At 52.1% G+C, this 121,896-nt stretch overlaps 1 protein-coding gene across 1 annotated transcript; it reads right to left on the bottom strand.

The window, feature by feature from the left end:
- Positions 1-368: 368 nt before the first annotated feature.
- On the bottom strand, positions 369-96,702 carry FOXA1 (forkhead box A1). The gene is made up of 2 exons (XM_086936917.1): positions 96,087-96,702; positions 369-7,583 (listed from the first exon to the last, which is right to left on the bottom strand). Exons 1-2 carry the CDS (start codon positions 96,159-96,161, stop codon positions 6,342-6,344), a joined length of 1,317 nt encoding a protein of 438 aa, XP_086793043.1. The 5' UTR covers positions 96,162-96,702; the 3' UTR covers positions 369-6,341.
- Between the last annotated feature and the right edge of the window lie 25,194 nt (positions 96,703-121,896).

Genomic DNA, 121,896 nt, shown 5'->3' with positions numbered 1-121,896 from the left:
TTATTTATTAGAACATCATTTAAAGCAATTTCATCAGAAAAGTAACAAAATAAGGTGTAAACCATGCAATAAATTAAGGGTTTTCCAAAATAAAATAGCAATAAAATATGAAAGCACTAAGACAAGAAAAATAAGAAAACTCCTCCCTATCACATGTCTCGAAAATGTGAACCCTACGGACACCGTAGGGGCGGAGAGAGAACGCACCCTGCTTCCTCAGAGAGTGGGACCGGAGGCGGGTATGACCACGCCTCCGCATACAAAGAACAGTGCTTAACTTGTAGAAATGTAAGTGCCAGGACCCACGGTACTTCTTCCGAGGCCACAGTGGTTGGTACAACCCACTGCCCCCCCCCCCCCCCCCCAAATACAAATGTGTAACATTTTGCAGAATTCCAGGTCCTCTCAAGCTGTTGGGATGATCGGCTCTTCTCATCTTTGTGAGTACATTGAACACCTTGTTGATGAGCTCTTCTCGATGATAGCGCAACCATGTGGTGGAGGGTCATAAATAAGTGGCAGTGTTCAGAATAAGTGCCGGGCCAAGCCTGCAAACACCGGCACACATTAAGCACTGATGAGAGGGCAGGAAAAGGAAGGGCCCGATTCACAGAACTAACTTAAGACAAAATCCTAAACTTACTTCCATTTTGGTATTCACAGAAGGCACTTACTCATTTCGGTATTCACAGAAGTTAGGAGTCCTAAATCCCTTCTGTGAATACAGAAAGTCTTAATTTAATTTAGGAGTAGTAAAGTAAGGAGTCCTAACTTTAGGACTCCTAAATGCCTTCTGTGAATACCGAAATGAGTAAGTGCCTTCTGTGAATACCAAAATGAGTAAGTGCCTTCTGTGAATACCAAAATGGTAGTAAGTTTAGGATTTTGTCTTAAGTTAGGCCCAAGAGACCAAAACCACTGACATCAAGGGACAGGAGAAGGGAGCGACCCGCGCCTCCTTGTATGTGAGTAAGAGAAAGAAGAAAGTCACTGCCCCAATACAAGGGGCAGGAAAAGGGAACCCTCCTTCCTTCAAAGGGAAGGAGGTGCTCTCGGCCACTCACACCATCGGAGAGGAGAAGGGAACGAACCACCTCTCTTGTGCCTTAGGGGAAAAAAGAAACTAACTCCCTAAAACCATGGAGAAGGTGAGGGGGCAGGAAACACCCCCCCCCCCCACCACTAGGGACAGGAAAAGGACAAGCCCCCGCACACAATGAGGCTACTGCCCCCTCATACCCTGTGGCAGGAAAAGAGAAAGACTGATGCACCTGACGTGGAGGGACAGGAGCAGGGGACGCCCAACACACCCTCACACCAAGGAGCAAGAGATTGGAAAGATCCCCCTTCCCCAATCAGGGGGCAGGAGCAGGGAAACACATACAGCCTCACATCAATGGGCAGGAGGTGAGGAAGCCCTACGGCCCCTCACATCAAGGGACAGGAGAAGAGAAAGCCCTACAGCCCCTCACATCAATGGGCAGGAGAAGAGGAAGCCCCACAGCCCTCTCATCAAGGGGCAGGAGGTGAGGAAGCCCCACAGCCCCTCACATCAAGGGGCAGGAGAAGAGGAAGCCCCACAGCACTCTCATCAAGGGGCAGGAGGTGAGGAAGCCCTGCAGCCCTCCCATCAAGGGACAGAAGAAGAGGAAGCCCCACAGTCCCTCACATCAAGGGGCAGGAGAAGAGAAAGCCCTACAGCCCCTTACATCAAGGGGCAGGAGAAGAGGAAGCCCCACAGTCCCTCACATCAAGGGGCAGGAGAAGAGAAAGCCCCACAGCCCCTCAAATCAAGGAGCAGGAGAAGAGGAAGGGAGAGAAGAAGAGGAAGCCCCACAGTCCCTCACATCAAAGGGCAGGAGAAGAGAAAGCCCTACAGCCCCTCACATCAAGGGGCAGGAGAAGAGGAAGCCCCACAGTCCCTCACATCAAGGGGCAGGAGAAGAGAAAGCCCTACAGCCCCTCACATGAAGGGGCAGGAGAAGAGGAAGCCCCACAGCCCCTCACTTCAAGGGGCAGGAGAAGAGAAAGCCCTATAGCCCCTCACATTAAGGGGCAGATGAAGAGAAAGCCCCACAGCCCCTCACATCAAGGGGCAGGAGAAGAGGAAGCCCCACAGCCCTCTCATCAATGGGCAAGAGGTGAGGAAGCCCCACAGCCCTCACATCAAAGGGCAGGAGAAGAGAAAGTCCCACATCCCCTCCCATCAAGGGGCAGGAGAAGAACAACCCCACAGACCCTCACATCAAAGGGCAGGAGAAGAACAACCCCACAGCCCCTCACATCAAGGGGCAGGAGAAGAACAACCCCACAGACCTTCACATCAAAGGGCAGGAGAAGAGAAAGCCCACAGACCCTCACAGCAAGGGGCAGAAAAAGAGAAAGCCCCACAGCCCCTCACATCAAGGAAGAGGAGAAGAGAAAGCCCTACAGCCCCTCACATGAAGGGGCAGGAGAAGAGAAAGCCCCACAGCCCCTCACATCAAGGAAGAGGAGAAGAGAAAGCCCTACAGCCCCTCACATGAAGGGGCAGGAGAAGAGAAAGCCCCACAGCCCCTCACATCAAGGAAGAGGAGAAGAGAAAGCCCTACAGCCCCTCACATGAAGGGGCAGGAGAAGAGAAAGCCCCACAGCCCCTCACATCAAGGAACAGGAGAAGAGAAAGCCCTACAGCCCCTCACATCAAGGGGCAGGAGAAGAACAACCCCACAGCCCCTAACATCAAGGGACAGAAGAAGAGAAAGCCCCACAGCCCCTCACATCAAAAGGCAGGAGAAGAGAAAGCCCCACAGCCCTCTCATCAAGGGGCAGAAGAAGAACAACCCCATAGACCCCCACATCAAAGGGCAGGAGAAGAACAACCCCACAGACCCTCACATCAAAGAGCAGGAGAAGAACAACCCCACAGCCCCACACATCAAGGGGCAGGAGAAGAGAAAGCCCCACAGCCCTCAAATCAAGGGGCAGGAGAAGAGAAAGTCCCACAGACCCTCACATCAAGGGGTAGGAGAAGAGAAAGCCCCACAGCCCCTCACATCAAGGAACAGGAGAAGAGGAAACCCCACAGCTCCTCACATCAAGGGGTAGGAGAAGAGAAAGCTCCACAGCCCCTCACATCAAGGAACAGGAGAAGAGGAAGCCCCACAGCCCCTAACATCAAGGGGCAGGAGAAGAACAACCCCACAGACCCTCATATCAAAGGGCAGGAGAAGAACAACCCCACAGACCCTCACATCAAAGGGCAGGAGAAGAACAACCCCACAGCCCCTCACATCAAGGGGCAGGAGAAGAACAACCCCACAGACCTTCACATCAAAGGGCAGGAGAAGAACAACCCCACAGCCCCTCACATCAAGGAACAGGAGAAGAGAAAGCCCTAAAGCCCCTCACATCAAGGAACAGGAGAAGAGAAAGCCCCACAGCCCCTCACATCAAGGAACAGGAGAAGAGAAAGCCCCACAGCCCCTCACATCAAGGAACAGGAGAAGAGGAAGCCCCACAGCCCCTCACATCAAGGGGCAGGAGAAGAACAACCCCACAGACCCTCATATCAAAGGGCAGGAGAAGAACAACCCCACAGACCCTCACATCAAAGGGCAGGAGAAGAACAACCCCACAGCCCCTCACATCAAGGGGCAGGAGAAGAACAACCCCACAGACCTTCACATCAAAGGGCAGGAGAAGAACAACCCCACAGCCCCTCACATCAAGGAACAGGAGAAGAGAAATCCCTAAAGCCCCTCACATCAAGGAACAGGAGAAGAGAAAGCCCCACAGCCCCTCACATCAAGGAACAGGAGAAGAGAAAGCCCCACAGCCCCTCACATCAAGGAACAGGAGAAGAGGAAGCCCCACAGCCCCTCACATCAAGGGGCAGGAGAAGAACAACCCCACAGCCCCTCACATCAAGGAACAGGAGAAGAGAAAGCCCTAAAGCCCCTCACATCAAGGAACAGGAGAAGAGAAAGCCCCACAGCCCCTCACATCATGGAACAGAAGAGGGTGCTCTACAGCCTCTAATACCATTGTGAATGGGAAGTACCCTGGCCCCCTCATTTAAAGGCACAGGAAACCCCCCTCTTTTCAGTGGAAAGGAATCCTGCCCTGATTCTTGTCATGGGGCAGAAGAAGGGAAAATCCCTTCTCCTCCTGCCACAGCACAGGAGAAGTTCTTTGTTCCATCATATCATAGTGCACCAAGCTCGAGGGCCGGCCCTCAACCCCCCGCCCCCCCAAACTAGGAGGAAGGGGTGGCACTCCTCAGTGGATGGGGAAGGGGTGAAGGTCCCTGCCACCTCACACCTCGGGGAAGGACAAGAGACACTTCCGCATATGGGAGTAGGAAAGGGATCATGACCCCGTCATAGTAAAGGAAGTAGAAGCTACCTACCCCCTGTAGCTTCAGGACAGAGGGGAAGATGCCCTAAGCTCCCCTCAGGCTCTTCCTTCTTCCTCCTACTAAGTGTAGGCCAGCAAACTTCCTTTGCCTCTACAGTGGCCAGTAGAGAAGCTCTGTGTCCCCTTACAGCCTAATAAATCCCCCTCCCCTAAAACCACACGGTACCACAAGAAGACTCTTCCAGGTCTCACCCCATAGCCAAGGAAAAGTTCTGAAGCCTCCTCACCCCATAGTGGAAGAAACCCTCCCACACCTCCTAAGGGGAGAAACTCCCAGGCCTTCCTCACACCATAGAGGAGGAGACACTTCAAGACTTCCTCACACCATAGAGGAGGAGACACTTCAAGACTTCCTCACACCATAGAGGAGGAGACACTTCAAGACTTCCTCACACCATAGAGGAGGGGACACTCCAAGACTTTTGTCACACCATAGAGCAGGAGACACTCCAAGACCTCCCCCAACTGTAGAGGAGGAGACACTCCAAGACCTCCCCCAACTATAGAGGATGAGACACTACAAGACTTCCTCACACCATACAGAAGGAGACACTCCCAGATCTCCTCGCATCATAGAGAAGGAGACACTCCCAGACTTCCTCACACCATAGAGCAGGAGACACTCCCAGACCTCCTCACACCATACAGAAGGAGACACTCTCAGACTTACTCACACCATAGAGGAGAAGAAACTCCCAGACTTCCTCACACCATAGAGCAGGAGACACACCAAGACCTCCCCCAACTGTAGAGGAGGAGACACTCCCAGACTTCCTGATATCATAGAGGAGAGGGTCTTCCAGGCCTCGTGGCACTGTAGAAAGAAGCTTGGTGCCCTCACAGAATGCTGAAGCATGCCCCCTAGCTTCTCTTACACCCTGGAACAAAGATATTCTCCATGGCCCTCACACTAAGAAGAAAAGGGGATGGTCCCCAGCCTCCTCGTACCAGGAGTCATGACAGGGACCAGGTCTTGGCCACGCAGACCATGGGGTATCAGATCAGCATTGACCTGGGTACATGATTTTGAGACCCGGCTCAGCCCATCCCTCGACCATCCCAGGCTGATCTCTGCTTTTTGACCTATTTGGAGTTGGGTAACTGCACAGCTTTGGCACTTTAGTAAATAGCAAAGAAAAGAAATGCGTCCGTCTTCCTGGGACCGGATTGGCCGCCTGCTCCTTCAACGCAGAATACTAGGAAAGGGCGCAATGTAAACCGGAGGGTGGATCGATGGTCAGAAACCTACGTAACTATCCAGCATAAAAGGTAACATTTAAAGAGGAGAGTTTGTACATTTATAATATATATCACATTCAGCGGACACAATGTACATTTCTGAATAGATGGGGCGGCACGTGCCGGCGCCCCACATCCAAGCAGTGTCTGTCAAAGGTTCTCCCTCAGAGAGGTCCGGAGGGCGCTGCTTCTTCGGTGGTCTTGTGGGTGTAAATATGCAGAGGTGGGTGAGTGTACTGCCAGTGACATAAATAGCTGTGAACTCACTGGGGTTACACCGGGGAAGAGGAGGGGAAGGGGAGGCACCACCAACCCACCTTAGTGGTTTTGACAAGCCTTCAGGACCCGCTGTCCTCTATCCAACCCTCGGATAGCCAGGCCGCCATTATGACTGCTGAGAACCACCAGAGGAGAGACGTCTTGTTTCATTCTTACGCCAGCCTGACCAGGTAGGGCAAAATCCAGACAAGTCATTGCCTCTGAAAGGCCTGTAGGGCAGGGCTATTGTCACTCATAAGTCACTTAGTGTCTGAAATGTGATGGACTTTGTCCTAGCTCTGCTAAACTTTCAGAACCAGCAGCCTGTGGTGAATTGTCCCCTCTCACTTAGAGACCTCTTCTGGGTGGGTGAAGGCGAGCAGTGATGTAGTGGGGCTAGCCCACCGGGAGAGGATGGGTTACAACAGGGTGGGAACGGGCATGGCCTAAGACGTGTTGAGGAGTTGCCTAGAGTACAAGCCCTGGTAGTAGGAAGGCTCCAGGGCGGATGGCTCGATAGCCCCCCTTGCGGACATAGTGGTGCTGCCCAAGGGGATGGAGGGCAGGGCGGCACCGTAGGACGAGTACTGCTGCAGAGCCTGCTCGTAGGCCTTGAAGTCCAGCTTGTGTTGCTGCTCCGAGGAGGACATGAGGTTGGTGATGGAGAATGGGTGGTTGAAGGAATAGTGTGGGTCCCCCTTCAGGTGGAGCTGGGACTCGTGTGCTAAGAGGTGGTGAGGATGAGAAGAGTGAGCGGGGTGTGATGCGTGAGGTATGGCGGATGACCCCCCAGAAGATCCAGGCGCAGCCTTCATTTCGTGGCTTGAGCTGGTATGGTCCTGGGCCCTGGGGCTGCTGGAGGCGTTGGACACTGGAGACAAAGAGTCCATCTGGTTGAGCCGACTGTGTCCCTGGTGCATGGGTGACCCAGAGCTGGAGTTTGAGGTTCCTGAGGGGTCTTTCCTGCCCTCTGGGGCACCCTTGCAGCCCCCTGGTTGGCGGTCACACTTGAAGCGCTTCTGCCTGCGGAGGTAGCAGCCGTTCTCAAACATGTTGCCCGAGTCGGGGTGCAAGGTCCAGTAGGAGCCTTTGCCCGGCTTGTCGGGGGAGCGGGCCACCTTGACGAAGCAGTCGTTGAAGGAGAGCGAGTGTCGGATGGAGTTCTGCCAGCGCTGCTGGTTCTGGCGGTAGTACGGGAAGAGGTCCATGATCCACTGGTAGATCTCGCTGAGGGTCAGCATCTTGCTGGGCGCCTGCTGGATGGCCATGGTGATGAGCGAGATGTAGGAGTAGGGGGGCTTGGCGTGGGGGTAGCTCCTCCGGAAGGTCTTGCTGTCTCTGCTCCGGTTCAGGTTGGACGGGGCGTAGCCGATGGGGCTGAGACTGGAGTAGGGGCTCAGCCCATTCATGGAGGCCTGCGGGCCGGACAGGGTGTTCATGCTGCTTGGGCTGGCGGCAGTGCCCATGGTGGGCACTCCGGCAGACATGCCATTCATGGGCCCGGCGGATCCGGGGTGCAGCCCAGACATCCCGCCGGGGCTCAGGCCGGAGTTGGCGTAGGACATGTTGAAGGAGTTGGAGGCCATGTTGCCGCTGGAGTTCATGGACGTCATAGTCATGTAGGTGTTCATGGTGTTGATGGGCCCCAGGCCGGGGTTCATGCCGTTCACTGGCACCGAGGAGTAAACCTAAAGGGGAAGATGAGGAGACATTGGTGAGCTCAGAGACCCAAAAGAAACTCTGCACACAGTGTTTGGATGACAACAAGTGACATGACAAAGATTCAACAGAGCTCCAAGAACCCCAGAACCAGCATCTCCAATGACTGGAGGACACATGTGTGTGTGACCCAAAACCATGGATTCAAGTCCCTGAGACCCCGGGGGGCGCCACATTCACTTACCAAGAGGCCAACATGTTTAATGCCTGAGGGAGGGTTCAACACTGAGATATTGGGGTGCTCAGGGCTGAAGCAGAGATGATAACACATTTATGGATTGGAGGATACCAAGTTTACATAGGTAAGAGGTGATACATATGCAGAGATCCAAGAATGCATAGACCAGGGGATACCACATCCACTGACTATGGGGTCACCGTGCTTGATACCGGGGGGTGGGGTGAGGGGGCCACACACTCAGAGTCTGGGAGTGGGCGAGCTAAAGTAATCAGAGATGAAAACACACCCAGGGATTGCGTGATGATATGTGAGCATGAGAGGTGCGACACACCCAGGGATTGTGTGATAACATGGTCACATAACATGTGAGCATGAGAGGTGAGACACACCCAGGGATTGTGTGATAACATGGTCACATAACATGTGAGCATGAGAGGTGATACACACCCAGGGATTGTGTGATAACATGTGAGCATGAGAGGTGAGACACACCCAGGGATTGTGTGATAACATGTGAGCATGAGAGGTGAGGCACACCCAGGGATTGTGTGATAACATGTGAGCATGAGAGGTGATACACACCCAGGGATTGTGTGATAACTTGTGAGCATGAGAGGTGAGACACGCCCAGGAATTGTGTGATAACATGGTCACATAACATGTGAGCATGAGAGGTGATACACACCCAGGGATTGTGTGATAACATGTGAGCATGAGAGGTGAGACACACCCAGGGATTGTGTGATAACATGTGAGCATGAGAGGTGATACACACCCAGGGATTGTGTGATAACATGGTCACATAACATGTGAGCATGAGAGGTGAGACACACCCAGGGATTGTGTGATAACATGTGAGCATGAGAGGTGATACACACCCAGGGATTGTGTGATAACATGGTCACATAACATGTGAGCATGAGAGGTGATACACACCCAGGGATTGTGTGATAACATGTGAGCATGAGAGGTGATACACACCCAGGGATTGTGTGATAACATGTGAGCATGAGAGGTGATACACACCCAGGGATTGTGTGATAACATGTGAGCATGAGAGGTGATACACACCCAGGGATTGTGTGATAACATGTGAGCATGAGAGGTGAGACACACCCAGGGATTGTGTGATAACATGTGAGCATGAGAGGTGAGACACACCCAGGGATTGTGTGATAACATGTGAGCATGAGAGGTGAGGCACACCCAGGGATTGTGTGATAACATGGTCACATAACATGTGAGCATGAGAGGTGATACACACCCAGGGATTGTGTGATAACATGTGAGCATGAGAGGTGATACACACCTAGGGATTGTGTGATAACATGTGAGCATGAGAGGTGAGACACGCCCATGAATTGTGTGATAATGTAAGCATGAGAGGTAAGACACACCCAGGGATTGTGTGATAACATGTGAGCATGAGAGGTGAGACACACCCAGGGATTGTGTGATAACATGGTCACATAACATGTGAGCATGAGAGGTGATACACACCCAGGGATTGTCGGATAACTTGTGAGCATGAGAGGTGAGACACGCCCATGAATTGTGTGATAATGTAAGCATGAGAGGTAAGACACACCCAGGGATTGTGTGATAACATGTGAGCATGAGAGGTGAGACACACCCAGGGATTGTGTGATAACATGGTCACATAACATGTGAGCATGAGAGGTGATACACACCCAGGGATTGTGTGATAACATGTGAGCATGAGAGGTGATACACACCCAGGGATTGTGTGATAACATGTGAGCATGAGAGGTGAGACACGCCCAGGGATTGTGTGATAACATGTGAGCATGAGAGGTGATACACACCCAGGGATTGTGTGATAACATGTGAGCATGAGAGGTGAGACACACCCAGGGATTGTGTGATAACATGTGAGCATGAGAGGTGAGGCACACCCAGGGATTGTGTGATAACATGGTCACATAACATGTGAGCATTAGAGGTGATACACACCCAGGGATTGTGTGATAACATGTGAGCATGAGAGGTGATACACACCTAGGGATTGTGTGATAACATGTGAGCATGAGAGGTGAGACACGCCCATGAATTGTGTGATAATGTAAGCATGAGAGGTAAGACACACCCAGGGATTGTGTGATAACATGTGAGCATGAGAGGTGAGACACACCCAGGGATTGTGTGATAACATGGTCACATAACATGTGAGCATGAGAGGTGATACACACCCAGGGATTGTGTGATAACATGGTCACATAACATGTGAGCATGAGAGGTGATACACACCCAGGGATTGTGTGATAACATGTGAGCATGAGAGGTGATACACACCCAGGGATTGTGTGATAACATGTGAGCATGAGAGGTGATACACACCCAGGGATTGTGTGATAACTTGTGAGCATGAGAGGTGAGACACGCCCAGGAATTGTGTGATAACATGGTCACATAACATGTGAGCATGAGAGGTGATACACACCCAGGGATTGTGTGATAACATGTGAGCATGAGAGGTGATACACACCCAGGGATTGTGTGATAACATGGTCACATAACATGTGAGCATGAGAGGTGAGACACACCCAGGGATTGTGTGATAACATGTGAGCATGAGAGGTGATACACACCCAGGGATTGTGTGATAACATGTGAGCATGAGAGGTGATACACACCCAGGGATTGTGTGATAACATGTGAGCATGAGAGGTGATACACACCCAGGGATTGTGTGATAACATGTGAGCTTGAGAGGTGAGACACACCCAGGGATTGTGTGATAACATGGTCACATAACATGTGAGCATGAGAGGTGATACACACCCAGGGATTGTGTGATAACTTGTGAGCATGAGAGGTGAGACACGCCCATGAATTGTGTGATAATGTAAGCATGAGAGGTAAGACACACCCAGGGATTGTGTGATAACATGTGAGCATGAGAGGTGAGACACACCCAGGGATTGTGTGATAACATGGTCACATAACATGTGAGCATGAGAGGTGATACACACCCAGGGATTGTGTGATAACATGTGAGCATGAGAGGTGATACACACCCAGGGATTGTGTGATAACATGTGAGCATGAGAGGTGAGACACGCCCAGGGATTGTGTGATAACATGTGAGCATGAGAGGTGATACACACCCAGGGATTGTGTGATAACATGTGAGCATGAGAGGTGAGACAAGCCCAGGAATTGTGTGATAATGTGAGCATGAGAGGTGAGAAACACCCAGGAATTGTGTGATAATGTGAGCATGAGAGGTGAGACACACCCAGGGATTGTGTGATAACATGTGAGCATGAGAGGTGAGACACACGCAGGGATTGTGTGATAACATGTCAGAAAGATAGATCCCCTTGATCTAGCTAAACATTATTGTACATTTGTCTACTAATCATAAGATAAGATAACATAACAACAACATATTAAAAAGGAACATCTGTTTTATTTAATACACAAAGGTCAGCTGAATAAGTCAAATTTTAAGAGGGATGGCTGCCTCTTTTGGGGGCATTAAAGCCGTTTGCCAATCATCGTCCTTGATTGGTCCGACATCATTTTGCCACTTTTCTTGGAGGGTTTGGAATGGATCGGATTGGTTATTACATAACTTCCGATATGTTAGTAATACGGCCTTTTTCAGCAAGGGTTCGGAAAGTATCCTGTCCTCCAGAGGGGATGACTCCGGTATATCTTTGTTTACCAGGAGTGCCGCTTCAAGAGCATGAGGGATCCGTAAATACCGGAAGACCACTCCCTGAGCCAGATCATATTCTTTTCTTAATTCTGCAAATGTTAGTATTCCCCCCTTGTTCCATAGATGGCCTACCGTGGAGATACCTATGGCGTCCCATCTATCAAACCCAGGTTGATTACACCGTGTTCCCAATTTTTGAGCTGACCACAGCCGAGTGGCTCGAGCCAGGACATCCGGCCGGCTGAGGCTCCTTTTTGCCTGACCGACGTCCAAAGTAGGAGTTGTTGGGCGGAAGGCCGGTATTTCTTGACGGGGACCATGAAAGCCCAGTCCCTTCCGCGTTCGCGCCTTGATACGCGGCTTCCACCGACCCCGTCACTGGTGCTCCGAGGCCACTGGTCCAGGACCTATGGAAGCTGCCTTTGCGGCACAGGTGTGGGGGCGTTCTGTGGCCGGAAGACACGAGAGAGGCCTGGCAGGAGGCATCAGTCCATCTTGGTAGGTACCAATGAAGGGGGCACAACTTGCATGGAACATGCGACGACTTTTGACCCGAGTCTCAATAATAATCTTACATGTGCAGGTTGACTCATGTGTGCATTTACTCTTGCACGTAGTGGGAAATCTACCCTTTTTAAATTGTATTTACAAGAGGCCAGTGACGGCCGCCACAAACCAAAAGTGGTGGGTTGGGTAGAGTAGGCACAGGGGATGGGAGTGTAGCAGGGGGAGCGTATGGGGGGGAGTTTAATAATAATAATTGAAAAAAGAAATGAAAAGTTACCTCTAGTTGCCCGCTGCCTCCCGCCCCAAACGTAGTCTTCCTGGTCCCAGCAGACACTGGGGCTATGTCACAGACTCCCCGCGCAATCCAAACACTGCAACACAGGGATAGGCCTGAGCGGCTGGAAAGACGCTCTGCTCAGGACAGGGACGCTGTGCAGTTTCTCCAGCACGGCGGTTCAATGCAGCGGGGCTGGAGAAGCCTAAGTGGGCATGTGTGTTGGGCTGGCCTGAGATTGCTGGCCAAACATACATGCGCACTTAGAGAGTGCACATAGCCCTCCTCCTCCCCTCCCCTGCCCTGGCCCCACCCCTCGCTACTGCACGCAGGCTCAGCCAGCACCTGAACAATGAAACGATGAAGCACACTGTTTTATTTTTCATTTGCCGGATGTGAACCAGTCGGGCGACGCTCCCCTGCGATTGCGAAGGAGCCACCCCGCAGGAGGCCTGCAGCGCCGGAGCAGCACTTTTTTGACCCTCCATCAGCGTTAGCCTCTCAATCACATCTATTAGGGGATGCAAAGCCCCCCTGCATGGCGTTGCGCGGCCTCATAGATATGGAGTAAGGCACGGCACCGGAAAGCGCTGCGTCGCCGTACTCTGCGTCAAGGAGGCGTCCGATAGGCATTGTGGTGGGTTCCCAAACAGCGCAATGTGCCCCAGTGCCGGATCATAGGGAGGTGTGTACCCTATTACATGGAGGTTGTAGGAGCGGAGTGCCCCAACTTTGGGTGTTTACCACATTTTAAAGTTTTAAGTGATGTGCCAATGGGTGGCATCAATCGTAATTTTATTTTCCCCAAGGGAGGGGCTGGGGCTAATCTCAAATGTCGTTATTTTTCAGAATGCAATGTCAATGTTTTCTTTTGGAATGCATTGTATATATTCATGTCCATGTTTCTTTCCTTAACTTCAGTTTTGTTGTTTCCGTAAGGAAGGGGGATGTGTTCTAATCGACTTGTCTCTCTTTTCCCTGGCTGGGATTTCCCTGTTGCTCAGATGGTGTGAGTGGTAGAATGCCCGGTGACATCATGGGATGTTGGGTGCCTGGCCTGTGTGTGGAGTGGCGGTTGCATGCAGGCAGGCGGACTGGCAGGGAGGTCGCTCCTGGTGGGGTTTTCTACATTTCCATCTAATTTATCCTGATAAACTTAACCTGGAACTAAACTAAATAAACCTATCCTGTTCTGTACACCTGGCTCCAGGATCATCTATTTACAACAGTTACTTTGTGTCAAAGAGACGCAGCACAGGTGGTACGTGGGTATTCGCATGAACATCCCACTATGAGGCATATTTACAAGGCCTTATCGCCACCAGAACTTCACTTTTTGTAACGTTCCTGGAGCGATAACCCCTTTGCCTTATTTCCAAGCCTGTATTAAGCACTTAGCATTAAAGGGGCTGCAATGAGCGTTGCGGTGGACATCCCGCCGTAATACCTGATGCTTTTTGACGCTGCCCCCTATTTACAAGCGTAGCGTCAATATGGGGCGGCGCCATAAAAAGGCCAGGGAAACCCTGGTCTTAACCAGGCGCAATGATGAGAGATGATTAATTTCTCCTTGTTTTTGCTGTTTCTATGGGCAGAACCGTAGACTTGGGCAGGGGTGGGGGTGGTGGGGATGTCCCACCCCAGGCATCTCATTTTTGGGGTTGGTGGCGAACCACAAGTGCAAGTTAAGTATTGTTTTTTTTTAATTCTCCCTCGTCGGCATCGCTAAACACCCCCTGCTCGTTGTAGTCTGTCACCCACACCCCCATCCCTCGTCGTGGTCTTTCGTCAGCACCCCCCCCCTCTTTCCGGCACTGGACGACAAACTAAGGGACTGCCCGGGCATCAAAAGCTCTACCACCTGCACCACGGTCTACACATTCTGCAGCACACATAGAAAGAGCAGATCGGCAGCAGTGATGGTTCATGTGCAGGAAGGTGTCTCTTCCTGCACATAAATAATCATTAGAAAATGGTGAGTTGCAACTTCCGTATGTGCTGCATTCCGCAGCGCACACACCAGAAGTTACCCATCGACATTATTGATTATTTAAGTGCAGGAAGAGACACCTTCCTGCACATAAACAATCATTCCCTGCAAAGCAGGCACCCTTGCACTTTGGTGCATGGGGCCTGCGCTGGTGCTAGGCAGCTAAATTTAGCACCAGCGCAGGGGGAAACACAGAGGTGCACTGTATTCTTGTAAATACGGTACGTCCCTGCGTTTTGAAACTGTTAGAGTACGGCGTTAGCAATTTTGGCTTAACAGCGCGCTCCGACAGTTTCCTTGTAAATAGCCCCGTATGTCACATTGAGGCTGGTGTTAACATTGAGAAATTTGTTCATTTCCCCAAACTTTCCCAACTTTACATGTGTGCTGCGTGCTGTGCTGAACTGCACCCATACAAGATTGGAGAGGTGTTAATCTATGCCATGGGATGACATTTTGTACTGAAGTGTCCCCGTGTAGTGCGACCCTTTGCTGGGCCTCACGCACATCCTTGGCGTGGGTGTGTGGCCTCATGCGTTGCTGCTCGTCTTTGCTCTGGCTCAGCACTGCATTGCATCCCTCTCTCCCTCTCACACAAGGTTTCTAGCTGCGTTGCATGGAAAGTTAGTCAAGCTGCCCCCTGGTGAGCGCTGCAAGTGCTCACTTAAGACTCCGGAAGGATCGAAGCACATTGTATCTGGCGCTGGTTCCTGGTCTTGGTGGGGAGTGAAGCCAGTGGTTGTTGCACACACTTTTCCCCACCGTGTTAGGAAAACAGGATTCCAGAGCCTCTAGTCTGTGCCAAGACTGTGTCTGTCCGCCTCTTGGTTGGCAGTTGGTTGTGATGCTTTGTGTTGTGTTTGGGGCTGCCCTGGTTCAATCTGCGTGATTGTCATGTCACTTTATAGTGTGTACTGTTGTTGTGTGTTGCGTTCTGTTTTGATGCAATGCGGCATTTTGTTTCAATTGCATCAAGTTGCTTTGTGTATGTTACTGTGTTATGTTCTGGTGTTAACATTCGGTGTGTCAACAAATGTTGCTACGTTTCCAGCCAAAAGCAGCGCATGACTGGAAGGTTCGTTCGAGCTCCAAACAACCCCTTGGCACTGTCTAATGTGGCGCAATCACACAGCTCCGGCTCTTCAACTACTCGAGACCTCAGCCGGCCCAACTCTGTGGCCGAGACGGTCTTAACTCAGAGATCCCAGTGCTATCTATACGTGATGTGGCCCGTGTGAGAAGTTGGCCTGGTATATGCTGTCCTAAAGCACGTAGAATCGCTGGGTTCCCAAGGAACCATGCAAAGGAGTGACACAGGGGACCCACGGAGGAGGGTGCAGTGTGAGAACACAGACGCGTGCTCCGTACAACTCTATGGGAAAGTTGCAGTTGTAAAGTTGCAGTTTAAGGACACTTCGGAGAGGACTTCAAGCAAACCCTGTGGAACATAGAAGGTTCTAAGGCCAGCACCCTTGTGAATACCGAGGTACCTGTGTTACCTATCCCAGAGGAGCCGGGTTCATAGGGGTCAAGTGGTGTCAGAAACCCTTCTCGTTTTCAATGGCGTGATGCGAGAGAGTGCTGCTGCCGGGAAGATGAAAAGTGTCCAGTGGAATCCAAGCCTGGATCCGAGGTGAGAAGAACCTGAAAGCAGAGGGGACAGAGTCTGGGCCACTTCAGGGTGACCAGGGGCTCAGTAGAGGAATGCCCACCGATGTCGGGTGCTTCTGGTGTGACAGTAGGATGCTTGACTCTGCAGCCATGGGGACCAGGAGATGTCTATGATGACCAAACTCTGGAGGAGAGCTGGCCCATGAAGGATGTCGAGTGCTGAGGGGTCAGTGTCCGGATTGAACACCAACAAGCCTTGGTAAATGCAACCCAAGTGAACAGAGGAAACAAGTTACGATGAGGACCAGCAAGGTCCAGGAGACTCTCCAAGCAATGAGGAGTCAGGGCACTTCTGGAGGAACCGGGGAAGTCCACGGGAAATCAAAGTTACCCTCGCCAGGACCCACAGGCCAACCGACCAGGGAGCGTGAAGGGACCTCGAGCTGAATCACGAAGTACAGTCCCACGGACTACTTGTGGAGTGGAGGCCGGAAATCTTCAGTGGAAATACTGCCGTGGTCAAGACTACACGTATGCCATTGCACAGCCTCAGGGATCGCCAAAAAGCATATGCTGCTGCAAAAGTACATGGTGCACAGGGGTTCGGCTGCACGGTCCCCACGAGGGATACTGGTCTCAGGTTTGATGACAGAGCAGGTCGACCTCAGAGACTCTCGGGAACCCACATCCTGTGTTGCAGAAATCTTCGGAGTCCTCAGGAGCTTGGGAGATGCAAAACGGTCAGATGTGTTAAGGTGCCTGCTGCTGCAGGGGAGTAACTCTGTTACTCCAAGGAAGATTCTTCTGTCGTCCAGCGAAGTGTAGACCGTTCAAGTACTTGGTTTCTGTAACAGAGTTTAGTCCAGGTAAAATCTAAAGTCCTATTATCAGGTTTCCTAATTTATACCCAGGGAAGGGGTTGGACAAACTTTGGGACCCTCCTAGGGGAGGGACAGGACAGAGGGGTGGCTACACCCCTGTCCTGTGTCTAGATTTGTGCCAGGTCAGGAGCAAATGGCTGCTGCAACCAGTTTGAGCTGGACTATGCATGGGGCACCAGATGTGCCCCAGTGCAGACTTACAGGCACTCTAAGAGGGCGCCCACCCAGCCCCAATACACTAAAGCCGGTCTGTGACAGGAAACCTGTTGTCAGGCCTTTCCCTGCTCGAGCTTGGCTCAGCAGCAGGAGGGCAGACTCGTGTCTGTGGATGGCAGTATCTATTTTGTGCTGCCCAGGCGAGAAAGCTGTACCGGGTAGACCGGTGACCCACAGTAGTGGTTCTAGAAGGAAGTTACTGGGGTGGAGGTATGATTCCAAGGTTTTTGATACCAAACACAACATGTTTCTAAGCAGCCGTTTTAAAGATATAATTTACCGCGAGGTTGTAATGCACTTAAATATACATAGTTTGGCTGGATCACAGACAACCCCAGAGAATAGGTCCCTAAGGCTGCAGAGGGGCTCTGCTCATGCAGGGGCACCCTCTCACACAAAACCCAGCACCCTGCCTTCAGGATTGATAAGGCCTGCCATAGGGGTGACTGATAGGTTTATATGTGCAGTGATTTAGAATACTATTGGTAAACTATATCTAAGTACGGGGTGCATGCACCACCTTACCCAGGCTGCAGTAGCAGACCTGTGGTGCCGTTTTGAATGGTCTCTCAGGGGTGACACAATACATGCTTCAGCCCCTGGGAGGCCTCTGGGGTACCTATGCCCTGGGTACATGGTGGACCATATACTAGGGACTGATAAGGGTACCCCAGTATCCAATCGGGAGTGTACCTAAAGAACATGCAATCAATTTAGAGGAGAAAGCAGCTAGATGGGGTCCTGGATATCAGGATCCCAGTCAGTCTAAGTAAAAAACTGTGATATATCAGCAAAACGTGGGGGTAATCATAAGAGGCAGATCTTACTCTCCTACATCCTGTGTCTTAACTCAGAGCTCCCAGTGATCACTTTACGTGATGTGGTCTGTGTCTTAACTTAGAGCTCCCAGTGCTCACTTTACGTGATGCAGCCAGTGTCTTCACTCAGAGCTCCCAGTGCTCGGTTTACGTGATGCGGCCCGTGTCTTTACTCAGAGCTCCCAATGCTCGCTTTACACGAAGTGGCCCCTGTATTAACTCAGAGCTCCCAGTGCTCGCTTTACGCGTCATGGCTCGTGTCTTACCTCAGAGATCCTAGTGTTCACATTTTGTGACGTGGCCCGTGTCTTAACTCAGAGCTCCCAAGGCTTGCTTTACGCGACGTGGCCCGTGCCTTAACTTAGAGCTCCCAGTGCTCGCTTTACACAATGTGGACCATGTCTTAGCTCAGAGCTCCCAGTGCTCGCTTTATGCAACGTGGCCCGTGTCTTAGCTCAGAGTTCCCAGTGCTCGGATTACGTGAGGTGGCCTGTGTCTTAGCTCAGAGCTCCCGGTGCTCGCTTTGGATGTATGACGTTACAACGCATACCATTACAACTACCTACCATTACAACGCGACCATTACAACGCATACCATTACAACGCATAGCACTTAGAGGTGCTGGATAGTGGTAAGTATAATTTACTATTCCAACTCCAGTCCCCGTGGACACTAGGGAAGGTGTTGGATAGTAAATTAAACTTATTCCCTATCCTAGAGCGCCCCCCAGCGCAATGCGTTGTAATGGTATGCGTTGTAAAAGTTGCGTTGTAATGGTAGGTAGTTGTAAAAGTTGCGTTGTAACAGGTGTATACCGCTCGCTTTACCTGACGTGGCCTGTGTCTTAGCTCGGAGCTCCCAGTGCTCTTTACCTGACGTGGCTCGTGTCTTAGCTAAGAGCTCCCAGTTCTCGCTTTACGTGACGTGGCCCGAGTCTTAACTCAGAGCTCCCAATGCTCTCTTTACGTGACGTTGTCCGTGTCTTCACTCAGAGCTAACAGTGCTTGCTTTACTTGACGTTGTCCGTGTCTTGACTCAGAGCTCCCAGTGCTCGCTTTACCTGATGTGGTCTGTGTCTTAACCCAGAGCTCCCAGTGCTTGCTTTACGCGATGTTGCCACTGTATTAACTCAGAGCTCCCAGTGCTCGCTTTACATGACGTTTCCCGTGTCTTAACTCGGAGCTCCCAGTGCTCGCTTTACGCGACGTGGCCCGTGTCTTGACTCAGAGCTTCCAGTGCTTGCTTTACGTGATGTGGCGCGTGTCTTAACTAAGAGCTCCCAGTGCTCGCTTTACATGATGTGGCCCATGGCTTAACTCAGATCTCCCAGTGCTCGCTTTACGTGACGTGGCCCATGGCTTAACTCAGATCTCCCAGTGCTCACTTTATGTGATGTGGCCTTGTATGAACTAAGCGCTCCCAGTGCTCACTTTACTTGATGTAGCCTGTGTCTTAACTCAGCGCTCCCAGTGCTGGCTTTACCTGACGCGGCCCATGGCTTAACTCAGATCTCCCAGTGCTCACTTTATGTGATGTGGCCTTGTATTAACTAAGCGCTCCCAGTGCTTGCTTCACATGATATGACCCGTGTCTTAACTAAGCGCGCCCAGTGCTCACTTTACGTGATGCGGCCTGTGTATTAACTCAGAGCTCCCAGTGCTCACTTTATGTGAAGTGGCCCTTGACTTAGCTCAGATCTCCCAGTGGTCGCTTTACGCGATGTGGCCCGTGTCTTAACTCAGAGCTCCCAATGCTCGCTTTATGTGATGTGGCCCATGTCTTATCTCAGAGCTGCCAATGCTCGCTTTACGCGATGTGGCCCGTGTCTTAGCTCAGAGCTCCCAGTGATCGCTTTATGCTTCATGGCCTGTGTCTTAACTCAGAGCACCCAGTGCTCGCTTTACGTGACGTGGCCCATGTCTTAACTCACAGCTCCCAGTGCTCGCTTTATGTGATGTGGCCCATGTCTTATCTCAGAGCTGCCAATGCTCGCTTTACGTGATGTGGCCCGTGTCTTAGCTCAGAGCTCCCAGTGCTCGCGTTACGTGACATGGCCCGTGTCTTAACTCAGAGATCCCAGTGCTCACTTTACGTGATGCGGCCTGTGTCTTAAATAGGCGCTCCCTGTGCTCGATTTACGTGACGTGGCCCGTGATTAACTCAGAGCTCCCAGTGCTCACTTTATGTGAAGTGGCCCTTGACTTAGCTCAGATCTCCCAGTGTTCGCTTTACGCGAAGCTGTCCGTATCTTAAGTCAGAGCTCCCAGTGCTCCCTTTATGTGATGTGACCCTTGGCTTAACTAAGCGCTCCCAGTGCTTGTTTTACTTGATGTGGCCCATGGCTTAATTCAGATCTCCCAGTGCTCGCTTTACGTGATGGGCCCCGTGCATTAACTAAGCGCTCCCAGTGCTCACTTTACTTGATGTAGCCTGTGTATTAACTCAGCTCTCCCAGTACTAGCTTTAAGTGATGTGGCCCGTGTCTTAACTAAGCACTCCCAGTGCTTGCTTTACATGACGTGGCGCGTGTCTTAACTAAGAGCTCCCATCGCTCGCTTTACGTGACGTGGCCAATGGCTAAACTCAGATCTCCCAGTGCTCGCTTTACGTGATGTGGCCCGTGTATTAACTAAGCGCTCCCAGTCCTTGCTTCAAGTGAAGGGGCCTGTGTATTAACTCAGCACTCCCAGTGCTCGCTTTACGTGATGTGGCCTTTTATTAACTAAGCGCTCCCAGTGCTCGCTTCACGTGATGCGGCCGTGTATGAACTCAGAGCTCCTAGTGTTCGCTTTACGTGATACGATCCGTGACTCTTAACTAAGCTCTCCCCATGCTCGCTTCACGTGACATGGCCCGTGTCTTAATTCAGAGCTCCCAGTGCTTGCTTTACACAACGTGGCCCGTGTCTTAACCCAGAGCTCCCAGTGCTCGCTTTATGCGACTCGGCCCGTGTCTTAACTCAGAGCTCCCAGTGCTCGCTCTACGTGACACTACCCTACTTAGCCCATGGCTTAGCTCAGAGCTCCCAGTGCTCGCTTTACGTGGCGTGGTCCATGGCTTAACCCAGAGCTCCCAGTGCTCGCTTTACGTGATATGGCCTGTGTTTTAACTGAGCGCTCCCAGTGCTCTCTTTACATGATGTGGCCTGTGGCTTAACTCAGATCTCCCAGTGCTAAATTTACGTGATGTGGCCCATGTCTTAACTCAGAGCTCCCAGTGCTCACTTTACATGATGTGGCCCATGTATTAACTCAGCGTTCCCAGTTCCTGCTTTACGTCCTGTGGCCAGTGTCTTAACTCAGCGCTCCCAGTGCTCGCTTTACGTGATGCTGTCCGTGTCTTAACTCAGAGCTCCCAGTGCTCGCTTTATGTGATGTGACCCGTGGCTTAACTAAGTGCTCCCAGTGCTCGCTTTACTTGACGTGGCCTATGGCTTAATTCAGATCTCCCAGTGCTCGCTTTACGCGATGTGGCCCATGTATGAACTAAGCCCTCCCAGTGCTCGCTTTACGTGATGGGCCCTGTGCATTAACTAAGCACCCCAGGTGCTCTCTTTACATGATGTGGCCAGTGTATTAACTCAGCGCTCCCAGTGCTAGCTTTAAGTGATGTGGCCCGTGTCTTAACTAAGCTCTCCCAGTGCTCACTTTACGTGATGTGGCCGCTGTCCTAACTCAGAGCTCCCAGTGCTCGCTTTATGTGACGTGGCCTGTGTCTTAACTCAGAGCTCCCAGTGCTTGCTTTACATGACGTGGTGCGTGTCTTAACTGAGAGCTGCCATTGCTCGCTTTACGTGACGTGGCCAATGGCTAATCTCAGATCTCCCAGTGCTCGCTTTACGTGATGTGGCCCGTGTATTAACTAAGCGCTCCCAGTGCTCGCTTCACGTTATGGGGCCTGTGTATTAAATCAACACTCCCAGTGCTCGCTATACGTGATGTGGCCTTGTATTAACTAAGCACTCTCAGTGCTCGCTTTACCTGATGCGGCCGTGTATGAACTCAGAGCTCCTAGTGTTCGCTTTACGTGACACGATCCGTGTCTCTTAACTAAGCACTCCCCAGGCTCGCTTCACGCGACATGGCCCGTGTCTTAATTCAGAGCTCCCAGTGCTCGCTTTACACAACGTGGCCCGTGTCTTAACCCAGAGCTCCCAGTGCTCGCTTTATGCGACTCGGCCTGTGTCTTAACTCAGAGCTCCCAGTGCTCGCTCTACGCGACACTACGCTACGTCGCCCATAGCTTAGCTCAGAGCTCCCAGTGCTCGCTTTACGTGACGTGGTCCATGGCTTAGCCCAGAGCTCCCAGTGCTTGCTTTACGTGATGTGGCCCGTGTTTTAACTAAGCGCTCCCAGTGCTCGCTTTACATGATGTGGCCTGTGGCTTAACTCAGATCTCCCAGTGCTAAATTTACGTGATGTGGCCCATGTATTAACTAAGCGCTCCCACTGCTCGCTTTACGTAATGGGGCCTGTGTATTAACTGAGCGCTCCCAATTCAAGCTTTACGTGATGTGGCCTGTGTCTTAACTAAGCGGTCCCAGTGCTCGCTTTACGTGATGTGGCCCATGTCTTAACTAGGCGCTCCCAGTTCTCTCTTTATGTGACTTAAGTCAGAGCTCCCAGTGCGCGCTTTACATGATGTGGCCCGTGTATTAACTAAGCGCTACCAGTGCTCGCTTTACGTGATGTGGCCCTTGTCTGAACTAAGCGCTACCAGTGCTCGCTTTACTTGATGGGGCCTGTGTATTAACTCAGAGCTCCCAGTCCCCGCTTTACGTGATGTGGCCCGTGGCTTAACTCAGATCCCCCAGTGCTCACTTTACCTTATGTGGCCCGTGTATTAACTAAGCGCTACCAGTGCTCGCTTTACGTGTTCGGGGCCGTATATTAACTAAGCGCTACCAGTGCTCGCTTTACGTGATGAGGCCCGTGTCTGAACTAAGCGCTCCCAGTGTTCGCTTTACGTGATGTGGCCCTTGTATTAACCCAGAGCTCCTAGTGCTCGCTTTACGCGAAGTTGCCCCATGAATTAACTCAGCGCTCTGAGTGCTTGCTTTACGTGATGTGGCCCATGTCTTTAACTCAGCGCTCCCAGTGCTTGCCTAACGTGATGTGGCCCGTGTCTTAGCTCAGCGTTCCCAGTGCTCGATTTACGTGAAGTGGCCCGTGTCTTAGCTCAGCGTTCCTAGTGCTCGCTTTACGCGAAGTTGCCCCATGTATTAACTCAGCGCTCCGAGTGCTTGCTTTACGTGATGTGGCCCGTGTCTTTAACTCAGCGCTCCCAGTGCTTGCCTAACGTGATGTGGCCCGTGTCTTAGCTCAGCGTTCCCAGTGCTCGATTTACGTGATGTGGCCCGTGTCTTAGCTCAGCGTTCCTAGTGCTCGCTTTACGCGAAGTTGCCCCATGTATTAACTCAGCGCTCCGAGTGCTTGCTTTACGTGATGTGGCCCGTGTCTTAGCTCAGCGTTCCCAGTGCTTGCCTAACGTGATGTGGCCCGTGTCTTAGCTCAGCGTTCCCAGTGCTCACTCTACGTGATACAGTCCTGTATTTCAATGTAGTTCTCCAGGTGCTGGCTTTTTGTGATACTGCCTCATGTGTTAACTTAACTTCCAGATGGATTGGGGCCCTTCGCTTTCAGGACTAGAGGGATCAGGCCCTCCACACCCAGGGACAGAGGGATCAGGGCCCTCAGCTCCCAGGGCCAGAGGGATCAGGGCCCTCAGCTCCCAGGGCCAGAGGGATCAGGTCCCTCAGCTCCCAGGACCAGAGGGATCAGGGCCCTCAGCTCCCAGGGCCAGAGGGATCAGGGCCCTCAGCTCCCAGAACCAGAGGGATCAGGGCCCTCAGCTCCCAGGGCCAGAGGGATCAGGGCCCTCATCTCCCAGGGCCAGAGGGATCAGGGCCCTCAGCTCCCAGGACCAGAGGGATCAGGGCCCTCAGCTACCAGGACCAGAGGGATCAGGGCCCTCAGCTCCCAGGGCCAGAGGGATCAGGGCCCTCAGCTCCCAGGACCAGAGGGATCAGGGCCCTCAGCTCCCAGGGCCAGAGGGATCAGGGCCCTCAGCTCCCAGGACCAGAGGGATCAGGGCCCTCAGCTCCCAGGGCCAGAGGGATCAGGGCCCTCAGCTCACAGGACCAGAGGGATCAGGGCCCTCATCTCCCAGGGCCAGAGCGATCAGGGCCCTCAGCTCTCAGGGCCAGAGGGATCAGGGCCCTCAGCTCCCAGGGCCAGAGGGATCAGGGCCCTCGGCTCCCAGGGACAGAGGGATCAGGGCCCTCGGCTCCCAGGGCCAGAGGGATCAGGGCCCTCAGCTCCCAGGGCCAGAGGGATCAGGGCCCTCGGCTCCCAAGACCAGAGGGATCAGGGCCCTCAGCTCCCAGGACCAGAGGGATCAGGGCCCTCAGCTCCCAGGGCCAGAGGGATCAGGGCCCTCAGCTCCCAGGACCAGAGGGATCAGGGCCCTCAACCCCCAGGACCAGAGGGATCAGGGCCCTCAGCTCCCAGGGCCAGAGGGATCAGGGCCCTCAGCTCCCAGGACCAGAGGGATCAGGGCCCTCAGCTCCCAGGACCAGAGGGATCAGGGCCCTGAGCTCTCTGGTCCAGAGGGATCAGTGCCCTCATCTCCCAGGGCCAGAGCGATCAGGGCCCTCAGCTCCCAGGACCAGAGGGATCAGGGCCCTCAGCTCCCAGGGCCAGAGCGATCAGGGCCCTCAGCTCCCAGGGCCAGAGGGATCAGGGCCCTCAGCTCCCAGGGCCAGAGGGATCAGGGCCCTCAGCTCCCAGGACCAGAGGGATCAGGGCCCTCAGCTCCCAGGACCAGAGGGATCAGGGCCCTCAGCTCCCAGGACCAGAGGGATCAGGGGCCTCAGCTCCCAGGGCCAGAGGGATCAGGGCCCTCAGCTCCCAGGGCCAGAGGGATGAGGGCCCTCTGGTCCACAGGGAGCGGGCCCCTCAGTTCCATTTCCAAAGGGATCAGGTCCTCAGGTAGTAGGACCGGAAGGATGGGGCCCTCAGCTCCCAGGTCTAGAAGTATCAGGTCCCTTCACTCCCATGTCCCAAGCGGTCTGGGGCCCTCTGCTCCCAGGACCAGAGGGATCAGGGCCCCAGGTTCATAGTGATTGAGACTCTTTGACTGTCACCATCCCTCAGGTCTAGAGGTTCAGAGGTCGAGGAGGACCTGATGTCTCCTTGGAGCAGCCTTGGGCCCATCTCAAGGACCCCTTTTCCTCGGGGTGCTGCTGACGTCAGAACCCAACATGAGAAGCGACTAGCAAATTAAAGGATAAAACCTCAGCTAACACCGACTAAACATAGAACTTTTAGCGTTAGAAACTTCTAAACACTTAGAAGGTAAACTGAGAAAGGTAAACTGAGACGAAACGTAAGCTGAGACGAAAGGTAAGCTGAGCCAAAAGGTAAGCTGAGATGAAAGGTAAACTGAGACGAAAGGTAAACTGAGACGAAAGGTAAGCTGAGACGAAAGGTAAACAGACGAAAGGTAAGCTGAGACGAAAGGTAAGCTGAGACGGAAGGTAAACTGAGACAGAAGGTAAACTGGGACGAAAGGTAAGCTGAGACGAAAGGTAAACTGAGACAAAAGGTAAACTGAGACGAAAAGTAAGCTGAGACGAAAGGTAAGCTGAGATGAAAGGTAATCTGAGACGAAAGGTAAGCGGAGATGAAAGGTAATCTGAGACGAAAGGTAAACTGAGACGAAAGGTAAACTGAGACGGAAGGTAAAATGGGACAAAAGGTAAGCTGAGACGAAAGGTAAGCTGAGATGAAAGGTAATCTGAGACGAAAAGTAAGCTGAGACGAAAGGTAAGCTGAGATGAAAGGTAATCTGAGACGAAAGGTAAGCGGAGACGAAAGGTAAGCAGAGACGAAAGGTAAGCTGAGACGAAAGGTAAACTGAGACGGAAGGTAAAATGGGACAAAAGGTAAGCTGAGACGAAAGGTAAACTGAGATGAAAAGTAAACTGAGGTGAAAGATAAAGTGAGACAAAAAGTAAAATGAGAAGAAAGGTAAGCTGAAACAAAAGGTAAACTAAGACGAAAGGTAAGCTGAGACGAAAGGTAAGCTGAGACAAAAGGTAAGCTGAGACAAAAGGTAAACTGAGATGAAAGGTAAGCTGAGACGAAAGGTAAACTGGGACGAAAGGTAAGCTGAGACGAAAGGTAAAGTGAGACGAAAGGTAAGCTGAGACGAAAGGTAAACTGAGGTGAAAGATAAAATGAGACGAAAAGTAAAATGAGAAGAAAGGTAAGCTGAAACAAAAGGTAAACTGAGACGAAAGGTAAGCTGAGACGAAAGGTAAGCTGAGATGAAAGGTAATCTGAGACGGAAGGTAAACTGGGACGAAAGGTAAGCTGAGACGAAAGGTAAACTGAGACGAAAGGTAAACTGAGACGAAAGGTAAGCAGAGACGAAAGGTAAACTGACACAAAAGGTAAACTGAGACGGAAGGTAAACTGGGACAAAAGGTAAGCTGAGACGAAAGGTAAACTGAGACGAAAGGTAAACTGAGGTGAAAGATAAAGTGAGACAAAAAGTAAAATGAGAAGAAAGGTAAGCTGAAACAAAAGGTAAACTAAGACGAAAGGTAAGCTGAGACGAAAGGTAAGCTGAGCCGAAAGGTATGCTGAGCCGACAGGTAAGCTGAGACAAAAGGTAAACTGAGACAAAGGGTAAACTGAGCCGAAAGGTAAGCTGAGACGAAAGGTAAGCTGAAACGAAAGGTAAACTGAGGCAAAAGGTAAGCTGAAACAAAAGGTAAGCTGAGACGAAAGGTAAACTGAGACGAAAGGTAAGCTGAGCCGAAAGGTAAGCTGAGCCGAAAGGTAAGCTGAGACGAAAGGTAAACTGAGACGAAAGGTAAACTGAGACGAAAGGTAAGCTGAGACGAAAGGTAAGCTGAGACAAAAGGTAAACTGAGACAAAGGGTAAACTGAGCCGAAAGGTAAGCTGAGACGAAAGGTAAGCTGAAACGAAAGGTAAACTGAGACAAAAGGTAAGCTGAAACAAAAGGTAAGCTGAGACGAAAGGTAAACTGAGACGAAAGGTAAGCTGAGCCGAAAGGTAAGCTGAGCCGAAAGGTAAGCTGAGACGAAAGGTAAACTGAGACGAAAGGTAAACTGAGACGAAAGGTAAGCTGAGACGAAAGGTAAGCTGAGACGAAAGGTAAGCTGAGACGAAAGGTAAGCTGAGACAAAAGGTAAACTGAGACAAAGGGTAAACTGAGCCGAAAGGTAACCTGAGACGAAAGGTAAGCTGAGACGAAAGGTAAGCTGAGCCGAAAGGTAAGCTGAGACGAAAGGTAAGCTGAGACAAAAGGTAAGCTGAGACAAAGGGTAAACTGAGCCGAAAGGTAAGCTGAGACGAAAGGTACGCTGAAACGAAAGGTAAACTGAGACAAAAAGTAAGCTGAAACAAAAGGTAAGCTGAGACGAAAGGTAAACTGAGACGAAAGGTAAGCTGAGATTAAAGGTAAATTGAGACAAGCGTCAAACTTTATGACAAAAGTCCTTGATCTCAGTAAAACTTAAGTTAAACTGAGATAATAGTGTAGCTTTACTACTTATCAATGCACTTTGTGAATACCGAAAGTCGTAAAGTTAGACTTTTGTCTCAGTTTACCTTTGTGAATCGTCCCTCAGTCTTTTACCCTGACGCTGTGCAGCATCGTCAAAAATAAATGTGTTTAAACAAAAAATCCAATGATGCGACTGCTGCTGGTGCTCATGTCACACCTGCATGCGTATCAGTGATGATGTATGCGTGAGCATGCGTGAGAGCACACGCATGCACTGGTGGAATGACATGGGAGCCATTTACTTTCATTTTTATTCAGCGATCAAAGACGGCGAACACCACGTGGATCAGTAAATAAACAAGAAAATATTTTTTTGCAGGAAAATGCACATTTTAAGAAAAGATACATGAGGGGAAATAGATGAGCGCATAGTGGAGTGGGTCGGTGCGTGGAGACGAAAGCCTCACACAGAGAGAGCAACACAGCGGTGTGAGAGAAGCACAGATGGAGAGAAGATTGAAGACTGGAACAGAGGAAGGAAAGCATGGAGCACGGGGTGAGGGGAGACGCGTGCACCTGATCAAGGCGCACATGAAAGTGACAGAAGCACAGGGAGCGGGTGAGAAGCACACGAGGGGGAGAGCAACAGAGTGTGGGGTAAAAGAGAACAACACGGGAGAGAAACATGGAGTGTAGAGGGTGGGCATTCGGGGGGAGTACACAGGTGAGGGAAGAAACCTGGAAACACATGCACTCCCATGGACTGCAAAGCCATAAACAAAAAAATTCCCTAAAAGGAAGGACTGGAAGCATAGAAGCCAGTCGGTTGGAGAGATGGTAAAGAGGTTGTGCTCCATGGGAGGGACAGACACGAGATGGGCAGACGGTAAAGAGGTTGTGCTCCATGGGAGAGACAAACACAATATGGGCAGATGGTAAAGAGGTTGTGCTCCATGGGTGGGACAAACACGAGACAGGCAGACTGTAAAGAGGTTGTGCTCAATGGAAGGTACAAACACGGCATGGGCAGACAGTAAAGAGGTTGTGCTCCATGGAATGGTTAAACACGAAATATGCAGACAGTAAAGAGGTTGTGCTCCATGGGAGGGACAAACACAAGATGGGCAGACGGTAAAGAGGTTGTGCTCCATGGGAGGGACAAACACAAGATGGGCAGACGGTAAAGAGGTTGTGCTCCATGGGAGGGACAAACACGACATGTGCAGACGGTAAAGAGGTTGTGCTCCATGGAATAGTTAAACACGAGATATGCAGACGGTAAAGAGGTTGTGCTCCATGGGAGGGACAAACACGAGATGGGCAGACGGTAAAGAGGTTGTGCTCCATGGGAGGGACAAACACAAGATGGGCAGACGGTAAAGAGGTTGTGCTCCATGGGTAGGACAAACACAAGATGGGCAGACGATAAAGAGGTTGTGCTCCATGGGAGGGACAAACACGAGATGGGCAGACAGTAAAGAGGTTGTGCTCCATGGGTAGGACAAACACAAAATGGGCAGACGATAAAGAGGTTGTGCTAAATGGAAGGGACAAACACGAGATGGGCAGACGATAAAGAGGTTGTGCTCCATGGGAGGGACAAACATGAGATGGGCAGACGGTAAAGAGGCTGTGCTCCAAGGGAGGGACAAACACGAGATGGGCAGATGGTAAAGAGGTTGTGCTCCATGGGTGGGACAAACATGAGATGGGCAGACGGTATAGAGGTTGTGCTCCATGGAAGGGACAAACACGAGACAGGCAAACGGTAATGAGGCTGTGCTCCATGGGTAGGACAAACACAAGATGGGCAGACGATAAAGAGGTTGTGCTCCATGGGAGGGACAAACACGAGATGGGCAGACAGTAAAGAGGTTGTGCTCCATGGGTAGGACAAACACAAGAAGGGCAGACGATAAAGAGGTTGTGCTAAATGGAAGGGACAAACATGAGATGGGCAGACGGTAAAGAGGTTGTGCTCCATGGAAGGGACAAACACGAGACAGGCAGACGGTAATGAGGCTGTGCTCCATGGGTAGGACAAACACAAGATGGGCAGACGATAAAGAGGTTGTGCTCCATGGGAGGGACAAACACGAGATGGGCAGACAGTAAAGAGGTTGTGCTCCATGGGTAGGACAAACACAAGAAGGGCAGACGATAAAGAGGTTGTGCTAAATGGAAGGGACAAACATGAGATGGGCAGACGGTAAAGAGGTTGTGCTCCATGGAAGGGCTAAACACAAGTTGGGCAGACGGTAAAGAGGTTGTGCTCCATGGAAGGGACAAACAGGAGATGGGCAGACGGTATAGAGGTTGTGCTCCATAGGAGGGACAAACACGAGATGGGCAGACAGTAAAGAGGTTGTTCTCCATGGGAGGGACAAACACGAGACAGGCAGACGGTAAAGAGGTTGTGCTCCATGGAAGGGACAAACACGAGATGGGCAGATGGTAAAGAAGTTGTGCTCCATGGGAGGGACAAACATGAGATGGGCAGACGGTAAAGAGTTTGTGCTCTATGGAAGGGACAAACACGAGATGGGCAGACGGTAAAGAGGTTGTGCTAAATGGAAGGGACAAACACGAGATGGGCAGACGGTAAAGAGGTTGTGCTCCATGGAAGGGACAACCACAAGATGGGCAGACGGTAAAGAGGTTGTGCTCCATGGAAGGGACAAACACAAGATTGGCAGACGGTAAAGAGGTTGTGCTCCATGGAAGGGACAAACACAAGATTGGCAGACGGTATAGAGGTTGTGCTCCATGGAAGGGACAAACACGAGATGGGCACATGGTAAAGAGGCTGTGCTCCATGGAAGGGACAAACACGAGATGGGCAGATGGTAAAGAGGCTGCGCTCCATGAGAGGGACAAACACGAGATGGGCATACGGTAAAGAGGCTGTGCTCCATGAGAGGGACAAACACGATATGGGCAGTGTAGGAGAGTAGGGGCTGCAATCCTATGATCACCCAGACTTTTTGCTTTTGTTTCACTGGTTTACGACTTTCTCGGGCTGTGGGCCTGCCAATCAGACCCACAGCCTAGCTGTTCTCTCGCTAAATTGATATGTGTACCCTAGGTGCATTACCCAATTGGAACTGGGCCACCTTGTCAGACCCTGTAACTCAGGGCATCGGTGTGCCCAGGGCCTACCAGGGGCTGCAGCATGTATTATGCCACCCCTGGATGGCCATCTAAAACTGACACAACTGGCTGCACGACAGCTGGGGCAACGTGGCGTACTCGCCCTTTGCTTTAGATATAGTATTCCTATATCTAACCCTAACATGGACACCCACATTCCTATCAGTCTCTCCTATGGCAGGCCTTGACAATCCTGAAGGCAGAGTGCGTGGAATCGTGTGATTTGGGCTCTGGCATGAGCCGAGCCCGGTTGCAGCTTGCGGAACCAAGACCCAATGGCTGTTCCATGATAACGCGTACCATATCGCTAACTTCGGTATCGCGTTATCCAGACATGTCGAGTAAGGTGTCATACGAATCGGGATACTGACCCCTCACCAATGCTGGCGACGGGGTTGGCATTCCGCCCTTCTAGAGGGACACGACATGTACGTAACTGTGAACCCCGGTTGAAGTTAACTGAAGCCTCAGCTCCACAAAATGGATGCTGCCACCACAGACACGAGTCTGACCTCCTGCTGCTGGGAGTCCTTCCAGCGAGGAGAGCTTGGACAAAGGGTTTCCTGTCCGGGGCGGTGCTCACACCATCCCAGACAGGGTTTTGTGTATCCTGGGTAGGCAGGGCTTTACAGGAAGGTGACTGCAGAGTGGCACCCCGGTGCTCACTACGCATCTGCCGGCTAGAACCAGTTCCAGGGGCACCCAGCCCCTGACCTGGGGAAAGTCCGGCATGGGAGAGGGGTGTAACCACCCCCCTTCCTGGTCCCACCCCTACGGCAGGACCTAGTCGCGTACCCACCCCTTTCTTTAGGATAAAGGCAGGAGCGGGGACCCTTCCAAATTAGATAATCTTTGAATCAAGAATACTTTCTACGAAAGGAACTCTCGACTCTTCTCAAGATTTCACCCTTGTGGCTAAGGAGTAGTCACCCTGCATCCGCAGGCACCATCTAAGAACTCTGCGGTTTGCTGCACGTCCTTCCTCAGGAATCCGTCTGCCCAGCTCGACGAGAACCGGCTTCCCTGGCACCTCTGACCTCTACCCACATCGTCAGCTCAGCTGAGATCCGTGGGTGCGACAAGACCTCGAGGGACCGGCCATCTTCAAAACCTGCACGCTTTCTTAACCGGCACGACCACCGAGGGATCCTCTGGTGAGTGCTCTGGGGTCCGAGAAGCCCCGACCCTGAGTAGCTCCAGCACCGAAGTGCAGCCTCCCAGTATCTCCACGATCTGCGTGGGGCCCTTCTGCTTTCCGCTGCTCATCACGTTGTCTGGCTACTAGCCGCTGGCTTGTGGCCTTCTCGACGACGCCCGACAACCAACGTTGCTGGTCTGGTTGCTCCAGACTGGCCTTTTGCTCCCTTTTGAGAGAGGAGCACCCCGGACCCTCCTGGTCCAATCAAGACGCCATTTTAGGTCCACCACGTGGCCCTGAATTTGCCAAGGCTTGTTGCCCCAATCCTGGGCCCAGCGACGCCGACAGCATCCACCTTTGTGGGACAGCTCGCACCTCCATCCTGGTCGCCAACAACGCCTCCTGGTCCGTGAGACTGCAGGGCCTAGCGTCGCCCACTCACCTAGTCGAGGTGACGATCATCCGGTGCCCTCCTGGTACCCTCTGACTACTGGCTAGTAGTTACGAACTTGGTCCCCTCTGCTTTCAGGCGTCATCCATCTCTGATCCAGGCTTGGATCTCTACGAACTATCTTCCCTGGTCGCCGGCCAGCAACTCCTTCCTTCCGGCTCCTGGTTCGTCAGCGAGGACTCCCGACGTCTATAAAGACTTGTGCAGCCGCAGCCCCTGGGCTAGGTAACTTCGGCATTTCGGTGCCCGCGTAGCCTCATTATCTAAGGGTCCCGAGTCCCTATCGCTTCCGACTTACCTTATCGGGTTCCCCGAGAACACTTGACTTCCCGTGCCCTCGGGCACTTGTTTAGATTGTGCACTTGAAGTATTTTCATAAGAGTTCTGTTGTGTGCTTAGTACCCTGTCCTCATAAAGAGTACAGGGCTGTTGTGATTCTAATAAATACACTGTTTATTTTCATAACACTTGTGTGGTGTCCTTTCACTTGGTGTTCAAGGGGAATGTGATGGTATAACAGCTGGCTTAACACGCCCTCTAGAGTTTAGCCCGAAGACTGCTCGTATCCACGCTACTAGGATAGCTAGTCTAAGGTTGACTTACAACCAATCACCATAAGGGTCGTTTGGACTGATGCATAGTGATCACTAGAATAGTGAGCACTGCATATCAGGCCAACTTCTCACATTGGTGAGCAGCGGGTGGGATTTGAGCTTGCTGTTGTTTTACCACGCGTATCCTAAGAATATCTTGTGAAAGATCGCATAAGTACTCCAGGTACATATAACTTAGCTTAGAATACTCTGAGTTCTACTGAACCAGCTGTTGTAGCTCCTCAAGGCTTAGCACACCTTGGCTGCAACTCTTAGCAAGGGATCAGTAGGTAAACATATAGTGTAGGTAGGTGCATCACTTACACCACACTAGAAGCAGCATGTCAGACAAAGGAGGAAACACTGAGTCTCCCCTTGTGTCAGTCGACCTTCCACAGGTCACCTCCAGATATGCTGCACTTAGCTTCCAAGAGATGCGACAGGTCTGTACATCTCGGAAGCTAAAACAGGGTGCAAACCCTACCATTCCGTTTCTGATTGGTCTCTTGGAGACTTATGATGCTAGGAGGGCTGGTAACACAGACCCTTCTCATCCAGAAGGGAATATATCCCCCCTTGAGGGAACCTTAGGTGACCCTGACCTTATCCACCTCTCCGCAGAAGATGAAGAGGAGGACGAGGAACCAGAGACATCTGGGGACGAGGCAGACAAAGGTCCAGTAGTAGTTAGCCAGCTAACTAGGGACAACTTAAGCAGGCACGAGAATGGCACTAGGAGACCCCTGGGGCCCCTCTCAGGCCAGCTTAACATTGGGAATGGATGAGTTAGGTCTCTATTGAGAGGCTCTAATAGATCCGTTCGAACCAATGGCTCTCGAGGCTCTTCTCAGAAAGGGATGACATCCCCTCAGAGGAGAGTATACGAAGCTAAAGTGAGGGAAGTCAATCTGAGGATTGAAAGGGAAGATTTTGCCCTGGCCAAAGAGAGACTCGCCTTCGCAAGAGAGCAAGAATTGAGTGGGACAAACCCGACTGGTGGCAGCATTTCCCCAAGGGAAAACAGGAGTTTAGACACTAGACACCTGAGTAAGATAGTGCCCCCCTTTAAGCAAGGGGATGATATCCACAAATGGATTACTGCTTTGGAGAGGGCCTGCACTGTACAGTGCGTCCCCCAGAGTCAGTGGGCAGCTATCTTGTGGCTCTCCTTTGAAGGTAAAGGTAGAGATAAGCTCCTCACTACTAGAGTGGAGGATGCTAACAATTACCAGGTCCTGAAGAACACACTGATTGATGGGTTTGGCCTAACCACTGAGCAGTACAGGTTGCTGTTCAGGGATACCCAGAAAACTCAGTCTCAGGACTGGTCTGATTTTGTCGATGGTGCCACTAAGGCTTTGGAGGGCTGGTTGCTGGGCAGTAAGGTTACTGATTACACAGGATTGTATAATTTGATCATGCGAGAACAGGTTTTAAACAATTGTCAGAACCAGTTGTTGCATCAGCACCTTGTCGACTCGGATCTGACCTCTCCCCAAGAATTGGGAAAGAAGGCAGACAGATGGGTCAGAACAAGGGTTAAGCAAAACCAGGGCCAGAACCAGGGTGGTCAGAAGAAAGCAGACCAGAAGGGTAAAGATTCTAAAGGGGAACAAAATGACCAGACGTCTTCGACAGGTCCCCAACAACCCAATGAGGAGGGGGGCAGGCTTCCCAGAAAAAGAAGAATCAAGAAGGCCAATCAAAAAGGTGGTGCCAATACTGTAAAAGTAAAACTCACTGGTTTAGTGAGTGCACCAAGAAAGGAGGGCAGACTCCTGCTACTGCAGCCCCTAAGGCACCTGTGCCCCCTAGTACAGCCAGCAGTAGTAGTGCACCTCCCAAGGGATTAGTTGGGTTAACCTTGGGTTCTGAGGGATGTGACAACTTAGTTGGCACACTCACTCAGGCTGTCCTTGTCTGTACAGGGGATGTGGATATATCCCCTGATGTCAGTCCCAATACGTTGGGCAAATACCGACAGACGCCTTTAATCAATGGAAGAATGGCTCAGGCCTATAGGGACACTTGTGCCAGTGTCACCATGGTGACGCCTAACTTTGTGGACCCTGGACAGATCATGCCAGGTACAGATTTCCTGGTGACCAATGCCAGCAACGTCACTACCAGTCATAGTATGGCGATTGTTGCTTTCTCCTGGGGAGGGGTAACTGGCCAGAAAAAGGTTGTTGTTAGTTCAGACCTCCCAGTGGATTGTTTGTTGGGCAATGATTTGGAGTCATCGCAATGGTCAGAAGTGGAGCACCGGACTCACATGGAAATGTTAGGTGTGCCAGCACATGTGCTTGCCGTGACTAGGTCACAGGCCAGAAGATGCCCCACTGAACAGGTGCTGGATCCTGGAACAACGGACCAGACACTTTCCAAGAAGAAGAGCAGTCGGGTTAAGGCATTGCTTTCCCCCTTGCCCCAGGTTGTGGATCAAGTCTCAGAGGAGGCTGACCTCCAGGAATTGCGGGAAACTGAACCTAAAGAGCTCGAACTTGATCAAGTTGAGTTTCTGGGCTCAGGGGGACCCTCAAGGGAAGACCTGGGGAAGGACCAGTTAGACTGCCCTTCTCTTGAACCCCTCAGACAGCAGGCTGCTGCTGAGGCTGCTGGGAACGCCACAGGTACCCACAAGGTATACTGGGAAGATGGACTCCTGTACACTGAGGCAAGAGACCCCAAGCCTGGCATGACCAGGAGGCTGGTTATCCCCTTGTCTCAGCGTGGTTTCCTTCTTACCTTGGCCCACGAGATTCCCTTAGCAGGACACTTAGGCCAGACGAAGACGTGGGACAGGCTTGTCTCACACTTTCACTGGCCTCACATGAACGAAGATACCAAGGAGTTTTGTCGCTCCTGTGTCACTTGCCAAGCCAGTGGTAAGTCAGGTGGCACGACAAAGGCCCCCCTTATACCAATGCCTGTGGTGGGGGTGCCCTTTGAAAGAGTGGGGATTGACATTGTCGGTCCAATGGAACCCCAAACAGCATCAGGGCACAGGTTTATACTGGTGGTAGGGGATCATGCCACCAGGTATCCTGAAGCTATTCCCCTTAGGACCACTACAGCACCTGTTGTGGCAAGAGCCCTAGTTGGAGTGTTCTCCAGAGTGGGCTTCCCTAAGGAGGTTGTCTCTGACAGAGGTGCAAACTTCATGTTGAGCTACTTGACTGCTATGTGGAAGGAATGTGGTGTCAACTACAAGTTCACTACACCCTATCTCCACAATGCAATGGGCTTGTTGAAAGGTTCAACAGGACCCTGAAAGGGATAATTCATGGACTACCTGAAAAGCTCCGGCGTAGATGGGACGTCCTGATTCCCTGCCTTTTATTCGCTTATAGAGAAGTCCCACAGAAGGGGGTTGGCTACAGCCCTTTTGAACTTTTGTACGGACATCCTGTAAGACAGGGGTACTCATAGTACGGCCCGCGGGCCAGTGGCGGCCCGGCAAGCCTTCCCTGGCGGCCCGCGGACCTTGCACACATCATACCAGTGTTTGAATCATACCAGTGTTTGAATTGTTTTTTTTAAAAAGAGTGTCTGCAAACTAAGTTACAGCAGCGCGACTCCTAGACTCTGCTGCTCTGTGGGGGCCGGCCGGGGGATTCCTGCCATAGTTGGAGTGGAGCTGCAGGGGCAAAGGTGAACAACACAGCCTCATTTACATGCTAATGGTCTTTTAAAGACCTGTTAATGCGCTCGGTGCATCTGTGTGTGTGTGTGCGCTCCGAAGCTGTCTCAGCCCGGGCTGACACAGAGGCAGGGTGAGAAAAGAGGGAGAGGGAAAGAAAAGGAGACTAAGTGAGGAAGGGAAAGGGAGAACGGGTGAGGAATTAAGAGAGGGAAGGAGGGAAAGGGAGGGTGGAAGCAGGGTTCAAGTCAAGGTTCCACGCGGGTGGACAGCGTCCCCCCACTTATTTTACCGGGAGCTCGATAACTGGAGCACATGGAGCAGCACATTCACTATTTGGCCTCTCTGGGGTGAGATTGGAGCTCATTCAGAACGCTGCTCACGCACTGGCTTCTCTGATGCAATCGCATCTAAGGGGCGAGCAAGAGGAGGCAATGAATCTGAAGGTGCAAGCCACCTTTCGTGACATCACTTCTTGTTGTGACGTCAGCGTCCCCCCACTTCTTTTTTTAGGACTTGTGCCCTGGGTGGAAGGGAAAGGGAGGGTAAGGGGGGGGAAAGGGAGTGACAGAGAGGGGGTGAGGGAGGGGAATGGAGATTGGGTGAGCGAGTGAGAGAGTGAAAGGGTAGGGGGGAAAGGGAGGGAGGAAGGGAAAGGGAGGGGGAGGGAAAGGGAGTGACAGTGAGGGAGGGAAAGGAAGACCGGGTGAGGGAGGGAAACGGAGACCGAGTCAGGGAGGGAAAGGGAGACAGAGTGAGGGAGGGAAAGGGAGTCACAGAGTGAGGGAGTAATGGAGTAAGAGAGTAAGGGAGGGAAAGGGAGACCGAGCGACGGAGGGAAAGGGAGACAGTGAGGGAGTGAGGGAGGGAAAGGGAGACGGAGAGAGGGAGGGAAAGGGAGACGGAGAGAGGGAGGGAAAGGGAGACAGAGTGAGGGAGGGAAAGGGAGACAGAGTGAGGGAGTGAGAGAGGGAAATGGATGCAGGGAAAGGGAGGGAGGGTAAGGGATGGAGGGGGAGGGAGGGAAAGGGAGGGAGAGAAAGGGAGTGACAGATTGAGGGAGTGAGGGAGGGAAAGGGAGACAGAGTGAGGGAGTGAGGTAGGGAAAGAGAGACAGAGTGAGGGCGGGAAAGGGAGACAGAGTGAATGAGGGAGTGAGAGAGGGAAAGGGAGGGAGAGAAAGGAAGGGAGGGAAAGGGAGTGAGAGAGGGAACGGGAGGGAGGGAGGGAAAGGAAGGGAGTGACAGAGTGAGGGAGTGAGAGAGGGAAAGGGAGACAGAGTGAGGGAGTGAGAGAGGGAAAGGGAGACAGAGGGAGGGAGACAGAGGGAGGGGGACAGAGGGAGGGGGACAGAGGGAGGGGGACAGAGCAAGGGAGGGAGGGAGACAGAGAGAGCAAGAGAGAGAGATGTGTGTATGCCGGGTCTGGTGGCTCAGTGCATGAAGGTGTCCGCTGCCGGGACCAGTGATCAACCTCATGGTCAGTTTTTTTTTATTGCTCTAGCCCCGCCCCCTCCCCCACTGACCCCGCCCCCACTGGTGCGGCCCTCGGACACAATTCACAGTGTACATTTGGCCCCCGAGAGAAAGTTTGTGAGTACCCATGCTGTAAGAGGACCCCTGTGTTTGGTGAAGGAAGGATGGGAGAGACCTCTCAAAAAGCCTGCAACCAGAATAGTGGACTATGTGCTTGGCCTCCGCTCCCGGATGGCTGAGTATATGGAAAAGGCACCCGAAAACCTTAAGGCCAGCCAAGAACTCCAAAAAGCTTGGCATGACCAAAAGGCTGTCCTGACTGTTTATCAGCCTGGACAGAAGGTGTGGGTTTTGGAGCCAGTGGCTCCAGCAGCACTCAAAGACAAATGGTCTGGGCCCCACACGATTCTTGAGCAAAAGGGAGAGGTCACCTACCTGGTGGACCTTGGAACTCCCAGGAGCCCCCACATGGTGCTCCATGTCAACGGGCTCAAAGCATATGTCGACAGGAAGGACATGAGCTTGCTCATGGCCATAGATGAGGGACAGGAGGAAGAGAGTGACCCTCTCCCAGACCTGCTCACTCAGAATCCTGACGATGGATCAGTAGACGGTGTTGTCTTTTGTGGCAGCCTCTCTGAACATCAACAGGAGGATTGTAAACAGGTTCTTCAATCCTTCCGGCATATGTTCTCTCTAACACCCAGTCAGACCAATTGGTGTACCCATGAGGTTGACACTGGTGACAGCTTGCCCGTCAAGAGTAAAATCTACAGGCAGCCCGATCACGTTAGAGACTGCATCAAAACTGAAGTGCAGAAAATGTTGGAGTTGGGAGTCATTGAACCCTCGGATAGCCCTTGGGCTAGTCCCGTAGTTCTAGTGCCGAAGCCTCACACCCCGGGTGGTAAGAAAGAGATGAGGTTCTGCATAGACTACAGGGGTCTCAATGCAGTCACTAAGACTGATGCCCACCCAATACCGAGGGCAGATGAGCTTATAGATAGATTGGCTTCGGCCAACTACTCAAGCACGTTTGACCTGACAGCTGGGTATTGGCAAATCAGGCTAGCTGAGGACGCCAAGACCGCATTTTCTACCCCTGGTGGGCATTATCAGTTTGTGGTAATGCCCTTTGGTTTGAAGAATGCACCTGCCACCTTCCAAAGGTTGGTGAATCACGTTCTCACTGGGCTTGATGACTTCTGTGCAGCGTATCTTGTCGATATTGCTGTCTTTAGCTCCACCTGGGAGGATCACCTGGTCCACCTGAGGAAAGTGTTAGAGGCTCTGCAAGCAGCAGGTCTCACTATCAAGGCCACCAAGTGCCAGATAGGGCAGACACAGGTTGTATACTTGGGCAACCTTGTAGGTGGAGGCCAAGTTCAACCACTGGAGAGCAAAATACAGTCAATCAGGGACTGGGCTCCTCCAACCACCCAGACTCAGGTTCGAGCTTTCTTGGGCCTGACTGGTTACTACCGAAAGTTTGTCAGAAATTATGGATCAATTGTGATCCACTTAATGAACTGACAAGTAAGAAAATGCCAAAAAAGGTTCAGTGGACAGCGAGCTGTCAAAAAGCATTCGATGACCTAAAACAGGCCATGTGCACGGCACCTATCCTCAAGAGTCCAGACTACTCCAAACCATTCATTGTCCAAACAGATGCTTCTGAGTTGGGTGTGGGAGCTGTTCTATCTCAACTGAATTTTGATGGTAATGACCAGCCCATTGCTTTTATAAGCAGACGGCTGACCCCCAGAGAGAAAAATTGGTCAGCTATTGAGAGGGAGGCCTTTGCTGTGGTTTGGGCCCTGAAGAAACTGAGGCCATACTTGTTTGGCACTCATTTCAAGATTCAGACCGACCATAAGCCCCTCTTATGGCTAAATCAGATGAAGGGTGAAAACCCCAAACTGCTTAGGTGGTCCATTTCCCTACAGGGGATGGACTTCACAGTGGAGCATAGACCTGGCACGGATCATGGCAATGCAGATGGGCTCTCCAGGTATTTCCACTTAGAACAAGAAGACTCACCTGGTCAAGGTTAGTTTATTGTCCCAACGTTTGGGGGGGGGTCATGTAGGAGAGTAGGGTCTGCAATCCTATGATCACCCAGACTTTTTGCTTTTGTTTCACTGGTTTACGACTTTCTCGGGCTGTGGGCCTGCCAATCAGACCCACAGCCTAGCTGTTCTCTCGCTAAATTGATATGTGTACCCTAGGTGCATTACCCAATTGGAACTGGGCCACCTTGTCAGACCCTGTAACTCAGGGCATCGGTGTACCCAGGGCCTACCAGGGGCTGCAGCATGTATTATGCCACCCCTGGATGGCCATCTAAAACTGACACAACTGGCTGCACGACAGCTGGGGCAACGTGGCGTACTCGCCCTTTGCTTTAGATATAGTATTCCTATATCTAACCCTAACATGGACACCCACATTCCTATCAGTCACTCCTATGGCAGGCCTTGACAATCCTGAAGGCAGAGTGCGTGGAATCGTGTGAATTGGGCTCTGGCATGAGCCGAGCCCGGTTGCAGCTTGCGGAACCAAGACCCAATGGCTGTTCCATGATAACGCGTACCATATCGCTAACTTCGGTATCGCGTTATCCAGACATGTCGAGTAAGGTGTCATACGAATCGGGATACTGACCCCTCACCAATGCTGGCGACGGGGTTGGCATTCCGCCCTTCTAGAGGGACACGACATGTACGTAACTGTGAACCCCGGTTAAAGTTAACTGAAGCCTCAGCTCCACAAAATGGATGCTGCCACCACAGACACGAGTCTGACCTCCTGCTGCTGGGAGTCCTTCCAGCGAGGAGAGCTTGGACAAAGGGTTTCCTGTCCGGGGCGGTGCTCGCACCATCCCAGACAGGGTTTTGTGTATTCTGGGTAGGCAGGGCTTTACAGGAAGGTGACTGCAGAGTGGCACCCCGGTGCTCACTACTTATCTGCCGGCTAGAACCAGTTCCAGGGGCACCCAGCCCCTGACCTGGGGAAAGTCCGGCATGGGAGAGGGGTGTAACCACCCCCCTTCCTGGTCCCACCCCTAGGGCAGGACCTAGTCGCGTACCCACCCCTTTCTTTAGGATAAAGGCAGGAGCGGGGACCCTTCCAAATTAGATCATCTTTGAATCAAGAATACTTTCTACGAAAGGAACTCTCGACTCTTCTCAAGATTTCTCCCTTGTGGCTAAGGAGTAGTCACCCTGCATCCGCAGGCACCATCTAAGAACTCTGCGGTTTGCTGCACGTCCTTCCTCAGGAATCTGACTGCCCAGCTCGACGAGAACCGGCTTCCCTGGCACCTCTGACCTCTACCCACATCGTCAGCTCAGCTGAGATCCGTGGGTGCGACGAGACCTCGAGGGACCGGCCATCTTCAAAACCTGCACGCTTTCTTAACCTGCACGACCACCGAGGGATCCTCTGGTGAGTGCTCTGGGGTCCGAGAAGCCCCGACCCTGAGTAGCTCCAGCACCGAAGTGCAGCCTCCCAGTATCTCCACGATCTGCGTGGGGCCCTTCTGCTTTCCGCTGCTCATCACGCTGTCTGGTTACTAGCCGCTGGCTTGTGGCCTTCTCGACGACGCCCGACAACCAACGTTGCTGGTCTGGTTGCTCCAGACTGGCCTTTTGCTCCCTTTTGAGAGAGGAGCACCCCCGACTCTCCTGGTCCACTCAAGATGCCATTTTAGGTCCACCACGTGGCCCTGAATTTGCCAATGCTTGTTGCCCCAATCCTGGGCCCAGCGACGCCGACAGCATCAACCTTCGTGGGACAGCTCGCACCTCCATCCTGGTCGCCGACAACGCCTCCTGGTCCGTGAGACTGCAGAGCCTAGCGTCGCCCACTCACCTAGTCGAGGTGACGATCATCCGGTGCCCTCCTGGTACCCTCGGACTACTGGCTAGTAGTTACGAACTTGGTCCCCTCTGCTTTCAGGTGTCATCCATCTCTGATCCAGGCTTGGATCTCTACGAACTATCTTCCCTGGTCGCCGGCCAGCAACTCCTTCCTTCCGGCTCCTGGTTCGTCAGCGAGGACTCCCGACGTCTATAAAGACTTGTGCAGCCGCAGCCCCTGGGCTAGGTAACTTCGGCATTTCGGTGCCCGCATAGCCTCATTATCTAAGGGTCCCGAGTCCCTATCGCTTCCGACTTACCTTATCGGGTTCGCCCGAGAACACTAGACTTCCCGTGCCCTCGGGCACTTGTTTAGATTGTGCACTTGAAGTATTTTCATGAGAGTTCTGTTGTGTGCTTAGTACCCTGTCCTCATAAAGAGTACAGGGCTGTTGTGATTCTAATAAATACACTGTTTATTTTCATAACACTTGTGTGGTGTCCTTTCACTTGGTGTTCAAGGGGAATGTGATGGTATAACAGCTGGCTTAACACTCCCTCTAGAGTTTAGCTCGAAGACTGCTCGTATCCACGCTACTAGGATAGCTGGTCTAAGGTTGACTTACAACCAATCACCATAAGGGTAGTTTGGACTGATGCATAGTGATCACTAGAATAGTGAGCACTGCATATCAGGCCAACTTCTCACAGGCAGATGCTAAAGAGGTTGTGCTCCATGGGAGGGACAAACACGAGATGGGCAGACGGTAAAGAGGTTGTGCTCCATGGGAGGGACAAACACAAGATGGGCAGATGGTAAAGAGGTTGTGCTCCATGGTTGGGACAAACACGAGATGGGCATACGGTAAAGAGGCTGTGCTTCATGAGAGGGACAAACACGATATGGGCAGATGCTAAAGAGGTTGTGCTCCATGGAAGGGACAAACACGATATGGGCAGATGGTAAAGAGGTTGTGCTCCATGGGAGGGACAAACATGAGATGGGCAGATGGTAAAGAGGTTGTGCTCCATGGAAGGGCTAAACACAAGTTGGGCAGACGGTAAAGAGGTTGTGCTCCATGGAAGGGACAAACAGGAGGTGGGCAGACGGTATAGAGGTTGTGCTCCATAGGAGGGACAAACACGAGATGGGCAGACAGTAAAGAGGTTGTTCTCCATGGGAGGGACAAACACGAGACAGGCAGACGGTAAAGAGGTTGTGCTCCATGGAAGGGACAAACACGAGATGGGCAGATGGTAAAGAGGTTGTGCTCCATGGGAGGGACAAACATGAGATGGGCAGACGGTAAAGAGGTTGTGCTAAATGGAAGGGACAAACAAGAGATGGGCAGACGGTAAAGAGGTTGTGCTCCATGGAAGGGACAAACACGAGATGGGCAGACGGTAAAGAGGTTGTGCTCCATGGAAGGGACAAACACAAGATTGGCAGACGGTATAGTAGTTGTGCTCCATGGGAGGGACAAACACAAGACAGGCAGATGGTAAAGAGGTTGTGCTCCATGGAATGGCTAAACATGAGATGTGCAGACGGTAAAGAGGTTGTGCTCAATGGGAGTGACAAACACGAGATGTGTAGACGGTACAGAGGTTGTGCTCCATGGGTAGGACAAACACAAGATGGGCAGACGATAAAGAGGTTGTGCTCCATGGAAGGGCTAAACACGACATGTGCAGACGGTAAAGAGGTTGTGTTCCATGGAAGGGCTAAACACAAGTTGGGCAGAAGGTAAAGAGGTTGTGCTCCATGGAAGGGACAAACAGGAGATGGGCAGACGGTATAGAGGTTGTGCTCCATAGGAGGGACAAACACGAGACAGGCAGACGGTAAAGAGGTTGTGCTCCATGGGGGGGACAAACACGAGACGGGCAGACGGTAAAGAGGTTGTGCTCCATGGAAGGGACAAACACGAGATGGGCAGACGGTAAAGAGGTTGTGCTCCATGGAAGGGACAAACACGAGACAGGCAGACTGTACAGAGGTTGGGCTCCATGGGCGGGACAAACACGTGATGGGCAGACGGTAAAGAGGTTGTGCGCCATGGAAGGGACAAACACGAGATGGGCAGACAGTAAAGAGGATGTGCTCCATGGAAGGGACAAACACGAGATAGGTAGACGGTAAAGAGGTTATGCTCCATGGAAGGGACAAACACGAGATGGGCAGACAGTAAAGAGTTTGTGCTCCATGGGCAGGACAAACACAAGATGGGCAGATGGTACAGAGGTTGTGCTCCATGGAAGGGCCCGACACGAGATGGGCAGACAGTAAAGAGTTTGTGCTCCATGGGCAGGACAAACACAAGATGGGCAGATAGTACAGAGGTTGTGCTCCATGGAAGGGACAAACACGAGACAGGCAGACGGTACAGAGGTTGTGCTCCATCGGTGGGACAAACATGAGATGGGCAGACGGTAAAGAGGTTGTGCTCCATGGAAGGGCCAAACATGAGACAGGCAGACGGTACAGAGGTTGTGCTCCATGGGCGGGACAAACACGAGATGGCCAGACAGTACTGAGGTTGTGCTCCATGCGCAAGCTGCAACAAAAGAGCCATTGAATAAGACGCAAGCAAATGAGCTCCTGGTGTGCTGCAAGCACCCTGAATTCGGGAAACAACCTTTACAACGCAGTCATTACATCGCACTACACTTACAACGCAGTCATTACATCGCAACATCCCTTACAACGCATGCCACTACAACGCAGGCATTACAACGCATACCATTACAACGCATGACACTACATCGCATTGTCACTCCAACGCAGGCATTACACTGCATACTATTACAACGCATACCATTACAACGCATAGTACCCCTACACTATCCAACACTTACCTTACTGTTGCACCCCCTGGAGTTAGAATAGTAATTTTAACCCCTACACTTTCCAACACTTACCTTAAATGCAATGTAATGGTACGCGTTGTAAAGGTAGCATGCAATGTAATGGAATGTGTTGTAGTGGATGTTGCGATGTAAAAACTGCGTTGTAAGTACATGCGTTGCAAATGTATGCGTTGTAACGTCATACATTTGTGAATTCATGGGAAGCCACAAGAGATCCTTTCCAAACAGACACGCGCGCTGCCTGGCAGGCTCCAAGGAAGAGCTTACAGTGAAAAAGTTATGTTATGTTAAAATTATTTATAGAGCGCACAAACACCAGGCGTTTCATGGCGCTAGGAGCGGAAGGACGGCGGCAAAAGTAAAGTGAAAGCGGAAGTTGAAAGGCTTCCAGACCAGCCACCATCACATTAACCCACCAAACACCAAGGCTTTCAGACTATATTCCTTTTTTCCCACCTACTGGAAGTGGCCAAAGGTCATCCTAGGATTGGCCTCACAATGTCCCTTGTGTGAACCCTGGTCTTATCAGCAATAAACCAAGGGTCTATGCACCCTAGTAGGCCCTGGGAAGCTGCAAAACCACAGAGGAGCATTTTCAGTAATAGTCGATAACCACGCCCCACAGGGGTCATTTGACATGCACCCCATGGATCTAAGAAACCTCTCCACCCGTTTATACAGCACAGCCGTAGCACTACTCTGCACATGTGTACAACTCTACTGCACCATCCTGGAAATGTACACAACTCTACTGCACCATCCTGCAAATGTACACAACTCTACTGCACCATCCTGCAAATCTGTACAACTCAACTGCACCATTCTGCAAATGTACACAACTCTACTGCGCCATTCTGCAAATGTACACAACTCTACTGCACCATTCTGCAAATCTGTACAACTCAACTGCACCATTCTGCAAACATGAACAACTCTACTGCACCATTCTGCAAATCAGTACAACTCTACTGCACCATTCTGCAAACATGTACAAATCTACTGCACCATTCTGCAAATCTGTACAACTCTACTGCACCATTCTACAAACATGTACAACTCTACTGCACCATTCTGCAAACATGTACAACTCTACTACACCATTCTGCAATTGGGTTCAACTCTACTGCACCATTCTGCAAACGTGTAAACCTCTACTGCACCATCCTGCAAATCTGTACAACTCAACTGCACCATTCTGCAAATCTGTACAACTCTACTGCACCACACTGCAAACATGTACAACTCTACTGCACCATTCTGCAAACATGTACAACTCTGCTGCACCATTCTGCAATTGGGTTCAACTCTACTGCACCATTCTGCAAATGTGTACAACTCTACTGCACCATTCTGAAAATGTGTACAACTCTACTGCACCATTCTGCAAATGTACACAACTCTACTGCGCCATTCTGCAAATGTAAACAACTCTACTGCACCATCCTGCAAATCTGTACAACTCAACAGCACCATTCTGCAAATCTGTACAACTCTACTGCACCATTCTGCAAACACGTACAACTCTACTGCACCATTCTGCAAACATGTACAACTCTACTGCACCATTCTGCAATTGGGTTCAACTCTACTGCACCATTCTGAAAATGTGTACAACTCTACTGCACCATTCGGCAAATGTACACAACTCTACTGCGCCATTCTGCAAATGTACACAACTCTACTGCACCATCCGGCAAATCTGTACAACTCAACTGCACCATTCTGCAAATCTGTACAACTCTACTGCACCATTCTGCAAACGTGTACAACTCTACTGCACCATTCTGCAAACATGTACAACTCTACTGCACCATTCTGCAATTGGGTTCAACTCTACTGCACCATTCTGCAAATGTGTACAACTCTATTGCACCATCCTGCAAATCTGTACAACTAAACTGCACCATTCTGCAAACATGTACAACTCTACTGCACCATTCTGCAATTGGGTTCAACTCTACTGCACCATTCTGCAAATGTGTACAGCTCTACTGCACCATTCTGAAAATGTGTACAACTCTACTGCACCATTCTGCAAATGTACACAACTCTACTGCACCATTCTGCAAATGTACACAACTCTACTGCACCATCCTGCAAATCTGTACAACTCAACTGCACCATTCTGCAAATCTGTACAACTCTACTGCACCATACTGCAAACATGTACAACTCTACTGCACCATTCTGCAATTGGGTTCAACTCTACTGCACCATTCTGCAAATGTGTACAACTCTACTGCACCATTCTGAAAATGTGTTCAACTCTACTGCACCATTCTGCAAATGTACACAACTCTACTGCACCATTCTGCAAATGTACACAACTCTACTGCACCATCCGGCAAATCTGTACAACTCAACTGCACCATTCTGCAAATCTGTACAACTCTACTGCACCATTCTGCAATTGGGTTCAACTCTACTGCACCATTCTGCAAATGTGTACAACTCTACTGCACCATTCTGAAAATGTTTACAACTCTACTGCACCATTCTGTAAACATGTACAACTCTACTGCACCATTCTTCAAATCTGTACAACTCTACTGCACCATTCAGCAAACAAGTACAAATCTACTGCACCATTCTGCAAATCTGTACAAGTCTACTGCACCATTCTGCAAACATGTACAACTCTACTGCACCATTCTGCGAACATGTACAACTATACTGCACCATTCTGCAAACATGTACAACTCTACTGCACCATTCTGCAAATGTGTTCAACTCTACTGCACCATTCTGCAAATGTGTACAACTCTACTGCACCACGCTGCAAATGTGTACAACTCTACTGCATCATTCTGCACATTTATGCAACTCACTCTATTGCACCATTCTGCAAACGTGTAGATCACTACTGCACCAGTCTGCAAGTGTGTACAACGCTACTCCATCATTCTGAAAATGTATACAACTCTACTGCACCATTCTGCAAACGTGTAGAACTCTACTGCACCATTCTGCAAATGTATACAACTCTACTGCACCATTCTGCAAACGTGTAGAACTCTACAGCACCATTCTGCAAATGTATACAACTCTAATGCACCATTCTGCAAACATGTAGAACTCTACTGCACCAGTCTGCAAACGTGTAGAACTCTACTGCGCCACTCTGCAATGTTTACAACTCTACTGCACCATTCTGTATATGTATACAACTCTACTGCACAATTCTGCAAATGTATACAACTCTACTGCACCATTCTGCAAACGTGTACAAATCTACTGCACCATTTTGCAAATGTATTCAACTCTACTGCACCATTCTGTAAACGTATACAACTCTACTGCACCATTCTGCAAACGTGTAGAACTCCCATGCACCCTTCTGCAAACATGTACAACTCTATTGCATGAACCTTTATGCAAATGCGTACAACTCTACAGCACCATTCTGCAAACGTGTAGAATTCTACTGCACCACTCTGCAAATGTGTACAACTCTATGGCACCATTCTGCAAATGTATACAACTCTACTACACCATTCTGTAAATGTATACAACTCTACTGCACCATTCTGCAAACGTGTAGAACTCTACTGCACCACTCTGCAAATGCGTACAACTCTACTGCACCATTCTGCAAATGTATACAACTCTACTGCACCATTCTTCAAACGTGTACAACTCTACTGCACTATTCTGCAAATGTGTTCAACTTGACTGCACCATTCTGTAAATGTATAAAACTCTACTGCACCATTCTGCAAATGTATACAACTCTACTGCACCATTCTGCAAATGTAAACAACTCTAATGCACCATTCTACAAATGTACACAACTCTACTACACCATTCTGTAAATGTATACAACTCTACTGCACCATTCTGCAAACGTGTAGAACTCTACTGCACTATTCTGCAAATGTGTTCAACTCGACTGCACCATTCTGTAAATGTATAAAACTCTACTGCACCATTCTGCAAATGTATACAACTCTACTGCACCATTCGGCAAATGTAAACAACTCTAATGCACCATTCTGCAAATGTACACAACTCTACTGCCACTTTCTGAAAATGTACACAACTCTAGTGCACCATTCTGCAAATGTACACAACTCTACTGCACCATTCTGCAAATGTATGCAACTCTACTGCACCATTCTGCAAATGTATGCAACTGTACTGCAGCATTCAGCAAATGTACACATCTCTACTGCACCATTCTGCAAATGTACACATCTCTACTGCACCATTCTGCAAATGCCAGCAAATGAACTGCACAATTCTGCAAATGTATGTACATTTACTGCACCATTTTGCAAATGTATGGAAATTTACTGCACCATTCTGCAAATGTACGCAACTCTACTGCACCATTCTACAAATGTACGCAACTCTACTGCACCATTCTGCAAATGTTTGCAAATTTTCTGCACCATTCTGCAAATGTACACAAATTTACTGCACCATTCTGCAAATGTATACAACTGAACTGCACCATTCTGCAAATGTACACAACTCTACTGCACCATTTTTAAAGTTTTATATAGTGCGAACTTGACCCAAAAATATCAGGTATCAGAGCCCTTTACATGAGCACCAGTTGTGTTACATGAGGACACATTTATTTTGTTAGGCACGGGGAGATTGAGTGATTTGCCCAGAATCACAGGATGTTGAGCTTCGTTGCTGAGACTTGAACCCGGCTCCCCCAGATTTGAGGTCGACCGCCCTAGCCATTAGGCTACATCCCATACCCATTCTGCAAATGTATACAACTGTACTACAACTCAGGGCTGTGGATTCACCAAAATGCCTGGGATAGCAGAGGTGACTACACATGCCATTTAACCTTAAAGATATCACAGAAAGTGACTTCAGATGACCCTTGACCTTCATTTTTTGAGGAAGTCATGTCACATGACATTAACACTGTTGACATCACAATAATTGAAATCGCTGAAGCTCCTTTATAACACCATGATTAATGTAAAACACGCACACATGCACACGTGCACGCACGCACGCACACACACACATGAACACAAGGTCACACACGCAGGCACATGCACGCATGCACACACTCACGCACATGTACGCACACACTCGCACACACACTTGCACGTGAGCACAAACACATGCACACACATGCACACATGCACACGCACACAAACATGCACACAAACACACATGCACACACACCTATTTTAGATGCCATCTATATCATTCTTCTTACTTGATTCTTTAACCCCTTGCCTGCATCGGCTGAGCTGTGCTCATGACGGAGCGGTTCCGTCATGGCCCTGCCGCCGCGCTTGCAACATCCAATAGCCTTATTTTTTAACCGCTAACGGAGGCCCAGGTATTAAAGTTTAATTTACCCTTGGGTACTGGGACCCCCGCCAAGCCGTTTTAACATCACTACCCTGACACTCCTCACTGCACACTCAGCAACATACCTGCTCCGCTGTAATCAGGCGTTGAAGCACACCCGGGACACGCTAGGTGTCACTGGGTGGGCCCGATGATGAAGCATGCCACCAACTAGGTTGGTGGGTGAGGGCTTCATGAACACACCTACCAGGTGTTCCCACCCCCTGACGAAACATACCCGAGTCCTTTACTTTCGGTAACTTTGTAATAGATGAGCTAGTCTCCTTTTGATTAATCATATATAAACCTCGGGGATACAGACTAGCTACCTGGCCCTCTCTCTCTCTCTTGATACGCATTCAGCACAGGTATCTTACCAGGTGTGTCTACCAGATTCGAATTACCTTCAGTAATCGAGAGGCAAAGCTAGACTTGCAAGAATAACACTACATTGGAGTTCGCACTCACTTACTTTCACTAACTCGCACTCACTCATTTATTCTCACTCACATTCTCTAACACTCCCTTGCAATAATTCATATTCATTCACACTCACTAGCAGTCACTTATCTTCACTCATTATGGCTCACTCAGTCTTACTGATACTTAGCCCCTTGTTTTCCAAGAGCTTACGTTGCCGTTGCATCACTTTGTGTGACGCTGCGTGGCGTGAAAAATGTGTCACACTGCGCCAGTGCTTGTCCGCACTGTGCAATCATCGCAAACGGCACCTTGCATAGCACAAGCAGTCCCTTCTTTCCCTTTTCTGCCGCTCGAGTAGATTTTAACTCGAGCTGCAGCTTTCTCAACACAAACAAACAGTTTCTCATAGCGAGCCGTCGCGAGCATACGCAACCACACACAATGAGAAACCTGACCACCCCGCGTTGAGAAAACTCACCGGGATGTTTATCTTCCACGCTCGCCAACTTGATGTTGACGATCGCGAATAAGGAAAAATCTACCCGGGAGGTTGATTTTCCTCGCTCACAGTTGCCAACTTGACGTTGACGTTCACGAGCGAGGAAAAAAAGTCAGCTCCGCAAACATTTTCCGCACTCCGCGAGCCCCGCATACTGCGTAGTGCGGAAAACTCTGCAAACTCTGCGAGCAGAACGTAGTTCACTGCCCAGGGTTATATAAAATACCAGTTCAGTGTCACTCCACCCATTATAGAACACTAGTGCAACATTACTCCTCGTAGTTATAGAACAGCAGTGCAGTGTCGCTCCACACAGATATAGGACACTACTGCAGTGTCCCTCCTTCTAAATAAAGAACACTAGTGAGCGTCACTCCACACAGGTATAGGATACTACTGCAGTGTTTCTGCACCTAGATATAGAACACAGGTGCAGTGTCACTCCACACAGATATAGGACACTAGTGCAGCATCACTCCACCCAAATATAGGACAATAGTGCAGTGTCACTCCACCCAAATATAGAACACTAGTGCAGTATCACTCCTCTCAGATATAAAACACTACTGTGTGTCACTCCATTCACTTATATAACACTGCTACAGTGTCACTACACCAACTTATAAAACACTAAAGTGTCAACACTTCACCCAATAATAGGAAACTACTACAGCATCACTCCACCCATTATAGAACTCTAGTGCAGAGTTACTCCTCCCTGATATAGGACAATACTTTAGTGTCACTCAACCCAAATATAGAACACTAGTGCAGCGTCACTCCACGCAGATATAGAACACTAGTGCAGCGTCACTACGCCCAGATATAGAACACTAGTGCTGCGTCACTACGCCCAGATATAGAACACTAGTGCAGCGTCACTCCACGCAGATATAGAACACTAGTGCAGCGTCACTCCACGCAGATATAGAACACTAGTGCTGCGTCACTACGCCCAGATATAGAACACTAGTGCAGCGTCACTCCACACAGATATAAAACACTAGTGCAGCATCAATCTACACAGAAATAGAACACTAGTGCTGCGTCACTATTCCCAGATATAGATCTCTAGGGCATCATCACTCCTGACATATACAAAACACTAATGCAGTGTCACTCCACATTGATATAGAACACTAGTGCAGCATCACTCCACACAGATATAAAACACTAGTGCAGCATCAATCTACACAGAAATAGAGCACTAGTGCTGCGTCACTACGCCCAGATATAGAACACTAGTGCAGCGTCACTCCACACAGATATAAAACACTAGTGCAGCATCAATCTACACAGAAATAGAGCACTAGTGCTGCCTCACTACGCCAAGACATAGAGCTCTAGGGCATCATCACTCCTGACATATACAAAACACTAATGCAGTGTCACTCCACATTGATATAGAACACTAGTGCAGCATCACTCCACACAGATATAAAACACTAGTGCAGTGTCACTCCACATAGATATAGAACACTAGTGCAGCATCAATCTACACAGAAATAGAACACTAGTGCTGCGTCACTATTCCCAGATATAGATCTCTAGGGCATCATCACTCCTGACATATACAAAACACTAGTGCAGCATCACTCCACACAGATATAAAACACTAGTGCAGTGTCACTCCACATAGATATAGAACACTAGTGCAGCATGAATCTACACAGAAATAGAACACTAGTGCAGCGTCACTCCTCACTGATATAGAACACTAGTGCAGCATCACTCCACACAGATATAAAACACTAGTGCAGTGTCACTCCACATAGATATAGAACACTAGTGCAGCATCACTCCACACAGATATAAAACACTAGTGCAGTGTCAATCTACACAGAAATAGAACACTAGTGCTGCATCACTCCACACAGATATAAAGCACTAGGGCAGCGTCAATCTACACAGAAATAGAGCACTAGTGCTGCATCACTACGCCCAGACATAGAGCTCTAGTGCAGCATCACTCCTCACATTTATAAAACACTAGTGCAGCGTCAATCTACACAGAAATAGAGCACTAGTGCTGCATCACTACGCCCAGACATAGAGCTCTAGTGCAGCATCACTCCTCACATTTATAAAACACTAGTGCAGTGTCACTCCACACTGATATAGAACACTAGTGCAGCGTCACTACACACAGATATAAAACACTAGTGCAGCGTCAATCTACACAGAAATAGAACACTAGTGCAGCATCACTACGCCCAGACATAGAGCTCTAGAGCAGCATCACTCCTCACATTTATAAAACACTAGTGCAGTGTCACTCCACACTGATATAGAACACTAGTGCAGCATCACTCCACACAGACGTAGAACACTAGGCCCACGAGGCTGAGTCTCTGCAGGCGGGGGAGTGGGGGGGCAGGGGGGGGGGGGCAGGAGGGGGGGGGGGTTGTTGGGAGGCGTCCTGGGACACCGAGTGCCACGAGGCTCAGCTTCAGCTCGAGGCGCTGTGTGACTCATGTGAAGCACTAGTCAGGTGGCCGCTGACGCCGGATGTGGTTTGTTGTGCTGTTACATTGCACGCGCCTCAGGAGTGCACACATCCGGGAGTCCCCCCCCCCCCCCCCCCCCCCCCCCGCCCCCCACCCCCACTCAAAGAAACAAGGTACACAGTGTCCCATGGCAGCAGGGGGAGGTGGTGGGAAGCTTAGTCTGGGCCCCCTCCACAAACACGCTCCCACCCCTCAACCGCAAGGAAAAAACAAGCACTAGCAAAGCCAATAGACCTGGATTTTAAATCAGAATTACCTGAATCTTGAAATTGTGATCTGATTTCAAAACAGGACCTAATGCACTTTGCCAAGTCGTGCTGTGCCTCTGAACATGTCTGTTAAAATGTATCATTCCATAGTTAAAAGAGAAGCACTTTACTCAGGCTGACCCGCCCTCTTGCGCTTATAAATGCTTTTAGGTCAGCGGACCTGCTTCTATGAGGGATGGTTTCTAGCAGCTGCTGAATAGAGGCACTCGAAGGATTTGTAGATCTTATTTTTGTGTATATCAATGCTTGATGGAAAATGATTGCGTTATTGGTCATTTTATTGTTATCAGATGATGTTCTCTTTTATGGCTGACATAGAAAGACGAATAAAGAAACTTGATCAGGATGACGTCAATTTCAACTTTTTATTACAAAAGAACACTGGGCGCAGAAACAAGAGGCACCCGATGCGGTCTGTGCAGCGCGTGGATGAGAGCACGCAAAGAGCGCGGCCTCAGGGGACTTTTGGGGGTCAAATAGTCCCCCGTGCATTGCGGCGGAAGCACTACGTGGCCGCGGTGTGATGGCCCCCCAAACCACCAATAGCGTGAGCTGAGAGAAAACTGCCAGTGGGCGGGGCCTAGTCCAGTCTGAGGGCGCTCGAAAGAACTGGCACCAATGGGCCGAAAAGGCATTGGCGGTGCCAGCCAGACCTAAGATGGGTCCTGCTACCTGGCGGTGCCAGCCAGACCTAAGATGGGCTCCGCTGCCTGGCGGTGCCAGCCAGACCTAAGATGGGCACGCTGCCTGGCGGTGCCAGCCGAACCTAAGATGGGCCCGCTGCCTGGCGGTGCCAGCCAGACCTAAGATGGGCCCCGCTGCCTGGCGGTGCCAGCCAGACCTAAGATGGGCTCCGCTGCCTGGCGGTGCCAGCCAGACCTAAGATGGGCCCGCTGCCTGGCGGTGCCTGCCAGACCTAAGATAGGCCCCGCTGCCCGGCGGTGCCAGCCAGACCTAAGATGGGCCCGCTGCCTGGCGGTGCCAGCCAGACCTAAGATGGGCCCCGCTGCCTGGCGGTGCCAGCCGAACCTAAGATGGGCCCGCTGCCTGGCGGTGCCAGCCAGACCTAAGATGGGCCCGCTGCCTGGCGGTACCAGCCAGACCTAAGATGGGCACCGCTGCCTGGCGGTGCCAGCCAGACCTAAGATGGGCCCGCTGCCTGGCGGTGCCAGCCAGACCTAAGATGGGCCCCGCTGCCTGGCGGTACCAGCCAGACCTAAGATGGGCCCACTGCCTGGCGGTGCCAGCCAGACCTAAGATGGGCCCGCTGCCTGGCGGTACCAGCCAGACCTAAGATTGGCCCCGCTGCCTGGTGGTGCCAGCCAGACCTAAGATGGGCCCGCTGCTTGGCGGTACCAGCCAGACCTAAGATGGGCCCCGCTGCCAGCCAGACCAAAGATGGGCCCCGCTGCCTGGCGGTACCAGCCAGACCTAAGATGGGCCCCGCTGCCAGCCAGACCAAAGATGGGCCCGCTGCCAGCCAGACCAAAGATGGGCCCCGCTGCCTGGCGGTACCAGCCAGACCTAAGATGGGCCCGCTGCCTGGCGGTGCCAGCCAGACCTAAGATGGGCCCCGCTGCCTGGCGGTACCAGCCAGACCTAAGATGGGCCCCGCTGCCAGCCAGACCAAAGATGGGCCCCGCTGCCTGGCGGTACCAGCCAGACCTAAGATGGGCCCGCTGCCTGGCGGTGCCAGCCAGACCTAAGATGGGCCCCGCTGCCTGGCGGTGCCAGCCAGACCTAAGATGGGCCCCGCTGCCTGGCGGTACCAGCCAGACCTAAGATGGGCCCCGCTGCCTGGCGGTGCCAGCCAGACCTAAGATGGGCCCCGCTACCTGGCGGTACCAGCCAGACCTAAGATGGGCCCGCTGCTTGGCGGTGCCAGCCAGACCTAAGATGGGCCTGCTGCCTGGCGGTGCCAGCCAGACCTAAGATGGGCCCCGCTGCCTGGAGGTGCCAGCCAGACCTAAGATGGGCCCCGCTGCCTGGCGGTACCAGCCAGACCTAAGATGGGCCCCGCTGCCTGGCGGTACCAGCCAGACCTAAGATGGGCCCCGCTGCCTGGCGGTACCAGCCAGACCTAAGATGGGCCCGCTGCCTTTCAGCGATTGACGCAGTCCAGCGACAGAGGTTCTGCCACGAAAAGGGTCATTGCTTTCTATGAGTAAAGTGTGTCCACAAAGATTTAGGACAACAATTAATCCATAAACCACACTATTGACAGACATTAGAAACGACAAGGGCACTGTTTGCTTGAAAACATATAAAAATGACTGATCTATTTAAAGCCATATATCGTCTGTACTCATCCATGAACAAACATTGAGGGACCAGACCTGATACAGACTGTGAACAATGTTTGTGACATATATATATAAATGTGTGAGATTGCGCCTTATAAACAACACAGGAGCTATTACAATAAACAATCTACGGCAGTCAACACAATGAACATATATACACAGGTCACTTCTACAGAGACGCGGGGCTGAGCCACGAGCCCTGCTGATGTCTCAGCACGCCGGCCGTACCTGGGAGGCACTTTGTGCTCCTAGACCTTGGAAGCCCGTTACAGAGGAGGCACGCGATTGGATCCTTCGTGAAATCGATCAAAGCAGATTTGGAATTCCCATCCGCACATTCAGGGTTGTAACCAATAAGAGAGTACAGCACGCAATGTCCTTCTTTCTTGAGAAGTTGGCATAACAGGCTTTACACAACCGTGTTTCTAGTCCTGATGAAGACCCCAATGTGATGATGTCAACCATACACTTTTTGGGGGTCGAAACGTTGACGTTATATGAACAAAGCGTACCAAGCCCAAATAGACATCTACAAGACAGGATGAAAAACACAGGTCTTTTTTAGGCACATCTACTACATTTTGGGCGCAAAAGCAAATTTATGTGTATATATGTTAATTGTGTTGACTGTCTTCGATTGTTTATTGTAATAGCACCTGCGTTATTTATGAGGCACATTCTCACACATTTATATATATTTATATATGTCACAAACATTGTTCACAGTCTGTATTAGGTCAGTTCCCTCAATATTTGTTCATGTATTTGCACAGACGATATATGACTTTAAATATGTCAGTCATTTATACATGTTTTCAAGCAGACAGTTCCCTCGCCAATTCTAATGTCTGTCAGTAGAGGGGTTTATGTATTCATTGATTGTCCTAAATCTTTGAGGACAAACTTTACACATAGAAAGTAATGACCCTTTTCATGGCAGAACCTCTGCTTTTCTGCTGCTGTCATTCCCCAGGTTCTGCATGTTACTGCGACACCCCATTATTATTGACGAACAGTCCAGTGACAGGCACAGCAGACCGGGGGGCAGGTAGCCCCTCTTATCTGACCCCAGAGGGAGCACCCTATCAGGGTTCATGCAGCCATGACAGTGGGGCCTCATCAGAACATATCCAAGAGACTCTGGAAAATGACCTCAGTCACTCATTCTTTTTGATCATTATCAGTAATTGACACAACAATAACAGCAGTGCATTATCAGCAATAAACACTGCGTCAGCACCAGGGCATTATCAGTATTAGATACTGCAATAATACCAGGGTATTATCAGTATTAGATACTGCAATAATACCAGGGCATTATCAGTAACAAACACTGCATTAACACCAGGGCATTATCAGTAACAAACCCTGCATTAACACCAGGGCATTATCAGTAACAAACACTGCATTAATACCAGGGCATTATCAGTAACAAACACTGCAATAACACTAGGACATTATCAGTATCAAACACTGCATTAACACCAGGGCTATATCAGTAACAAACACTGCATTAACACCAGGGCATTATCAGTAACAAACACTGCATTAACACCAGGGCATTATCAGTAACAAACACTGCATTAATACCAGGGCATTATCAGTAACAAACACTGCAATAACACTAGGACATTATCAGTAACAAACACTGCATTAACACCAGGGCATTATCAGTAACAAACACTGCATTAACACCAGGGCATTATCAGTAACAAGCACTGCAATAACATCAGGACATTATCAGTAACAAAAATGCAGCCATGACAGTGGGGCTGAGGGGCCTCATCAGAACATATCCAAAAGACTCTGGAAAATGACCTCAGTCACTCATTCTTTTTGATCATTATCAGTAATTGACACAACAATAAGAGCAGGGCATTATCAGCAATAAACACTGCGTCAGCACCAGGGCATTATCAGTAACAAACACTGCATTGACACCAGGGCATTATCAGTAACAAACACTGCATTAACACCAGGGCATTATCAGCAACAAACACTGCATTAACACCAAGGCATTATCAGCATCAAACACTGCATTAAAACCACTGCATTATCAGTAACAAACACTGCGTCAACACCAGGACATTATGAGTAATAGACACTGCATTAACACCAGGGCATTACGAGCAATATACACTACATTAACACCAGGGCATTATCAGTAACAAACACTGCATTAACACCAGGGCATTATCAGTAACAAACACTGCACTAACACCAGGACATTATGAGTAATAGACACTGCATTAACACCAGGGCATTATCAGTAACAAACACTGCATTAACACCAGGGCATTATCAGTAAGAAAAACACTGCATTAACACCAGGACATTATCAGTATTGGACACTGCAATAATACCAGGGCATTATCAGTAATATCATCAATACAAAAAAGGCCTGGCTGTTAAAAAGAGTAAGGGGGATATTATCAACGGCCAGCGATAATTATCGCTGGCTGTGCTTAGGGATAATTTTATTATCGCAGGCTATCTCTGGAATTTATCGCCCTGGAAGCGCATTATTAACAACGTTTCTCCAGGGCAATAACAATTCCAGAGATAGTGAGGTTATCGCCGTTTTGCAGGGAAGATCGCTGGTTTTCCTGCGATATTCCCTGCAAAACGGCAATAACCTTGCGTATACGACCCTGTGGGTCGTATCAGCATAATTCACCCCAATGTCGGGGATAGGTAAGTCTGCATTTTAGCAGACGTTAGTTGATGGAGAAAACAGCGGTTTTCTCCAAAAACTATTGGGTGCTAAAATGCTGGGGCAGCCATGTAAATATCCCGATGTGCACATCAGCGATATTTACAAGGTTGTACTGCCGAGTGACGCCCACTTTGCATCTCATTAGAGATGCAAATGGAGGCTTTGGGAAAAAGGGTGCTAACATGCGCTAATGCATGTTAGCACACTCTTGTAAATAGGGAGATCGTTTTATCTCTGCTTTTTTGCTTTTAAAACGAAAAAAGCAGATATAAATCCCTTGTAAATATGCTCCTAAGAAACTTTTCTTTTTCTCAGGAAAGGCTTCTGACGTGTGGATATCTACCTCCAACCAGTCTCTAGCACCCTGTCTAGACACCGTGTCTAGACACTTCGATATCATCGCCTTGCAGGAAACATGGGCCGAGCAGAGTTGTCCGATAATGGGCTTTATCGAGCACAGAAAGTTGCCCTCCGAGAGCACAAGTGCGGCAGAGAAAGGGAGATCTGCCTTTATATATCTCAGTAAAATCTCAGTAAAATTGCAAGGGAGACCGACCCAACAACATTCCAAGGAGTCAAAAGCAGCCATTGGAGATCACAGTGCTCGCTTCTGCTGATTAACATCTACGTCAACCCGAGCACAAGGGCGAAGAGGTAAAAAACCCATAGTCTAATAGACGTCCTTTGCGATTTAGCTAGGGAGCATCCCCTAGCCGACTGTATGATAACAAGAGACTTCAATATAAACCTCTTTCAAGACCACCACGGGAATTCAGAAGAATAACCCCTTCGGGGGCCTCCGAACAATGTTGAACAAGCCAGGCCGAGGATCCGCCCTCGAAGACCGTTAGAGGAACTTCTGGTCATAGAACTTAAGAATGTGGGCTTTAAAGTATTGAATGGCCAGCTTCCGCTTGACGTCTCGCCAAACTGGACAAGAACCAATGGAAAAACCTGCTCCTACCTTGACTTCACGATTTGCAGTGCAGGAACGTTATCCTCAGCAGAACGCTACTGCTTTATCACACACATCGTGGGGCACATTCTCAAGGACTTATCGCTGAGTTAACAGCACTTTATTGCAGCCAAAGTGGTGATAAAATTAACACCCCTTTCACAATCTGGTGCTAATAGCCCATATCACCAGTTGACCTGCGATAGCAGCCGCAAAAACATTGCCACAGATGACCCCGGCAACTATCGCTAAAGAGATGCAGAGTAGGCGTTCCCGTGCATAAATCCACGACAACACCACTCCACAACATTCTCAACGACCAGCCAGATAGGCGATAAGAACCCAAAACATGCAATAAGACGCGTTAGCAGCAGGAAATTAGCATCCGCTCTGACTTGGTGCAAAGTCGGACAGCAGCCGGCACTAGACAAGGGAGCCCAGCCCAGAGCCACACCTGAAGGGCAACAGATGACATGGAGTCACTGATCATGCAGCTCGGAGCCCCAACACCCACTGCCACCACCCCCGGACTCTCACCCCGGACCAACACCGAGGCAGCGCAGACTGAGACAGCGACCCTCAGAAAATGCACCAACCTCACAGACCCAACACCAGAGTATGTCATTGCCCACTAAATGCTCAAAGGGACAACCATCCTCCACATCCTGACCACCATTGTCCACAGGCTGACAGTACCAACACAGCAGACAACCAACATCCCACCTCAGACAAAGCTGCTGGCTGTGCTGCACCTGTTGGCCTCCGGTACCTCCCAACCAACAACCGCATGAGATGGAGAAGTCACACAGCCAGCCCAATCCAAGTCCCTCACAACTGTCATGGATGACACCATCAGCTTGGTACCCCACTGTCTATACTTCCCAAACAGTGCGCAGGAACAACCGGAGACCAAGCAAGGCTTCAATGCCACAGCTGGGTTCCTGCACGTGTCAGGGGGCAATGGACTGCACACATGTCCTACTTGTGCCCCCTGCCGATACTGCACACAATAAGTGCAAGAGAAAGAGCACGTATCCCACCAATGTCCAGGCAATATTGGACCACAGGGGAATCTCTCGTCGCCGCCAACCCCCCAGGCAGTGTGCACGATCCTTACACCTTCCGACAGTCCATCATCAACCTGCGCCACCAGGATGGCACCCACGGAATGGCACTGCTCGTTGGCAAATACCAAATGAACACACCACACACCTCAACTCCACAATCATGCAACTCACAACTTTGGGGATGCACAAGTCACAAGCTCACATTGTATTGTATTGTATTGTGGCATACTTGTATAGCGCAACCTGTCACCACAAAGGGCATACAACATGCACACCCACCGGACACGAGAGCACAACTTACTGTGAGAACCTGGGCCAGCCATGTACATCAGCCATCAATGGCATGGCACCTCAGCCACGCAATAGCAGAATGTGGGAAGAGGTGGGGACCAGGTATGTGCGAAGGAGGCAAGTGACCCAAGAATAAGAATGTACACAATGCCAAGTGTGGCGTGGATGTGAGAGCCAGACTGCAGTATGCAGACCACACACATATCCATGTGGACACACGCTGCTCATGTATGGAGTGTAGTGGACAGTAGACGCAACCATGTCACCCCAGCAAGTGGTGAACGACGGGGAAATGTAGCTTGTTATGTCCCCCCGTAAGCGTGAGTGGAGTGGGTTGCCCCGGCGTATGCCAGGCCAGCTTAGGGGGTGTGAAAAAAAGGCACGTAACTCTGGGCATGGTCCTCTTCTGAAATCCGAACATCTCTGCCAGGGTGGCGCAGCTCACCCCACTACGAGGCGGACGCCGTCGCCGAGAGCGTGATTGCCTGCGGTCCTGTGGACCTGCTGCACCCCAGGACGCTGCTCCCCAAACCAGTCCTGCCCGCCCTTGCGCAATCAGGCCTCAATGCCTACCTGCAGACACCGGCGTGTGTCAAAGAGGGCCCACCACGTGCTGGTGCAAGCTCCAAGGCTTAAGCCCGTGGCCTTGGCAGCCTCCTCAGACCTTCTTGGCCTCCGCAACACAGGCCCGCAGTACACCTTTCTAGTTGACGTACTCTACCGGCAGACACAGCAGACAAGTAGCTCACACATTTGGAACTGAGTCTTGATTACACTATTGCAGAGAACATTATTCATGGCAGATGTTATATCACTATACTCCCTTCGATGTGATGCCACCAAGTCTGTGCATAGCATTACAACCATGTCTGTGGGCCCACGGGGACTACTGCCCTCGGCCTACGATGCGCTCGAGTAGGTCACACAATTGGAACTGAGTATCAATATTTCAATGGCAGAGTACATATCATTGCACGCAAGGAGAGGTGTAAGAGGATGAGGCGTTGCAGTCAGGAGGAAAAAAGGATCATTGTTACAGAGGTGATCGAACACTGCCCTGGTGTCACTGACTCTGTGCATCATGAGCTAACGAAACATGGCTGTCGGCCACTGCTGAAGGCTGCCTCCGGCATACACTGCGGTCGAGTAGGTCACACATTTGGGGCTGAGTCTTGATTACACCATGGCAGAGAACATAGTTTATGGTAGATTTTATGTAACTATACTCCCTTCGATGTGGTTCCACCAGGTCTGTGTATGGGACTCCAAACAAGCGCGTCTGTGGGCCTACGCTGACAACTGCCCTTGGGCCACACTGCGATGGAGTAGGTCACACATTTGGAACGGAGCCTTGATTTAGCAATAGCAGAGTTCATATCATTGTCCCGGCCTCATCGCAGACTGCATCCCCTTTCAGCCCCGGTGCCACTAAGTCTGTTCCCCGACATTCATGGACGCTCTCTGGTTGAACTTTGGTGGCGTCTGAGTCAATGGGCTGGGGGTTGTCTTCATCCTCATGTAGCTGATACTGAAATGCTGGTGGAAACGAGGCTGTAGCATTCACTCTTCCATTTGCCGCTTGCGGACAGCGTCTACCCTCTGCATCATGCCCTGGAGGACACCTTCCACTATCCCCCGCAACCCACCGCCATATTCACCTCAGAAATCGATGAGTACCAGCTCTGCGCGCGTGGCCCATCTCACTGCACTGCAAGTCACCGTCCAGTGGCGGTGTGCCTGTGCCGGCTGCAGTGCAACCGGGGCCACTAACTCTGTGCAGCTCAAGTCAGGGACCCTGTCTTCTGAGATATTGGATGGCCTCCTAGGCGATGGTCTTGGGGTCGTTAACGCCATGTCTCTGTGGCCCTGTGCTGTCCGCTGCCTCCGGCCTCAACTGCGGCCCACCAGGGCTCACACATCAAATCGAGACCTGACCGACCCAGACGTCGCATCACTGCAAGAGGCTTACGCCACCAGCGCCAGGACCACCTCCAACCGCCAACTGCCAGAGTCGAAACAGTCGTACTGGTAGAATAACGGAGTTGCTCTCACCTGTTGTGGATGCCATCATTGGCCTGATACCCTGCTCAGCACTCCAGGCGGCAATAACTCAGCGCACCGCAAGCCATCGTCCGTTACTGATTGAGGTTTGTGCTGTGGAGACGTTACGCAGCAAGTTCACCTTAGGCAGTGCGGGAGACCTGGGACGATGATGAGGAAGATGATGCAGGTGTAACCCACCCCACTGCAGCTGCATCAGGACTACCCAGAAGGGACGCAATCCGAGACAATCCATTCACATGTGCACGCTCAGCTTTAGTGCCCCAACCTCAGTGCACTGCAAATCATGGACACTTCTGTTAGCATGTTGGGTGACCTCTGTTCTTGCTCCGGCTACCACCATGATGCTTTGCAGTTGTTCATGTCATGCTGGTGTTTCCTGTTTCTGTTTTAATGGTGATCACTGCATCCAACCGCTCCGTGTGGGCTGGCTGACACTCACCCCACACCCATCCAGCACAGGCGTCACTGTACCTGTGACCCTGCCAATGAAGGGGCCGGGCGCACTTGCCGTAGCCAGTTCCACATACTATCTGAGTGTGTTTGTGTGATCATGATGTATACATGAGGGCCCCGGGCCCTTCAACATCGCTATGTGCTGTGTACAGCGGATGCAACCATGTCACCGCAGGCAGCGGGTTGGGATTGGACATGTAGCTTTGTCTTCAGCCACGCAATACGTAAGAGTAGTGGTCTGGGCCGCCGTACGCAGGTCCAGCGCGGATGTGTGACTGATAATAGCGGGGCTGCGGCATGGTTGAGTACAGGAAATGTGCAAATGCATGTGTCTCTGTCGCTGTGTGGGCCTCGTTTGTGGGGTGTAGGTGGTCCCTGATGGGACTTAGACACCCCGTATGTAATGTAATTCGGCTTCCATGAACTCTGACCGCACCCGCACCTGTTCGTACACCTCCTTTTGCCATTCTAACACCAGGCATGTGAATGTGATGTGTGCCTCTGTGGCGTGTTGGGAGCAAGACGTGCTGGCGGGTTCTTCCTGCTGTGCTGTGCAGGGGGTGAGCTCTCCCCTATGTAGCTTGGCTGCTCTGCTCCTGGGAGTGGGTTTCCTGGGATGTCCATGAGCTGTTGTGGTGCGTCGGTGTCGAAGGTGTGGTGGTCCTCTCCAGCATCACTGATGGGTTGTCTAGTCTGGTCTGCTCTGCTGGAGGTGTTGTGTGTCCCTCTGCAATGTGAAGGGGAGATGCATGTTGGCACTGTGTTCACATGTATGCTGGCGCATTGTTCTTGTTTACATACAAACTGTATGACAGTGTACATTGTGACTGTTTGTGAGGTGCTGGATTTTGATGTGGGACAGTGGACATTTGGACTACAGGATGGATGTGGGGTTTTACGCGTACATTTCCATCTCACAGTTTCCAGCTCTGTCAGATGTAGTTAGCCTGTTTCAGCGCATGTTCGGAGCACGTTGTATCCTCTGTTCTGCGGTGTCGGGGTTGCACATTCTACCACATTGTCATCAATGTGAATGTGCTGTTATTGCCATGTGTGTGTGCTGCAGTGTGCCACAGGGATCAGGGACATGGTCCAGGGTCATTGTGGGTGTGCAGTGTGCCACATATTGTTGAGCATGTGCGCCATTGTGCCCATCTCCCCCGTCCCCCCAGACCCTGATTGTTACTCACCCTGTTGATGTTGTGTCCAGTCCTCTCGAGCTGGTTCCGTTCTCCCGAATCCTTGCACCATCTCCACGCTGTTGACAGTGGCCTCCATTTCCTCCAGCTCCTCCTGGGGCACTGGACTCCCACCTCCTGTCACCGTTGCTGCCTTCCTGTTGGCAGCGGGTTTGTCCTTGGTTTGGTTTTCACATCATGCCAGCGCCTCTTGGCCTCCTCCATTGGCCTCCTCGCCACTCCAACTGCATTCCTGGTGGCCTACTTGAGGGTCAGTTGATGGTTGTGTTCGGTCACCTCTGTGACGCTGATCTGGTTTGCCTGCGGACTGCACCCCGTCTTCCTCTCCCTCTTCTAATTGGCCTTCCCAGACCACGTTGTTCGTAGCTGGTGGTCTGTGGGGTTTGCGTTGGCCTCTGCACGCGGTCTGGGCGCATCCATGTTGCTACGCACTTGTGCTTGTTTTTGGTGTGCTCCTTCAGTTGTTTTTATAGTGCATTTTCCCACCAGACATGTGAGATTTGCAGGCCTGCTGCTGGTTTTCGCTGCTTTTTGTATCGCGATTGGCCTCATCACCACTTTTTTTGCATTTGTGTTTTGCATTTTTGATGCGTTGCGTTGACTTTATCGCAGACATTTGACGCGTTGCCGGGGTCCTATCACATGGTAGCGCCATGCTGTGAATACTTAGTTAACACGACGTAATTTTTCAGCAATAGACTGCAATGTTGAGAGTTGCGTTAAGTTACTTTTGCAATGGTTGTCACACGTTCTTGAGAATATACCCCTGAGAGTGACCATCGTCCTCAGAACATCATTAATTCCAACTTGTCCTATCATGCCCCAGCCGGTATTACATACGAAGGTGTACACACCAATCACCTCAAGCGCCTTAGATGGAGCGACGCTGTCAGTGGCAACATCAAAGATGAATAAACAAAACATACGCTGATCTTTGATTACGGCCACAGAAGCTTGGTATCACCTGAATTGTGGCGCAGGGCCATAATACACCCTTCTCAGATAGAGGCCTCTAGGTCAGATCCGAGCAGCTACAGACTAATTGTGCGTCTTGACAATGAAGCCAAATTCCACGCTAGTCTAGTCTTGAAGGACTTACATCAGTGGCTGGAACCCAAGGGGTGCATTCCAAAAAGCCAAACAGGCTTCACGGAAACATCTGGTACATTATCCAACTTGTTATCAATATCATCTCTAGTGGTTAGAGCAGCCTCCTCGTGCTCCCTGCTGCATCACTGTCTTCTGGAATTCAAAGCAACATTTGACCATGTACCAAGGGGGGCGCTTTGGTCCAAACTACCGAAATGGGACATCCCCCCCAAAGCTCTTAGAGCCCATAATTCAGCAACATTCCAACCCCTGGATTCATATCAAACCAGGTGATGTTGCTTTTGTGTCGAGAAACCACCCCGTGAGGTGCAATGCGAGGGTACGTTTGAGCCCATCTTGTTTGTCGCTGATCTTTCTTCATCCTGTGACTCTATTTACTGTCATCCCCACCCCCCAAATATTGGTGGAGAACAGATCGAAACTTGCTATACACTGAAGATCGATTCAGCTTCACAAGCGTTGGACTACAGCACGTGTGAACCAATGGCACTTCTGCACTACCCTCGACTTGAAAAACACAAAATTAGTGACATTTGGAAGGAAAACATACCCGGGTCGGCTGGTTTTACAACGGCAAGAGGATCACAAAAGACCAATCGCACAAGTACTTTTGGTCCAAATCAACACAAGAGGTTCCTTTGTAAGGCAACCAATCAATTAGGGAATTGTGAAGCGCTTCCACTCACCCGCTGGGGTCTCCAGGCGCTGGGGGGGGCAGCTCCATGTGCTGGGGTCATCCAAAGAATTGGCTTGGTAGTTTAGTCTGCCCTGTTCCCATGATGCACTGGGCCAGGGACAGACTGATTTGCATATAGCCAGGTTCTGAGCTGGGATGGTGCAGTGAGATAAATAACGGTGATGGATCAAGCCCTGATCTTTGGACTGGGTAAGAGTGGCCTGCTTAATTCAGACACTCTGTTCATCACCACCCCCTTTTCGGGGTCATCCAAAGAGGCAGGTCTTGAGGTCCTTGCTGAATTGGGGCAGTGTAGGCACTTGCCGGAGGAGGAGGGGAGGTCGTTCTTGGCCTTGGCTGCGAGGGAGGAGAAGGACTTTCCACCGTACTGATCTTGTAGATGCGTTGGATGGTGGCCAGAGCGAGGTCAGCTGATCGGAGGTGTCTCTTGGGTGCGTAGAAAGAGCGGCGGTTGTTCAGGTATGCTGGTTCAATGTTGTGGAGGGCCTTGTATGAGTGGGTGAGGAGCTTGAAGGTTATTCTTCTATCGATGGGGAGTCAGTGGAGATCACGGAGATGTTGGGTGATGTGATGAGGGATGTCTAGGATCCGTTTGTCTGCGGCGTTCTGGATGGTCTGGAGTTTGCAGAGTAGTGTCTTGTTGACTCCGGCATAGAGGGTGTTGCCGTAGTCTAATCTGCTACTGATGAGGGTGCGCATGACCCTTTTTCTGGATTCAGGGGGATCCATCTGAACATTTTTCAGAGTTGGCAGAGGGTGTTGATGCAGGCCGAGGATACGGTGTTGATCTGGCGGGTCATCGTGAGCGATGAGGCAAGTACGATGCTGAGGTTTTGTGCGTGGTATGTCAGCATGGGGGAAGTTCTGAGGGCAGGGGGTCACCAGGTACCATCCCATGCAGAGGGGCTGGAGCCAAGGATGAGGACTTCTGCTTTCTCTGAGTTGAGTTTCAGAAAGCTGTCCTTCATCTAGGTGGCGATGGCTTTCATTCCTTTTTGGAAGTTTTGCCTGGTGATGTTGGGTTCTTTGGTGAGGGAGAGGTTGGTGTTGTCAGCATAGGAGATTATGTTGAGCCCGTGGTTTCTGACGATGGTTGCGAGCGGGCCATGTAGATGTTGAAGAGGGTGGGGCTGAGGGAGATCCCTGGGGCACTCCACATCTAGTCTTTGTTGGTTCCGAGAGGTAGGGTGGGAGTCTGGCTCGCTGAGTTCCGCCTGTGAATAATGAGCGTACCCAGTCCAGGGCCTTTCCTTCAATGCCGGCGTCATGGAGTCTGGTGGCTAGAGTGTGGCGGGAGACAGGGTCAAAGGCAGCTGAGAGGTCCAGGAGGATGAGGGCTGCCATTTGGCCCTGGTCGAGGAGGAAGCGTATGCCGTCGGTGGCAGCGGATAGGGAGGTCTCAGTGCTGTGGTTGTTGTGGAATCCGTATTGGGAGATGTCCCAACATTGTTGGCTTCAGTAAAGTTTGCTAGCTGGGTGTTGATGGACTTTTCAGTGACCTTGGCTGCGAAAGGAAGCAGGGAGATGGGCCTGAAGTTCTTGAGGTCCGTCGGGTCGGTGGAGGGTTCCTTCAGGAGAGGGCTGACTTCGACGTATTTCCAGTCATCAGAAAATGTGGCGGTTTTGAGGGAGCAGTTGATCGATTGGTGTAGTTTGGGTGTGATGGCCGTGACGGCTCTATGGAAGATGTGGGGTTGGCGGGGGTCTGATGGTGCGACAGAAAGATGCTCTTCATGGCCTCTAGGGTGTCTTCTGTCGTAAGCGGGGTCCAGGTGATCAGGGTCTGTTGGGTGGGGTCGCTGGGGGTGGGATACTGATCGGTGCGGAGGTCTTGGTTGTCGAAGTTGTTGTAGATCATCCTAATCTTGTAGTGAATAAGGTGCTGAGTCTGTTGCAGCGGTCTTTGGAGCGTGGGACTTCTGTTGTTTCCCTGTGTGGTTTGGCAAATTCCTTGAGGATAGAGAAGAGTTCTTTGGTGTTGTGGGCATTGGTGATGATTCTGTCTTGGAGGAACTTCTTCTTTGTGGATTTGATGAGTTGGTGGTGTGCTGCGATGGCTGTCCTGTAGGCCGCGCGCGTTTCTGGGGTTCTGGTGTTCCTCCATGTTCCTTCAAGTCATCGTCAGGAGTGCTTGAATTCTCGGAGTGCACTGGTGAACCAGTTTGCTTTCTTGATATGACGTCCTGTGGCTTTCTAGAGGGGGTGAGTGTTTTGGCAGAGTTTGTGATCTCCGTCAGAGGTTGCGTGCCGTGGTGGTAGCATCTGGCGTCTTTGGTGGTGGGGTGTTGATGAGGGCAGAGGTGAGCGGATCTTCGGTGAGTTTGTTCCAGCTTTTGCGAGGGAGGTAGTGGGCGTGCTTGTGTATGGTGGATGAAATGGTGGTCTGTCCAGGAGTTCCGGGGTGTGGCTGTAAGCAACGCTGTTTCCTTCTGCGAAGACAAGGTCGAGAGTGTGTTCCGCAGTGTGCGTGAGGGGTGGTGACCAGAAGGAAACAGAAGGATATCGAAGCAACGTCCTGGCCCTCCATGTGACCTTATCCAAACCATCAAACTCTTTATTGGGGCCGAGCCCGTCTCCGCTCTTGGAGGTTAGGAGGGAAAAAAAGTTTCCATAATTAAACTATGGCAGCGAAGTATTACTGGGTAAAGACAGCAGCTGCTGAAGACGCTTGTCACTTGGATATACAAACGTGCCCCTTGGCGGCCACAGTCCTCCTCCATGGCTAGAAGTGGGCCTCTCGGATCAGCGGGCGGTCAGCGCCGGCGCCCAGCTCAACTTGGGTCGCAAACTCCGGGCGGCCAGGGGTGGCTGCCTCGAGGTACTATCACGGGCCGAAATCAACTGCAGCGGCCCAGTTTTTCAAGGACTACCAGAGTACCTTGGTGGCAAATGACCTTATGGCCACCCACCTGAGCCAACCTGCCTTCAAACTGGGTATCAACAAATGTGTCCACCTCCGGTCTACACTGGCCAAGCGTAAAATGGCGCAAATGGGCACCCCTCCCAACCCTTCGAAAACTGCTCGTAACTTAGGAATAATATTTGATGACCAGCTGTCCATGAGACAACATGCCGTGAGAGTCTCCTCCATTCGTATAACCATCCTCAAATGGTTGAGGAAAATCCCCTGGATGCTTCCTCTGGAAACCCAGAAAACCGTAGTAATAACATCTCGCCTGGACTATGGTAATGTTCTTTTTCTGGGAGCGGGCAAAGAGGTTATCCGGAAATTACAAACGGTCCAGAACATGGCAGTTCGTCTCCTGTGTAAATTACCTTATAAATCCTCCACATCCCTGCACCATCGTAGCCTTCACTGGCTATGCATTGACAATCGCTGTAAATTCAAGGCTCTTTGTCTTGTTCATAAAATTAACACTGGCAAGGCCCCCCAGTATTTGAAATCTCTTATTCTTCCGTACCTTCCTTCCCGCACTCTTCGCTCATCCAGTCAACATAAACTTCTGATCCCCAGGACGAAGAGAGCCAGAATGGGAGGTCGATCTTTTGCTTTTTTGGCCCCATCCTTGTGGAACTCTCTCTCTCTATCTATTCGGATCGAATCCAACTATCTAAAATTCAGAAGGGATGTCAAAACTTGGCTTTTTGGTCTTTAGTTTTGCTACTGTACACTCTCCTTATTGGTTTAGCGCCGGGAAACCTCCGGGTAGCTGTGCGCTCTATAAAATTAAATATAAATAAATAAATAAGCACGTCTGGGCGGCGAGGGACACTTTTCAGCCAGCACCCCCTTCGTCTTAGCTTGCCTGTACCTTGTCCGACCACCTTAAGGAACGGTTTATGGCTCTCAGGCTTGGGGAGGGAGGGCGGCTCTTGAAACTTCTTGCCAGTTGGGTCGACCCATGGAAGGAGCAACCTGCAGAGACGGTTGCAGGTGCGAGGAATCCCTCGGACTCGTTGTGTGACCCTGTCCAGCTCGGGTGGACGAGTCAGAAGCCAGACTAAGGCCAGAGTGGAACGACCTAGGAATCCGCTGTGTCTGCAGGTATTGCCCCCCTGAACCCGGACAACACCTCGTTACGCAGCGCGTCGCCCAAACGTGTCTCTCTCGCTACTAATAGGATTAGAGATCCAAGGGTGTCATTGGGGGCCCTGTCTGCCCCTCCAAGGGTGTCTCTGGGAGGCCCTGTCTGCCCCTCCAAGGGTGTCTCTGGGAGGCCCTGTCGGCCCCTCCAAGGGTGTCTCTGGGAGGCCCTGTCTGCCCCTCCAAGGGTGTCTCTGGGAGGCCCTGTCTGCCCCTCCAAGGGTGTCTCTGGGAGGCCCTGTCGGCCCCTCCAAGGGTGTCATTGGGGGCCCTCCCTGCCCCTCCAAGGGTGTCATTGGGGGGCCCTGTCTGCCCCTCCAAGGGTGTCATTGGGGGCCCTGCCTGCCCCTCCAAGGGTGTCATTGGGGGCCCTCCCTGCCCCTCCAAGGGTGTCATTGGGGGGCCCTGTCTGCCCCTCCAAGGGTGTCATTGGGGGGCCCTGTCTGCTGCTCCAAGGGTGTTATTGGGGGCCCTGCCTGCCCCTCCAAGGGTGTCATTGGGGGCCCTCCCTGCCCCTCCAAGGGTGTCTCTGGGAGGCCCTGTCTGCCGCTCCAAGGGTGTCATTGGGGGGCCCTGTCTGCCGCTCCAAGGGTGTCATTGGGGGGCCCTGTCTGCCGCTCCAAGGGTGTCATTGGGGTAAGGGGGGGGCTGACACGCAGTCTCCTGTCTGCCCCTCCAAGGGTGTCTCTGGGAGGCCCTGTCGGCCCCTCCAAGGGTGTCTCTGGGAGGCTCTGTCTGCCCCTCCAAGGGTGTCATTGGGGGCCCTGCCTGCCCCTCCAAGGGTGTCATTGGGGCCCTCCCTGCCCCTCCAAGGGTGTCATTGGGGGGCCCTGTCTGCCACTCCAAGGGTGTCATTGGGGGCCCTGCCTGCCCCTCCAAGGGTGTCATAAGGGGGCCCTGTCTGCCGCTCCAAGGGTGTCATTGGGGGCCCTGCCTGCCCCTCCAAGGGTGTCTCTGGGAGGCCCTGTCGGCCCCTCCAAGGGTGTCTCTGAGAGGCCCTGTCTGCCCCTCCAAGGGTGTCTCTGGGAGGCCCTGTCGGCCCCTCCAAGGGTGTCCCTGTCGGCCCCTCCAAGGGTGTCTCTGGGAGGCCCTGTCTGCCCCTCCAAGGGTGTCTCTGGGAGGCCCTGTAGGCCCTTCCAAGGGTGTCATTGGGGGCCCTCCCTGCCCCTCCAAGGGTGTCATTGGGGGCCCTGCCTGCCCCTCCAAGGGTGTCTCTGGGAGGCCCTGTCGGCCCCTCCAAGGGTGTCTCTGGGAGGCCCTGTCTGCCCCTCCAAGGGTGTCATTGGGGGCCCTGCCTGCCCCTCCAAGGGTGTCATTGGGGGCCCTGCCTGCCCCTCCAAGGGTGTCTCTGGGAGGCCCTGTCTGCCCCTCCAAGGGTGTCTCTGGGAGGCCCTGTCGGCCCTTCCAAGGGTGTCATTGGGGGCCCTCCCTGCCCCTCCAAGGGTGTCATTGGGGGGCCCTGTCTGCCCCTCCAAGGGTGTCATTGGGGGCCCTCCCTGCCCCTCCAAGGGTGTCATTGGGGGCCCTCCCTGCCCCTCCAAGAGGGTATTTGGGGGGCCCTGTCTGCCGCTCCAAGGGTGTCATTGGGGGGCCCTGTCTGCCGCTCCAAGGGTGTCATTGGGGGCCCTGTATGCCGCTCCAAGGGTGTCATTGGGGGGGCCTGTCTGCCCCTCCAAGGGTGTCTCTGGGAGGCCCTGTCTGCCCCTCCAAGGGTGTCATTGGGGGCCCTGCCTGCCGCTCCAAGGGTGTCTCTGGGAGGCCCTGCCTGCCGCTCCAAGGGTGTCATTGGGGGGCCCTGTCGGCCCTTCCAAGGGTGTCATTGGGGGCCCTCCCTGCCCCTCCAAGGGTGTCATTGGGGGGCCCTGTCTGCCGCTCCAAGGGTGTCATTGGGGGGCCCTGTATGCCGCTCCAAGGGTGTCTCTGGGAGGCCCTGTCTGCCCCTCCAAGGGTGTCATTGGGGGCCCTGCCTGCCGCTCCAAGGGTGTCTCTGGGAGGCCCTGCCTGCCCCTCCAAGGGTGTCTCTGGGAGGCCCTGCCTGCCCCTCCAAGGGTGTCATTGGGGGGCCCTCCCTGCCCCTCCAAGGGTGTCATTGGGGGCCCTCCCTGCCCCTCCAATGGTGTCTCTGGGAGGCCCTGTCTGCCGCTCCAAGGGTGTCATTGGGGGGCCCTGTCTGCCCCTCCAAGGGTGTCTCTGGGAGGCCCCGTCTGCCCCTCCAAGGGTGTCATTGGAGGCCCTGTCTGCCCCTCCAAGGGTGTCTCTGGGAGGCCCTGTCTGCCGCTTTAAGGGTGTCATTGGGGGGCCCTGTCTGCCCCTCCAAGGGTGTCATTGGAGGCCCTGTCTGCCCCTCCAAGGGTGTCTCTGGGAGGCCCTGTCTGCCCCTCCAAGGGTGTCTCTGGGAGGCCCCGTCTGCCCCTCCAAGGGTGTCATTGGAGGCCCTGTCGGCCCCTCCAAGGGTGTCCCTGTCGGCCCCTCCAAGGGTGTCTCTGGGAGGCCCTGTCTGCCCCTCCAAGGGTGTCTCTGGGAGGCCCTGTCGGCCCCTCCAAGGGTGTCATTGGGGGCCCTACCTGCCCCTCCAAGGGTGTTATTGGGGGCCCTCCCTGCCCCTCCAAGGGTGTCATTGGGGGCCCTCCCTGCCCCTCCAAGGGTGTCATTGGGGGGCCCTGTCTGCCGCTCCAAGGGTGTCATTGGGGTAAGGGGGGGCCTGACACGCAGTCTCCTGTCTGCCCCCGTATTTTCTTTACTCGCTCTCACCCTGTGCTCTTCGCCTGACGGTCCGTGGCCCTTTCTTTCAGTCTTTAGTGTATTTACCAACACGAGTCCACCCCCCGCCCCCCGCCCTGCTGGGGTCTCCTGTCCCTTTCCATGAGCTCAAGGCATCGCCTCTTCTGTTATCGGTGCTGCGAGGGGCTTCTCTGTGATCAGCTATCGCCCCCCGCGGCCCCCGCGTGTCCCCGAGTCCTGCGGAGTGAACCTGTCGGGGGCGCGGGTTCACGTCAATCAAGGTCACATCTGACGTTTATGGTGGATTTTATGATAAGTATCAACGCGTCTGTGGTCGGTCCCTCCTTCAAAGAGACGAGGAGGCCGAGCTCCGAAAGAGGCTCAGAGCGGGTCTTCCAGCGGCGGATGCGGCAGCCTCTCCCCCCGCCTTACCCCACTCGTACCCCCCCCCCCCCCCCCCCCCCCCCGCCGCCTCCCCCCCACTCGTACCAGCGTCGCCCCTAGGGTGACCAACTGGCATTGGTGCAAATTCAGGACGGTGAGTGTAAAAATTCAGGACAAAGGGTCAAAATTCAGGACACAAATTCAGGACAGGAGGTCAAAATTCAGGACAAAACTTCAGGACAATTGGATAAGTTTTACAGACACATCAGAGGTCGCGCAATGGTATATAAGTAAGCCCAGCCCTATCCAAACAGATTCAACCATTTGCAAACCTATCCATCATGTATCCTTCCATCTATCCTTTCACTCATCCATCCCTTCATCCATCCTTTATCCATCCATCCTTTCACCCTAGCCATCTGTACACTCATCCATCCACTCTTCTACCCTTCCACCCATTCACTCATCCATCCAGCCATTTACCCTTTCACCCATCCAGCCATCCTTTCTCTTACTCATCCATCCACCCAGTCACTCATCCTTCCACCCATCCACCCTTTCAGTCATCCACCATCCTCCCTTTCTCTCTCCATCGTCCCTTTCACTTAGCAATCCTTCCTTCCATCCATCCACCCATCCATCCATCTACTCATCCACTCATGAATCCATCCATTGACCCTATCACTCATCCATCCTTTCTCTCATCCATTTATCCTTTTACTCCTTCACTCACCTATTCATCCTTTAATCCATCTACCCTCCCTTTCACTCACTCATCCATCCTTACATCCACCCTTTCACTCATCTGTCCATCCATTCACCCTTGCACTTATCAATTCATCAATCCATCCATCATTTCACTCATCCATCCACCCACCCACCCACTCACTCATCCACCTTTTCACTCATCCATCCTTTCACTCATCCATCCACCCTTTTACCCATCCAGCTACCCTTCCACCCATACATCCAGCTATTTACCTTGTCTCCCTTCCATCCTTCCACCACTCACTTATCAATCCATCCATCCTCTTTTATTATCCACTATTCAATCTTTCATTCATCCATGCACCCTTTCACTAATTCATCCAGCCATCCACCCATCCCTTCCCTTACTCACTCGCCCACCTTTTCATATTCATTTTGAGCTGAGCCTTTTTGAGCTGCAGAAGCCATTCCTGGACTGGGACAGAAGCTGCCCAGGGCAGAGACAGGATCCACCACAGGTGGGGGGGAGGGGGAGGGACAGGAGCCATCACTGGGGGGAGGGGGTGGGAAGGAGGGGGACCAGGATCCACCAGGGTGGGCACAGGGGTGGGCATGCAGTATCCTAGTATCATCTTGGTCTCTTCCAGGGTGGGGTAGGGCTCCTCACCCCCTCCTGGACAAGACAATGAGAAGTCAGTCTCTCTTTCCAAAATGTTACTTTTGCAATTCCCCACGTGATGTACAGTACTTAAGGGAGATGCTCCGAGAGAACTGATTTAACTGATTGTCCTCCTTACTTTGTTAATCAGTGTGGGTGCGATTGTGCCATTTCTTTATTTTGTTACATTAAAGACTGCATGTTTGAAGAATCGAGGTTTGTTTACAATTTAGTGACAGTTGTGCTGTGATGAGAACCACGTGCTGCCTCGGTGTAATCCAGACGGGTTGTCGGATGTTTGGGGCCCTGGGCAGAAAGGGAATGTCTCGCAGAAATTGCAGATACAAGACGCATTCAGGTCTGTTTGCATCTCAATAGATGCCCCTGCTCCTGAAGCTCCAGCCCCTCCCTCTGTCCCCTTCGAGCACCTCTTAACAGCTCATCAAGGGCTGGAGGTGTGAGGGGTGGGGGCTGCAGCTTCAAGAGCAGGGGCATCTATTCAGATGCAAACAGCCCTGAATGCGTCATGTCAAATCAAGAAGGGAGGTGGGTGGAAGCTGTGCCGGCTTTAGGGGTGTGCGACCGGTGCCTGGGGTCAAAATTACGGACAAATGGCGTCCGTTAAAGAATCCTTCACGGACAACGGACAGACGGCCGAAATTACGGACTGTCCGTGAAATTTACGGACGGTTGGTCACCCTAGTCGCCCCCCCCCGCCCCCCCCCCCCCGCGCTTTTGAGCGCGCTGCCCCAGCCCTGCCGCGGGATGCTTCCTATTCTGTGTCTCCGGGGAGCCCCCTTTAACTCGTGTTCGTTTGACAAATGTTCGTTTTTAACACTTTTTAACATTATGGAACGGATGTGTTTTATTGCACTTTTATGGCTACAATATTGATTGATATTTCTCTGTTTACAGTGACATTGTAATTGTAGGTCTTTCTCGATCTGAAACTTTCAATATGTGAGTCCTTGTTGCAAAATAATTGTAATGCTTTTAATTAACTGCACGCAATAAAGTATTACTGTTATTGTAACCAACAATACACACTACAATCAATAACACCAGGGCATTATCAGCAACAAAGACCGCATTGACACCAGGGCATTATCAGTAATAGACACTGCAATAATGCCAGGGTATAATCCGTATTGAACACTGCAATAGTACCATGTCTTTACCACGAATAGACACTACAATCATACAAGGCATTATTGGAAAAAATCACTGCATTAATACCAGGGCATTATCAGTAATAGACACTTTAATAATAATGCTATCATCAGTAATAGACACTGTAATAACACCAGAGCATTATCAGTCATTAACATTGCAATAATCCCAGGGCATTATCAGCAATAAACATTGCAATAATCCCAGGGCATTATCAGCAATAGACATTGCAATAATCCCAGGGCATTATCAGTAATAGACAATGCAATAATGCCAGGGCATTATCAGTAGTAAACACAGAAGTAATAGTAGAGTATTATCATTAATAAACACTGTAAGATTATCAGGGCATTATTGGCAATGGGTACTATAATAATAACATGGCATTATCTGAAATATTCACTCCAGTAATCCAAGTATTATTGGTAATACCCAAAAAACAAGAAAGGAGAGGTAGAGGAGCTAGAGAAAAGGACCCGACCTCGTATTAGTCGTGTAAACAAAGAGAGTCCCCCCCCCCCCCCCCCCCCCCCCCGATCTTTGGCACGTCCTTTCCACTTCAGGTGTTGTTTGGAAAACAGACAGTTTTCTTTCGATGACCCCCCCCCCCCGGGTCCCCTCGTGGCAGGCTTCAGCATTGGGCTCTTCCGGTCCGCTGCGGAACAAGGCGTGCCTCGACCACGAGTGACGTGGGGGCACTTTCTAGTGTTGTCTATCCTAGATGAAGGCAACAGGTGAGGCTGTGGAAGATTAAAAGTACCTGGCTAGTAGGAACAATGTTTTATTTGTACCTCTACCTGGTTAAAAATAGGGAAAGTTTAAACTCATGGACCTGTGTTCCTGGCCCCACCCAGGGCTGTCCTTCGGGACCCAGGATTGCTGCCCCCCCCCCCCCCCCCCCGCCCCCCCGACACCACTCCTGTCCACACTGCATGCGAGGAACATGAAAAGACATATACATACGTCACCGATTTTGTGTTTTATCTGGAAGATCTGAAAAGCTATATGAATGGAGAGTTAATCTATTATGGCTTTTTGCCATGTTACATAAACGTACCAAATTAATGCGACATTAAAAAGGCACTTCTCTATGTATGTTCTTTTTTAATGTAGCACTGTTGGCAGCACCAGGAGGGTTCACGGGACTGTGAAAAATGGTATCACACTTTCCACTCTGGCGGTGGGATTCATATAAGCATATCTATGTTACATGGCTGTTCCCAAACAACACCGGAAGTGGGAAGGAAGTCCCAAAGGACCTCAGTATTAATAATAATAAACACTCAGGAATGCCCACAAATGCCCAGGTATTATTAATAATAAACACTGCAGGAATGCCTACAAATGCCCAGGTATTATTAAGAATAAACACTGCAGGAATGCCCACAAATGCCCAGGTATTATTAATAATAAACACTGCAGGAATGCCTACGAACGCCCAGGTATTATTAAGAATAAAACACGCAAAAAAACAGGTATTATTAATAATAAACCCTTATCAATGCCCACAAATGCCCAGGTATTATTAATAATAAACCATTAGGAAGGACCACAAATGCCCAGGTATTATTAAGAATAAACACTGCAGGAATTACCACAAATGCCCAGGTATTATTAAGAATAAACACTGCAGGAATGACCACAAATGCCCAGGTATTAATAAGAAACCACTGCAGGAATGCCCGCAAATGCCCAGGTATTATTAAGAATAAACACTGCAGGAATGTCTATAATTGCCATGTATTATTAATAATAAACACTGCAGGAACGGCCAGTGGTGTCTGAAGGGGTGGATTGTAGGTCGGAACACAAGGGGCACAACACAGATAAAGGTAGTGGTGTTTCCTACAATACCCAGAAGCCGCAATCTGGAGATGTTGTGCAGGTTTTTAATATATATGTTGTTATGTTATGTTGTTGACAATGAAAGCAGCACAGCTCCTCGAAGAGTGTCCCGGTGTGAAGCAGGCAGGAGGGGAGGTCAACGGATGCTATATGAAGAGAAAGGTTCTCAACCGTGTCCTGAGAAGCCCCGGGCCCTGAATGCCAGGAAGGTCCAAAGGAGGCGAATCCCAAGGCCTCGCTGCCTTATAGGCCAGAGCTGCCGCCCATTCGCAGGGGCCAAAAATGAGGAATGACGGCCAGAAGCTGCGGGGCTGAACGCAGGGTCTCATGGGAGCATCGAACTTGAAGCCCTTCCTGAGGGGTACAGGGCCAGGGTGGTACAGAGCCAGGTTGGTGCAGGGCCAGGGTGGTACAGGGCCAGGGTGGTACAGGGCCAGGTTGGTACAGGGCCAGGGTGGTACAGGGCCAGGTTGGGGCAGGGCCAGGGTGGTACAGGGCCAGGGTGGTACAGGGCCAGGTTGGGGCAGGGCCAGAGTGGTACAGGGCCAGGGTGGTACAGGGCCAGGGTGGTACAGGGCCAGAGTGGTACAGGGCCAGGGTGGTACAGGGCCAGGGTGGTACAGGGCCAGAGTGGTACAGGGCCAGGTTGGTGCAGGGCCAGGGTGGTACAGGGCCAGGGTGGTACAGGGCCAGGTTGGTACAGGGCCAGGGTGGTACAGGGCCAGGTTGGGGCAGGGCCAGGGTGGTACAGGGCCAGGGTGGTACAGGGCCAGGGTGGTACAGGGCCAGGTTGGGGCAGGGCCAGAGTGGTACAGGGCCAGGGTGGTACAGGGCCAGGGTGGTACAGGGCCAGGGTGGTACAGGGCCAGGGTGGTGCAGGGCCAGGTTGGTGCAGGGTCAGGGTGGTACAGGGCCAGGGTGGTACAGGGCCAGGGTGGTACAGGGCCAGGATGGTACAGGGCCAGGGTGGTACAGGGCCAGGATGGTACAGGGCCAGGGTGGTACAGGGCCAGGGTGGTACAGGGCCAGGGCGGTACAGGGCCAGGGCGGTACAGGGCCAGGGTGGTACAGGACCAGGGTGGTGCAGGGCCAGGGTGGTACAGGGCCAGGGTGGTACAGGGCCATGGTGGTACAGGGCCAGGGCGGTACAGGGCCAGGGCGGTACGGGGCCAGGGTGGTACAGGGTCAGGGTGGTACAGGTCCAGGGTGGTACAGGGCCAGGGTGGTGCAGGGCCAGGGTGGTGCAGGGAAGGTTGGTGCAGGGCCAGGGTGGTACAGGGCCAGGGTGGTGCAGGGAAGGTTGGTGCAGGGCCAGGGTGGTACAGGACCAGGGTGGTGCAGGGAAGGTTGGTGCAGGGCCAGGGTGGTGCAGGGTCAGGGTGGTGCAGGGTCAGGGTGGTGCAGGGCCAGGGTGGTACAGGACCAGGGTGGTGCAGGGAAGGTTGGTGCAGGGCCAGGGTGGTACAGGGCCAGGGTGGTGCAGGGAAGGTTGGTGCAGGGCCAGGTTGGTGCAGGGTCAGGGTGGTGCAGGGTCAGGGTGGTGCAGGGTCAGGGTGGTGCAGGGCCAGGGTGGTACAGGACCAGGGTGGTGCAGGGAAGGTTGGTGCAGGGCCAGGGTGGTACAGGGCCAGGGTGGTACAGGGCCAGGGTGGTGCAGGGCCACGGTGGTACAGGGCCAGGTTGGTGCAGGGTCAGGGTGGTGCAGGGCCAGGGTGGTACAGGGCCAGGTTGGGGCAGGGCCAGGGTGGTACAGGGCCAGGGTGGTACAGGGCCAGGTTGGGGCAGGGCTGAACGGGACAGGGCGAAGCTTTACATGTAACTCGTTCACCCACCGGAACCAGTGAAGATGGTGCAGGTGTTGCTGACGCTGGATCTCACAGGTGTGTTAAGAAGAGCCGGTGCCGCCGCGTCCTGCCCCCCTTGGCATCTCCCCAGCAGGTGCCCCCCGGCCACATACAGCGCATTCACGCAATCGATGCCCGAGGGAACCAAAGCACGGGGGTCTGTTTCCGTGGCTGCCCCAGGAGGAGGGGGAGGGGTTTCCCGAAGGATTGAAGGGTGCCAAGGCTCTGCCCCGCTGGCCTCTTCATCTGGGTCACGGTGGCACCCCGGAGGTTTCCGTTGAACCTTGTTTTCGGTGGGCTGCCCCACGGGAGTGGCAGACAGAGGATGGACCCCCGGCCAGAGGGAGTCCCTAAACCCGGGTGGAAGCGTCCCAAACAGGAGGGTCTCTGGATTGTCCTCCTCACATGGAGCCATCGAAACTCAGCCCTGGGCAGGCTCTGCTCCAAGAGGGGGCGAGCCATTCTAGCTCCAAGAGGCGAGGCGCCGAGGACCGTCGGCCTGTGCGATGACCTCAGCACCCCCCCCCCCCCCCCCCCCCCCCCCCCCCGCTGCTGAGGGCACTCTTTGAGGGGCGGATGAGGACGGGGGGACAAACTCGAGAACGGAAAAGTAAACGGCAACACAGCAACACATGTAACGGGTGTTGAATGAACAAAGGCGGGAAGACAAACACTATGTTTGGGCCTCACCTTTTGTCCAGAAAGCAAATCTAATGACAATCAAACCCGGATCAACGTGTTTACATTTATAAGAAAACTTGAGCTTACAATTTTTTTTCTTAAGAATGTTTCTAATCTGCCCCCAAAGAAGATCAGAGATTACACCGCCAGCACCATACTTTACAGGCTTCAGATGTTGGAACTGTGAGAATATTACAAGCACTGAGGAGGAAGATGAGACCCTCACATCAACCATAGACCCACCAAGCGGCATGTATGCCATCAATGCCCCGGGCCGCAGCCGAGATTTTCAATCAACGTGTTGTTGATGAGTTGAAAAAGCTCGAGACAAAATCAAAATAAGCAATAAAAAAACACAATTATTTGGAAATACAATATCACAATCTAAGGAAGCAATTGAATAACAACAATGAAATGATTGTAAACAAATCTGACAAGGGATGAAATGTAATACTGTGGCGGAAGGTGGAAAATCATACAGAGACCCACAGACATTAGGATGACACTGACTGCACTTGAGATCAACAGGACGACATTTGAGGAGAGAAAATCAACATTGAAAGAAGAATGAGCTCCGTGCAAGTGGGAGGGTTTGATTGCCAGAGATGAAGTCAGATTTCTACTCAATGAATTCCCTATGATGCCAGTAATGGACTTCGTCCCTAAAGTGCCCACGTTTGTGACCCGGATGCCAGGACGACCATCTGTGCGAGGAAAGGCCTTCTCGAGAGGATCTCCCAATACCTTGACCTCTTTGTACAAGAATTTGCCACGAGTTTACCGCCGTACACAAAGGATACAGGAGATTTTCTAAGGACCATGCATGAAGTGCCTCGGCACAAGGATTACATTTTAATAGCGATGGACATTGCTTGGCTGGCCACTAGAATGGAATACAAGGCTGCTCTGAGACCTGCTGAATATCATCTAAATAAGGGACCAATCGTTTTTACAATCACAATCCTATGCTGCTAAAAATGATCAAATTATGCCTAACAAATAATTTTTTATTTGGAAAATAAATTTTTCAGCAATCGAGGGGAGTCGCCATGGGAGCCTGCTTCGCCCCCAGCTCTGCGTGCCTGCGCGTCGGCTGGTGGGAGCAGCGGGTCCTTCAGGTGAACCACGGTCAGGACTGGAATAACCATGAGGTAAATTGGTGGCGGTTTATAGATGATGTTTTTATAGTCTGGAGGGAATCAGAGAATAGTGCTGCATTATTTGTAGACGCGATCAATAAAAACACCTGGAATTTGGAGTTTACAGCTCGGATCAATAGCCAACAGGTGGGTTTCCTGGATGTTCAAATATACATTAAGAAAGGGAGTCTGCAATCCAAGCGGCATCGAAAAGAGACAGCAGGAAATTCAATGCTACACGCGACCACTTTCCATCCAAAGCATCTATTTACGAGCCTCCCATTTGGGGGATTTCTTAGAATGCGCAGAATTTGCAGCACAGAGGAAGATCCGAAGGCAGGTCAAAGGGAAACAACAGATCGCTTCTCAGAGCGAGGATGTAACGTGAAGGGTGTTAATCAGACTACGGTAAAGGCGAACGCCAGATCCAGGGAATCTATTCTTGGCAAGATCCCAACCAGTTCTATTGCAGATAAGATTAATGACTCTATGACGCGTCCACGCGCCAGGACACTCCAGAGTATTAGTGCGCTCTACAAATTCTTTATAACATAACATAACATGACTCTAGTTGAATCTAACAACATCAGACTGATCGCCAAATATAGCAAACAGGAGAAACAAACGAGGCGGATGGATAACAAACGGTGACACGTTGCACTCACGGATATACACCGGGGCAAGCTCTCCCTGGTGAACCCACTCTGACGCGTAGACGCGCCCCATCAGTGGGAGACTCCCTGGTCACCAGCAGTCCTCAGTCAAGTACCGGTTCTTATTGACTCTCCCTTAAAAATGGATTTTACAAATGCAGCTCCGGCAGAGAGCGCAGATCTGGAGCGAACAGGACCAGCTGCAATGTCAGCTTTTAGTGCGAAACAGGTTGAAATGAAGCGTCCTATACGTGTAAACGGAATATGCCGTCAACGCTCTGGAGCGTGCATGGAGCATTAAGTATATTGGAAGCACAAAACTACAGGTGCACAGGAGAATATTACAGCACCTCAGAGCTATTGTCAACTCTGACCCGTCTTACCCTGTGCGCGGCATTTTAAACTAGTTTATAAAAACAACTTAAGTAATCGTAGTTATAATGTAAGAGGGGCAGTGCAAATCTTAAGAAGAGGTGGCGGCAGAGCGAGACTATTCAGGCAACTTGAATCTAAATTCATTTTAGAATAAGACTCTTAGGCGCATATTACCAAGGCGGGCGATATGAGATTATTGCCGCTTAAGCGTCGATAGTTTCATCGCCCTATTAGCAAGCTGTCACTAACAGCAGTTAGCGACAGCTTGTAGGCGATAGCGAGCATTTTGGGGCCCGCTTTGCATGTTAGCGATATTTATCGCTAATGACATGCAAAGTGGGAGTACCCAACCTGTTAGTGACTGAAAGCAGTCACTAACATCGCTATCGCCTATTATCAACACAGGCGTAGCGATGGAAATATTCGCGCTAAGCGTGAATATCACCAAAAACTAACGCCTGCTCAGCCGGTATATCCAATGGGAGGTGGATATTCAGGCTAAGACCCTATTAGTGATAATTCATGTCAACAAAAAGAGAGAAGACCCCACTTGTTCCAGGGAACAGGGTACTGCAGACAATGAAAAGTCAAAGGTCTATCCCTGGAAAAGGTAGTTTGATGGAAAGCTATCTCACTCACTCATAATATGTACTACAGATGTTATTCAAGTCACTGGTCACAAACTAGTTTATACCGTTCACAGTCTTTTTATTAAAAAACATATAGTTTAAAAATTCAGTGTGAAATCAATTTGATAATACTGAAAACATGTAAAGTAAATCGATCTATCAGAGGAATTATCCAACAGTCCTAGTCCAGGGTCTGTTTGTGTGAGGAAACTGTCCAAAATTTAATACAGGAGATTCAGAACCCTGTCTTAAGGAAGGATACCTGTCATAACCCCAAACGAATTTGAACTGTCCTGATGAAGGTGTGACCATATCCAAGGGCTGATACACCGAAACGCATCGACGCTTTTTCCCATAGAATTCAAGCCTAGGAGATTCTCGATATTTTGCACATTATAATACGCGAAGCCTGTATGAATTTATGCATAGGCTGGTGAATCTGACAATCTGTAGCAACAAGAGGTGTTTGTTTTAGAGTAGGGGTTTCTTTGTAGAAAAAATCTGTCTTTTTTCTCAAATAATTCTCTCTGTGAACAATGATAGGATTATGTTGATAATTTAGAAACTGTATTCTCTTTTCCTGTTTGACACACTGTATAAATATGATTATGTTTTAACTTCTTTTTAACTTATTGTACAATATGAAATGTTTTTACTTTACATGTTTTCAGTATTATCGAATTGATTTCACACTGAATTTTTAAACTATATGTTTTTTAATAAAAAGACTGTGAACGGTATAAACTAGTTTGTGACCAGTGACTTGAATAACATCTGTAGTACATATTATGAGTGAGTGAGATAGCTTTCCATCAAACCACGGGGCATATTACCAACAACTAGCGATAATTTTTGTCTCTAACTTGTTTAGAGACAAAAATTATCGCCGCACATCGGCGATTTTTATCGCAGATAAACCTTGCTATTAGCAAGGTTTATCGCAAATGCGATAAAAAACGGCCGCAATGCATGAATATCGCTGAAAAGTCAGCGATATTCATGCATTATCGAGCAAATGCTCTTAGCCATGTTATCCATCTCCCTTTGGATAACATGGCTAAGAACTGCTCAGGGTAGGTGTTAGCTTTTGGAGATATTCGCGCTTAGCGCGAATATCTCCAAAAGTTGGTAATAGGAGATAGCGATGTTAGGGACTGTTTCCAGTCGCTAACATCTTGGCACGCCCACTTTGCATGTCATTAGTGATAAATATCACTGACATGCAAAGCGGGGCCCAAGATGGTCGCTATCTCCTATTAGCTGTCACTAACTGGTGTTAGCGACAGCTTGGTAATAGGGAGATAATTTTATCTCTGCTTTCTTGGCTTTTAAAGCCAAAAAAGCGGAGATAAACCTCCTTGATAATATGCCCCTACCTTTTCCAGGGATAGACCTTTGACTTTTCATTCCCTATTAGTGATAATACCTGAATTTCGCTGGATTTCCAGCGATATTCACGGATTTCGCCGCTATTGACGGAAATTTTATCGCTGTAGAGATAAACGTTGCTAATAGCACGTTATCTCTGCGATAAAATCCGGCGATAAACAAAATTTGCTAAGCTTATTTAGCGATAAATATCGCTAGTTGTTGATAATATGCCCCTAAGATTCCTAATGGGCCCAACACGAGTCAGCATCTCCATCGTTTTTTTTAATAAAAATTTATAAAAACGAACTTCTTTATAGCATGTGGAAGCAGCTGACTGTGTCAGTGTTGATAGTGATGCTGGAAATTATTTTCAGTGGAAAGTCAAAATCATGAAGTGGATCGCCGTGCACATTTCAGGAGTATTTACAAGTTTTCTTGAGGTAATGTAAGCAGGAGTCGCAGCGCGCGGCACTTTAATACAACCCTCAACACCACAACGAAGGCATCGCTGTGTAAATAACCCTCACACAGCCCTCACACATGGGATGAAAGTAAGAGAGGTTTTCCTCAGTCATTATTGCATACATTATATTGGCATTCAAGAATTCTCTATAGGTTGCTCTATATTGATATTGAGAAGTGCGTGCATCGAGGCGGTGAGACTGAAGGTCACTTCGAATACAAATGCATTTCTGCTGTAATGTGACGGTATAGATAGACCCAGTACACAGTAATACGGCAAAGCATGCTGATGATTAAGATCCCACCTTTTTATATTCTTGCACTAGTCATTTTATTTACAATAATCTGTTCAATCTAAAGGGAGTGATGCATTGAAGGTTCAGGGTCCTGGAAGACATCTGGACAGTAACATTATGATGCCGCTACATTTCCCTCAAATTGGCACTTTTGCACTTTGTTTAGCAGATGGCACTTTACGGAAGTTGGCAATATTAGACACCTGCAGCAGCAAACGCTTGAGGATTGAGGGGCATTCATCGTGCGCTTTTTACATCATTTTAATCTCAAGTTGATAATGACACACTTATTGCATATTTTAGGTGTTTGAAACACGGAAATGATATCGTAATTTGGTAAAAGCATGTAAAGTTAACATACAATACGGAAGTCTCTTGCCTATTTCCATGAGGGAGGAGCACAAGAGGTTAAAAGAAGGTGAGTCTCCGGAGCGAGATCACGTGATCAAGACCGGAGTCGAAACGCGTCATGGACAAAGCATTCCGCTGGTTTATATGGATTGAAGAAATAAAAGCGCGTTCGTACTTGGAAGGAGCCCTGCCTACCTCTGTGGTGAAGTATTTGGAATTGAGTGTGCGTGTAGGTATAAAGATATATATATATAAGTGAGTGTGTGTGTGGGTGTATATATATATATATATATGTGTGTGCATAGCGGCAGCACTAATAAAATAATCGACATCCTAAATCTGTGGTCCGTGTCCGTGCCTGCAGGCTGAAGGCGAGAATCGAGTATCCAAGCTTGAGCGGCGGAATCTCTCATATGTGTGTGTATATATATAAAAATATATCTATGTGTATATATTTATAAATATATATGTGTGTGTATATATATATATGTGTGTGTATATATATATATATATATATATATACATACACACACATATATATACATACATACATACTATATATATATGAGACACTGGATTTATGTGGCAGGGAGGGTCTATTTATTTTGCTGGATTGATAAAATTATGTGCCAAGAAAAGACAACTGATGCGGTGCAATGCGGCCCATTTTGAAATAGTATTACTTCATGTTTACAATGTTTTGCCCTCACGGGGCACTGCGCCACAACATGTCGCTGCATTTTATTAGCTTTTGAAACATTTGAGATAGAAACACATTTTCCAGTTAAAATGGGCAGAATATGCGGCAGATGTGGATTACGTGGCCGCGTGGCACATATATGATGATGTAAAACGCGCCCCTGCCGCACAGCGCCTAGATCCAGCGGCCGTGATCTGCAACTATCCGTGTGCATATATAGACACCCATGTACACCCAAACACAGTGATGTAAACATGTCAGCAGTGGGGGTTGTAGTTAGGGGTCTGCGGCTGTCTCACTCACCCCGTCCCTCCCCGCCTCTTTCTGAAGCCCCCCCTCCTCCCCCCTCTGTGAATCCCCCCCCCCTCTTCCCTGTCCGCGCCCTCTCTGCGCTCTCGTCCCCGCCCACACTGCCCCGCCCACCCCTGAGCCCTGCGTGTTCTTTACCTTGGCTCTGTCAATATTTCGACAGCTCCGGCCTCTATGACACACCTTTGAATAGAATCACAAGTACAGTTGGCCCACGGGGCCCCTGCTCTGTGTGAGCTGCAAAGAGGCCAAGGATTGGATGAGCAGGTGTTCCGAGAGGCCCCTCTGTGCCCCACTGACGGGCTCTGAGAGGCCCTGGTTCTGTCTCCAGCCTCCTGCATGGCGGTCCATCCCGTCCCCGGCCACACCGCCCACAGTGCCTCGAGGGGACCCTCGACACTCTAGTCTAGGCGCTATACCAGAGTAAAGTCTGCACATGCACCTGCACTCGGGAATGCCGGGGTGCGCCAAAGGTGACCTGTGCTCATGGACACATGGCTGGGTCTGCCGCAGCCGTCCACCCCGTCCCCAACCTGACCTCACACAGTGCCTCGAGAGGACTATCGTCACAGTAGGCGCTATACAAGAGTAAAGACTGCACAAGCACCCGCAGTCGGGAATACCGGGGTGCGCCAAAGGTGACCTGTGCACATGGACACATGGCTGGTTCTGCCGCAGCCGTCCCGGGGTGGGCAGGAGGGGGGCAGGACATTCCCAGGTGGGCACCGGACACATCCGTCCCCTCCCCCAGCGACGCCCCCAGAGCTGGCATCCGCAGGGCGGCCCTTCGGTGGGTTTATGCCCCTGGCATTAGCATCGACAGCGCCAGGGGCGTAACACAGGCCCCCGCGGTGCGGGCCCCCCACCGCCAGGGGCTCCTGGTTGAGTCCGGAGGGGCCTCTCCATGACCCTTGCAGGGGCCCCTCAGTGACCCTTGAAGGGGGCCCCTCTATGACCCGTGCAGGGGGCCCTCATGTTTCGTTACCCCAGTGGACAGAGCCCCGTCTGGCGCGAGAGGGCGGGGGCGCGCGCAGACAGACACACGGAACAATAGATAGAGATGCGCGTGAACACATAGATACAATACACACACATGACAGCCGGACGGACGGTGGCGAGGTGCGCGCAGAGGCAGACAGACAGACAGACAGACAGGCGCACACTCAGACGTGCCTGCAAACACTCGAATACAATATTCGAAGTGTAGAAATATTAATATTAACACCCCCCCCCCCTTCGCCCCCCATGCACCGGGCACAGAGGCCGGGGTGGACTCCTTTTATGGGGGGGGGGGGGAGCGGGGGGAGGCGCTGCCTCATATTTGCCCTTTTCTAGGCACTTTCTGGTGCGGTTGGAATGTCCCGTTCCCCCCTGTATTTACTTCGATGTGATCATTATAATGACCCGCTCCGGAGCCGGGGCCGGGTCACGGGGCTGGAGCAGAGGGTCGCACCGGGCCACGCGGAGCTGTTTATTTATATTTATTTATTTATTGCATTTGTACAGCACAACAGCTACCCGAAGGTTTCCCGGCGCTAGGAAACGCAGAAAGGATGAAAAAGAAAAGCTAGACAGAAGGAAGAGCTGGGGGTAGCTCAGTCGGTTTCAGCCTGCAGCGGAGCTCCGCTTGGAAGCGCCCTTGGGTGCTGCGGGGCTGGTTCCGCCTTTCAACCTCCCGAGAGCAGAGGAAAACGAGGGTGGTCTGGGCGCTTGTAGCACCTATATAGCGCCTCGACCCTTGTCTGTAGATTTCCGCCGTGTTTTTATTTTTCCTTTTTAGTTACATTTCGCGAACTCGCCCCAGGAGTCGGGGGCTTTACCTGAGCACCGGTTACATCACACAAGGACACATTCGTTTTTAGGCGCTAGGAGATCCGGCTGTCAGGCGTTAGAGTGCGTGGGACCCACGCCCTGTGCGTGACCTGCCTGCATAGTGTCAGCAGGGGGTTTCTGGGGCGGGCATAGGATGAGGGTGGGGGGGGGGGGTCTGATAAATGTACATGGTGCTGTCTACACGGTGTGCTCAGCGCGCCCAGAGGCGCCCCCGGGGCACGCGCTCGTGTGTATTATTTATAAGATGTACAGATGGTGCGTGCGATGTGCGCGCCGAGGAGCTATGGATCACACGTGCTGCACGTGAGGCACATATGGCGCCTAGAGGCCGCAGGTCAGTGTGTACCTCTCTATAGCAGGGCCTGTGGAATGTATACAAAGCAGGGGACCTGTGGCCCCAGCCCACGGCTGACTGTGGGAAAGGGACAAACACGTGAAAAAAAAATTATATACTGCAAGTATCGGCTGAGAACAGACGAACGCGCCTTAAGGAGAAGGAAAAATAAACGAATTAAACCAGTGAAAGGGCAACGCGCTGCTTTATGATCTGAACCTTCATTGGGAGAGGTGCGACCTGTGTCCTTATAGTGCTACGAGGCCCGACTCTGGGAGGGGTGCGACCCCTGCGTATGTCTCTGTGCGACCAGAGGCACACAGGGAACCCTTCCCTGCACCAGGGAGGAGTGACCTGTGTCCTTATAGTGCTACGAGGCCGGACTCTGGAGGGGTGCGACCCCTGCGTATGTCTCTGTGTGACCAGAGGCACACAGGGAACCCTTCCCTGCACCAGGGAGGAGTGACCTGTGTCCTTATAGTGCTACGAGGCCGGACCCTGGGAGGGGTGCGACCCCTGCGTATGCCTCTGTGCGACCAGAGGCACAGCAGGGAACCCTTCCCTGCGCCGGGGAGGAGTGACCTGTGTCCTTATAGTGCTACGAGGCCGGACCCTGGGAGGGGTGCGACCCCTGCGTATGCCTCTGTGCGACCAGAGGCACACAGGGAACCCTTCCCTGCACCAGGGAGGAGTGACCTGTGTCCTTATAGTGCTACGAGGCCGGACTCCGGGAGGGGTGCGACCCCTGCGTATGTCTCTGTGCGACCAGAGGCACAGCAGGGAACCCTTCCCTGCACCAGGGAGGAGTGACCTGTGTCCTTATAGTGCTACGAGGCAGCACCCTGGGACAGAACGCACTCTTTAAACGTAAATCGTATTAAACGCAATATTAGACTTTGCAAAATATATTTCAAAACATTTCATGTTTGAGACATAGATGTTTTTTCAAATATATATTTTGTTAATACGCAATCAGACTTTATCTGGTGCAAAGATGGGTGTAAATGTCCCTGAAAGAGTGCCTGGCAACAGCTTTGGGGTCTGCTTAGAACGACAACCAAACGGATTCCTTCAAAATACTTTTTTCGCTGGGGTGAGCAGGGGGCTTTCTGATTGGCCCTCTGTACTCCCCCCCCCCCCCCCCCCCCCGGCCTCACAGTATAGCCCCCCCCTTACTTTCAGTAGAGCTTTTAACAAACAAATATGGGAAATCGCTCGTAAATAAAAAAAATGATAAAAGAAAGGACGCGTCGCTTCCTATAAATGCTCCACTTCGACTAATGTCTATAATATTGATAATCACCTTTTATATAGCGCCTTATAGCCTGAAGTTTCGTTTCTACGCGCTGTGAATTACATTTTTCTATTACCAAAAGTGATGGGAGTCAACGCACCGACTTTGGAAGGCTGAGTGCGGCTGACAGGATTGGAAGCAATGACCTCAGGGCACCGCGAGTGTCAGCAGCGAGCGTTGAACCCACGGAGTCCTCGGCGCCCCGCGGACGCTGCGGGCGTGCACAGCGCCTCGAGTAAGGGTCACGCACATAGAAAGCGCCGAGTAGGTGCTTGAAGGGTGATGTTTCCTCTGGTGCGGTGGCAGGTGACACCCCTGCCCCCTGGGGTCTGAGTCCGCACCCCCAGAAGTGAGGGTTCGTACCCCACCGGGGGAGATGCCACCGTGCCTCACGCACCCCTCTCACCGCGAGGTGCGTGTCCCCACAAGGCCCTCCCCGCCCCTCCACCCCGGCTCTCCCCTCGCACCTGACTGAGCCCTCGGCCTCGCTTGCAAAGAGGGGGTTCGTTTCCAGTAAAGCGCTTGGTTTTCCGGGCGGAGAGGTGGGCGCTATAGATATATCAAAAATAAACAGAAAACGCTTTATTTATCAATAAGGAGATATTCTTCGGGGAGGGGGGGGGGCTGAGTAACCCTGTCCTTGTACTCCTGAGGGGGGGGGGGCAGTGGGGCCACATCGGGGGAGCCCTATCCTGCCCCCCACACAAACACAAAGTGCGCGGGGGCTCGAGCAGGAGGAGCGGGGTCACCCCGAGGCACTATAATACATCAGATGACATCAAAATCCGTTGCCGGCTCATAGCGCCTCCAGCCAGTCCGCCGCTTCCAAGCGCTGCGAGCAGCGGGTGTGAACCTCCCTCTTCGAGCCTCGCGTAAAGTGAAAGACGAGCGGATTTTACCTTAAAACAGCCAACAAATAAATACATTGTAGACAGTGGGGGAGCGGGGATGACAGACCGAGAAATATAAAAATATCAGGGTTTAGAAAGGACGGCGACCGCGGGCGGCGAAGCCAGAACACGAAAGACAGGAACACGAGATGCGCGACTCGTGAAACAATGTATTGTATTTAGTTAATTAAAAGCAAAAGCTTTACAATATTGCAACATAAAACACATGATTTAAAAAGAGTACAACGTCTCAAATGGTTAAAAGGAAAACTTTCTAAGTATCCATGTAATTGGTGTGTTTGTGAGAGGAGGGGGGGCGGGGTGGGGGGTTCAGTGGTCAGTTCCTTGCGCTTCACGCATCCGGCTTCAGAACCAGATCTTATAATATGGAAAGGGTCAGCAGATGCAGCACACCGACCTCCGTCCGTCGCTCTCATATCTCCGGTAAAGACCCCAAAGCTGGGCGCAGAGCACCGGGGGACCCCAGTCCATGCCCCTCCAGGGTCATCGAGGTTCAGATATATCCATGTAAAGAAAGGCCCCACCGCACTCCCCCGTCCAGACCCGACTCAGAGTTTGAAGTGGGTTCAAACAGTTTTTCCCAAGCCCCCCCTCGATGGGGGTGAATGTTTGTGACCCCCCCCCCCCCCTCGATGGGGTGAATGTTTGTGACCCCCCCCCCCCTCGATGGGGGTGAATGTTTGTGACCCCCCCCCCCTCGATGGGGGTGAATGTTTGTGCCCCCCCTCGATGGGAGTGAATGTTTCTGAGCGTCCGGCCTCTTTCTGAAGGGAAGAACCCTGAAATGAGGGGATATCAAAGGTATTTACAGCGCTTAGAAGCAGCAGAAGCGTGGCACGAAGCGCTATTCAAGAGACACCGGAATTATGTGGCCGGAAGCGCCATAATATGTGGCAAGAAAAGGCATTTTATGTGAAACATCGAGGCCCATTTTTACTAGATTGGTTTGTTCGTTTTTCGCAGGGCCACGCCGTCCTAGACCAGATGACACCTTTTTAGCGCCACTTTAGCGTCCGAATCAGAAACGAGCGACGGAAAGACGCCGTTTGACCCCTTGAAACGCCTCCCGCAGCGACGCCCCGCACCGGGGTCACCCCTTTGACCCGTCGCAGCGACGAGCGTTTATTGGAGTCAAAAACGACAGATTATGAGGCAGAGGAAGAAAACCACAAGGACACGAAAAAAATAGGCGCGGGTGCAGAGGGGCATCACCCCAGCCCCCCACCCCCAACTATATATTGTTTTATTGTTGTGTTACCCCACCCCGGGTTCTTTTAAACGCCCGCCGTTTCTCATTCTCAGTGTGGGGGCCCAGGTGGATGTCTCGCACCCTGGGGGGGGGGGCTCGGGAGAGGGGCGTCACCGAAAATGAAGCACCTATACCCCCCCTCAAATACAAGAGCAGGACTGCAACCACCCAGGGGTTGGAATACCCCAATACCCCTCCCTCCACCCCCACCCCGTGCAGAGAGCAGGTGAGTGATGGGGGGGGGGGGGGGCACAGACATGCCCGGTGGGGGCGCTTCCTTTCACTCTAGGAGGCCTCTGCCACCGCTCTCGCCTGGTACCTGCCCTCTGCCCCCCCCGTACCCCCCTCCCGCCATAGCACCTGCAGATCTGAGTCACGCAGGAGTTTCAGGAAGTTTGAGGGGGTTCCCAGACTCTGAGGGGAGACTCGAGTCTGCGAGGGGCAAGTCTGGGTGTCCAGAGCCCCCCTCAGCTCTGGTGCCACCCCGGGTTTGAAGCACCCCCCCCTAAGCTGTTGGCCCCCAGCACGGTGTTAGGACTCTGTGCCCAGACAGCCTGCTCCCTGCCTGGCACCCGCCCCCCCCCCCTGCAGCTCCTGCCTGGCACAGCGCCCCCTGTTCTGCCCCTGCCTCTCTCACCCCCAGCCCCGCCTGGGTGCCCCCTCTGCCCCCCAGCCCCGCCTGGGTGCCCCCTCTGCCCCCCAGCCCCGCCTGCCTGCCCCCTCTGCCCCCAGCCCCGCCTGGGTGCCCTCTCTGCCCCCCTCCTTGTCCCCGGTCCCTTCCCTGTACCCGGATCCCCTGAGGCTGCCGGCGGGGCCCGGGACTGGCAGCGCGGAGGTGGCTGAACAGCGCCACCCGGCGGCGGCGGTGAGCCCCAGCAGGACAGACATGGGGACCTGTGGCGAGGCTGGGCCTGCCGGTGACAGCAGGAGGGACCCGGACACAGGAGGGGCCCCAACACTTGCAGGAACTCCAGACAGGAACCCCAAGACCGGCTGCACCCGCAGGAACCACAGACAGGAACCCCAAGACCGGCTGCACCTGCAGGAACCACAGACAGGAACCCCAAGACCGGCTGCACCTGCAGGAACCCCAAGACCGGCTGCACCTGCAGGAACCACAGACAGGAACCCCAAGACCGGCTGCACCTGCAGGAACCCCAAGACCGAGCTGCCACAGCCCCCCATACCAGCCAAACGAACATCTGGCGAGTCCGAACCTGTCTGTGTCAGCAGGAGGGGCCCGGACACACGAGGGGTCTCAGAGCCCTGCGGTGGGGGCCTGCAGGAACCCCAAGACCCCTGGAGCTCCACCTGCCTCTGACCCAGCAGTCGCCGTTGGCAGGAGGCGGAGGCCTCAAAGACCCCCTCGAGGATGACAGGAAGCTGACCCACCCGCAGGAACCCCGGCCCGGCAAGCAAGACTCGGACCCCCCAAACCAGCAGGAGCCAGAGACCTGCAAGAACCCCAGAGCAGGAGGAAGAGACCCGAAGGGACCTCAAGAACAGATGGTACAGGTGTACCCCAAACCGCAGGAACCCCTCAGAGCAGGAGGAACACGTGTAGCCCACACCCGCAGGAACCCCTCAGAGCAGCAGGTACACGTGTGCCCCACACCCGCAGGAACCCCTCGGAGCAGGAGGTACACGTGTACCCCAACCCGCAGGAACCCCTCCCAGCAGCAAGTACACGTGTACCCCACACCCGCAGGAACCCCTCCCAGCAGCAAGTACACGTGTAGCCCACACCCGCAGAAACCCCTCAGAGCAGCAGGTACACGTGTGCCCCACACCCGCAGGAACCCCTCGGAGCAGGAGGTACACGTGTACCCCAACCCGCAGGAACCCCTCCCAGCAGCAAGTACACGTGTACCCCACACCCGCAGGAACCCCTCAGAGCAGGAGGAACACGTGTGCCCGAGGTAGAGTCTGAATGAACCTCAAGACCAGCCTCAGGGCGGAGGAGGTACCTCCAGCACCTGCAGGAACCCCCAGGACAGGACTCAGAGACCAGGAGGCACAGACCTGTCCAGCTGCAGGAACCCCCCGGACAGGACTCAGAGACCAGGGGTACAGACCTGTCCAGCTGCAGGAACCCCCCGGACAGGACTCAGAGACCAGGGGTACAGACCTGTCCACCCGCAGATACCCCCAGGACAGGACTCAGAGACCAGGGGTACAGACCTGTCCAGGTGCAGTAACCCCAGGACAGGACTCAGAGACCAGGGGTACAGACCTGTCCAGCTGCAGGAACCCCCAGGACAGTACTCAAAGACCAGGAGGTACAGACCTGTCCAGCTGCAGGAACCCCCAGGACAGTACTCAAAGACCAGGAGGTACAGACCTGTCCACCCGCAGGAACCCCCAGGACAGGACTCGGAGACCAGGAGGCACAGACCTGTCCACCCGCAGGAACCCCCAGGAGAGGACTCAGAGACCAGGAGGTACAGACCAGTCCACCCGCAGGAACCCCCAGGACAGGACTCAGAGACCAGGGGTACAGACCTGTCCAGCTGCAGGAACCCCCAGGACAGGACTCAGAGACCAGGGGTACAGACCTGTCCACCCGCAGATACCCCCAGGACAGGACTCAGAGACCAGGGGTACAGACCTGTCCAGGTGCAGTAACCCCCAGGACAGGACTCAGAGACCAGGGGTACAGACCTGTCCAGCCGCAAGAACCCCCCAGGGCAGGACTCAGAGACCAAGGGTACAGACCTGTCCACCCGCAGGAACCCCCAGGACAGGACTCAGAGACCATGAGGTACAGACCTGTCCACCCGCAGGAACCCCCAGGACGGGACTCAGAGACCATGAGGTACAGACCTGTCCACCCGCAGGAACCCCCAGGACAGGACTCAGAGACCAGGAGGTACAGACCTGTCCACCCGCAGGAACCCCCAGGACAGGGCTCAGAGAGCAGGGGTACAGATCTGTCCAGCTGCAGGAACCCCCAGGACAGGACTCAGAGACCAGGGGCACAGACCTGTCCAGCCGCAGGAACCCCCAGGACAGGACTCAGAGACCAGGGGTACAGATCTGTCCACCCGCAGGAACCCCAAACAGGGTGCAGAGACCTACAGCAGACACAGGAACACCCAAAGCAGGACGCACAGAACCGCAACATACGCAGGAACCCAAGAACAGGAGGCGGCCGCTGGCAGACACCTCCCAGGTCGGCCTCTGGGGGGCCGGGGCAGATACCTGCCGGCGCCTGCCCACTCCTCTTGGGTGCCAGGACACCCCAGAGGCTGAGCGGGGAGGCACCTGCCCCGGGCATCCCCAGAGACCGAGAGGCACCAGCCCCGGGCACCCCCGGAGGCCGAGAGGCACCTGCCCCGGGCACCCCCAGAGACCGAGAGGCACCTGCCCTGTGCACCCCCAGGGGCCGAGAGGCACCTGCCCCGGGCACCCCCAGAGGCCGAGAGGCACCTGCCCTGTGCACCCCCAGGGGCCAGAGTGGCAGGCACCTGCCCGGTGCCTGTCCCGGGCTCTTCCAGAGACCGAGAGGCACCAGCCCCGGGCACCCCCAGAAGCCCACAGGACTCCAAGGGTGCAGGAGTCCGACCCCCGGACGGAAGGACAGACCTGGGCACGTGCAGTTTCTTTGAACCCACTTAACCCCCCGCCCCCTCCCCCACTGTGCAGCAGATGGGTGGTGGCACCAGGTGAACGGGACATTCATTCTCCAGAGTGCTCAACAGATAGTGCCCCCCCTCCACCCCCTCCGAGCCCCCCCAAACACTCACCTCCTGGGGCTCCGAGTAGTAGCTGCTCCAGTCGGGGGCCTCATGTCCTTCCATCTTCACCGCCCCTAACATCATTGCAGAGGGGGGCCAGCGGCAGACATTCAGCCTGGGGAGGACACACTCGGAGACCCCCCTCAGAGACGGCCCAGGGCTGCAGGGGTCCCCCAGCCGGTGGTCCGCGGTGGCTGCGCTGCCCCGGTGCCCTCAGTTCAGACAGCGCCCACCCGGTGCCTTCAGCACAGTGAGCGCTAGAGCTGCCCTCGGTTCAGACAGCGCTAGAGCCCCCCTCAGCAGGCTCAGCGCCCACCTGCTGTCCAGTCTTCACACAGCGCCCACCTGGTACCCTCAGTTCAGACAGCGCCCACTCGGTGTCCTCAGCACAGACAGCGCTAGGGTCGCCCTCAGCAGGTACAGCGCCCACCTGAAGTCCAGACTTCACGCAGCGCCCACTCGGCACCCTCAGCAGACACAGCGCCCACTCGGTGTCCTCAGCACAGACAGCGCTAGGGTCGCCCTCAGCAGGTACAGCGCCCACCTGAAGTCCTCAGTCCAGACAGCGCTAGAGCCGCAGCGCCCACCTCTGTGCCCAGCTCCCAGCGCCCTCTGCACCTGAGCAGGGAGAGGTGCGGACTGAGGTGGGAGGCTGAAGGCTGATGTCGAGCTCTTCCTCCTCCTCCCTCCAGGCCCTCCCCTCCCTCCCTCTCCCTCCACATACTTTCACTTTCCTGCCCCTCCCCCCGCCGATCCCTCTCTCTTCCCTCACTCCTTCCCTCTCTACCTCGTCTCTCCTTCACTCCTCCTCCCTCCCTCCATCCTCCACCTGTCTCCTGCCCCCCCACCCTCGCTGCCTCTGGGAGGTGCCCCCCCCCCCCCCCCCCGACCCTCGCTGCCTCTGGGAGGTGGGCCCTCCACGCCCTCCCCATTAACTGTTTCACGCTTGGGCCCCAAGAGACGTGAGAACACAACATAACACAGCGCAACAACCATACACAGCTCGAGGCGCCTCACAAGGCAGGGGCCACTTGTGGTCCGAGATACGGGGGCCCCTGGAGTCCCCCAGACGCCCCTAAAGCATCTGTGTGTGCAGAGGAAAGAGCGGGTTAGGACGTCTTCCGTCCTGTGCCTGCGCCAGGTGCGGGCAGGTGCGTGTCTGGGCTTCGGGAGAGAGACTGTCAGAGCTGACAAATATTGTGTAGTTTTGTGCCTGTGCTTTGGGTGAGTTATACTGTCAGAGCCGACACAAGTTGTGGAGGTTTGTTTCTGTTCTTCGGGTGTGTTATAACATCGGAGTCACCACATATCGGGAAGTTTTCTGTCTGTGCCACAGGTGTGTTATATCATCAGAGGCGAAAAATATTGTGTAGTTTTGTGTCTGTGCTTTGGGTGTGTTACTGTCAGAGCCGACACAAGTTGTGGAGGTTTGTTTCTGTTCTTCGGGTGTGTTATGACATCGGAGTCACCACATATCGGGAAGTTTTCTGTCTGTGCCACAGGTGTGTTATATCATCAGAGGCGAAAAATATTGTGTAGTTTTGTGTCTGTGCTACAGGCGTGTTTACTATCAAAGCTTCTAAATATAGGGACATGTTATGTCTGCGCTTCGGGAGAAAAATATTGTATACTTTTATAAATGTGCTTCGGGTCTGCAATACTACGAGAGCCGACAAATATTGTGTAGTTTCATGTCTGTGCTGGGGGTGTTTTGTGCTCTCGGAGCTGCCATTATTGTGTCATTTCATGTCTGTACTTCAGGTGTGTTCTACTATCAAAGCTACCAAATAATGTGTCTTTTTGTGTCTGTGCTTCAAGTGAGGTTACTATCAGCGATGACAAATGTTGTGTAGTTTTATATAATTGCTTCGGGTGTGTTTTACCACCAGAATCATCAAATATTGTGTAGTTTTATGTCTGGGCTTTAGGAGTGTCAAACTATCAGAGCCGCCAAATGTTGTGTCTTTTTATGTTTGTGCTACAAGAGTGTTCTACTATAGAACCAACAAATGTTGTGTACTTTCACGTATTTGCCTCCGGTGTGTTATACTATTAGAGTCGCCAAATATTGTGTATTTTTATGTCTGGGCTTCAAGTGAAATTACTATCAGAGCTGACAAATGTTATGTAGGTTTATTTTTGCTCTTCAGGTGTGTTATGCTATCAGAGTGAACACATGTGGGGTTGTTTTATGTTTGTAATTCGGGTGTGTTATACACCCAGAGTCACCACACAGTGTGTAGATTTATGTCTGCGCTTCACACGTTTTATACCGTCAGAGGCGAGAAATGAAGTGTAAGTTAATGTCCCTGCTTCAAGTGAGTCACTCACAGAGCAAACCCATATTGTGTAGTTTTATCTCTGTGCTTGAAGTGAGTAACAATCAGAGCTGACAAATATTGTGTAGTTTTATGTCTGTGCTTCTAGTGTGCTATACTATCAGAGTCTACAAATATTGTGTAGTTTTGTGTCTGTGCTTCTAGTGTATTATACTATCAGAGTCTACAAATATTGTGTAGTTTTATGTCTGTGCTTCTAGTGTGTTATACTATCAGAGTCTACAAATATTGTGTAGTTTTGTGTCTGTGCTTCTAGTGTGTTATACTATCAGAGCCTACAAACATTGCATAGTTTTATGTATCTGCTTCGGGTCTGTTATACGATTAGTGCCGAGAAATGTTGTGTCGTTTTATATCTCCATAGTCATCCCCGATGGATACAAGATCGCCCGCATAGACCGCACCAACGGAGTCGGAAGAGGAATCGCCATCGTTCACAAGAACAGCATCAGGGTCGCGACTAGCACTGCCGACGCGCTCAGCACTGCCGAACACATGCACTTCCAGATCCACACGGACCCCAAGACCACCCTAAGAGGCACCCTCGTCTACAGACCGCCCGGACCCCGACCACGACTTCATCAGCACGCACGCACTGACCTCCACCGACTACATCCTCCTCAGAGACCTGACCTTCCACCTGGAGAACAACAACAACAGCAACTCCTCCACCCTGATAGACAACCTCGCCAACCTTGGACTGGAACAGCTCGTCACGACGCCGACCCACATCGCCGAACACACGCTGGACGCCATCTTCTCCTCAAGTCCCCACGTCTCCTTCAGCCACGTCTCTGAACACACCTGGACCGACCACCACTGCATCCACTTCACCTTTCGGAAACCCGTCGCACATCACCGCACCCTACAGATCCCCCGTCACCGCTGGGGCAAAATCATCGAAGTACAACTACAGACAAACCTTGCACTCAATCCTCCGACCAACCTGCCGGAAGCTGGAGAACATATGGCACAGCATGAAGTCACCAGGCAGCCGCACAGACCACAAAGACGCCATCCGCAACCACAACCACCTCATTAGGACCGCCAAGAGAGCCTCCTTCAAAAACCACCTCGACAACAACGAACACAACAGCAAGGAGCTCTTCAACATCGTGAAGGAACTCCCCAACCCCAGCTCCAACGCCAACAACATCCCGCCGTCGCAAGCCCTGTGCGACTCCCTCGCCACCTTCTTCCACCGTAAGTTCGCCGACATCCATGACAGCTTCCACCCCGGACGACCCCAACAGGCCCCAACACACCGGACCCACCGCACCCCACAGACCACAACCCCCTGACAACCTGGACCAAAGTGAGCATCAAAGACACAATCAAGACCATGGGCACAATCCACTCCGGCTCGCCGTCTGACCTTTTTCCACACCACATCTTCAACAAAGCCGGCAGCTCCATCGCACCCCACCTGCGCAACATCATCAATCTCTCCTTCGAGACCGCAACCTTCCCTGAGAGCTGGAAACATGCTGAGATCAACGCCCTATTGAAGAAACCCAAGGGGGACCCAAGCAAACTCAAAAACGTCCAGCCCATCTCCCTGCTTCCGTTCCCAGCTAAGGTCATCGAGAAGATAGTCAACATCCAGCTCACCCACTACCTCGAAGACAACAGCATCTTAGACCCCTCCCAGTCAGGATTCTGCAGCAACCACAGCACCGAGAGTGCCCTTATCGCCGCCACAGACGACATCAGGATCCTATTGGACAACTGCAAGATGGCGGCCCTCATCCTTCTGGACCTCTCCGCCGCCTAGACACCGTCTGCCACGCGCACTACGCACTCGACTCCACGACGCAGGGATCCGAGACAAGGCCCTGGACTGGACGTCCTCCTTCCACTCCGGCAGAACCCAGAGAGTCCGCGTCCCCTTTACCGATCCAAAGCCTCCAAGATCATCTGCGGCATCCCACAAGGCTCCTCCCTCAGCCCGACGCTGTTTAACGTCTACATGGCGTCCCTCGCATGCATCGCCTAACACCACGACCACAACTGATCCTCTCCTTCACCAAGGACCCTCTCACCACCAAATCCAACCTCCACCAGGGAATGAAGGCCGTCGCCGAATGGATGGAGGACAGCCACCTTAAGCTAAACACAGACAAGATGGAGATCCTCATCTTCAGGCCCAACCCCTCAGCATAGGATGACTCCTGGTGGCCCACGTCACTGGGGACACCCCCCGCTCCCACCAACCACGCACGCAACCTGGGAGTCATCCTTGACTCGAAACTCACCATGACCAAACAAGTAAACGCTGTCTCCTCCACCTGCTTCAACACCCTCCGTATGCTCTGCAAGATCTAGAGATGGATCCTGACAAATACGAGGAAAACTGTCACCCAGGACCTAGACAGCAGCAGACTCGACTACGGAAACGCCCTCTACGCTGGCGCCACGACCAAGCACATCAACAGACTGCAAAGAATCCAGAATGCCTCTGCACCCCTGATCCTCGACATCCCATGCCGCAACCACATCGCCCCTCACCTCAGGAACCTGCACTGTCTCCTTGTCGACAATAGAATCTCCGTCAAGCTCCTGATCCATGCAAACAAGGCACTCCACAAGACCGGCCCAGCCTACCTCAACAGTCGACACGCCCTGGATCCAGGAAGGAAGCCGAACCTTTACGCGATGCGGTGCTAAGGAGGAGGATGTGAGGTTTCACAGACTTTATCAAGAGTCTACCCTGATGGAATAACTCCCCTTAAGTTCATCCTCCTCCAAAATTCATATTCCATACCAGAACTAGCGAGGACTACTTGCAGAGTCTCAAATATTTTGAACAGGATACATAGAGCGATTACTATACTGCATAGATAGACGACCCAGTGGCTTTCCAATATCTTGCATCTAAAGACCGTCTGGACACGTACCTACATTAAGAGAATTCTTCATCGTATTTGCATATATTCCAAAGATCTTGCCCTGAAGAAGTCCCTTGAGGACGAAGCGCGTCGGCTGCAAGCAACCGTGTTTTGATTGTACACCTATCTCTCTTTTTGGAATAAAGAAAATCACAACTAAAAGAAACCTACGTTTGTGACTATTGATATTATATCTCTGGATTCATGTGGTGCACCTGTGCTCTTATGTATTAACTTACTAAGTTCTTGACTGAACCTTCACTGTGACAGTGGGTGTTAACCAGTGTGCACATATCTTGCCCACATAACTATCTAGGGCTTGTTTTGAAAACTTTGGGGTAATTTGAGTTAGGTGCTGTAATTAGGAAGCTTCCACTGTCTCCTCAGTTTTTCTAAAAATAGTCGACTCTCCTTCTATGCACCCAACAGGAAACTCCGCTCCGCAGACGTCTCCCTGGCCACCGACCCACGCATCCGTAGAACCACAGCCGGAGGCAGATCCTTCTCTCACTGTGCCGCCACAACCTGGAACACCCTCCCCCTCATCCTACGACGACAAACCGAAGACCTTCTAACCTTCAGGAGACAACTCAAGACCTGGCTGTTTGACCAGTAGCAACAGCACCCCCCCTCAGCACCTTGGAACCCTTGCGGGTATCTAGCGCGCTCTACAAATTAATATTGATTGATTGAACTCTGCTTCAGGTGTTTTATACTGTCCGAGCTACCAAATATTGTGTAGATTTGTGTCTGTGCTTCAAGTCTGTTATACATATCAAATCTTGCATAGTTTTATCTCTTTGCTTTAGGTGTGTTATACTATCACACTAGCAAATATTGTGTAGTGTTATGTCTGTGCTTCAATTCTGTTATGCTACCAGAGCTGTCAAATTTTGCGTAGATCTATGTCTGTTCTTCTATGTTCTACTATCAGAGCTACCAAATTTTGTGTAGTTTTATATCTGTACGTCAATTATTTTATACTAGCAGAGCTGACAAATGTTGTGCAGTTTTATGTCTGTGCTCGGGGTGTTTTATGCTATCAGAGCTACCTAATATTGTGTAGTTCTATGTCTGGACTTCATGTGAGTTACTATCAGAGCTGACAAAAGTTGTGTAGGTTTATGTCAGTTCCTTGGGTGTGTTATACTATCCCAGTCGCCAAATATTGTGTAGTTTTATGTCTGGGCTTCAGGAGAGTTACTATCAGAGCTGATAAAAGTTGTGTAGGTTTATGTCTGTTCTTCGGGTGTGTTATAGTATCAGAGCTGAGAAAAGTTGTGTAGGTTTATATCTGTTCTTCAGGTATGTTATACAATCAGAGTCACCAAATATTGTGTTGTTTTATGTCTGGGCTTCATGAGAGTTACTATCAGAGCTAACAAAAGTTGTGTAGGTTTATGTCCGTTCTTCGGGTGTGTTATACTATCGGAGTCGCCAAATATTATGTAGTTTTATGTCTGGGCTTCAGGAGAGTTACTATCAGAGCTGACAAAAGTTGTGTAGGTTTATGTCCGTTCTCCGGGTGTGTTATACTATCGGAGTCGCCAAATATTGTGTAGTTTTATGTCTGGGCTTCAGGAGAGTTACTATCAGAGCTGACAAAAGTTGTGTAGGTTTATGTCTGTTCTCCGGGTGTGTTATACTATCGGAGTCGCCAAATATTGTGTAGTTTTGTGTCTGGGCTTCTGGACAGTTACTATCAGAGCTGACAAAAGTTGCATAGGTTTATGTCTGTTTTTCAGGTGTGTTATACTATCGGCGTCGGGGTGTGGCTTGGCTCTCGAGAAGATGGCGGAGCGTCTGTGGCTCTCTCAGAGTCAATGTGGACTACGGTCTGCCTGCCTTGTGTTCGCCTCTCCTGACAAACTGAAATGGGTTCCAGAAGGCATGGGAGGCTGTGCGCTGCCTTAAACCTGAACCTACACTGCTGAAACAGTGATTTATAGGCATTTAGGTGGTGCGCTCTTTTCGCCTCAGAATTGGCTGCCATTTTGGATGGCAGCCGTTTCCTTCCAGTTCATCTATGCCGGAGAAGCCTCACTGAGGGAAATCCCTTCTACAAATTGCAAACTAAGGATTTCAAGGTATGCGCCCCTCAGCATCTCTGGCTACATTGATCTTCTGAACCAGCTGACTTGCTTCTGGTCTCATTTGGTCCCGAACAATGCTGAGGGACTCTCTCCATGTAATATCAGCATACTTACTATTTTATCCTTGAGACTCTGTGGAACTTTCTCAACCTATTAAATGGCCCTATTTCGAGGATGTGAAATGTGGCTATGATCTTTTTGGTGTTTGAAGTCGCTTAGCTTCTCTCCTAGAATAGCACCATATTTACTGCAGTACTTTAACAGCTTTGTAGACTTTTATTTACTTGTTAAACTGACGCCTTATGGGGAGATTCAGGAAAGCTGACTCTTGCATTGCGTCTTTGTCACAAAAGAAATGTATCAACAATTCTAAGATTTTCTTAAAATTCGCAGCTATGGAAGCCTCATTAGCAGCCTCTTTGCCTCAAAATGATGTTATGTCTGATACAAGCTGTGGCTTGACAGTTTTGGGAAGGCCCCTACAAAACGTCTCAAGAAAGACCCGCATTCTCCTACAAAATGCCCCCTCCAGCTTCATTAGACTTGTTGCTAGATGAAATTAATTCGGGCCCTGCGTCCTTTTGTGGAAGAAACAAATAATAAATTGCAATACCTCACAGAAAGATGGTCTCATATGGACGAACGCTTGGTGACAGTGGAGAGCGACGTCTCTCTTTTCAGCGAAACTGATAATAAAGTAAATTCTCTCCAGACGCAGGTTTCATTTTTACAAAAACATGTTGAAGAGTTAGAAAATCAAAACAGAAGAAATAATGTACGTATTTTTGGACTACCTGAAAATGTGGAGGGATCGGATCCTCTAATTTTTTTCAGGAATTTTCTCCCAGAATTATTAAAACTTCCTGAAAACACTTCTTTAAACATGCAACGTGTTCATCAACTGGGTCGCTTGCCTGCTATGGTTTCTACTCCAAGACGCCCAAGAGGCGGTATCTTGTATTTTTGGGAATACAAAGATCTCCTCAAAGTTCTCTCAGTGGCAAAGTCACTCAACCGCATTTCTTTGTCTGGTCACTCTTTATTCTTTTCCCAGGATTACGCTAATAACACGGCTGACAGAAGTAAGGAATTCCTCAGCATTAGACCGGAGCTTCGTCTATTGGGAGCCCGTTATGGCCTTTTCCACCCAAGCCTCTTTAAAGTTACATATAGAAACAACACAACTGTCTACGAATTCCCCAGTAAATTGAGAATCTTTATAAACTCTTTCAAGAAAAAGACCATGGATACTTCAAGACCTTTGTCTTCCTATTCAAATTAATATTACAGGATTTCGCTGATTATCAGAATTGTTTTGTTCTTCAAATGCCATAGAATACTTATTACTGTTTTTTTAGGCCTAGCCTGACCGAGCGCTTGCACGGGTCTGGCCAGACCGTAACCTCTTCGCCGCTAATGACAAGGGTAACTCGTCATGGACTTTCCATTGATTTCAATGGAAATTATATGATAAGCCTAATAATGCCTTAGCAGTAAAGGGGTTAAGTAAGAAGGGCTACAAAAAATGCTACAGCCGGCTACAGCTTGCAGTGCATGTGCGCGGGTGCGCTCTTAGGAGCAGAGCAAACCTTGTCGTGCTCATTAAGCTCCCATGATCACTTTCACTTTCGCCCGCGATCACTTTCGCGGTGCCCCTTTGATGTTCTCCTTCAAAGAAAATCAAACATCAAAGAACAGGTTGTTGTGTTAATGCTTTGCTGCTGTCTATTTTACTTACAAAATGCTTTCTTTTTCCACAAACTCCATGTTTGTGTTCCTTTATTTTGAGAAGCTTTTAGTATTACTGTCACACACACAACCACAACCATACACACAACCACACACACAACCACACACAACCAAAAACACAACCATACACAAAACCACACACACACACGCACACAACCACACACACAACTACAAATACACAACCACACACAACCACACATACAACCACACACACACACACACACAACCACACCCAACCACCCAAACACACACACAACCACAACGACACACACAACCACACACACAACCACAATCACAACCACACACACACAAACACACACACAAACCACACACAAACACAATCAGACACAACTACACACAACCACACACACAACCACACCCAACCACACAACCACACACACAACCACACAACCACAACCACACAAACAACGACAACCACACACACACATAATCACACACAACCACACACACAATCACACACACACACACAACCACACACACAATCACACACACAACCACACACACAACCACACACACAGCCACACACACACACAACCACATGTACAACTACACACGCACAACCACATGCAACCACATAAACACAACCACAACACACACAGCCACACACACACAACCACACAACCACAACCACACAAACAACGACAACCACACACACACATAATCACACACACAACCACACACACAATCACACACACACACACAACCACACACACAATCACACACACAACCACACACACAACCACACACACAGCCACACACACACACAACCACATGTACAACTACACACGCACAACCATATGCAACCACATAAACACAACCACAACACACACAGCCACACACACACAACCACACTCACACACAACCACACAGACAACCACTACCACACACAACCACACACACAACCACAACCACACACAATAACAAACACAACCACACACACACAACCACACACACACAACCACACACAACCACACACACAACCACACACACAACCACACACACAACCATACACACAACCACACACAACCACACATACAACCACACACACAACCACACGCAACCACACAAACAACCAACCACACAGAACCACACTCACAACCACACACACAACCACACCACACAACCAAATTCTCACACACACACACACACACAACCACACACACAACCACACGCAACCACACAAACAACCACACACAACCACACACAACCACACACACAACCACAACCACAGACACACAACCACACATACAACCACACACAACCACACTCACAACCACAAACACAACCACACACATGACACACACAACCATAACCACACATACAACCACATACACAACCACACACATAACCACACACAACCACACACACACAACCACACACACACAACCACACACAACCACCAAACCACACACAGAACCACAACCACACACACAACCACACACATAACCATACACACAACCACAAACACATACAACCACCCACCCACACACAACCACACACACAACCACACACAACCACACACACAAACACACATACAATGCACAACCACACACATAACCTCACATACAACCACACACACAAACACAACACACACAGCCACACACACACACAACCACGCTCACACACAACCACACAGAAAACCACAACCACACACAACCACACACACAACCACAACCATACACAACCACACACACAACCACACACACACAACCACGCACACACACAACCACACACGCAACCACACACACAGCCACACACAACCACAAACACAACCACACACACAACCACACACACAACCACACACACAACCACACAAACAACCAACCACACACAACCACACACACAACCACACACACAACCAAACTCTCACACACACACACACAACCACACACACAACCAAACACACAACCACACGCAACCACACAAACAAAAAACCACACACAACCACAACCCCAACCACACATACAACCACACACAACCACACTCACAACTACAAACACAACCACACACATGACACACACAACCACACACACAACCATAACCACACATACAACCACATACACAACCACAGACATAACCACACCCAACCACCCAACCACACACACAACCACAACCACACACACAACCACACACATAAACATACACACAACCTCAAACACACACAACCACCCACCCACACACAACCACACACACAACCACACACAACCACACACGCAGCCACACACACACAACCATGCTCACACACAACCACACAGACAACCACAACCACACACAACCACACAGACAACCACAACCCCACACAACCACACACACAACCACACACACAACCACACACACACAAACAACCACACACACAACCACACACACAACCACACACACAGCCACACACACAACCACACCCACATACAACAACACACACAACCACACAAACTACCAACCACACACAACCACACACACAACCACACACACAACCAAACTCAGACACACACACACACAACCACACGCAACCACACAAACAAACAACTACACACAACCACACACAACCACACACACAACTACACACACAACCACAACCACACACACACAACCACACATACAACCACACACAACCACAAACACAACCACACACATGGCTCACACAACCACACACACAACCATAACCACACATACAACCACACACATAACCACACACACAACCACATACACACACAACCACACACGCACACACACAACCACACCCAACCACACACACAATCACACACATAACCATACACACAACCACAAACACACACAACCACCCACACACACACAACCACACACACAAACACACATACAACACACAACCACACACATAACCACACATACAACCACACACAACCACACACACAACCACAACCACACACAGAACCACACATACGACCACACACAACCACACACTCAATCAAACACACACACAAACACAAAACCACACACACAACCACACACACAACCACAACCACACATACATCTACACATACAGCCATACACACAACCACACACACACAACCACACACACAACCACACAAACAACCACACACAAACACACAACCACACACAACCACACACACAACCACACACACATTACCACACACACACAACCACAACCACACGCAAAACCACACAACCACACACACAACCACACACAACCACACACACAACCACACACACACACACAAAACCACACACACACATGCAACCACACCCAACCACACACACAACCACACACACAACCACAACCACACACAGCCACACACACAACCACACACACAACCACACACCCAACCAGAAACACAACCACACACACAACTAAACACACAACCACACATACAACCACACACAGAACCACACACACAAACACACAGACACACAACTACACACACAACCACACACACAACCAAACACACAGACACACAACCACACATAGAATCACACACACAACCACAACCACACACACACACACAACCACACACACAACCACATACAAACAACCACACACACGACCACACACAACCACACACACAACCACACACACACAACCCTACACACAACAACACACACAACCACTCACACAGCCACACACACAACCACAACCACATACACATACAACCACACACATAACCACACTCAGCCACACACTACCACACACATAACCACAAACAATCAGAACCACACACACAACCACACCAGCCACACATACACAACCACAAGCACACACACAACCACAAGCACACACACAACCACACCCCACCACACACACACACACACACAACCACACTGACAACAACGCACACAACCGCAACCACACACAACCACACACACAGAAGGGCGATCCCCGAGGCCAGGTTATGTCTACCCGACTCCTCCGTGGCCCGCCTCTCCCACCAATAATGCCGAGCCTTAACGAAAGATCTCCACCGGGGAAGACCTCAAGTAGTGTATCGTTCACACGAGGACCACACCTTACTTATGAAAAGACACCACACCTTGGGTTTTCGATATCAACTTTTTTATAATTACGTAAAAAATGAGCACACTTATGTACAACGATCGAGGGATCGCTAAAGTCTCAAGGCTTCAGGGAGGGGGTAGAGGGACAGTCTCAGTCTCATAGGCCAGTACGTAGCGTACCCTGCGCACAGCTCTCAATCCTTGAGCCGGGGGGTTACGGAAGATGGTAGCCGCATTAGTGACCCTACTCACTTGAGAATGATTCAACTCGTGTTGGTATTGTCGATAGTCCAGCCGGACTAGAGTACTCCTCGAGCCGCGACGAAGTCAGCAGGGCTCGATCCGGAGGGTAGTTCGTGAGGAGCCGCGACCACGTCAGCGGGGCTCAGGAGGTTCGGTATAGATCTTCAGGGTTCAGGCTTGAGCCGCAACGAGGTCAGCAGGGCTCCGATGTTCCAGTTCCGAGAATGAGCCGCGACAGCAGGGCTCGAAGAGTTTACGAGGTTCAGTTCAGCCGTGATCAGATCAGCAGGGCTTCCTTGTCCAAGATACAACTGCCCGCTAGTTCAGGGGCGGGCCTTGATATAGTCCAGTGGCCCTTTGATGTCCGGACCCTCGCAGGCGGAAGTCCGGGGCTTTGGGGGCGGCCCATGGGTGAGGTCCGGCGGTGGGTTCTTTGATCCCTTTGAGGATGCATCCGGGAATTCCCAGACGCCCAGCAGGTCTGGAGCCAGCACTCGGGGAGGCCAGAGGTGCAATCGAAACTGGCCCCCAGGGGAAGACCAGAGGTGTGACAGAAACCAGTCTCTCAGGGGAGGCCAGAGGTGCCATCAAAACTCCTTGTCTTCTCTCACTAGGGTAGCCCTCACCCTCCCAACGGGGCTGGCGCGACTGGAGCCTAAGCTGCGCTGGGGCTGGGCTCATGCTAGGTTCATGGAGTCAGGGACCTTGAGAAGGGAAAATGGCTGCCGGTGGCCCTCTAGGGCCTTGCGGGTTTGGGGCGCGCGGGCTGGGAAGGTGGCCTGGGACAGGCCGATGCGGGCCGTGGGCATTTGGTCGGACATGGGCAGGGAAGCTAGGGGTTTCTAAGTATGGAGCTGGGCTAACGGGGAGCTGTGTAGTGGGGGGGGAACCACGCCACGAGGCCAGGTCCAACACACGTCCCCCCCAGCTGAAAGGCGGAGAGAACTACCCATCCCCTTGGGGGTTCTCTTCACTGAGGCGGAAGAATCGGGACAGGCCGTCGGCGTTGGCGTGGTCAACACCCGGCCGGTGCTCAACAGTGAAATCCATCCCCTGGAGGGAGATGGACCATCGCAACAATTTGGGATTCTCCCCTCTCATTTGCATTAGCCACCAGAGGGGTCGGTGGTCGGTTTGGACCCGGAAGTGAGTACCGAACAGGTAGGGCCTCAGGTTCTTCAGGGCTCAAACCACCGCGAAGGCCTCCCGCTCGATGGTGCTCCACCGTTGTTCTCGAGGGAGTAACCTCCGGCTAATGAAGGCCACTGGCTGATCCAGGCCTTTCTCGTTCAATTGGGACAGGACGGCCCCAATGCCAGGCTCAGGGGCCTGTAACACAGGAGCAGTACACATAGCGTGTTTCAATGCTTCGAACACCTCTTGACAGGCGGGGGTCCAGCTAACTTTCTTCGGCTGGTTTTTGGAGGTCAATTCCGTGAGGGGCACTACGATGCTGCCATACCCCTTTATGAATCTTTGGTAGTACCCCGTGAGCCCTAGGAACACCTGCACCTCTGTCTGGGTAGAGGGGGCCTCCCAGGCCTCGATCGCATCGATCTTAGGTTGGAGAGGTGCTACGAGGCCGCTGCCGACCTGGTGCCCCAGGTAGACCACGGACCCCTGTCCGATTTGACATTTGCTGGCCTTGATGGTGAGACCCACCCTCTGGAGGGCTAACAAGACCTCCCGGAGGTGGAGGAGATGTTCGGTCCAGTGGGAGCTGAACACCGCAATATCGTCCAGATACGCGGCACTGAATTCTTCCAACCCGGCCAGTACCTGGTTCACCAGTCTCTGGAAGGTGGCGGGGGCGTTTTTCATCCCGAAGGGCATCACCCGGAAATGGTAGTGACCATCCGGGGTGGAAAAGGTGGATCTCGCTCGGGCCCCTTCTGTCAGGGCGATCTGCCAGTATCCACTGGTCAGGTCGAAGGTGCTGAGGTATCGAGCAGACCCTAGGCGGTCAATGAGCTCGTCGGCTCGGGGAATGGGGTGGGCGTCAGTTCTGGTGACTGCGTTGAGCCCTCGGTAGTCCACACAGAACCTCAGCTCGGGGACAGCGCCAGGGGCGGCGGCCTTGGGAACCAACACCACGGGGCTGGCCCATGGGCTGTTCCAGGCTTCGACCACTCCCAGGGCTAGCATCTTGGAGACTTCGGCCTTGATGCAGGCTCGCAGTCGGTCGGGAACACGGTAGGCCCTGTGCCGTACCAGAGGGCTGTCCCCGGTGTCCACATCGTGAATGCACCAACTGGTGACTCCGGGGACGAGGGAGAAAAGGTCAGAGAACTGTCCCAATAACTGGCGACAGTCCTCACGCTGCTCGGGGGTAAGGGAGGGAGCAAGCCTCACTCCCTCGACGGAGCCATCTTTTTCCTTCGTACACAAGAGATCGGGGAGAGGATCCGTCTCTTCTTCGGCTCCGTCGTCGGTGGCGAGGAGTAAACTCAACTCAGACCGCACGAAGTGGGGTTTGAGGCGGTTCACTTGAAGAACCCGCAAGGGGTTCCTCGGAGACTGTACATCTATGAGGTAGGTAACCTGGCTCTTTCGTTCCACCACTTTGAAGGGACCTGTCCTGCAGAGCACAGGGTTCCACAGGGGCCATCACTCAGACCTGTTGTCCGGGCTGAAACTCGACAAGAGTGGCATTCTGGTCATACCACCTTTTCATTTCTTCTTGACTGGCCTCGAGGTTTGCCTCGGCCAGCTCTCTGAACTTCCGAGTCTGGTTTCGGAGAGCCAGAATGTATCGAAACACATCTGAGGGAGGTTCCAAGGATGCCGTCTCCCACCCTTCCTTGACCAGGATGAGAGGTCCTCGGACGGGGTGCCCGTAGAGCAGCTCGAAGGGGCTAAATCCCAGGGACTTCTGGGGGACTTCGCGGTACGCGAACAGGAGGCAGGGGAGGAGGACGTCCCACTTGCGCCTCAGGGATTCCTCGAGGCCCATGATCATCCCTTCAAGGGTGCGGTTGAACCGCTCTACCAGGCCGTTGCCTTGAGGGTGGTATGGGGTGGTGAACTTGTACGTCACCCCGCACTGTTGCCAGAGAGACTTCATATACTTCGAAATGAAGTTCGTTCCTCTGTCGCTTACTACTTCTTGCGGGAATCCCACCCAGTAGAAGATCCCCATGAGGGCCCGCCCCACCAGGGGGCTGTCACCGTTCGGAGGGGGATGTCCTCGGGATATCGGGTGGCGTGGTCTACCAGGACCAGAATGAACCGGTGTCCTAAGGACGCTCGGTGGTCAAGTGGCCCCACGATATCGATTCCCACCCGCTAAAATGGGGTACCGACCACGGGGAAGGGTTGGAGGGGGGCCTTGCGCCGTCCTCCGCTCTTTCTGCTGGCCTGACACGTGGGGCAGGATCTGCAGTGGGCCTCCACATCAGCGCGCATGTGAGGCCAGTAGAAATGGGTGACCAAACGGTGGTACGTTTTGTCTTGACCCAGGTGTCCCGCCAAGGGCACATCGTGAGCCAGGTTCAGTAGAAAGCAGTGGAATCGTAGGTGTACCACCAGCACGCGGGCTGACCCTAGTTCGGCGGACTTTTGTTCACTATATAACAGGCCATTTTCCCAATAGACGTGGTGGGAGCCGGACTGGTCACCAGCGGCCTGGGCGGCGGCCTGCTGCCGTGGCCCCACTAGAGAGGGACTGGAAGTCTGCTCCAGGCAGAACTCCTCTCGGGAGGGCCACCCCTCCTGGCGCCACTGGGCCAACTCGGGGAGATCGTCCGTGCTCGGGGCTGGTTCACCATCGGGCTCCAGGGGACCTGGGTCAGGGTCGCTGCTCTCGCCGGGGAAGAGGTCAAGTTCGTCTGTCTACCCGTTGCCCTCCGGCTCGGTGGAGACGGGGTGAGGATTTTCGGGTACCACCTCCTCGGGGGGGGGGGACACCCGGGCCGTCATGGATCGGGTGGTCACACAGGCCCACTCGGGTAGGCCCACCATCTCGAGGTGAGTCTTTCGTTCTACTTGCTTCCAGGGGGAGCTCTCTAGATCGTTACCGAGAAGACAGTCCACGGGCATGTCAGTGCGGACTGCTACTCTTAACTCTCCGGAGACGCACTCCCACTCGAACGGGACCTGAGCTATTCTACAGGTGCGGACGGAGTTGTCAGCGGAGATCACTCTGCAGGAGGCATGGGGGACTATCTGGTCCGGAGTGACCAGGTGCTCCTTCACAGCAGTGATACTGGCCCCGGTATCTCGGAGGGCCCCTATGCGGTGCCCGTTGACAGTCACCTGCTGTCGGTATTTCTCTGTGTTGTTTGGCAGGAAGGTTCCGGGGACCATCTCTCTATCCCCCAGGGAGACTAAGGTCATGGCTGCTGGTTCCCACCCCTCGGGGTCCTCTATCTCCTCTTCTTCTTCTAAGGCTACGTTGGCGAGGTGGCGCGCAGGGGGACTTGCAGCAGGGGTTTTCTTGAGCAGGGGGCAGTTGGGGTCATTGGCATAGTGCTCTGTTTGATTACAGCGGTAGCAGGCTGTGCTTATTCTGGGTCCTGTTCTAACGGGAGGGAATCCGGCCCTTGCGTCTGGCGGGGGGTCCCTGGTTGATTCCTAGGGGGGCTGTGTGGCTCACTAGTGAAGGAGTGTGGCTCACTGATTAGAGCGGCAGACCCTGATGCAGAGGTCTGGCCCGGGACCAGGGTTCAATTCCCGACGCGGCAGGGTCCTGAGCCCAAAAATGTCCAAGGACTCGATAATTCTCGCCTCGGTGCCCACTCTAATCATGGGGTCCCACGCTGCAACTCTGGGCAATAGCTTGCTTAATCTCCACTATGCCTGGCTTTCACCTTGGGGATGCCCAGTATGGGTTATCTCACAGGGAAAAAGCCAGGACGGGTTCCCAAGGCAAGCGCCTTGATGCCTTCGGGTGATACATGCGCTATATAAGTCGCAATACATACGTAATACATACGGGCTGCAGGGAGGTCCTGCCTGGGAACCCCTCTGTCTACTCTGATTCCCTCCGCCTCTCTGACGTGGAGATCCTTGTTCGTTTCGGCCATAGTCGCCCACGGGAACTCGTGGGACTCTTGTGTTCACCCATCGATCAGCCTCGACCGCCAACTTCCGAGGGTCAGCCAACTTACTATCCAGAAGGTGCTGTCTCAGTTCCACAAAGCAATTGTTGGATAGGTGCTCATAGGTGATAAGGTCTATAAGTCCTTCGAAGATGGTCACCTCGCTGCCTTTGATCCACCCTTCCAAGGCCCGGCTGTAGAAATTCACATATTCTACCCATGTGGTGCCGGGGATCTTTTTGCAGTCTCTAAATCTCTGCTGGTATATCTCCGGGGTGAGCCCATATCGAGCCATGAGGGCGTCCTTCATATGGGTGTAGGAGTTCATGACGGTGGAGGGCAGATCCAGCAGGGTGTCTCTTCCCTCACTGAGGAAGCAGCCCCATAATCCGGCCCCCCAATCCTTCTCAGGTACTCGGTGGGCGGTCATGGCGACCTCGTACGCTTTCAACCACTGATGGATGTCGTAATTTTTATAATATTCTTTCACTACATCCTTGGGGATGTGTACTTTTGGTTCGACCGGGGGAGCAGGGTCTATGTTCCACAGGGGTCGGGTTTCTTCGTTCCGGGCTTTAATTTCGAGGTCTTTCAAGCTGCGCTCGTGTTCGAGTTGGAGTTTCTTCCCTTCGTGGTCCTGCTGGAGCTTCTTTTCTTCCAGCTCCCGCTGGAGCTTCTTCTCCTCCAATTCTCCTTGCAGCCGTAATTGCTCTATGGCTAGTTTCTTTTCCGCCAGCTTTATTTCTCCTTCGATTTTCAGTCAGGCCAGTTCTAGCTCGTGGTTTCGGTTGCGCTCTCAGTCTGCCATTTCTTCTATCGACAGACCACTTTCCGTGCTGGCACTCCGTGGTAGGGAGTCGGCTCCCTCTTCCCTCAGGCCGTCATTTTCGGTCGGCAGCTCCTCCTCTCCACCATTTCTTTCTGTCGTGGGGAGGGGGGCCCCTGTTTCTACCCAGGCCATCAGGGCTTTCTGGAAGTCGTCTTTGGTGCTCAACCCAGTGGTAGCGATGTGGAAATCTTTACAGAATTGTTTTAATTCTTTGTGGGTATAATCTTCCAGGTTTTCTTTCTGAAATGCGGTCTTTTCGCTGGTTCCGGTGATACTCATGGTTGCCCTTGTTCGGGTGGTGTGTCAGTCGCTTTACTGTACGATTCTTAGACGTAGGCTCTTATCCCGTCGCTTGCCACCAATGTTAGAAGGGCGATCCCAGAGGCCAGGTTATGTCTACCCGACTCCTCCGTGACCCGCCTCTCCCATCAATAATGCCGAGCCTTAACGAGAGATCTCCGCCGGGGAAGACCTCAAGTAGTGAATCGTACACACGAGGACCACACCACACTTATGAACAGACACCACACCGTGGGTTTTCGATATCAACTTCTTTATAATTACGTAAAAGAATTAGCAAACTTATGTACAATGATCGAGGGATCGCAAAAGTCTCAAGGCTTCAGGGAGGGGGTAGCGGGACAGTCTCAGTCTCATAGGCCAGTACGTAGCGTATCCTGTGCACAGCTCTCAATCCTCGAGCGGGGGGGTTACGGAAGATGGTAGCCGCACTGGTGATCCTACTCACTTGAGGATGATTCAACTCGTGTTGGTATTGTCGATAGTCCAGCCGGGCTAGAGTACTCCTTGAGCCGCGACGAAGTCAGCAGGGCTCGATCCGGAGAGTAGTTTGCGAGGAGCCGCGACCACGTCAGCAGGGCTCAGGAGATTCGGTGTCGATCTTCAGGTGTCAAGCTTGAGCCGCGACGAGGTCAGCAGGGCTTCGATGTTTCAGTTCCAAGAATGAGCCGCGACAGCGTCAGCAGGGCTCGAAGAGTTTACGAGGTTCAGTTCAGCCGCGATCAGATCAGCAGGGCTTCCTTGTCCAAGATACAACTGCCCGCTAGTTAAGGGGCGGGCCTTGATATAGTCCAGTGGCCCTTTGATATCCGGACCCTCGCAGGTGGAGGTCCGGGGCTTTGGGGGTGGCCCGTGGGTGAGGTCCGGCGGTTGGTTCTTTGATCCCTTTGAGGATGCGTCTGGGAATTCCAAGACGCCCAGCAGGTCTGGAGCCAGCACTCGGGGAGGCCAGAGGTGCAATCGAAACTGGCCCCCAGGGGAAGACCAGAGGTGTGACAGAAACCAGTCTCTCAGGGGAGGCCGGAGGTGCCATCGAAACTCCTTGTCTTCTCTCACTAGGGTAGCCCTCACCCTCCCAACGGGGGCTGGCACGTCTGGACCCTAAGCTGCGCTGGGGCTGGGCTCATGCTAGGTCCACGGAGTCAGGGACCTCGGGAAGGGAAAATGGCTGCCGGTGGGCCTATGGGGCCTTGCGGGTTCGGGGCGTGCGGGCTGGGAAGGTGGCCGGGGACAGGCCGATGCTGGCCCTGGGCATTTGGTCGGACATGGGCAGGGCAGCTAGGGGCTTCTAAGTATGGAGCTGGGCTAACGGGGAGCTGTGTAGCGGGGGGAACCACGCCACGAGGCCAGGTCCAACACAACCACACACACAACCACACACAAACAACTGCACACACACAACCATACACACACAACCACACACACACAACCACACACACAACCACACACACAACCACACCCACCCACAACCACACACACACAAACACACACACCCACAACCACAACCACCCACAACCACACATACAACCACACACACACAACCACACACACAACCACACACTCAACCACACACACACACAACCACACACACAGCCACACACTACAACACACAGAATCACAACAATCAGAACCACACACAACCACACACCCACAACCACAAGCACACACACACAATCACACACAACCAGACACACACAACCACTGTTGGACCCGGCCTCGTGGCGTGGTCCTCGCTGATCTCCGCAGCCCCAGATCTACGGGTGGAACTGATTCCCGTCCACCCAGAACTGTACATGATCCTCCTACACTGGGCCTGAGGCGATCCCCAGACTGCGTGCCTGCACCCGTGCACATGACCATCAGACTCCATGTTTGGCCACCCCGGCCGGCCGGCCGCCTTCTTTCCTTTCGGCAGCCCTGGCCGCTCCTGACGGCCGCTAAGCCTGCGCTTCCGGCGCGCCCTGATCCACCCGGGGGGTGAACGACTCATCAAGTACCCGAAACCAAGACTTCCATCACACCTCCGGCCCCCTTCCGAGGAACTGGTTTCCCTCCCACCTCTGAACTATCCCTGGGGGCTGGTTTCGATGGCACCTTGGGCCTCCTAGTGAGCTGGCTCCAGATCCTGATGGGCGTCTGGGATTCTATGGGCGCATGGTCCAAAGCATCAAAGGACCAACCGCCCAGACGATCAGGCGCCTGGCCCTCGGACCTCCGGCCTCCTGCCTACGAGGGTCCGGACATCAAAGAGCTTGACGACTATAAGACAGCCTGCCTTCCACCTAATCGGCAGTTGTATCCTGGACAAGAAAGCCCTGCTGATCTGATCGCGGCTGACTTCGAGGAGAACAGACTCTGACCCACCGAGCCCTGCTGACGCCGTCGCGGCTCATCCTAGAACCTACGGAACTGAACCATCGGGGCCCTGCTGACGCTGTCGTGGCTCCCTCTTGAAGCACAAAACCTGAACCTCGGAGCCCTGCTGACGCTGTCGCGGCCCCATCTACCTACGAGTACGACGGAGTACTCCTGTCCAAGCCCTGCTGACCTCGTCGCGGCTTGACGAACTCTATGGTCCGGCTGTACCATCGACGCTACCCTCACGAACAGCTTGAACCAGAAGTGAGTAGGACAGCAAGTCCCATCGCCAGCCCCGTACCCCCCAGTTCGAGGATTGAGAACTGTGCGCCGGGTACGTGGCGTGCCAGCTGGCCCTCTAAGACTGTCCCGCTTCCCCGTTCCCCTGTTACGAGACTTTCGCGATCCCTTGATCGCTGTGTATTGCTCTTTAATTAATCTTGATAAAGTCTTTCTTGATAAAGAATCATGGTGTGGTGTCTGCTCATAAGTGTGGTGTGTCGACAGTGTGTACGATCAGTCCTCCCCGGTGGGGACTCCCCCCTCGATAAGACTCGGCAGTAATTGTGGGAGAGGAGGTCCCGGGTGGTTAGGAGAGTCATCTTGACCCCTGGGGTCACCGCCTTCCAACATTGGTGGCAGCAACGCGATACGAACCTACGTCTAAAGATCGTACCACTGACACACTACCTGAGCCTACACGCAGCAAACGCACAAGGAAAGAGCGACGATGACGACGACAGAAGCTGGTGCAAAGACAACCTTCGACAAGGACCTCCTGGAAGATTACACACATAAAGAGCTGAAGCAGTTCTGCAAAGAACTGAGTATCCCGAGTACCGGACTAAGTGCTAAGGAAGATTTCCAGAAAGCTCTGACCGCCTGGGTAGAGTCCGGAGCATCTCTTCCCCCGATCGAAGACGAGGGAGGGAGGCCACAGACCGAACCCGGTACACCGACCGGTGAGAGAATCCAGCAACCGACCCGGAGCCCCGCAACCGGGAGAGAGCGGTCATCGGAGGAGATGACCGAGCGAGAACATGACCGAAGCCATGAACTCGAACTAGCACGCCTCAAATTAGAGGGTGAACTCAAACTCGCAGAGAAAAAGTTGGTGGTAGAGCAATTGCGGCTCCAGGGAGAGCTAGAGGAGAAGAAGCTCCAGAGGGAGCATGAGGGACGGAAACTTCAGCTCGAGCACGAGCGCAGCCTCAAGGAAATCGAATTGAAAGCCAGGAAAGAAGCAGCCGGTTCACCGGGCCTTGGGGAGCAGGTGGTCCCCCAAGAAACGAAGGTGCATATCCCCAAAGATGTGGTAAAAGAGTTCTACAAAGGAGACGATATCCAACAATGGTTCAAGGCATACGAGGTGGCCATGTCCGCCCACCGGGTCCCGGAGAAGGACTGGGGGGCCGGCCTGTGGAGCCGCTTCCTCAGCGAGGGGAGAGATACCCTGCTGGACCTACCGAAGGCACACATGAACGCCTACCAACACATGAAAGACACTCTTTTATTCCACTACGGCCTGACGCCAGAAATGTATCGCCAGCGGTTTAGGGAGTGCAAGAAGCTTCCTGGTACCACATGGGTGGACTATGTGAACTACTACACCCGGGCCCTAGATGGGTGGATCAAGGGCAGCAATGTGACCACCTTCGAGGGCCTAGTCGACCTAGTGGCTTAGGAACACCTGTCCGCAAATTGCTTTGTGGAACTAAGACAGCATCTCCTGGACAGCAAGCTCGCCAACCCACGGAAACTGGCTGTGGAAGCCGATCGATGGGTGGCCACCCGAGTCCAGAAGGCGCCCGGGGGAGACACCCCACGGAACGACCAAGGATCTTTCCGCCAGCGAGGTGGAGGAGGTCGAGGCAAGCAGCGAAATTCCCAGTCAGGGCCTCAGCGTAGTCCCCCCAGAAACCAGACCCCGCGCTCTCCTCCCGCGACAAGAGCCGCCCCGAGTGCAGGACCCCCGGGGCTCCGCCCCAGCTCCACGTGCTTCAAGTGTCAGCAACCCGGGCACTATGCCGGTGACCCCCGATGTCCCCTGACCCCGAAACCCACTCCCACTGGGCCCTCCTCTAGACAGATATCCTCAGTAGCCTTAGAAGAGGAAGAGATAGAAGAGCAAGGGGAATGGGAACCCGCAGCCATGGTCTTAGCCTCCCTGGGGAATAGCGAGATGATCCCAGGAGATTACCTGCCCGACAACACAGAAAAGTACAGCCAGACAGTGAAGGTTAACGGGCGCAGCATAGGAGCCCTTCGGGACACAGGAGCCAGCATCACATCTGTTAGGTACACGCTAGTCCCTGAGTCCATGATCATCCCCCACACCTCCTGTCGGGTGATCGCAGCCGATTACTCTGTCCGCACCTGCAGGATAGCACAGGTCCCTTTTGAGTGGGAGGGAGTCTCGGGCGATCTGCGGGTCGCAGTTCGCACAGACATGCCTGTAGACTGCCTCCTGGGGAATGACCTAGAGAGTTCCCCGTGGAAAGAGGTGGAGAGAAGGACCCATTTAGCCATGTTAGGACTGCCCCATTAGGCCTGTGTGAGCACCCGGGCCATGGCCGCCAGAATGCCCTACCCCGAGAACGAAGAGCCTGAGTTCCCCAGTTCAGCCCTTGATGTACCCGAGGACGGCGAGCACCCTACGGTCCTCGACCAGCCCTCCCTCGAAGAGAACGCACCCGACGAAGGTCCCCTCGGACCAGCTGTCGAACCAGTCCCGACCCTAGCAGATCTCCCCGAGTTGGCCCAGTGGCGCCAAGAGGGAGGACCGTCCCGAGAGGAGTTCTGCCGAGAGCAGACCTCCTGCCCTGCCCTAGAGGGGCTCTGCCGACAGGCCGCAGCCCAGGCCGCCGGAGACCAGTCCGGCTCCCATTACCTTTACTGGGAAAACGGCCTACTGTACAGTGAACAGAAGACCGCGGAACTAGGGTCAGCCCGCGTGCTGCTGGTACCCCTACGTTTCCGTGGACTCCTCCTTAACCTGGCTCACGATGTGCCCCTGTCAGGACATCTGAGCCAAGATAAGACTTTCCAGCGACTAGTGACCCATTTCTACTGGCCCCACATGCGGGCTGATGTGGAACACCACTGCAAGTCCTGCCCCACGTGTCAGGCTAGCGGCAAAAGCGGAGGCAAGCACAAGGCTCCCCTCCAGCCCTTTCCAGTTGTCAGTACCCCCTTTGAGAGGGTGGGGATCGACATTGTCGGACCTCTGGACCCCCGGACCTCCTTAGGCCACCGGTTCATTCTGGTTCTGGTCGATCACGCCACCCGATACCCCGAAGCCATCCCACTCCGGACCGTGACGGCCCCAGTCGTGGGCCGGGCCCTCATGGGGATCTTCTACCGGGTGGGATTCCCCCGAGAAGTGGTAAGCGATCGAGGAACGAACTTCATATCCCGGTACATGAAGTCCCTCTGGCAACAGTGTGGGGTGTCCTACCGGTTCACCATCCCCTACCATCCCCAGGGCAACGGCCTGGTTGAGCGGTTCAACCGCACCCTGAAAGGGATGATCCTGGGTCTTGAGGAGCCCTTGCGACGCAAGTGGGACATCCTCCTACCCTGCCTCCTGTTCGCCTACCGCGAGGTACCCCAGAAATCCTTGGGGTTTAGCCCTTTCGAGCTGCTCTATGGGCACCCCGTCCGGGGACCCCTCAGCCTGGTCAAGGAAGGCTGGGAGGCAGCCCCACCGAGCACACCCCCGACGTATTCTCCTACGTCCTGGCCCTCTGGAACCAGACGCGGAAGTTTCGCGAGCTGGCCGAGGCCAACCTGGAGGCCAGCCAAGAGGAGATGAAACGCTGGTACGACCAGAATGCCACTCTGGTCGAGTTTCAACCAGGCCAACAGGTTTGGGTCATGTCCCCAGTGGAAGCTTGTGCCTTGCAGGACAAATGGACTGGACCCTTTGAGGTGAAAGAGCGCAAGAGCCAGGTCACCTACCTCGTTGATACGA

This window comes from Lissotriton vulgaris, chromosome 9 (assembly GCF_964263255.1).
Source record: "Lissotriton vulgaris chromosome 9, aLisVul1.2, whole genome shotgun sequence".
NCBI classification, from domain to species: domain Eukaryota; kingdom Metazoa; phylum Chordata; class Amphibia; order Caudata; family Salamandridae; genus Lissotriton; species Lissotriton vulgaris.
This window is presented reverse-complemented; position numbering and strand designations above follow the sequence as displayed.

Coding starts and splice junctions, on each gene's coding strand:
- FOXA1 (XM_086936917.1), bottom strand. CDS start 96,161: ATGATGTTAGGGGCGGTGAAGATGGAAGGACATGAGGCCCCCGACTGG. Junction 7,584..96,086: donor ACTACTCGGAGCCCCAGGAG/GTGAGTGTTTGG, acceptor CTTCCCCTTTAG/GTTTACTCCTCGGTGCCAGT.